The sequence below is a fragment of the Acomys russatus genome, chromosome 1, assembly GCF_903995435.1.
Source record: "Acomys russatus chromosome 1, mAcoRus1.1, whole genome shotgun sequence".
Lineage (NCBI taxonomy): Eukaryota > Metazoa > Chordata > Mammalia > Rodentia > Muridae > Acomys > Acomys russatus.
Genome location: NC_067137.1, coordinates 82,040,336 through 82,147,812, shown reverse-complemented (window position 1 = coordinate 82,147,812; position 107,477 = coordinate 82,040,336). Strand labels below are relative to the sequence as shown.

At 43.4% G+C, this 107,477-nt stretch overlaps 4 protein-coding genes across 4 annotated transcripts; 3 read left to right on the top strand and 1 right to left on the bottom strand.

The window, feature by feature from the left end:
• The first annotated feature begins 1,118 nt into the window (after positions 1-1,118).
• On the top strand, positions 1,119-58,448 carry Ccdc175 (coiled-coil domain containing 175). The gene is made up of 20 exons (XM_051146607.1): positions 1,119-1,278; positions 4,646-4,731; positions 6,688-6,799; positions 13,096-13,231; positions 15,917-16,145; positions 17,859-17,981; positions 19,542-19,651; positions 25,440-25,521; positions 29,599-29,735; positions 32,285-32,395; positions 34,307-34,378; positions 35,382-35,517; positions 36,626-36,757; positions 41,081-41,219; positions 44,146-44,225; positions 46,132-46,284; positions 49,424-49,526; positions 51,825-51,868; positions 52,362-52,545; positions 58,255-58,448. Exons 1-20 carry the CDS (start codon positions 1,119-1,121, stop codon positions 58,446-58,448), a joined length of 2,523 nt encoding a protein of 840 aa, XP_051002564.1.
• Positions 58,449-59,190: 742 nt separating this feature from the next.
• On the bottom strand, positions 59,191-76,706 carry Jkamp (JNK1/MAPK8 associated membrane protein). The gene is made up of 7 exons (XM_051147341.1): positions 76,304-76,706; positions 73,637-73,728; positions 72,887-73,041; positions 70,801-71,007; positions 68,125-68,306; positions 62,682-62,758; positions 59,191-59,616 (listed from the first exon to the last, which is right to left on the bottom strand). Exons 1-7 carry the CDS (start codon positions 76,305-76,307, stop codon positions 59,398-59,400), a joined length of 936 nt encoding a protein of 311 aa, XP_051003298.1. The 5' UTR covers positions 76,308-76,706; the 3' UTR covers positions 59,191-59,397.
• A 453-nt stretch (positions 76,707-77,159) lies between these two features.
• Positions 77,160-87,667, top strand: L3hypdh (trans-L-3-hydroxyproline dehydratase). Its single transcript, XM_051147298.1, has 5 exons — positions 77,160-77,667; positions 81,292-81,461; positions 83,519-83,641; positions 83,732-83,869; positions 87,411-87,667. The coding sequence occupies exons 1-5, from the start codon at positions 77,160-77,162 to the stop codon at positions 87,534-87,536; spliced, it is 1,065 nt and encodes a 354-aa protein (XP_051003255.1). The 3' UTR covers positions 87,537-87,667.
• A 5,632-nt stretch (positions 87,668-93,299) lies between these two features.
• On the top strand, positions 93,300-94,861 carry Gpr135 (G protein-coupled receptor 135). The gene has a single exon (XM_051146476.1). The coding sequence runs from the start codon at positions 93,300-93,302 to the stop codon at positions 94,698-94,700; it is 1,401 nt and encodes a 466-aa protein (XP_051002433.1). The 3' UTR covers positions 94,701-94,861.
• The last annotated feature ends 12,616 nt before the right edge of the window (positions 94,862-107,477 follow it).

The following is a 107,477-nucleotide window of genomic DNA, read 5'->3' as shown; positions in this document are numbered from 1 at the left end:
CCTCCTTTAGACAGACGCAGAGTGACCTATTCGCCTTCGATCTCTCCCTAGTGTCTCCTATTGGTTGAACTTACCCGGAAATCACAAGCTCACAAGAAGAGAGTTTGTGGAATAGGCCTTCTCGGCTTCTTGCAACGGTCAAAAAGGAGATCACAGAGAGGCAAGGACAGATCTGAATATGATTAGATCAAAGCTCGCAAAAAGAAAGGACCCAAGACAGTGCCCACAGCCAGGATAAAGCTTTCCTGGATGAGGAAAGTCTAGACCTGCCACTGTTTCGGCTGCCGGGGTGTTGAGACCTCCTCCAGGCCCTGCAAGCATGATGGCTTACAGCAGGCTCAGGGACCTCCCCTGGAAAGTGGGGGGCCCAGATACACACCTCAAAGGATTACGAAGGCTAAATGGGTCACTGGAGAGAAAGTATTCAGAGCAGGGCCCGGAATATAATAAGCATCAATCAGATAGTCGGCAGCTAATGGTATTACAATCGGCACGACTTCTGTTTTACCATCTGTAAAGAAACCTTTGCTTGTGTCTAGACAGGCAGAGTATCATCATATTCAATACTGAGCCTGATGCTGGAGATGCAGGGGCAAAAAAATTAGTCATGTGTCCCTGTCATCAAATAACTCACGTAAGGATAAAAGAACTATGGTTCGAGGCAAAATGTGCTCCGGAGTAGACTAGAGCACGAGCCCTGGGAGGGTAAAAACCCAGTGTAATGATTCAATGAATTCCTCTTCAGATCCACTGTGACTTCGGAAATTCACTTAAGTCACCCATGACCCAGTTTTCTCTGTAAAGTGGATATTATAAGACTGCATCGGCATTATAAGTCGCTGTGGATTAAGAGAGCTGCTCTGTGGAGAGGCCAGAGGCATTCATGCGTGGTCCTTGTGTTCTCGAAAGCAGTCCCTAAGAAAGGTACCGGAAACAAAGGAGGCGCAGAGGAGTCATCTAAAAAGGACCTCTTGGGCTTTGAGGGTCAAGTTAGAGAACCAAAAGTGGTTCCCAACGCGAGTGAGGGCCACAAGGGGGCGTCCGGAGACGTTAGCGTCATCGTTGCCCCTGGCAACCGTGGTCCTCCGACCTTCGCCAACGCAGACAGCAGCAACAAGATGTCCCTGCGCTCCAGGACCCCCGACAAGGTGTTTGCCAAGGAGAAGATGGCGAGGCCGGCCTCGGTCTCCACCAGCCTCTCCTTGGAGCTATGCACCTTCCCCGCTACCCTGGGCTCCTCGGTAGCGGCCACCGCGTTAGAGCAGCTCTTAGTTGTGGGTGAGAAGTTCCAACAGAGGTTGGGAGCCGCATGGTGGCCTGCTCGGATCTTGGCAGGAGCTTTAGGCACTCTTCCTAAAACCCAAAACATCCCTGGTCGGGGGTCTAGCCGTCTGTTTCTTGTTGGGGAGCGGGGAGTCCACAGGGAGTGGCTAAATGTTCAGTGCATCTGCTCGAGCGCATCTGGGGTGATGGATCACTATAACATATTGGATTTCCCGGGCTTTCCACCTGAACCTGCCTATCTGCTTTCCACTTACGCTGTCTCCTCTTTCCGTCATGGGTTAATTTCCCACCCCTTACTATGGAAAGCTGGAGACTTTAAAAGACAAATAGGAGGAGAAGGAATGCTTAAGAGATACCTGTTCGTTGTAGTAGGCAAAGAAAATCAAATAAAAGACAGCATCTGGAAGATTTGGCCCAAAAATTACCTTGTGTGAGACCAGGCTGACAAAGTGCATATGCTTTGACTCTGGGCTGTCTCCCACGGGCTCATGTTGCGCATGCTTGTTTCCTAACTGCTGGCCTGTTCTTAGGAGGTTGTGAGATCTTTAGGAGGTCAGGTTCAGCTGACTGTCACTGAGCAGATGGGAGGGGACTTTGAAGATCTTAAGCAGCCTCTAGTTTCTACTATCTGTCTGCTTCCCAGGAACAGCTGTCTTAGCTCCCAATGCAGTGATCTGAGATGCCTCTGCTATGCCTTTCCCACGGTGAAAGACGGGTCCCTCTATACCACGAGCAACAACAACAACAAAAAACAAAACAAAACCAAAAACAAACACACACACACACACACACACACACACACACACACACACACCACACACACACACACACACACACACACCACACACACACACAAAACCTTTCTTAAGTTGTTTCAGTTAGGTATTTTGGTCACAGCCAATCAAAAGTTACTAAAGCAATACTTAATCGGTAGGAAATCTCAATTTGTTGGTGCAAGAAAGGGTGTTTCTAGTTGAGAGCAGAAAGTCATTTAGGCCATTAAAAGCATCTCATTGTTTCACTATGATCACCGTATTGCTCCGAAATAAGCATACCTATTTCTGTATGGTGTTGAAGTGGTCTCTCTTTCACCTTCCTAGGGAACTGAATTTAGTTTCGCACTTCTCACTGGATAAGTGGAGGTGAGCATTTCCATGAAAAATGTTGATCATCAGGGACACAAGTCAACCCTATGTAGCCAAGGTCATTGTTAGAACTTGGACCTTGAAATCTCATCTCAAAGTCATTCTTTCTATTCCACCCTAGCACTTACACACAGACATTTTGCACATGCTAATAATGTCTGGAGACTTGGAAAGCTCTTTTTAGTAGAATATCTTTTATTTATTCTTTGCCAGTTTTGTACATGCATACATAGTGCCTTGATCATTCCCACCCCTCACTCTTCTCTCCCGTCCCTCTCGACACCCCAAAAACATGCTTTCCTCGCCTTTATTATTTATTTCTCCCTCTTCTAACCCCACCCCCCCCACCCCACCACTGAGTTCAATTAACTGCTCTTTGTAAAATGTTGACTGAGCTTGTTGGCGCCACCTGGTGCCAGTCTTACATGGGTGACCACAGCTGCAGCGAGTTTAGGAGCTCAGTGGTCACGTCTGGAAGACAGCATGTCATAGCACCCCAGGAATTTCTCCTTAGGAAGAAACTTCATTGACACTTCTTGTTCCTGGGTACAGGTAATCCCAGCACTTGGAGGCAAGAAGAACAGAGGGTCAAGGTCATCCTCAGCTATATGGCAAGCTGGAGACCAGCCTGGGCTACAACTAAAATGATGTATAAGTAAAATTTATCTAAAATAAAATAAAGAGTTCTTGCTCTGGGCTTAGTGAGAAAGTCTATAAATCTTCAGCATGTTTGTGCTCACTTAACTCTAAAAAGGAAAAAAGAAAGGACACAGTACACTCTTGCCTCTTTAACACTCTTGCTTTCACATACATAACTACACAAAGTATAGTTCTGTAGGCGAGTCCGCATTCCCTGGGACTGAGGGCATGTGTTACAATTCATTCTACTGGGAAATGGCAATGGCTGCCAAGTGCATGGGCCCTGGAATCCTACAGGTTGGTTCTAAACCCACATTCTAATACTGATCATGTCTGGTGCCTTTGCACAAAAAAGATAACCTCAAAAGTCTTAGGTTTATTGTCTATGAGATGAGACGCATTCTTTGTCATAAAAAAAAATTAGACAGTGCAGGGCTGTGGGATGTGAGTCAGTGATAGGGCACTTGTCTAGTGTGAAGGAAGTCTTGTCGTCCATTCTTAGCATTGTAGAAGAGAAAAAATGAGAACTGTACAGTACAGATAAATCCTAATGTATCACACCAAACATCTCACATGCAAGAGTACAGGCCTAGAGCCTGCAAAAAGCATCCTCCACTTTTCCCTCTTCTTCACCTTTTATTCTTTCTTCCCCTTCTTATTCAGTACATATCCTGTCTTTGTCACCTCTGCTTGTATTTCACAGTGCTCTTTTCTCAGTACTCACTCCTTAACAGAGGGAGAGGGAGAGGGAGGTATCTTTGAGTGCATCAGTGAACCAAAGAGGATGGAAACCTAATGTCAAAGCTACCAATTTGCAAATGTGCAATCCCAATCTGTGTTTCACACTTCTTGTACAGATATCTTAACTAAAGTGATTTGTGAGTGACTTAAACGTAATGAGCTAATAGGGATGAAGCTATATTATATAAATTCAGGTTTATTGGAGCAGCGTGGGAGGGAGAGGGGGAGCTTACTTTGTGGGTGGGGGGGAAGGGAAGGAGAGAGAGCAGCGAGGTGGGAAAGGGGGCAAGGACAGAAGGACCAAAATGTCTGCATCATATAGTGAAGGGTCTCTGGGAGAGTGGAAGCCCCGCCCCTAGGTAGAGAGCAGGGCATGCCAGCCATTTGGTGTGTGTTTCTGGCACAACATAATTTTATATTTACTATACAAACATACACATATATTCACACATATGTGTGTATAGATATAAAACATTTTTAAAATAACATTGCAGACATGTTAGCTTTTTCTTATTTGTAAATGCTTATTGATATTTCATCTTATTGAAATCTCTTTTTCCTATTGTAGGATATATCTACAAAGATGAATTTAATGAGAGATTTAGGACAATAAGACATATATATATATATATATATATACATATATATATATATATATATATATGTAAGTTAGGATACTATGCAATAGAAAATGTATTAAAAGGAAATTCATAATGTTCAATAGACATTCAAAATAGTGTAAGTTTCAGCATGTGAACTAGTTCATAAAGGGTGAACCAAATAGGATTTGAGCACATATGTAAGAGAGCTTAATTTTCTAATCTTTTGTTTTCCAGAAAAATCTCTTCAAGGTGACTATTTCACATGCAATGAAGAAGTTAAGACCTTTCTTAAGGACATTACTATAGCTGTCAAAAAACTGGTATTGCATTAACTTTAAATTTTATTTTCGTTTTCCTTTTTGATTTTCACTTATACTTTCATTTATCTGTAATTTAGGAGCGAGTCTGTTTAAGTTGCCTAAATAGGTGAACAGGGAAAATAATTACCCTGTGTTAAAAAAAAAATTTTTTTTCTTCAACTTACCAACCACTGTCAGTATAGATTGCTGCTCAGTTTTTCATGCAGAAAACTGACTTATGGATCAGGTGCCAAAGATGAAGAGAAGTCCAATTAGGAAAAGCCACAAGAACGCTGAGAGGGCTCAGTTAATAATGAGTGGGCCATGTGGACAAAGGCTTGGACAGTATATGGAAGCAATAGTTACACCCAGCCAAGCAACAGCCAACACCACTGGCTGGGGTGGGGGCAGGGAATCACATGTGTGTTTACAAGTTAATCAGCTTTCTGTAAGCAATCTCCTTTTCGACTGCCTGCTAGACAGTTTCTTTACATCTGTCTCACTGAAGCAGACAACTGTGCTGTCCTCATATAGGCCTGCCCCTACAGAAGCCAGAACAAAGGAGTGTTCCAATATTTCCTTCTGGAGTGCCACAGACACATCTATCTACCATCTCTGGATGATACCAGGTTAAAATGCCTTCTTGAAACGTTGACATAGTAGAGTCTTTATTTGATTTTTAAAATGGTGAATACAAATCTGTTTTTTAACAAATGTCTAAGAAGGTCGAGAGGGCTGTAAAGTAAGCAACTCAAGTCCATCGATAAGCAGCTGGCTCATTACTATACATTTTATATGATTATGTAAGTATGTAATAACAGCACACAGCCACACTTCAGAATCCCTTGCGTGGACCCATAAGAGCTTTGCCACCTACCATCACCAGCAACCTTTCAAGTTGTTCTTCTTTTCACTTACATATGTAGGAGTCAAGACTTTCATTGTGGCTAATTACAAAATCTAGTCCCTGTCCACTTAACCCATGAGCCAGGAAAATCTCTCAAGTAGCAGACATAAATCCCTCCATTTAAAAAGATATCCAATACTTATTATTATTAAAGTAATATATGTTTACCCTGGAAAATTAACAAAATAAATAAGCAAAAGTAAGAAAATAAAAACCACTATAATTCCATTACCTTCAAATGATCACAACTTTACCCTGCATTGAATTTTATTTTTTGCAGAAACAATACCACGTTGTGTATACAATTTTGCAATCTGATTTTCGGTTGGTGAAATGCAATGGGAGCTTCTTATGTCATAAGCTAGCTATGGCATTTAATTGAGCATTTTCCCCCTTTTAATTGTATCTATACCTAAAAACAAGCAAACGAATCAACCCTCACAAGACTGTTAGATTTATTATAGGTATAAGAAAAACATGGGGGCCACAGAGATGGCTCAGGGGCTAAAAGCACTTGCTACTCTTGTAAGTGACCAAGGTTTGGTTCCCAGCACCCATAGCGTGGTTCGCAACTCCAGTTCCAGGGGATCCATTGCTGTCTTTTGATCTCTGCAGGTACCATATATAGACATGGTACACATATATACGTGCATACAAACATTTCAAAGAGAAAAGAAAAGCACTGTTCGCCTGATTCCTACACGGATATTTATAGGGAATTTTTATTTTTTAGTGAGTGGTCTTCTTAGTGGTGCTCCACTTGTGAGACTCTTTCTATTTAGATGAATTGAAACTGGATGCAGGAAAAGGCACACAGAAGGAAAAGAGGTTCTGAGTGTAAGAAAACCAGCAACAACTAGAGATTCACCAACAGTGACAGATTAAAATACGACTGTAGATCATCGCCTTTCCCTGCTGTCTGCCATGTGAATACAGCAGCGGGGGATGGCTGAAAGAAATGACATTTCAAGCCCCCAAACAGAGAGATCCTTTCTTTGGAAGGAAACATTACTGTTTTGATGCATTAACTTTTATTTTTTTTAATGTATTTTAATTTTTCTTTTTATCAGGAAGAAATGAGGAAAAACACAATAGAGCTTCTGGAAATTGAAAGCATGGAACTGAGCAGGCTCTACTTCCTGCTGGAGACGGTGCCCAGCGCCATTAACAGGGAGCTGGAAGGTACTTCCCAAGTCACAGGCTGCAGGGCCTGTCTGTCACAGGAAAGAGAGAGCCTGGTGCTCCGTAGGCAAGGATTTAATAGTTGTGCATGTGTAAACATCAGTAGAAAGATTACCTGACCTGAACACTGTGGTCTGTAGCAATCTCTCATTTCATTGTAAGTGGAAATAATATATGGACATTTAATTTGCATAATGTTGTTAAATGGATTGAGAAATGGGTCAGCTCATTTCTGATTAATAGTTACACACTTATATTAGGCACTGTGGATGTCCTAAGCCACCATTTCACTTGTTGTTTACATGACGTTGGTGAACCCCAGGTATGTCATACAAGTAGTCCTGTTGTGGCTGGCTTGTTTCACTTAGCATAGTGTGTTCAAGGTTTATGGGAGCGCATGTCAGACTGTGCTTCCTTGACTAGCATTCCACTGTAGATATGCACCACACTTTGCTTATCCATTTGCTTGCTAATGGACAGTTTGTGTCCTTCTTCGGACTTTTGGCTGTTGTGCGTGATGCCATTCACGAACAGTGTCTGAAGGTACAGCTGAACTCTCCTTTTAATTCTTTTGGCTCTATATCAAGAAATGGAAGTGCTGGGTTGTTTGATGATTCTACCTGCAGATTTTTTATAAGATCAGCAATTCTGTGAAGCCACCAGCAGTGCATAGGGCTCCACATCCTTGCCAACATTTGTTATTTTCTGGTTTTGTTTGTTTTAATGAGACCTATTATATTCAGCATAAATTTGAATTTCATTGTGGTTTTAATTTGTATTTTTTCCAATGATGAGTGCCTTTGACTGTCTTTTCCTGTGTTTGTTGGTTAGCTGGATTTTCTGGAGAGGGCTATCTACCCAGGCCCTTTGTAGTTGTCATTCTTGGGTTGTGGGGTTTTTATTACTCTCAATGTTTTATTACTCTTGAGTCCTTACTGGATATACAATTGCAAGTACCCCCTCTTACTCAGGAGATTGCCTTTGCCCTCTGTTGATGGTGATCTTTGATAAAAGCTTTTATTTTGATGGTCTAACTTATCTATTTTTTCTTTTGTCAAGTATGCTTTTGGTATTGATTCAAAGAAATCCCCTAAATCTAATGTTATAAAGCTTTTTTCTTTTCTTTTCTTTTTTTCATTAAATAATTAATGTATTCACTTTATATCCAGTTGAAGCCCCCTCCCTCCTCTCCTCCCAGTCCCATCCTCACACACCCCCATCCCCAAATCACTCCTCCCCTTCTCTGAGGTAGAACTATTCCCAATTTTCTAAGAAACTGGCAAATTGATTTCCAGAATGGCTGTACAAGTTTGAACTCCTACCACCAATGGAGGAGTTTCTCCACAACCTCGCCAGCATGTGCTGTCACTTGAGTTTTTGATCTTAACCATTCTGATGGGTGTAAGTTGGAATCTCGGAGTCCTTTTGATTTCCATTTCCCTGATGACTAAGGGCATTGAATATTTCTTTAAGTGCTGCTTGGCCATTAGAGATTCCTTCGTTGAGAATTCTATGTTTAGCTCTCTACCTCATTTTTTAATTGGTTATTTGGTTTGTTGTCTAATTTCTTGAGTTCTTTATATATTTTGGATATCAGCTCTCTGTCAGATGTAAGGCTGGTGAAGATCTTTTCCAAGTCTGTGGGCTGTCGTTTGTTCTGCTGACAGTGTCCTTTGCCTTACAGAAGCTTTTCAGTTTCATGAGGTCCCATTTATTAATTGTTGATCCTAGCGTTTAAGCTGTTGATGTTCTGTTCAGGAAGTTGTCTCCTGTACCAATGCATTCAAGGTTATTCCCCCACTTTCTCTTCTATTAAATTCAGTGTATCCAGTTTTATGTTGAGGTTTTTGATCCACTTGGACATAAGTTTTGTGCAGGTTGATAAACATGGATCTATTTACATTCTCCACATGCAGACATCCAGTTAGACCAGCAGCACTTGTTGAAGATGCCTTCTGTTTTCTATTGTATGGTTTTGATTTCTTTGTCAAAGATCAAGTGTCCATGTAAGTGTGTGGGTTTATTTATGGGTCTTCAATTCTAACCATTGATCAACTTATTACTATTGTTCTGTAGTACCCCTTAAAATCAAGGATGGTTATACCTCAAGAAATTCTTTTATTATACAGGATTGTTTTTTAGCCGTCCTGGGTTTTTGTTTTTCCATACAAAATTGAGTATTGCCTTTTCAAGGTCTGTAAATCAAGGTCTGTAAAGAATTGTGTTGAAATTTTTATGGTAATGGCACTAATAAAGATGGCCATTTTTACTATGTTAATCCTACCAATCCACGAGCGTGGGAGAGCTTTCTGTCTTCTGATATCTTCTTCAATTTCTTTCTTTAGAGACTTGGAGTTCTTGTCATACAGGTCTTTCACTTGCTTGGTTAGAGTTACACCAGGATATTTTATACTATTTGTGGCTATTATGAAAATGTTGTTTCCCTAATTTCTTTCTCAGCCAACTTATTGTTTGTATAATGGAGGGCTATTGATTTCTTTGAGTTAATTTTGTATCCATCCACTTTGCTGAGAGTATTTATCAGCTATAGGGGCTCTCTGGTACAATTTTGGGCGTCACTTATGCATATTTTCATATCATCTGCAAATAGTGATACTTTGACTTCTTCCTTTCCAATTTGTATCCCCTTGATTTCCTTTAGTTGTCTTATTGCTCTAGCTAGGCACTTTGGGTATTATATTGAAAATATACAGAGAGAGTGTGCAGCCTTGTCTTGTTTCTGATTTTAATGGAATTGTTTTACGTTTCTCTCCATTTAATTTGATGTTGGCTGTCGGCTTATTGTATATAGCCTTTATTGTGTTTTGTATGAACCATGTCTCCCTGATCTCTCCAAGACTTTTAAAATGAAGGATATTGGATTTTGCAAAGGTTTTTCGGTATCTAATGAGATGATCGTGTGAGTTTCTCTTGCAGCTTGTTTATATGGTGGATTATACTGATGGATTTTTGTGTGTTGAACCATCCCTGCATCCCTGGGATGAAGCCTACTTGACCATGCATGGTTTATGATGTTTTTGACGTATTATTGGATTGGGTCTGTGAGCCTGGAGAGATAGCTTGGTAATTAAGATCACTTGCTCCTCTTGCAGAGGACCTGGGTTCAGTTCCTAGCATGCACACAGCAGCTCACAGCTGCAACTTCCATTCCAGGGGATCCAACACCCTCTTCTGGCCTCCATGGGCACCAGGCATTCACATGGTTTACATACACTGACACACAGGCTCACACATGCACACAAATACCAAGAAACGGGTGAATTTTAAAAACTGACTTTAACTCATCTTTTCCTCCAAGAGTATCTTTCAAATGTTTTCATTTGGATTTTGTGGAGATCAAGCCCACTGTCCCACACATGCTAGAGGAGTTTCCTGTCACTAAAACATATTTCCAGCCCCTGAGATTTAAACTTTTAGCTCTTACATTTCGTCCTTAGAATAATCTTTTGTTAAATTTTTGGTGTCAGGCCAGGACCCAACTTCATTTTCCCAGCTGAAGAAGTGTCAGCCAAGGCTCGTGACTGAGTTCCTCTCTAAGAATCACCTTGAGCATAGGGAGCAGCTCTTCCCCCTGACAGCTCCTCCCTGGGTGTCAGAGTTTGTTCAATAACCAGCCACTGTGCCTCTCTTATGAAAGAGTAAGCCAACTCACATTTTCGCTTTCTCTCTCCAGCCTTTCCACCTTCACCTCATCAGAGACATGCCTGAAAGTGTTCTATGTCTTCTGCACACAAACCTTGGAATCTGTTTCCCAAGGACCCAACCTTGAAAGAGCACTTCAAATAAGAAAGCAACGTTTTGTTTGTTTGTGCTTTATTTTTTGGCTTTGGTTTTCTTTGCTTGTTCTAAAGCAGGGTTTCATGTAGCCCAGGCTTGTGTGCTCTACTTCCCTCGTGCTGGGATTATAGGAATGAGATGTTTCATCTGGCATAAAACAGGTGCTTTGTTTTTAAAGCAAGGTGGACCATTCACTGACTCTCAGTTCTAAATCTGCATTTTGGTGTCTGCTTGGACAATCAGGGAGCTGAGACATACAGATCTCCCCCTCTCTGTGATGGATCACCATGACCAAAGCAACTCAGAGAGGAAAGGGTTTATTTCACTTACAGTTCCATGTAACAGTTTTTCATTAAAAAACAGTCAGGGCAGGAACTCATGCAGGCAGGAATCTGGAGGCAGGAGCTGATGCAGAGGCCATGGAGGGGTGCTGCTTACTGGCTTGTTCATCATGGCTTGCTCAGTCTGTTTTTTCATAGAAGCCAGGACCACAAGCCCAGGGATAGCTCCGCCCACAATGGGCTGAGCCTCCTCCATCAATCACTAATAAGAAAATGACCTACAATTGGCTCTTGTGGCGGGATTTTCTTAATTGAGGTTCCTTCCTTTCAGATAACTGTAGCTTGAGTCAAGTTGGTATGAAACTAGCCAGCACCCCCGCCCCCTGCAATGCCTTGCTAACTGACAAGCTGTTCAGCAATGACAGTAGAGGACACAGAGAAGTGTATCATACTGGGACGTATGATAAAGAAAGAAGAGTTTCTTTTTTAGGCTCTGGTGATGGGCTTGGCAGACCCTTTCACTGCTCATGATGCTGACATGCCTCAGTCCTACAAGGCCCAGCAGCTTCCAATGCCCAACATATCTCTATCTCCCAGAACCCTTTGGGACATGACTCTGTGAAGGGCTTCCATCCACTTTCCTTGAGTAGTTATGCTCCCTCTGTGTGGACAAGTCCGCAAGCACTCTAGAGAGATTTCCAGCAAATTCCGTCAGCTCAGCGTCTCATGCATTTTCTTGCTACCCAATAGACCACACCCTTTTAGCAGGTCTGCTTCTTAGGACTGCAGCCATTCCATGTTACTGTAATTTTTGGTTGCACTTAGTAGCTCTTTATAGTAAATGTTTGCTGTTGCATTTACTATGAGAGTTCTGTCCTGCAACTGTATCCTAATTTGTACCACAGGTTATATAATACAGCAGTGTGCTCAGTGTTAACAGTAGTTTGAGAAGGAAAGTACAGTGATACATGAACACAGAGTCAGGGGAAGACACTTAACAGAATGTACTTCAAAGATGTGGTTTAAAATGTTTCTGTTTTACTTCCTTTGGTTGTTTTCTCTGATTTTCCAGATTGAGTTATAGTTATACAAACTAGAAAAATGTGTTAGTAGGAAAAATACACACCACATTAATTTGTAAGGTGTCTGAGGCACGCTGTATGTGTAACTGAAAAGGTTTAATTGGCTTTATATCTCGAAGCCTCACTGCTTGCAGTGTGGTCTGCGGACTAGCATCAGAAGCAGCAAGGGAAGATTTGTCAGGAAAATCAGAATCTGCAGGCACACCCACTGTTTATCCGCAGAGCCTGCACTTAAGCAGCATTCCCCAGTCACAGAGACGTGTAGTGAGACACAAAGTTTGAAAAGCTTGTTAATGCAGTTTAATCAGTGACCTAGAGAAAGATACACTGCTTAAGCAGCTAATAGCCTGTCTGTCTTAGGAGAGCTATCAGCTGGTTGCTGGGCAAGCTGTTGTGTTGAAGTTCGTTGAACCTTTGTCCGTCACATGATGAGTAAACTTCTGAACTTGAGAGTCTAAAGACTTTAATGACTTAGAGCCTTTGGAGACTAAAGGCTCCCATAGTTGCACTGGTTTGGCATTTATTGATAGATAATTTATTATGTATTATATGGGGTTCACCAGAAAAGCGGGTCTGAGGTAATGGCTTTTGCACCATCATATTTTTAGGGTGAATAATCCAAAGAGAAGGATGGAATGGGACGAATAGCACAGCAGAGAAGAGAGAGCCAACATGGAGTGTACTACAAAAGTTGGCTGCAGCGAGGCACAATTAGTTAGTGATGAGAACACACCACCACAAACATACTTCTTCTCAGTAGCACCCACTGTTGAGAGGGAGGAAGTGCTTGTGCCCTGCTTCCTTTTACCAGTGGTCCAATGATCGCCCCTCCTCCTGAGCTTTCTGAACACACTTGCATAGGTGTGGTGCCTAAAACAAATCCTGTAGGAGAAACAACAGGAAGTCCTAGGCAGGTGGTAAGAAGGGTGTGGGGCCAGTGAGATGCAGGTGATGTGGGACCATGTCTGGTCATTATAACAGCTGCCAATGTCAGTGAGACTGAGATGGTCCAAAGTGGTCATTGCAAAGTGCTTGGTACAGAAACATAGTGAAAAATATACTTCAATGAGTAGGAAAAAAGTCTACTGTTATGCTCTTCGTCAAAATGACAGCCACATTTTCACTTGCTTTTAAGAATCTATCAGAGATGCTCGCAGACTAAATCTTTATGAGATAAATACAATGAGAAATAAGATTGGACAAATGGATAATGAAGTAGAGTTTCTAAAGACAAGAATAAGTGAGCTGAAGAAAACAAACAAAGCGCTGGGGTAGGTATTTTCTTAATTCAGTATTTGAGAAACTGGGGGTGTTCACTGGCAAACCATGTGCTTACTTCCAAGGCCCCTCCCAAAGTTGAAACTTACAGGGTTTTTAAGTTTCTGCTCTTACAGAATTATGTTTGCAACCCTTCCCTGCTCTAAGAAAAGCCCTCTTATTGGAATAATATTGTAAGTACATATCAGGCCAGTTCTGTTCTAGCTAGTTCACTTCCTTAAGTATCTTCAATTGTGCCTATAATCTACTGGAGGCCGAGGTTGGTTTCCTGGAGAGAGTTCCAGGCTTTAGGTATAGTTGCATGAGGCCGTGGATGTAACTGTCTGTATCTTTACATCTCCCAGCACCCTTTCTTTATTCCTAAGCTGTTGCCTTGAGCCAATACTTTATCCCCTGGGCTTCATTTGCTGTATCTGTAAAACAGGATTCAGACCACTTGACCCAACATAGTCTATAAAAGGAACCTTTATCCTAAAAGAAGAAAACATTAAAAGGTTTGAAGAAGAACTTAGCACCATAAGCAAATTTGCATGATTGATGCATAAATATCAGAATGCTAATTTTCTATGTTGAGAAATGTTCAAAGAAACCCCATCATAGCAGGAAGGTTGGTGCATAGGAACTTGTAAGAGCTCAAGGCTCATGGGCTTGCTTCCCAAACTAGGCTCTCAAAACACTTGCTCTGCCATGTATGTCATGAATGAGGCTCATAGTTATATGATTAAGGAATAATGAGTATTCTAACCCCTACTAAGAATTCACAATGCAGTTTTATGCATGGATGGTGCTAGCCACCATTTACAGAGATAACTGTAGACTATTTCTAAACCAACAACCCGAAATAGAACATGCAGCTGGACACATCAAGTGACATCACTCCTTTCTGCTCCTGTGGCTTTGGGGCTTGAGTGAACATCAGAAGTGGAAGAGGGCTTGTTTAAACACAGACTGCTGGAATTTGGTGGGTCTGGCAGGTAGTAGGATGGGGATAAAGATCAGCATTTCTAATAGGTTCCAGTGGCACTCATCCTGCAGGTCCAACATGGCAGGAGAATCTCTGCTGTCGATAAGTCTTCAGGGAAAGACAAGGTACAGATAGAGGGTGGTGAGTTGCTGAGATAGAATCATAGCTATCACCTGTTGTGTCTACTTTTCAATGTAGGATGCATTATCCAGGCCTCACAGGCTCTGATGACTGGTGGTAAGACTCTCCTATCTCTTCCTCACTGCTGGGCAACCAGAAACTATGGAAGCCTTTGGGTGTGCTCTCCTTAGGCCTGCATCTTGTTTGTGAGTGCTCTCTTCTCAAACCACCAGTACCACCATGACCACTACTACCATGACCACCACCACCACCACTACCATCATCACCATCACCACCACCACCATCATTACCACCACCACTACCACCACCATCACCATCACCACCACCACCACCACCATCATCATCACCATCACCACCATCATTACCACCACCACTACCACCACCATCACCACCACCACCACCATCACCACCACCATTATCACCATCACCACCACCACCATCACCACCACCACCACCACCACCACCACCACCACCACCACCACCACAACCACCACCACCACTACCATCACTACTATCACCACCACCACCACCATCACCACTACCATCCCCACCACCACCACCACTACCGCCATCACTATCACCACTACAACTACCACCAACACCACCAACACCACCATCACTACCACCACCACTACCACCACCACCACCATGAATAGTTGGGGTTTTTTTTTAGCTTGACTTGATTTCTTCCTTGGACTGATTCCCTTTCCAGGTTTCCCATGCTTGACTCACAAAGCACTCTCTCACTCCCTCACCAAGCCTTTCACTTGGGCTCTTTTGTGATATTTATTCTTCATTTGGCCTTTGCCAAATAAACCTCCCAGTAGCCCCTGTCTATTTTCCCAAGGCTTCAAGTACCCCTCCCCAAACCTGCTTCTAATCCTGGGGACTTAAACTTTAGGAAAGGTCACTATACTGCAAGAGCTTTTAAAGAATGAAACAGAAAGATGACATCAGTTATTCCTTGCTCCAGTCTCTCTTTGTTATATCTGTGCTTGATGTTTCTCCCAGCATTCAATTCTTCCTCTGGCAGGTGAGGCCCACAGTGCATGTGTGAGATACAGCACTCATTTTGTGCTCACATCTGGGGGAGAAGATGAGAAGCAGGTCTCAAGCTCTGCCTGAGCAGCAAAGACTCTTGCAGCCCCCTCTTTCCCTAGGTTCTGTCCAGGCTGTGTTTCTCTAGAAACGCGATAGAACGGTATCTGTCCTTGGTTTAATGACCTGCCTCAAAACACTCATCTGGTCAGATCCCACTCACTTCTTCCAACCAACTTTTGACTCATACTTGAAGCTAAAATGTCATCTAATATCCTGGTACGTGGGGCTAGGTGGGGTCATGTGGGATCAGGTAACTGACATTTTAGCAGTGACTAAAAATGTTGCAGGGTGGACACTTAACTCTGTTTTCTTATATCCGTACCAAGTTTAAATTCAAATCACAAAGACAATGAGAAAACAAGTATGTGTTATACTGCCCTTCCTTGTGAGGGCTGTGTCGCCCCATAGTCTCTAAATTCCTCTCATTGTGAAATGCCATTCTTTTATGCCAAGAGCCTTTCCTCTCTCCTAGCGTGAAGCAAGCAGAGCTGGCAAAGGAGCACGCAAAGTTGGTCCTGTCGCTGAACCAAACCCTGGAAGAAAAATCCGTGGCCACTATTTACATAAATGACATCTATACCAGAATAAACTTTGAGAGAGAAGAAATAGCACTTCAAAAGCAATGCATACAAGAGGCAACCCAGTTAATAGAAAAACATAAAACAGAGTATTTTGAAAAGAAAGACTTTCTAGCCTCCCAGGTAAATGGTAGGATTTATTCTTTTTGCATTCAGAATTACCTTGAATCTGAAGCAGGCCATGGCAAAGGTCATCTTCATCCTCCAGGCTACCTGGTAAATGCACATTATGACTTTCCTCTGGGAACTTCTGACCAGCACTGGTGTGAGAAGCTCATGGTCTGTTGGTTTGGTTTGATGGGTTGAGGTTTTTGTTTGTTTTTGGTTTTGTTTTTTTGATTTTTTGTTTTTTGGTTTTTTGTTTGTTTGTTTTTGAGCCTCTTGGAGAAGCCATTCATTTGTATTTATTCATTCAGTTCATGGGACCGAATCCATGGCAGGGCCCATGTCTCTGAAGTGGCTTCATACCACCATCCTTTCTCTAAGTCCCACTTCTGTGTACACAGAACCTAGGACTCAGGAAAAGCACCTGCAAAAAGCCTGCAGTTCCAGCCACAGCAGCCTGAGACAGGAGTAACCTTCAAAAGGGGCTGCCAGACCCCAGAGCACAAAAAGCAAACTCTCTCATGAGGCCAGCCACTTCCAGAGGTCAGGCACAGAGGTAGCCACTGCCTCAGCTGCCCCTGAGGAGGCTGCACAGCTGCTGGGCTATGTCAGTCAAAGTCACCACTCCACTGCTTGCTGTTCTTTTATTTATCAAGGCTCCTTGGTTGCTCTGGGAACCGTAGAGCTGTCTCCATTCTTACTCTACAGAAAGGAGCCAAGCTCAAGATGGAAACAGCTACAGAGTTTTCGTTGTGTCTTTTCCAAGGTGGGAGTTGGCATAAGCTCAAGGACTTCCTTCATTTAGGCCCTAAGCCACCAGCTTCCACCTCCAGACGCAGGAAATCAAACTCAAGCTTAAAAGATGAAACATTATATGGGAAGGGAAGCAGGAAGATTAAATTATTATTGCACTGCTTTTTACATTTTTATGGGTTTTTTTCTAATTTTCAACCGAATTTGACTCCTATATATCTGCCCCCTAGTGCATAGATATTAGGATCACATTCATTCAAAGGAGCTACCCTGAACCACGTGGTCAGTGCCTTAGATGGAAAGACAGACAGACAGACATAAGCATTCACAGAACTGTAATTCAATATGCCTCCTTAGGCCTTTCTGTTCGCTCCTACCTTGTTCGTCATCATCCAGTTTGCTGAAATATAGGTTTGTTTGCTTTTAACAAGAGTCACTCATTTCACTAGAGTCTGACAGGTGACAAAATGTTTGATTTTGGTAAAAACAGGAAAAAAATGTCTAAGATTATAAGCTGCCCTGTTTTCAATGACTTTGCAAATTCTGCCAGTAGCTGGGTTTTATTTTCCATTAGGTAGTATGAACTGGGGTTTCTAAACAGCTGCTTACTCCCTTCACTCACCTTATTTCCTTAGTGCATGGTACATGTGGGAGCCGTTGCTGTGATGTCATTGCAGGAAGCCACCACAGTAGGAAGATGCTGTTATCCGTTCTTAGCAGTGGTCGGTGTCCTATCGCTCCTATAAATGTACCACTTCCACGTTTCATAGCTGCAGTTTGACCCACAGGACTCATGGTTTTGTCTTTAACACTAGGAAATACATGAGCCCTGGCTTTGTTTCACCTTCTTTTAAATTGTTAGTTTATTTCGATGGAAAGTGGCTCATTTAATGTTAATTAGGTTGACAAGTTGAAAGATCTTTCTTAATTCCAAAGTGCTCATGGGTTTTTTTAATTAGCTTATGGTTGTCGCTATAGGTAAAAGAGGTTAAGCAGCACTGTGGAGTGAAGAGAATGGAGACGTATACCAAGAGGAAAGAATTGAACAGATTACAAAATAAAATATTAAAAATGAAGCAAACAGTTACTAGCAGCGCAATGGTAAGAAAGAATAAAAAGCATCTTCTCCCTTTGGTCCAATCTGAGCATACCACTTTTTTTTTAAGTTTATTTAATTCATTCTCCTATTATTCTGGGGCATGCTGATGGCCAGTTAACATTTCCTAACACTTTCTTTAAAATGTTATGACAGGTACAGATTATAATTGATGGACTAAAACACTTTGAAAATGATTTTAAGAACTGCACATAGAACTAACTAAATATGTATTAATGCCTACTAATCTTTTATCACAATTAGTTGAATGAATGGACAGATTTGTAGTTCATTCTTCTGTGTATACCAGAAGTCTCATGCAAAGCCACACAATACAACTGTCACAGGGAAACCACAGGTTTTTTTTTTTTCCTGCCAGAATGCATCAGTGAATTCCATCCTATGTCACATGAGGTGCCTATGCTGACTGTAATCATAATATGCCCATTATGGCATACAATTGTTATAACCTTCGTAAAATAAAATACTTCTCTCACATGTAGGTATTTAAACGGACCTTCATCTGTTTTTAGATTTCAACCCAGCATAAAGATTCAGAGGTCAGACAGGGGTTAAGGGAAGTTGCTAAGCAAAGCCTTGTGCCATCTGCATGCGCAAGCTCATAGCTCCTGTTTGAGCCTCATAAGGTGCCAGGAAGCACCCCCACCAATCGAGTTTAGGAAGATGAAATGTGGGTTTCTAATGCGCCTTCCAAGATTCTAAGGTCAAGTTAGGCAGCGATAATAATCTTACCCCGGATCCCGTTGCACTTCCTGCCATCTCCAAACTTCAGTGTCATGCCAACCTGGACTTAAAGCTTGGCTCTACCAACTTATTAAATGGTGATGGGGGAGGTAATAATATTGTCTACTATGGTAGATTTTTGTGGAGACTCCCAAAGTACAGATTGAGGGATGTATAGACTTAACATGTGCATGGAATCTTCAGTTTAGACACCTCTGTGGCCAGGTCAGACCGATGTTGCTTGCATATACAATTTATGAAACCCAAACTGGAAAATAAGAAACTTGGGCAATGAAAAGTAGGCCTAATCCTGATGATTGACCAGTCCTTTCGGCACTCTGCTGATTTTTGTGGCTGGATCCATGGTCCCATGTGACACTCTAGAGAAAACTACTTTGAATAGCTTTTACCCTGCTGGGTGACTATCTAGAGGGTTATTAAATTGCCATCTGTCCCCACCTAAAGAATGGCTGATTCACTTTTACCTTAATGGACACAGATGAATTTATTAGAGGGCACATGAACACACACATATATGACATATACACATACATACATGTATTATCCCCACTATTGTTTTTAGTCCTCTCTGCTATCAAATTTCGAGATTTTGGTTTGTTTCAGAATTGGTTTTTGTCAAATTGAGTTTATCATCATCATCAACAACAACAAAAGTCATATAAAATGATCTTTCTTGACTAAAGGGTGGCCCTGCCACAAAAGTTGAATGAGTAATTTATAAAATTCTTAAAGAACCTGAATTCCTGTTGTGAACCATTTGCTGATGACTGGGTGTCATATTGTTGTTGAATTCTCAATAGAAGATTAGTGATCACAATATCGAGATGTCACGGCTACAGGAATCAATAGCTATTTGGGAGAAAAAGGTGGAAGATGTGAAGAGAGTTTGTGAAAGTTTGGAGGGAAAACTGTAAGTGTGAAGAAAGTTTGGAGGAAAAACTGTAAGTGTGGCACATTCTTCCTATAGGAGCACTTCTAGATCCTGGTCAGTTGGCTTTTTTTTTAAAAAAAAGCCACCTTAACAAAAAAAAAAAAAACCTGTGTCTCACAGTTGTAGAGGCTACAGCCATATAACCCCACTGCCCTGTGCCCATGAAAAAACAGTGCATTGTGGGAATAGGGTGTGGCATAGAGAACCCACTTGCAACATAGGAAGCAGAAAAAAAAAAGAGGAAAGCAAGACACTGTATCCCCAATCCCAGTCAGGGATACGCCCAGTGCCCTTAGAGCTGCTCTGGGCTCCATCTCTTAAAGGCCTTACAGTCTCTTACTATTACTAGCCTGGAGACGAAGTCTTTAACTCATACACTCTTGGGAAACAAGTCAAGCTTCAGCGTATGCCAACTAATATGCTTCCCTCATCCTCAGAAGCACATCTTCATTAGTAAATGCAAATCATATTTAGATTACTCAAATCCATAAGATAGCATTGTAGGGTCACCTCTTCACTTTGTCAGATTTTCAGATGTTGGGGTGAGGTAGGGGACGGTATTTAGGTGATGTAAACACTTGGCAAGTGAAGGAGCTCTTTGGGATGTGTTTTTCTCATGTCAGCGCCTCACTCTAAAAAAAATCCTATGAGGAAGGGCATTGGTGGGGAATGCCATGAGTCTAAGACTGTAACACACCCAGGCACAACCATATGCTTGCCTTATACTCAATCAAAGGGTCTTGCATAATTCACAGAGAAAATACAGGGAAGCCTCTGACAAAAGCCATTCCTATGTGAGGAACTGCACCCAGTCCAGAACTTGAAGCAAGTCTTTCATTCATCCAAAAAGAGCATGGTCTGCTTCCTTTGAGTAAGATGTTTTCATCCTCCTGTCTGTACCTGTACCCAGTTCTCTCTCCTTGGCGAACATGTGCACATGCATGGCTGGGCCAGACCTTCTGAAATGAACTGTGACAAGGCTAGCCTATCAGCCACAACTGGCCAGCAGATCTCTAAGTTCACATGAGAACTTATTTAGCTCAACTTTGCCTCCTGGACCAGTCAGGTCTGACTGTGAAAAGGGGATCTTTGAATGTGGCCTCCAAGTGCCCATCCCTGTGATTCAGTGACATTGGTGAGCTAAACTGCACCCCAAGTAGATCCCTAAAAGACAAGTAACTTCCCAATACAATCATCTGTATTGTATTTTAATGCTTTAATTAAAATCTTCTAAAATAAGAACAACAGAATACAATGCTAATCTCCCACAAAGGGGCCATAAATATGCACAAATCTTTATATTGGGTATAAGATTTTTAAAACAGGAATGCTCAGTTAATACCATAATTAAAGCTTGGGGAAAAAAATGGTGATATAATAGTTTCAATTCACCAATATTTCTAAAGGAAACTACCAAAAATGTAGAAGACATGAATTATTTCTCTTTTTTATTTTTGAGATTATAGTGTAATTACAGCTATCTCTTGCCTTTCCTTCCTCCATAGCCACCAGCTCTCCTTAAAATTCATGGCCTCTTTTTCACTAATTGCTATTGCCTGCATATATGGATATGCAAACATATATATTAAAATCTATTTGGCCTGTATAATGCAACCCATAAGTATGTTTTCAGGGATGGCAGTTTGACACTGGAAAACTAGTGTATGCCTTCCTGGAGAACACCACCTCTCCCACTGCCAGCTTTCCTCAGTTGCCTATAGTTTTTTGTGTAGGGTTGAGTCATCATGGGTGTTTCCCTATCCACTTTGGCAGGTCCACTGGTGTCATCTTTGTTTAGCTCACATGTATTTTAGGGTAGTGTTTTTTTTTAAGGTAAATAGTTAATAATGTGGTTCTTTGTGCCTTTTCCAGACATCCTTATCGTATTTTACCCACTTTCTTCTGTGTTTACCTCTCTCCCAATCCCTAAAGAACCCCTCTTTCCCACTTCCCTGATCATGTCACTAGGACCCCACTACCCACCGCCATATTGCTCCCAAACTCCCCTCTCCTGGAAATGGTCCCTTTTTAATGTCCTGATTTCTATAGTTACTACAGGATATGTACTCGCACCTGAAGACTCGGAGCTAGGAGTCTCCAATGAGAGAGAATGTGCGACTTTTGTCTTTCTGGGTCTGGATCTTCTCCATCCACTTAATAAGATCTTTTCTAGTTCCATCCACTTACCTGCGAAGTTCATGCTTTGCTTTCCTTTATGGATGAATAATATTCTATAGCATATATGTTCCACGTTTTTATTACTCATCCATTGGTTGAAGGACATCGAGGTTGATTCCATTTCCTAGCTGTTATGAATAAACCAGCAATGAACATGGATGAGCAAGTATCTGTGGAGTAGGATGTTGAGTCCTTTGGGAAGATGCCAAAGAATATTATAGCTGGGCCAGATGGTAGATTTAGTGAGAATTCTTCACACTCGTTTCTATATTTTCTGCAGCAGTTGGCAACCCCGCCAACAATGAATGAGGGTCCCCTTTTCCCTGCACCCCTTCCAGCTTTCGTTGTTGGTTTATCATTCAATTGATCTTTGTCATTCTTACTTGAGTAAGATGGAATCTCACAGTTGTTTTAATTTGCATTTCCCTAATTACTAGAAACAGTGGACATTTTGGAGAAATTTCTTAGCCATTTTTTTTTCTTCTTCTTTTAAGAATCCTCCATTGGGGACATTTTTTAAAATGGGTCATTGAGGGGTTTTGTTTGTTTGTTTGTTTGTTTTGTTTTGTTTGTTTGTTTTTATTGGATTTTCAGTTCTTTGTGCATTCTGGATATTAATTCTCTGTCAGATGCATAGCAGATAAAATTCTTTTTTACTTTGTGGGCTTCCTCTTCACTCAGTTGATTGTTTCTTTAGCTGTGCAAACAGTTGTTTTTTGTTTGTTTGTTTGTTTTTTAATTTTATGAAGTCCCACTTGTCAACTGTTGACCTTAATTCTTGGGAAAATGGAGTCCTGTTCAGTAAGTCCTCCCTTACTCCTGTATCATATAAGGTTTTCTTCTAGCAGTTTCAGCGTTTCAGGCTTTGTGCTTAGGTCTTTGATGCATTTTGTGCAAAGTGATGGCTATGGGTCTAGTTTTATTCTTCTGCATATGAATGATCAGTTTTCCCTAGCACCATTTCTTGAAGATGCTTTTCTTTCTCCAGTTTGTTTTTGATGTCTTTGTCAAATATTAAGTGTTTAAAATTGCATGTGATCATGTTTGGGTCTTCGGTTTTCTTCCATTGATCTACATGTCTGTGTAGTGCCATATTGTTTTATTAGCTACGGCTTTGTAATGTGTCTTAAGATCTGGAATCGTAACCCCTCCAATATTGCTCTTTTTCCCCTAGGGATTGTATAAGCTATCCTGTTTTTTGTTTGTTTTGTTTTGTTTTGTTTTGTTTGTTTTGGTGAGTCCATATTAATTTTAGAATCTTTTTTTTTTTTTTCTATTTCTTCAAAGATTGAGGTGGGGGTTTTGATTGGGATTGCATTGAATCGGTAAATAGCTCTTAGTAGAATGGTCATTTTCACAATATTAAGTCTACCAATCCATGAGCACAGGACGCCTATCCATTTCCATTGCCTTTCTCTATCTCTTTCTTCAGAAGTTTGGAATTTCCATTGTAGAAGTCCTTCGCTTCCTTGGTTAGGCTTATTTACAGATATGTTCTTTTCCTTGAAGCTGCTGTAAATGGGAGAATGTCCATGATCCACTCTCTGTGTGCTTGTGGTTTTTGCGGAGAAAAACTGCTGGTATGTGCAAGTAGACTCGGTATCTTGCCACATTGCTAAATCCACTTATCAGTTCTAGAATGTTCCTGATAGGATTTTTGCGACCTCTAATGTAGAGTATCGTATCATCTGCAAATAGGGATACTTTGACTTATTTCCCTACTTGTATCCCTTTAATTTGCTTCTGTTGCCTTATTTCTCCAACTTGTACTTTGAGTACAGTATTGAAAAGATGTTGGGACACTGGACATTCCTGTCTCATTCCTGACTTCAGTAAGATTGCTTCACGCTTTTCTCCATTGAGGGTGATGCTGGCTGTGGTGTCTTGTGTATAGTTCCTATTATGCTGAGGTATGTTCCCTTCAGCCTTGCATTTTCTAGGGCGTATATTGTGAAGGCTGTTGAATTTCATCAAAGGCTTTCTCTGAATCTAGTAGATGCTCATGTGATATTTTTCTTTAAGTCCCTATGAAGCTTAATAAATGTATTTACTTTCATATATTGGACCATCCATACATTTCAGCAAAAAAGCCAACTTGGTCATGGTGGGTAATCTTTTTAGTGTGTGTCTGCATTCTGTTTTCAAGTATTTTATTGAGTATTTTTGAGTCTATTATTCAGCAGGCCTGTAGTTTTCTTTTTTTTTAATTTATTTATTTATTTATTTATTTATTTATTTATTTATTTATTTATTCTGTTGTGTCTTTACCTGCTTTGGGTATTAGAGTGATTCTAGTTCTGTGGACTTTAGGAATATCTCCTCCAAGATAGAATGCCAAAAAACAGTGTCACCTGCAAATGCATGAAAAAATATTTTTACACTCTGTCTTATCTAGGGTTTTCTATTGCTGGTGAAGAGGTGCTATTACCACAGAAACTCTTATATGGGAAGACATTAAATTGGGGCTGGCTTACACTTCAGAAGTTTAGTCCGTTGTCATCATGGCAGGAAGCATGGTGACATGAAGGCAGACATGGGACTAGAGAAGTAGCTTAAGAGTTCTACATCTGGATCTGTAGGCAGCAAGAAAAGAGAGACACTGGGCCCAACTTGAGCATTTGAAACCCCAAAGCTCACCCCCAGTGACACACTTCCTCCAACAAGGCCACACCTCCTGATCTTTCTTAAGTGACATCACTCCTCAATGACCAAACATTCAAACATATAAGCCTATGGGGGCCATTCCTAGTCATGCCCCGTCACTTGACTACACCTAGGTATGCCCATTTACCACCACCATCACTGCCTGACTAGTCTAGACTACAGCTATCACTTTCAGGATGATTACTCCTCCACTGTTTTTCTTTCTGGACAGGTATCAGAGTCCTCTTTACAAAGCACAGATTCATTCATCATGTTCCTTTGCTCTAAAGATTTCCCCCAAGTTCCTTTCAGAGTCAAATATAAAATCCCACTTGACTCTTAAGAACCTATGTGATCTAGTCACCACTTCCTGCTCCAGTCGGATCATTCTCCCACCTTGACAGTGCCTAAGTCTACCACTGATCCCCAGGTCCTAGCCTTCCCTAGGTCTCTTAGATCTGTGTGTGGCTGGTTCCTTTCACAGGTCAGCCCCAAAGAGGTAATCCTAAACCATATGTCAGTTGTAGCACTCTTGTTCTCAAAGTCTTAGTGTCTTTACCCTGGTTTTCCTTCTTCGGAACATGTATCACTATCTGAAATGTAGTTTAATTGTTATTTGTCACTCTATTCTGATCACTCACTACATTTAATTTCCATAAGAGTCAGGATTTGACATATTTTGCGTCCCTTGTACCTAGAACAAATTTTGCACAGTGCATGTGTTCAATAATTTCTTCATGAATACATGCGTAAACAAATTACATTAATTCAGAATAATTAACTTCTAATTAATTCAAAAGAATTCACTAAATAAATTACATTATAATAAATGCAAAAAAAAGATTGTACAGTGATGAGGCCAAGGAATTTATGGTGTCATAAATAAATATGGCTTTGTGGAAAACATGTCCTAACACTCATGTGCTTTGTTTCCTGTATTCATAAGGCAGCATTTTCAGAGTCACAAGGAACGCCTAGATGCCTCATCTTCTAGCAAGAAGGATGTGTTCCTGGATAAAATACAGCAGGTAGGGTGACAGGAAAGACTTAGCTGATAATTAGATATAATTTTTAGTTATTATATTAAATATGCAACATTTGTTGAACATTTCTAAACTACTACATTTTCATAAACTACTATGGTCATTCACAGAAATGAATTGAGTTTCCAGTGGTTCCCAACCTTACGAATGTGAAACCCTGTAATACAGTTCCTCATGCTGTCAAAGAGTCCTTAGAGAAATTACAGGTCCAACTTTCTTTCTCCCAATAAGAACCCATTCAGCAAGCACCTGGCATTCCTGAAATGTTTCTCTATGCAGATGAGGCATTCCAGTACCTTAAGCTCCTGAGCCAGTGATCTATACCCACCCTGGATATTCCTATGCACTTCCCAAAGTTATATAGAACCGCCTTTGCTGAAGCTGGTCCCAGAAGCCTGTCATTTCTGTAGTGCTCACAGACCAATTGGATTTTTTGTTCATTGCTTCTGCTCCCTTTGCCCTCATGGACTGCTTTCATCCTACAATCCCCAGGGGGTGAAGGGAGGGTCACATCCAAAGATCATCTATGTGAAATGAATTGGATCTAGTTTTGGTTACATTTCATGTGATTTGGTAGCTTTTTTTTTTTATTAGGAATAACCATGTTTAATGGACATGTAAATTACTTAGGGAGATATAACCGTCTTGCTGTTCTGTAGTACCTGTAAAGCATAGCAATTATTCTACATTTGATAACATTAATGTTTCTTTAAAATAACTGAGCTGGATTAATCAGCAGGAGGATGCTCTAGATATTTCATTTTGCTTTTTTTTTTTTTAATCTGTTTTTCTTTGTCTTTAAACTTTTCCAAAGTCTTGCTTTTGTTTTTATTTTTAAATTTTCATGCTAAGTCTTCATCCTTACGGAAAGTCAATCAAGGTATTTTCTAAACTTAAGTGAAAAGAAATAGTATGTGTAAGTAACCATGAATATAAACCAAGATTTAGCCACGGGATACTCAATGACACATATATTAGGATAGTAAAAATTAGGGAGTGGGAAATGTGAATTAGAGCTGACAGGAAGGCATTAGCTAAGCGAGCATTAGAATGGCTCACAAGATGGCACTGACTGGCAAGTTTTGGACTATTGAACCTGCCTATGTGTATTCATGAATGACTGAGATGTTTCTTATTAATGGCATTGGAGGGGAAGCGTCCTTTGTCCCTCTTCTCTGGCCCCACATACACATGTTGAGTCCCATGGTCCACCAGTAGCATCAAAGCCCTCTGCTTACAGCTTCTCCTTCTGCTTTGCCCCAAATCAGCAGGGATATAAAACCCACCCTTTCAATGGATTTCAGAAGCAAATTTAGCAACACTGATTACTCCGTGAGCCACTGCCAATTGTGCTAGAATTTTTAGCGGGTGCAATGAAGACCTCCCATTTCAACATCACCAAAGTCTTCCACCATGTCCATTAACCTCTGGTTACTGTTATTCTACTTTCTGTTTTTATCCATTCCATTTTTTTTAAGATTCCACATATAAAAGTGGCCATGAAGTACTTATCTGTCTATGCCTAAGTTATTTTACCTGACACATTACCAAAGTTCATGTTTTTCCCAACAACAGGATTTCTTCTTGCTTAAAAACTGAATAGTAGGGGCTGGAGAGATGGCTGAGTGGTCAAGAGCACTGACTGCATTTCCAAAGGACCCACGTTCAATTCCCAGCACCCACATGGCAGCTTACAAACTATAACTCTAAGATCTGACACCCTCTCAGACGTACATGCAGGCAAAACACCAATGTACATAAAATAAAAATAAATAAATTGTTTTTTTTTTAAACTGAATAGTAGAGCCGGGCAATGGTGGCACACACCTTTAATCCCAGCACTTGGGAGGCAGAGGCAGGCAGATCGCTGTGAGTTCGAGGCCAACCTGGTCTACAAAGTGAGTCCAGGATAGTCAAGGCTACAGAGAGAAACTCTGTCTCGAAAAACCAAAAAACAAAACAAGCAGCAACAACAACAAAAAACCCTGAATAGTAGTTTATTATGTATGCATTCTACATTGTCATTAGCTTTCCATTGAGAGCTTAGGATTGGCTGCATACCTTGGCTACTGTGAACAATGAAAACATTTCTTTGGCCTGGTAATACATCGCTAACCTAACCTATTTATTATATCATATATACACATAACGGTAATTAAATATGTAGAAATGTAATTTTCATATATATACTAATGGATATAATTTCTAAAATTTGGTTAATTTCATTTTTGGAGTCTATATCACAAATACATTCTTTGTCATTGTCTTTTAGACCTCTCATATTTAAGTCTACAAACCATCTGGAATTTGTGTACCCATCTATGTTGTGAACAAGGTCCAGGTTCCCAGTTTTCTTAATTAACCAAATCCAGTCCTCTCAGCTACTCTAGTACTTTTGTGCTATTGCCATAAGTCAAGATGGAATCCCTTCATAAATGTATGCACAGACTGTAGAATTTCTGTTCTACTCATTTGAACTATTTATCCCCCCATAACATAGCAATACTATTTTAGTAAGTTTAAAATGAGTCTTCATAGATAAAAGAAGGCAGTTTTAGCTAGTCCTAGTCCTTTGAATTTCTATTATGGTCTGTCAGGAAGCCTGTTTGGATTTTGACTGGGCTTGTCCTGAGTCTATAAACGCCTTTGAGAAGGATTTCATATTTTCACAGTATGGAAGCTTCTAGTCCATGAAGATGGTCTATACCTCCTTTGCATCAAGTCTTCTGTTTGTTTGTCCGGTTGGTTGGTTGTCTTGTCCTGTTTTTAACTATTCAGCTGCACTGATGTATCCAATCTTTTAATCTATCCTCATCAAGATTCTCTCCTCGGCTTTGTTTGTTCATTTGTGTGATGCTATTTCTCTTCATTCGCCTTGCTCATTGTGTGAATTTCTGTCTCCCAAATTCTGCAGCCACTTGTTTGCACCGTCGTGCTGTCCTGTCTGCTTTGTTAGGCTCTAGCTCTGTGTGTTGCTGTTTGTTCCTGCAAACACTTTCCATCTCTCTTCCTCGTTGTCTGTGTTGCCTGCTCTCCTCTCCCTACTACAGCTCTCTAGAGAGAGCTGTCTTGTGTGTGCTTTTAGTTTGGGGTATTGATAAGCATGTGGTACCTTTTCAAATCTGTTATCCTGCCAAGCCATGTCTAATTCCCAGCCATAGGAGTCACATCTTCCTATGTCTTTCATTGTGATAAACAGCAGTTGTGTAGTTTAGTGTTTGATAGACTTCCAACTACAAAATCTCACCTCTTGAAGCACATTAATGGGCCCAGGTGGCTTTCTTTGTTTGTCTTCCGTCAGTATTACAGACACCCTCCTGGCTCTGTGGGGGGATTTGGCTCAAATCACTTCTGTCAAATTCAGAATCTGTTCTATAAAATATCACCACAGTTCTGTGTGTAACTTATGCCTGCCCTCTCACCTTCTGTGCCTCTACAATATTTCCAGCACCTTTCATATCACTTATTCCATGTGAATTCCACCTGTACATAGAAAATGCAAATTTTTGTAGAGCTTTCTGAATATCTTACTTTTCAAATATTTCTATCTGTATTGGTTTGAAGCAACAGATTTATCCTACACACACGTGCCTGGGAAGACTGGAGGATACAGAGCTCCAGTTCTACTTACCGTTCGACAAGCATGGCCAGAGAAGTTTTGAGGGAGGGTTTCAGTGAGAGGGCATTTTCTATGCCTTGGCACACCACATAGCCTGGGAAAAGGGCACAACGTTTTTGCTTCATGATCCATGATTGTTTATACTATTCCCTTTCAGCAGGAATTATCAATCTATGGTTTTATGTCACTGTTTCCAACCTTTCTGTACATTTGTCATAATTCCCAGAAAAAAAGCACCAAAGCATACAGTTGCATATGTGCCCTGGCATTAATTCCCTCTACCTTTGTGCAAGATCTGTGTTATGAGCAACGTACGCGGTATTCTAGACATTTGTCACCACAGTTCACTATCTCCAAGAAAGCATGAGTCAATTCCTTTAATTCTGTTTCCATTTATTTATTTATCTATCTATCTATTTATTTATTTATTTATTTATTTCCAGATGGGTGAAATGGCACACAAGATACAAGCAGAGAACAAAGACCTCCGAGACAGACTGAACACTATCCTCAAACAGTATAAGGTGGTCTTGAAGGAAGAGGAAAATGTGCTTTCACAGAAGAAAAAAGTCTATGATGAGTATGTCTTTGCCCGTGTGACTCGGCTTGCCACAGTTCCGGGTGTCTGCCTTGCTGACCAACCAAGTGATGGTTGTCCATCTAAGCTCATCTCAGTTTTCAACTCTGTTGACAACAAGATATTTTTTACCTAATAACCAATAAGCAACACTTCTAGTCTGCCTCTACAATGCTAAGAAATAGTTTTTCTCATCTAGATCAGTTCAAAGCCATAAAAAAAAAATAAATGTATTAGTTATACTTGTAAATCGTACTCAGGGAAATAGCAATTACCCTGAGACTTTCCGGTGAGCTCCACACATGTGTTCCCTTTCTCAGACAGGAGTTTGGTTAGTTGCAGTGACTTCAGAGAACATTCAAGAAAAATCATTTCTTGTTCACTCTCTATTAGACTCCGTTTGGTGAACAAACCTTAGTAATTTTACCTCCTCAACTATTTCTCCACTCTAGTCCTTTCTCTTCATTCATCCTTTTGCCTTGGTTTGCCTCTCAAAAGCTCTTCTCTTCTTCTGCTTTTCAGCCCCCAACCCTTTAACCCAACACCTTTCTATAACAACTGGATATCAATCCCTTGGTCTTATTGGGCTACAGACAGACTAGAAGAGGCATTCTGTCTCATTTGGTCTTGTATGGCTGGTATCTCACCCACTGCTGTATGGGTAGTCAATTCTCACAGATGCTTTCTTTATGAATATTAGAGTGAGATATTGAAAAAAATGAAAATATGTGAGGGAAATCCCACTTAGCACACCCGAAGTTACATCCCATGGAACATAATTGCTGGGTCCAGGCCCATGTACGTGAATCAGAGTTTATGTTCATTGTTAGAGCATTTAAGCTTTAGAGTTGCTGCCATCAGTGTGTCTCATCTGATGGCACAGAATGACAGCTGTTAAAACTCCTTGACTGCAAACCTTCCCCCACATCCATTCTAGAGTCAGCACCTAGGATAATAAAATGTGTTCATGACAAATGACCATAACACTAAAAATTCATTGTCGTTGTAGCCTTTGTCTTCATCTCAGTCTCCATAACAAAATGCCATCAACTGGCTGGTTTTGACAGAAATTTATTTTCTCAGCTATAAAGGCTGGGAGCCTGCAATGGCAGTGGCAGTGCCAATGTGAGCACGTTTGGGTTCTAGTGAGGGCTCTCTTCCTGACTTATAAAGTCTCCCTCATGCTCTCTCTCTCTCTCTCTCTCTCTCTCTCTCTCTCTCTCTCTCTCTCTCTCTCTCTCTCTCCTCTCAAGTTCCTCCTCCTCCTCTTCCCTCCCTCCTTCCCTCCCTCCTCCCTTCCTTCCATCTTCTCACCTTCTCTTTTCTCTCCACTTACATAGAAAAAGAGTGACTTCTCTTGCCTCTTCTTAGAAGGTCACTGGTCTCATCATAAAGGCCCAACCCTCATCTGCACTAAACCACTTCCCACGTCCCAAAGGTCCCATCTCAATATGTGCCCAGAACATTACCAAAACATTGGATCCTTATGCCTATGCATGATTCTTAAGCTCAAACATAGAAACGTGTAACTTAGAGAGCACAAGTTGCTTTGCTTTCTGCATCACACTAGGGTGGCTTTGAAAGTGAGTCACATAGACAGGATGCTCTCCTTTCCAGAGAAGTTCTTGTCACTGTTGGGCCAGTTAAACAAAGCCATAAACCTCTCTGAGCCTCATTCTCCCTGTTGCACATCAGAGCAGCAGCAGCAACCATAAGAGGTCTCATTGGTCTGCTCACCCACTCAATAGTCAGTTAATGCTTTCCACCAATGGGACAGCTATTAAAGCCCTTATCTTAGAGATGCTAAAATAGAGAATTTTCCACAGGTAAGGTGTCTTGTCCAAGGTCCCACTGCAGTTCAGATGTTCAGCCAGTCCGCAAAGTTGGTGTGACTAGTTCCTCTCCATTCTCAGAAAAATAAAGCTGATGGAAGTTCTAAATACACCGAGAGAGGCACAGCCACTCAGGCAGACAGAGTGCCGTACCACTATGCGTGGGCTGTGCTACATTGCTGTTACAGTTAGAAATCTTTCAGTGGCTTGGGAATTGTACATTTTACGAAAGTCTTGTGTTCTTGTGTTTATTAGTTCTCTGCTTCAGCAGAGACTTATTTATGTTTTTACGGCTCGTTTGGTTAATTATTCAGAATCTAAGCTTTCTCAACTCTTTAAAAAAATTTTTTTGAGATATTTTATTTTATGTGTATGGATGTTTTGGTTTCGTGTATATATGAGTACCTCCTGGTGCTCAAGGAGGCCAGAAGAGGGCATTGGATCCCAGGGACTGGGTAAGGATGGTTGTGAGGGGCCATATGGGTGCTTGAACTCAGGTCCAGGCCTTGGGAAGAACTACAAGTGCTCTTAACTATTGAGCCATCTCTCCAGTCCCCCAGTTCTCCTTAACAGAATTTATACATGCAATTGTTTTCCTTGCCTTTGTCAATAAAGGTTTTTTTTTTTTCTGCCGGTGGTGGCTATGCCTCTGTATTTAACCTCAAGATGACCGTCCCAACCTTCAGTAAAATGACTGCCACTTCTCTTTCTTCACCATAGCAACCAGAAACAGGTGTCACTTATTAATCAGAAGGAAAGCTTCCTGGAGCAGAGAAAGCTCAACATCAAAAATATGGAAGGTGGATTTGGAACCCTTCAGGATCTGCACGAGTATGGTGTTTTTTTTTTTTTTTTGTGCCTTTGCCATTTTAAACTTTTACTCTTCACTGTGTTTGCTTTTTAAAACTGGAACGATGAATCTGTTTGGACACGTAATGCATTACAAGGAAGTAGGCTTATAACTAGGTCTTTGTTGTTTCCAAGTTATAAAGTTCCCGAGCGGCAGGGAGCTCACTGTCGATGCATCTTTTACTGAGGGGGTGGACGGACATGTGCTACGGAAGCTGATGGCACAAGGGAGGGACCAGATTTAGGGCTGGTGACAAGCAGGCTCCTGACCATTATCTCCATGATTTTCACCAGTATCCTCCATTTTTGCCACTCCAAGTCATTTACATTTTTCCTAACAAAGTAGTGCCTATACCCAAATTTAATTTTTAAAGGTAGACATGTATAATTTATAGAAAAATTATTGTGTTCTCTTCACAGAAATAATATTTGTCAGTAGTTTGCCTCACATGCTCACATGCTATTAAATGCATATTTACATAGAGAGATGAGTGCATATTGTGCATATTTAAAATTAGACTTTATTACTCTATAACATGATCTTACATTTAAAATTCATCTGTGCAAAGACTGAAACACTGCTCAACACACTTGCCTTGAATATTCCAGCTCTAGGTTCAATCCAAGCACCACAGGAGACAACAGAGCAGAAATAAAAGAATAAGTAAGACCCAAGATTTTGAGACAATTAGAAGAAAAAAAGAAAAACACTTTAATATGCAGGAATAAACTGTAACTTTCTGAATAGGACTCCAATAGTCTGGGCATAACAGTGGAAACTGACAGACAGGGTTGCATCAAGTTATAAAGTTATTGGGCAGCAAAGAAAACAGTTACCATCATAAAGAGAAAGCCCACAAGATAGGATGAAATCTTTGCCAGCTACTCATCTGACAAAGAATCACTATCCAAAATATATAAAGAACTCAAAAAATTAAATACCCAATGAACAAAGAGTCCATTCAATGAATGTGCAAATGAATTAAACAAACTTCTCCAAATAGGAGACACAAACGATCAACTAATACATGATAAACTATTCACCATCCTTACCCATAAAAGAAATGCAGATAAGAACTACACCAAAGCCAGGCGTGGTGGCGCACATCTTTAATTTCAGCACTCAGGAGGCAAAGGCAGGCAGATAGCTGTGAGTTAGAGGCCAGCTTGGTCTACAAAGCGAGTCCAGGCCAGCCAAAGCTACACAGAGAGACCCCGTCTCGAAAAAACAAAAACAAAAAACAAAACAACAACAACAAAAAACTACACTGAGACCCCATTTCACCCCAGTAAGGGAGGTTAAGAAAGAAAATTATGGAGAGACCGTGTACAGAAAGGAACATTTATATACTATTAATGGCTGCATCAAATGAATAATGAAAACATATTAGTTACCGTTTGTTTGTTCGTTTGGTTTTTGGTTGTTTTGTTGTTTTGTTTTGTACAAAATTGGAACTGTCTAGAATGCAGAATTCCTCGATGGTTTGTTGATCTTGACCCCTCCCATGGCCGTGTTGTTCTCCCTTCACAGCCCGTGGGCAGCAAGCCTCCCGAGCTGTGTTATGGCACAGGTCTTATTTTCTACTCCCTTTGTGAATGATCACACCCTTTCCTCGGTACGACCACACCTCCGTTCTGGCCCCCACATTCCTTCCCACTAACTATTAGCCTCCCGAGGCCTGCCTTCGATTGCTTTCTTAGATTATTTCCTCCGTTCTTGGATACTCAGCCCAGGGCTTGCAGGAGCAGTTCAAGTGTCCTTCTATAAGATGGCCACTAACATTTTCAGTTGTCTTGTGTTTATCCACATTCATTGTAAGAAGTATGTTAAGACTTCTTATGTATTTGAAAATTAGAAATATAAAATCTAATATGTACAATTATTATCTTTAGAGCAACAAAGGAAGTATATCGAAAACAAATAAAAATCATGAATGAAAATCTGGAAAGAGAAATTCAGAGAAGGTAATGTGGTGTGTGTGTGTGTGTGTGTGTGTGTGTGTGTGTGTGTGTGTGTGTGTGTGATCAGTAGTCTATGTTATCAAGAGTCCAATAGAATCACTGTCCTAAATTAAATTGTATATAAATTCACTCAGATCTAGATGTGTTTGTTAGGCTGTGTTTTGATTTTGCATTGAAAAAAAACAAAACAGAGTTTTCCATGTCAGTTGAGGGAAATCACCAAAGAGCAAGATTACCAATATTGGCGCAATTAGCTGTCCAACCAGACTTCTGTGTCAACTTATATTAAGGGTAATCTGGGGAACAATCATTAAGATCACGCACTTTCATGTGAGCCACTCTGTCTTATTAATCCTAATCATGGCCCAGTTAATCTCTTCTCATTGCTCTTACTCCTGTATAGTTGGCAAATGATACTGGTCTCTGCCTTACAAATCTGTTGTGAATATCAAAGAGACAATTCATCAAAAGTATATAGAGCAAATGTACCTAGTAAGCAATCACTAGCACTTAGGTCCATTTTATTAGCATTGTTGTTGTTAATATTATAATTCATAAAACTCAAAATTGTACGTTTTTATAGTTCTCCAAAGATGCAGCATTGTTTTTCACTGTGGTAGAGAGAAAAGTGTGAGAATCTAAAAAGTTTCCTGGTAGCACCTGGCTGCTTTGGGTAATGGCATTACTATCGGCCCATGCTTCTCCCTTCTCCGCCATCCCTGGAGACTGTCTCATTTCCATTTCCAGCATGAAAGTCAAGAGCAGCTGGGTGTGGCTTCTGCACTATGCCTATGGGCATCAGAACAGTGCCTCACTTGGAAGCTGCTTACAGAGTCAGTGCTGTGGCAGCCAGTGTTCTGCCTTCTGTTCAGTCAGTGTACAGTGTACTTCATTAACAGCCCAGGCAATGTTGTAAAACTGTAGCCAGACTTGTTTTGCTTCATACATTGGGTAAACTGCCACGCCAATATAACTAATGGCAATTCTGTTTTGTTCTAATCTCTAGCGTCGTAACACAGTGGAAAATAGCCTGTGCAATAAAAAGGCACGCACGTTGGCTACTAAAGATAAAGTTGACCATGCAAAAAATTATAACTGAAATTGAGCTTGCAGAAGAGAGGCGAGTTGAATTACTTGATGAGGTAAGGGAACCCAGGGTGTTTAGGATTATGGTAGATCCTTATGCAGAAATCAGTAACACCCATTCAACAGTTAAATAAACATTATTTTCCTAAAAGGTATTTTCTTGAATTTATGGTTAGAGTGAACTCTTACTTTTTCTTTTTTCAGAAGTCTGTCCATTTGGTATATGACAACTAAAGATGTTTAAATCTTTTTATTTTGTTATATTTATTTATGTGTATATGAGGTGGAGGTTGGAGGACAACTTCAAAGAATTAGTTCTCTCCTTCCACCATATGGGTCCCAGACATGAAACTCAGGTCACCAGGCTACCTGGTAAACCATCCATAAGGTCTAAGAGAGGTTCATCAAATAAGTAATAGTGTTCTCTAGGGTGTGTCAGAAGCCTGAAAGAAGATCCTCCATTCCCAAAGATCCTTTATCACTTCTACACTTACCATTTGCACATCATCACCACCACCACCACCACCACCACCACCACCACCACCATCACCACCATCACCACCATCACCACACCAGCACCACCATAATCACCACCACCACCATTACCACCATCACCACCAGCACCACCACCACCACCTCCACTACCACCACCGCCACCACCACCACCACCACCACCACCACCACCACCACCACCACCACCATAATCACCACCACCACCACTATCACCACCACCACCTCCACTACCACCACCACCACCACCACCATCACCACCACCACCACCACCACCACCACCACCACCACCACCAGCACCACCATCATCATAATCACCACCACCACCACTATCACCACCACCACCTCCACTACCACCACCACCACCACCACCATCACCACCATCACCATCACCACCACCACCACCATCACCACCACCACCACCTCCACTACCACCACCACCTCCACCACCGCCACCTCCACCACCACCACCACCCCAGCCTTCTCATTCCTTGCGTTATTTTAGATTTTGTTTGGTAGAATACTAAACCTCTAAAGGAAAAGGGTACTTCCTCTTCAATGCTTGCTAAGAAATCCCGCAGCTTCTCAGGCAGTTTAGAAAAGTAAAATGAGCCAGGACAAGAGAAATGACAAATCTTGTTTTCCTCTAACTAGACAAAGCAGAGAGAGAAGGAGATCAATGCCTTTGTGAAACAAATTGAGAAATTTAAGATGGAATTAAGAGAAGAAGAGAAGTCATTTGTCAAAAAAGAAAAAAAGTTAATCGAAGAAGTATACAAGTATGAGGTAAATTTTATTTTGCTTCTAAGAATAATTTTGGAGGATTCTGTGAGGGAAGGGGGAATGATACTGCATGTGATCATGACCATGTAAGTATAAAATAAACCTTCCAGCATGAACAAAGACAAGGAAGGTCACAAGTTCATTCTGCATGCTTCCTCTTCTGAAAAAGGAAAAGAATTAGCAGGCTTTTTTTTTTCCAATTAAAACAAAACAAAGCAAAAACCACCCACATACTTCAAATTTTGTCAAGCAACAAGCAAGACACATTGCTTGGAGAGGTGAAGTTGTTTTGTACCCAGTGGGAGCTGTCACAATAAAGTGGGAGAACACTGAGGAGTAGCTCTCGGAACTCCTTGATAATGTCTGGAAGCCAAGCAGGAGCAAATCAAGGGGCACTAGAGAAAGGAGAAACAACATGTCCAGGCTTCCAGGTGCTGTGGACAGCAGGCATGTAGCCCCTCCTAGCCCACCCCACCCCTGCTGCCATGCACCTTTCCAAGGTGGTAACATTAAGCAAGGGCTGTTGTCTTGGAGGCAGCTGCTGGAAAAACAGCTAAAGGGACTGAGGTCCTGCGTAGAAGCATAATCAGTCGTAGATGATTGTCAAGACAGATGTAGCTTTCATCCACGCTATATGTAATGTACTGTTTTTTAATTGTTGAATGTTAAATGCTGGTACTTGCTTTGCTTTTAATGTCTAGTGTGTTGGATGTGGTATTATTTATTTATTTTTCTATTGCTGTGGTAAAATACCATGACCATGGCAACTTATAGAAGGAAAGGTTTATTTAGCTTACAGCTCTAAAGGGATGAGAGCCTGTTCTGATGGAAAGCCTGGCTCCAAGCGAAGGCCCACATCGGGACCACAAGCAGGAAGCAGAGAGAACAAGTTGAAAGCAGAACAAGGTGGTAAGAGCTTTGGCTGCCCCAGCTCTCAAATCACACTGGACATTGGGAATCAAGAATTCAAATACCCAAAACTACAGGGGATGGGTCTCATACAAGCCACCATGGGTATGATAATTGGCTGTGATGAATACGTAGGAGAAGGACTTACAAGAAGGAAAGACTCTTTTTAAGCCCTCATCGTTTCAGACGCTCAAGTCTATGGCTTGCTCCACTGCTACAGCCTTGTGATGAGACAAAACATGAAGGCAGCAAGAACCTGTATAGGACAAAGCACACTTCCTCATGGCCAGAAGAGGGAGGGAGAGAGAGAGAGACAGACAGACAGACAGACAGAGAGACAGAGACAGAGACACAGAGAGAGACAGACAGACAGAGACAGAGAGAGAGAGAGAGAGAGAGAGAGAGAGAGAGAGAGAGAGAGAGGAAGGGGCCAGGGGCAAGACACCGATGAAAGGCACATTCAATCATTACCTGCTTTCTCCAAATAGACCCTACCTACTTTCTTTTACACTCCCCAATTCCTCACCAAATAGCACTGCCCACGGAGGAACTAAGCCTTCAATACTAAAGCCGTGAGTGGCAATTCCTATGAAATCAAACACTTGGTAAACCTCGTGGAAAGATGACTAGTGTTACTCAGGGGTGATTACATGATTACAAAGCGACCACAGCCCTATTAGGCTGAAGCTTTCCTGACACTAATGAACTTCAAAGAGGAGTCTCAGCTGTGCCAAAGAGAGCTTTCTTTGAAGGAAACAAGTCTCTTACTGTATCAAGGAAATAGAGAGCCCTCAAGTTTCAGTATAAAATGTATTGTGATCTGAACCCACTTTCCCCTCAATCTCACCCTACCATGTGGAAATCTTTGTATATTGCCCATTCAAAAATAGCTAATTCTTTCTAATATGAATACTAAAACTAAAGGAGATATATTTTCCAAACAAAAATGTCATGAGAAAAACAAGTAAAAGGGGAGACAAATGGAATTTTTAAAAAATGTGATCAAACCTTTCTTTGTGAATTTAAAAAGTAATTCAACACAGACACAAAGACAGATCATCAATATGGAAATTCAAGAGCTTTGAGAAGAGATGTCAGCAACTGATGGCCACAAAGCAGGTTGCAGTGAGATATGAAAAATAATGCCACTTCCCCCCTTGATAACCACCATTCGTAACCCCAGACACATTTCAAATCTGTTTCTGCCTTTGGTTTATACCACAAAGATCCCCCAAGTAGAAATGAAACAACCTCAGGTTCTGAACCATAAAGTACCCTCGGGGGGACCATTGCCCTCTCCAGCAGTGAAATCTCCAAACTCACAAGACTCAAAGGCAAAACCCTTAGGCTCAATAGTAACAAGCTCTGTTGTCACTTAGATCTCTGATGCTTATGTCCTAAGGCGAACAGCCTTAAATATTAGTCTGGTTCATAAAACACAGTGTCAAAAACTGTTAAGTGCTGTCTCCTGGGCAATACTGTGCCCGGCTTTTCCTTGGTGTCTGGAGCTCTGCTATAATTCACCTATCAGAGTACCCCATAAGCCTTGTACATCACTGTGATTTTTGGGTCCTCCAAACTCAGTAGGATCTTATGAGAGACACAGAGCCTCTGTTGAACAGTTGGGTATAAAAGTTGATCTTCTCTGAACCGCTCAGTCTGCTGAAGCTCTCAACTGTACAGCCCCTGCTGGACTCTGAAGTTAGTAGAAGGAACACTTGAGTAACACACATGGGAAGTGAGCAGCTGACAGCAGGACCAATCAGAAGGTGCCGAATAAGCTGCAACCCACAAACATGGACTTCTGCCTTCCAAGACTCAGATTTCAGAAGTTAGGGCTCACCGTTACTATGTTGAGTAAACATGTGGTTCAGGAACCGGAGGTGCTGAAGAAAAAGCTAGAAGGAGCTGATGATGATTCAATCCCGTCGAATGCCGACACCCTGCTCCCACAGACAAGTAACAACTTCCCTGATCTGTGCTGTACCTGGGACCGACAGCCATTGCAAACACATGATATCTTGTCAACATGGCACTGACATCCCAGGCCCCATGCAGACAACAGAGAAGAATGGATGTAGTCATGTGTGTACCAGTACCCTTTTTCAGAAAAGGCAATACAGATAAGAAAAATTTGAGTTTCTTAATCTGTTCAATGGTAAGGCCTGGAGATATTAGTTTCGGCTTCCTCATTATACCTTTCAATTGTAGTTAAAACATGCACATACTTATTTTTCTGTCTTTTTCCCCCCCAAAAAAATATTCTAATGGTAATTTGGGTGTTAACACATAAGCTGTGAGCAAGACGCTCTACCAAGATGTATGCTAAAGAGTTAATCATCCTTTCTCTGTATTGAAAACTGACTTAGGTAAGCTTCTGGGTTTCTTGCCTCTAGATGGGCGCCAAGGGCCGGCTCCATCCCAGAATTCCTGTCATTAAAGGAGGAAAGAATGGCTATTAAATACCAGCTGACCATTCCTGCTTTAATCCACTCTAATTTGTAAATCTACTATAGTTTTCCAACAAAAACGATTATCCCATCTGGAACTAAATAAAACCTGAGTTGGATGAATGTTTCAGATAGGTTTCTATTACTTTAATAAAACACTGACCAGAAACAACCTGGCCAGGAAAAGGGTTTGTTTGGCTTCCATGTCCCAGGTCCCCTGAGGGAAGGCAAGGCAGGAACTCAGAGCAGGAACCTGGATGCGGGAACTGAAGCAGTGGCTACAGAAAGCACTGCTTACTAGCTCGCTCTCCATGCCTTGCTCATCCCACTTTTTTATAAAAGCCAATACCATTTGTCCAGGGCTGACACCTCCCACCCACAATAGGCTAAACCCCCTCCTACGTCAATCATTAACCAAGAAAGGTCTCTCTAGGTTTGCCCACAGGCTAATTGTGTGGGGGCAGGTTTTCAGTTGAGATTCTCTCTTCCCAAGTGATCGCAGCCTGTGTCAAGGTGATAAAAAACCCAACCAGTACAATTAAGTAAGCATATATTCATGCTTTCCTCGGTGTAGCATTCCCCATTTGTTGTATTCTACATTCAGTTGTCTCTGCGTTGTCCACATTTCTTGGAGGATGCATGTTCTATCTCACTGCCCTTCTTCATAGAACATGAATGAGCCAAAGGCAAGTTTTCTCAAGCACGTTTCAGTTGTGTAGGTAGTAGGAATGGAAACACGGCAGCAGAGGTTCAGAACCGTCAGCATCTTGGTAGCTCGAATGGCAGGTTCCCAGGGTGAGTAAACACGGCAGCACATATTTATTAAAAACACAGAGAGTGTGTCAGATACCCCTCTCAGCAGCCCGTGTGGAAGACAAGACCTCTCCCCTTTGGAGAACATCCCTTTTCCTCTAAGCTGTTAACACATCCACATCACGCTCCTCAGTCAGCTTTGCTTTCTTCAAAGGACCTACTCATGAAGGAAGAGCAGATTTACAAGGAGAAGGAGGAGGAGCTGGTTGGCAGTCTTCCACACCTTCAGGTAGCAGAAGATGACTTCATAGAAAAGAACAGGAACCTCAAGTCCCTCCACAACGATGTTTCAGGTGGGTATGAGGCTTTTGTCGACTGACTCCCATGCCCTCTGCTCTGCCTGCACAAAGCAGGCGACAATCTGTCATACACCCAAAGAGAAGTGAATCTAACTTGCTTGTAGCCATTAACTCTACTTTCTAGTTCATTTCATCTACTGTATATATTCCTCTTTTCCACACTAAGTGCTTTCTCCCCCACTCAGTGCTGCCTTCCTCCTCCCCTTCCTTCCTCCCTTCCCTCCTCCCCTGCCCTCCTCCCCTTATGTCCTCCCTTCCCTCCTGTCTCCCCCCTCCCCTGTCCTCCTCCTCCCTTCCCTCCTCCTTCTCTCTCCTTCCTGCAAGTAGATAGCCACCCCACCCACCACTTAACCTATCCCTAAGGCAGAGACAAATAAGACTTACCATAGATAGGAGCTTTCAGAAGATGTGAATTATGTCTGTAAGTGTGTATCTTCCGTACTCCATTACACAGCACAACATGTGTGCAGACAACCATGTATGTTCAAATAAAAAATAATCATTTCCTCCACAAAATAAGATGTGGCCACCTAACCTGCACCTAAGGTCCAGACTTCTTGACTCTTGCAGTCACTCAGGAAGTAGAAGGCCACTATCCAGGTGCTCTGTGCAGGCCTTTGAGCAGCTACCACTTCCAGACACCATGTCTTCTAGATGATGAAAGGACTGTGGGAATCAGAAGGATCCAGGGTAAAAGAAAGGACCAGAATGGGATCAATGAAAGAACACTCTTCTGGGGTAGGAGTGAAGCAGGTAGCAATAACCATAAAGATACAGATTAATACATCCTGTGTCCATAAGATCAACAGTAAAGCAAAGAAGTCATTAAAAATGAATAGTGACTATTTATAAGAAGGTAAATTTTCAAGAATGTATAAATATAATAGTAAGAGCCTGGACAGTTTGTCTGCCATTTCTGAGTTGAGTTTCTATTTCTTGTCTGATTTTCATCTGATCAACTCAGGTAGGATTTCACTTGATTCTTGTCCTTAGCGACTGTTTCTTAGGGACTTCAATCTCCCCCATCTACCCACCTCTCCTCTCAGTACAAAGAAGAAAGGGAAGGAAACACTGTCAGAATTAAAATAAGCAACACCTCCCAAGTTCTGAATCTTTTTCAAAGGACAAAGGGGGTTGAGGGATGAGGGAGGGGAGGGGAGGGGGACAACAGCAGCCAGGAAGGAGGAAGTGCTCAATGCCTTTCCAAGACAGCCCATAGGCACAGTTCTCACACAGTGCAGGGGGGGAGGGGGCTTAGTAAGATAGAGTGGGCAAGCCACCTGCGTACATCTTAGCTGCATCCTGAAACTTGACACTAATAGGTTTGGGGAAAGGATGAGGAGAGGGTAGAGGAGATAGAAGAAAGGGAATACACGCAGGAGAGGCGGTGGAAAAGTACATTAGAGAGGCCGACAGCTCTCTCTGTAGAAAGTGTGCCCATAAGCAGTGTTGTAGCTCAGGGCTGTGAAACCCCAGCCACAGGAAGGTTCACAAACAGCATTTAGGCTTCCAAGGCAAGCCCTCCCTCTGAGTTGTAGCTGAGTACTTTGCCTTGATGCTGGCAAAGAAATGGGACAGGGTGCTCCAGAGAAAAGGGACAGTGTTGCAGCAGGGTCCCTTTCCCCCCTTCCCCCTCTGAGGAGTGCTGAGAATGTCATGATTAAAAGCTGATTTCCATAAAAAGTCATCAGAAAGACATTAGGTAATGGAAGCTGTAGCAAAGGACTTTCCTCTTGATCAAGTGTGGCAAGAAAGAACACATGACAGTGACTGAAATTCATCACCTGAAGTTGACATTTTAAGAGATTTACTCAGGGACTGGAGAGCTGGCTCAGTGGTTAAGAGCACAGACTACTCTCAAAAAGGTCCCAGGTTCAACTCTCAGCACTCAGTCCCTGTGATGCATAACTGCCCATCACCTCCAGGGGATCCAATGCCCTCTTCTGGCCTCAGTGGGCGCAAACCCATACACAGACATACAAACAACCAATTAAAAATTTAAAAAAAAATGTTAAAAATATTTTTCAAAAGATTTACTCCCCCACAGTGCATTGCTCCACCCAGAGGGAGACCAAATGACTCTTGCCCTGAGGGAACCTAAGAGGTACTGACAATGGATGGATACCTCCCTCTAAAGTAGCCGGGGAGCAATGATATACATTTTACAATTGTTTTGTAGAGCTTGTTGTAAATTCATGATGCTGGCATGAAACACTCTAAGTAGGGAGTAATTTGTACATTGTTGTGAGGGTCTAAATAGTAAAAATTTGCTAAAGCAAAAGCCACAACTGCATGGCGAGATAAAAGGGAAGAGACCTATACCAATAGGTAGGAATGGAGAATGTGTTGACAGGAGTAAATACATGAAATCTTCCCATGTTATGCTAAGAAATGAGTAGAAATTTGTGAAAATAACCGCAACTTTATTAGCATGTCATTTAAGAAAACCGAGCTAAGTGGAAGACACAACTAAAGGGACACTTCTTTGAAAATGGTTGAGGGGCCTGGAGATATGGCCCAGTGATCAAAAGCATTTGGTACACAGTCATGAGGACCAGAGTTCAGATAACAGTACCTATGAGATAAGCTGGGCATCCTTCAAATACCAGAAACTCAGCTCTGATGTCATCTCTACCCGCCACATACCTTTGAGTACACTATGTGTGCATACTCCCTTTGTCTCTCACACATATGCATAAATAAAACAGACCTAAAAGGAACAAACAGATGAAGTGTTTGATTCTGAGGAGCCACACACAGGGACAGATGCACTGAGGAGCAACTAGCTGCCTTTTATTTTGGTAATAGTTCATCACAGTGTGACTATTAAAACTATGCGTGCCTTGCATTGATTAATGTTTTTTCAACTAAACTTTGTGGACAGTTATTTTTTTCTCTCTCTTGCTCTCTTCTCAAATAGCAAAGAAGCAAGAGGAGAAGCTATTGAACAGCTACATTTTCCGCTTTAAAAGGGACATCGCCAAATATACGGGAAACATGGTAAAGCATCATTGTGGTTTTCTGTCTCGTGCTATTTGCAGGGTCAGGGACTGGAGTCCAGACCTTGTCTATGCTAGTCAAGTGTTGCGCCACTGGAGCTATATCCACAGGCCATGGCTTTCTTAGGCAGGGTTTTCCTGTGCAGTCAATTCTCTGCCTAAACTCATGAACTCTCACCTTAGCCTCTGGAGTGCTGAGAAAAAAGGGTGCTACCACCCAGGGCCCCTGCCTCCTTTAAATTGAAATACTGCTGCAATGCAAACAATACTATTTACTCGGTTTTCCTGAAAGTTATTCTATCAACATCAATGTTTAAAATTGCAGTCAATGTAAACATGGAGGGAGAGAAGAGGGAGGCAGTTCTCCACTATTGTGATACATACCTGAGAGAAACAACTTAATGGAAGAAAGGCCTATTTGTTCTCAGAGGTCCCTGATTGGCTGGCTCCTCTTTTTTCTGAGCTGTCAATATGGAGGAAGCACATGGCTGAAGAAAGCCTTTCCCCTCATGGCCACCATGAGGCAAAAAAGGGACTGGGACCACTATGCCATTCAAAAGCACACCCCCAGGAACCCATTTCCTCCAGCCAGGCCTCGCCTTCCACAGTCCCAGCATCTCCAAATACTTTGTACCCATCAATGTACTAGATTTGCTAGGTGAGCACCCTCGTGGCCTAATTGTCTCTGAGATGCCGTCAGAGACATGCCAGAAGTGAGCTTTACACATCTAGGTACCGAAGCTCTCAGTCCCATCAGATTAACAAACAAAACTCAGAAGGCAGGGGCCTCTGGAACCTACTCAAGTATAATGGTAGAAAAAAAATTGTTGACCAATGAGGAGACCTAAGTGCTCTCATTCATAAGACGGGATCGACTCTACTCTTTGAGGATAAGTAAGCAGAGATTGTGGGAGGCAGAACAAAACAGGAGCACGTAATGAAAGGTTTACTATCTTTCAAAATATGAAAATATGTTATGTATAGTTTCATTATAAACTTTTTACATGGAGTTGGTTAATTGAACATGGAATTATATTTTGATATATCTGGATTTCAAACATGATTTTTAATATGCTATATGGGAAATATAAATAAGTACATTACAAGGAAGTATAATATACACACAAGCGCACACACATACACATGCTTGTGTGCACAGACACATTCCTTTTTCTTAATAAGATGCTTTGGGGAAAAAAAAAGATGCTCCTGGTGAGGATTGTATGATACAGAAAGACCACAGGGTTTATAATGATATAAAAACTAAGAACTGAATAGAGAATTCAGGAAGAAAAAAATATTCAATACGTGACTTTTTAAAAAAAGAATCAGGGTTAGTGACATAGATCAGTTGGAAGAGTGCTTGAGTGTGTGAGTCCCAGGTTCGGTCCTTAACACAGCAGTCTGATCTTGGCGACTCACAGTTGCAGTGTTAGCACTTGGGAGGTGGAGACAGGAATAGCAGAGGTCCAGAGTCACCTTCAGCTCCGTGGTGACTTCTGAAGCCAGCCTGAGACACTTCGCACCCTGTGACAAACACAAGCAAACAACAGATACGTTAACAAGTGAATAAATATCCATAGAGCAAATACTCCCTCCTTCTAGGAACATTAAATCTTCTTTTTGAAATCTCAGTGAATTCCTCCACTTTCTCCCCCACCTGGAGAGGCAATTGCTCATGGATCAAAGCATAGTCTACTTTGTCTCGGCTACTTTACGTAAGGTCCACACACAGCCCTCCCAGAGTCCACGAGTAAGTTTTCAGTAAGCAGCTTTTGGGATCTTCTGCGGAACCATTGTCACGGTCAGCTGGATGGATGAGGTTCTGGCTGTGACCTGGGCAGCCTAATGCTGGTGTCCTGCCCTTGGGACCCGAGGAGTTAACTGTGGCTTTTGTGTTTGGGCAGGACAATTTAAAGCAAGAATTAAAACAGCTACGAGAATGTGAAAGTAAAAAAACCCAAGAGAATTTTGAAATCCTAAAGAACTTAGAGAACAAAATCTATGTAAACGACCAAAAGACAACCCTTCTCATCCTGGAAAATAAAAAAATCAAAGAAGTAAGTTGAAGAGCACTTCACTTTTCTAATGGTTTTGGTTGGCTGCTTGGACCAGCAAGACTCGCGCTTCTCCTCACCAGAGAGTCCCACCAACTTCTCCACCAGACACCAGGTTTGCCCAGATCCAAACATTACATGTGAAGAATGATGCCATGCACATGGATGCTTGATCATGCAGCCCCGAGGTTCATTCTCACTGAGTTTAGAGCACTATTCCTCGGTCCGTGTGGTACTCCACTCCATGAGCATGGTGTTTATCTAGACAGTGCTATTAGTGGGGCTTTGGAGAATTTCTTTTGACTATTACCAAACCTGCTCCTAAATCCATTCGAATATAATTGTTTTAATAGACAGACATACTTCTGTTGGGTAGAGATCCTAACTGGAACTGCAAAGTCATTGGGTGTTACTTTCACTGAGGGAGGGTAAAGACCATGACCCAAACTCTGGTCAAATTATGCAAGTTTTATTTTCTGTAAGAAAAGACAGGGATATCTCTTCCTAAAGCAGGGTTTGAGAAAGTAGCACCTAGCATGGGAGAAGGTAGGGCTTAAATGTGTGTTCTCAAGAACTGGGAGATTTCCAGAGGAATTTTGGTTACATAGGAACTTGGCCGAACATTTCAAAATTATTTGGCAGAGCATCTTATCAGGGTCAAACTCCACAGGGTAGGGACCATGTCAAATTCCAGGAAAAGGTCAAAGCATGGTTAACCTGGGTTTTGCAGCAAGCAGAAATGAACTTGTCCTGACTTTATAAAAACATGGCTTCCATCTTTAAGAAGGATTCAGGCTGGCCCATCATTGGATGAGCATCTTCTGCAGTAGTGCAGAGTGCCAGGCTCCCAAAAGGCATCTCACTGAGTGCCCCTCCCACAAGCAATATGTGAAAGCCCTGACACACGCATCCTCACCTGTGTTGATGTCACCTTAAGAGATGAAAGTACAGGCTTCCTCTTGGATTAGTTTGACCAAGAGCAAGCCCAAATTTGGGTTCTGTACTTTTCTCCCTAGTGTCTTTTGTCAATGGGCGGTAGCCTGTCTCTAGCCAGTCTGTTGTGTGTGCCTGAGAAGTCCCTATTGCCTGTCCATTGTGTTTCTTTCTGGTCTGTGGATATTTATGTCCCTAACAAAGAACTTAACTGTGTTTATTGAACAGCACAGAAAACAGTGTGGGAAAGAGATGAAGATTTCTTTACGGACATCTTTAACAGACTTTTTCAAGAGAAGAAGTTGTTTTAGTGACCCAGAATAGCAGCCTAAACCTCAACAGGTGTTATCAACCCGTATCCACATGTTTCTTCCTGCATTTGTGGGCTATCTGCTTAGCTTACGGCTGCTTTTAACCTACTGGCTGATTTCAGAAAACAATTGTTACAACACACACATACACACAGATTATTCTAGATCAAGGGCATGGAAGTGTACCTAACTTAAGAGTAAAGCCATGCATTTACTTTGGGGTGTAAAAGCAGGTTGTGTAGGAAGTCCAAGGCACAGTGAAGCTGGTTTCATTGTTCTTTTAAAAGCAGGTTAAACTTAAACAGGCTGATTATACAGTGGGACAGCAGGTGGAGAACGTAGTTCCAAATGCTCTCAAGGCATTTAATTAGCATGGTGGACAGGCCTGGCAAATGGTTTGTCTTTTTGCATCAAGAGATATTTTCAGAAAATTTTATCATCCAACTGTGTCTTTTCAGTTCAGCCGTTCTGGTGAGTGTGTGGCCTGGTGTCCCATACATCTGCGTCCCCTTGACAACTAAAGAAATACCTATTCATATGTTGTTGGGCACTCAGATGGCCTCATCTGTAAAAGTTGCATTCAAGTTTTCTTTGCCTAGTTAAAAAATTAATCTGTCTGTACCATATCAACTGATAGTTCTACAGCAAATAAGTTCAAATCTCCATTTACGGACATTAACTTTTAGGAGTTATATTTCAAAAGAGTAAGGCTTTGCCTGCTTGTACTTCAAATTTACCCATTTAAAAAATTTAAGACTGTATGTCCAACAATTAAATCTATACTGATTTTAATGCTCAGAATTGTTGGATCCAATAGTTTTTACAACACAGGCATAATGCATAATTTCTGTATTTCATAATCTGTGACATGGCAGTAATATCAGAAATTTATACAATATTCCCTTGTTTGAAAGACGTGAGTTAGAATCTATCATGCATTGTATACACTGTCCTCGGTGTCTCACTGGGTGGATGCTGCTTCTTGTAATCTGAGAGCTATAAGAAAGTGTATTTTTAATGACTTTTTCCACTAAATCATAAAAACCTTGACATTAGGGTCTGCATCAATATTCCAAGAGCTGTGGGACTTGATTTCATTCGATGCTCACAATAACTTCAAAAGTCAGGTACTATATTATGTGCCTTTTAGATGAGAAAATACTCTAGGTTTGGTTGTTGTTTCAAGAATCGTTCATAGCTAGAGAAGAAAAAAAAAAATTTTTTTTTTCAGCAGAAGCCTGATAAGAGGAGTAACCTGGCCACCGCCTGATGCAGTGGCGTAAAGGAAACCCCTTCATCTCTCTGAGTGATTTATTTCTGTCTGATGAATGTCACCAATCTCACATACTTTGTATGGAAGAACTAAAGCAATGTAAGGACTAATGGTTTTCAGAAGGATGCACATACTATGGAGAGCTTTGCTCCCTACCCACCTCAGTAGCCTCCATACACACAACACAGCATTGTGCTGCCAGCCTTTGGCACAAACTTGGGAGAAATTTTATGCACTTGTTGAAGGGTCCTGCCCCTAGCCTTTCTTCCTAGAGAGACAATATCTAACATTTACTAAAAACATGAGAATTTCTAGTGCTACATTTTGTGCAAGGACCATTTTTCTTGTGGATATGAAGCATTCGGGCCGAAGGTCTTTTAACTTCTTCCTGGGTCAAGTCATACTCAGAGCACCATGTTTATTTGTTTGGCTGCGGAAATGGTAAGAAAGCAGGACCCTTTGTCTTCTCACTCGAGTGGAGGTAGACACAGTAGAACGGTGGGTGGCATCATAAAGCGCCGCTATACATTTGGTGAATGACTGCACAGACATGTCACTAGCTCAATGCACAGAGAGCAGGTGCTGAGAGCAGGTGCTGAGAGCAGGTGGTGCCTTTCATTCGCAGTATATTGCCTACCTGAAGAAGGAAATCCAAACATACAGACAAATGGCACAGAGGAATGTGCAGGACTCGAGTGACCTGTCTTGGCAGCTGATAGCTCAGCACAGTAAGTAATGCCTCGCCCTTTCCATACTATCATGTTCTCATTCAAATCAGTCTGGCTCATTTGCATATAATAAAATGCATCTATTTTAAGGTCAGTGAATCTTGAGGTATGTGGGTACCCTGGCTGTCACTGCCACCACCACAGCAAAGTGTAGACCGTGTTCACCATTGTATACCTTGTCACAGGTTAAGTCTGAATGCCCTTCATGGTCTCCTGGTTTGAGCTTGTGGTACTATAGGAGGGTTGTGAACCTTTGCGGGGTGGAGCCCGACTGATGAAGTAGGTCCTTAGGGCTTTAAGGGTTATAAGCATCCCTGATTCCAGCCTGCACTCTCTGCTTCCCAAGCTACCAAGATACATGGGGGTCTCTACCACACAGCCCCATCACCACAGACAGCTGCCCCGTTGTGCCACAGTGAACCAAGACCCTTCAAAACTATTGGCCTAAATCATTTCCTTCCTTAAGTTCTTTCTATCAGGTATTTATTTTGGCTACAAAAGTGACTACCACCTGTCCCATCCCAGCTGATCTATCACCTCACCTCCCGTCTCTGGAAACTATTCATCTGCCTTCTAACACTAATGATTAGACAAAAAGAAATAGCACTGTGTGTACACTTCTGTATCTGGCTTCTTTGTCCCCACAAAATGAATCTTGAAGATTCATTCATGAAGCCACGTGTCAGGCCTCATGCCTGTTATCCCAATACTTAGATGGCTGAAACAGAGAGACTGCTGTGAGTGAAGGACCAGCCTGGGCTACATAACAAGTTCCTGCTGTGAGTAAAGGACCAGCCTGGGCTACATAGCAAGTTCCTGCTGTGAGTGAAGGACCAGCCTGGGCTACACAGTAAGCTCCATGTCAGCCTGGACAAGAGTTTTAATCTGCCTCAAAACAACAACAAAAACTCCAGAGTCCACCTCTGTTCTTTCTCAAGCCATAAGCTGCCTCCCTTTGGTGCAGTGCAGCAGTATCAGCTATCCGTACTTCATCTGTTGCCCGGGGGAGGGATATTTGCCTCTTCTTCATTGGTCACAAGGGAAGCATCTACGGACATTCATTTAGAAGTGTTTTTCTGATTTTCCCCCTTAGGTAATACCTGGGAATGGGATGGCTGGCTTGCATGGTTATTGTTAGAGTAATTTTAAGAAAAGCCATCTGCATCAGCACAGAATGGTGGGATAGCATGGTTCCAATATGCCTTTCCCTGCGATGGCTATCAGTTCGTGTGGTTCCCAGCTATCTGAAAATCATCTTTGTTGAACTGTCTTGAACCACCAAACTATTCAGGCATAATCAATATCATAAAGTAGGGCTGGAGAGATGGCTCAGTAGTTAAGAGCACTTGCAGTTCTTTCAGAGGACCAGAGTCAGTTTCTAGCCACCCGTGTCACGCAGGTCACAGCTGCCTGTAACTCCAGCCTCACCACAGCTGATGCTCTCTCCTGGCCTCCTTGGGCTCCTGAACCTATATGTGACTTTCATACATACATACATACATATATACATACAAATAAATCTCTTAAAAAACAAATAAAGACCCAACAAATACCACAAAGTTATCAGCTTAGGGCAAAGAATTTACTTTGCTCATGAACTGGTAACATGATCAGAGCTTGGAGACACTGGCTGTTCTGTGGGGCAAGAACTCCACCCTCCAAAGACCCACCCATTCCCATGTCCAATATTGATGTAGTGTTCAAATGTGCCATGCGGAAACTGTTGGTCAGAACACAGCCTGGTGGTCTCTGCACATAACTGCTGGGCTCTAAGGGAAGCATCATGGGACCACAGTGGAAGCTGGTGGTACTGTCATGATCTAGCCTTGGAAGTCACGGTTCTATTCCCGCATGACTCTTGGGTTAAAGTAACTGTTCTAAAACAAGGGGTGGGCATCAGCACCAAGATGTAAGAGGCCTTCATGAGCAGGTGCAGAGTGGAGCCACCTTTGGGAGTTGTCAGCTGCTACATGTCCACTTAAGTTTTTTACCCACCACTTTGTGTTTTAGTGTTCTTATCATTGAGCTAAAGTATTCATACAGTCTGGGATTTATTTAGTTCTCTTGATTCAGTCTGAGGTTTGACTCAGGGTTTCCTATTAACTTTTTGCCATGAGGTCAAGATAAAATGGTATCTCTCTCTCTCTCTCTCTCTCTCTCTCTCTCTCTCTCGTTCACTCTCACTCTCTCACTCTCTTAGTTTTGGAAGTAGAAACTTCTAAATAAAAGACTTTTTAAACTTTTAACTATTAAAATACTAATATTGTTTTTGTAACCATTGTATTTTAAATATTTCAGGACAGTATTCAGATTTGCTGGTACTATTTCAGATCATAATTAAGGTGAGGATTGTTTCCTACATTATGTTGCATATGTGTTTCCAAAAGAGTTTACCTACCATTAAGAGTGTGTGTGTGTGTGTGTGTGTGTGTGTGTGTGTATGTTTGCATGTGCATGTAACTAGTATGTACTTAAGCATATAGGGACAGAATTGTGAGACTGGACAAGAATGTGTGGTGTCACCATCACATCCATTGTGTCAAATGCCACTACGAAATCTTAATCCTTCGGAAACTACCTTCTTATGCTACCACTTCCTTCCTTCCTTCTTTCTTTTCCCTCTCTTCTTCTCTTTCCTTCTTTGTTACTGAAAGCCCACACACAACACATCTGGTTTTGGGCCTGTGCTGTCTGATCTCACTTGCTGTTCGAACCCAGCCTCTGCATAGACCTGCAGTCTTTCAGCCATTACAGTATTTTGGCGGGAATGTACTGAGAATGTTATTCGTCTTATTGTCATTTCCATTCACACATCCCAAATGCCACCCCTTTAAGGAACTGGTGAGCACTGGACAAGACACTCTGCAAGAAATTAAGACTCTGATAGAGAAGCTAATACACAGGGACGAGAGAATCGAGTTCATTGGCGGCTGGTTACTGGGGAGCATCGAAAGGCTGCAACTGCTCATAGAAGAGGAGTTACCGCTCGACCTTCATAACCAGCACCTTGACAAGCCTGGTAATGTAGAGCTTCCTGCTGCCGTACAGCAGCTAGTGGCATGAAAATAAGGGGCTCCTTGGGGAACTGACCATCAAAGAAAGGACTAGGACGGTGCCCCCTGATACTGGGCACTCCACCAACCACAGCAATCACTTTGGGGTGGGTTTGTTGGAACACTTGGTCAGTTCTTTCTTTCACTTGAGGTAAGTTTCAAGAGAACTAAAATTTCTTCGTGACTAAAAAAAAAAAAAAAAAAAGATTATTTTTGAGACGGGCTCTTACTGTGGAGTCTAGCGTGCTGGTGAACTCGGGATCTTCCTGCCTGAACTCCCTGAGTGCTGGGATTATAGGCACAACCCAGCACACCTGACTCAGAAACGTTCTTTGTTTAAAGGGACATTTAATTCCTACATTCTGGAGTAACAGAGATGGCTCAGTGGATTAAAACACTTGTTGCCCTGCAGAGGACCTGGGTTTGATTCTCAGCACCCAAATAACGGCTCACAACCATCCTAACTCCAATGCCAGGCATCTCTTGCCCTCTTCTGACCTCCATGGCTACCAGGCACTTACATGGCATTAAGTACATGCATACAAAACATGCATACAAATAAAATTAAATACATTTAAAAGTGATAACTCCCTAAATTCTTAAACAGAAAAATAATCAAGTATAATTTCATCTCTTCTTCATATGCTGCAATTTGGCATTAAAAACACCAATTCTCTTTTCTGGAAAAAAAAAATAATCTAATGATGTCTTCTGGGCCTTTCTGAGCTGTAGGTGTCTAGCATACCCTATGACCTGTGCTTCACCCTCAAACCTGTGATTGTGTCACATTAGACTGTCCCCCAAACTCTATTCAAAATAGAGATGCGGTGAGAAATGGGGGTGGGGGAACTCTTGCTGGGTACAGCCTGGAACTCCTAGTGAAAGAGTAGCTTGGGCAGATGGGACGGTAGGGAACCAGATGGAAGGAGGAAGACCAGGATGACAGGGACAGCTGGAGTGCTGGAATGAAAGGCGCACCACCCACCAAGCATTCCCTTCTATATGGTTATTTGGGTTGAATAGTAATGGGGCGAACCATTAGATTATGAGTAAAGGTGGGCTGTAGAAAGTCAAATGTGATAAAAGTAATGTGAGGAAAAGTACTAGGTCTAAAAAACATGTCAGTACCAGGTACAACCTGTTTACTGAAGGCTTCACTGGGTAAGAAATGGTGTTTCGGCAGCTAGTGAGGGACGCCATGTGTCAGCCTTCTCCTCTGCTGAAAGCTGTTTATACTGTCCTGGGGGAGCCTGCCAAAACTCATTGCACACACGTAAGCCATCTTAGCTTGCTTGGCTACTCTTTGCATTTCCTGGCTAGGAACAACTATTGTACATAAAGCAAGTGACCAAGAGGTCACTTCTTCCTAAGTGTCACGTGGTTCACAACAAGGGCCCATTTGTCTCCTGGCTACATCAGGGCACTTACTCATCTGTAGCCAAAGGCTTGTGTGCTAAAATTTGGCTATAATGTGTGGGCATAAGAGGCTGCTTCACAGCAGGTGACTGATTTGCCTCGTGCTCTGGCAGGGGCGCAGTTTTGCCAGCTGCAGATAGTTTCTGTGAGTGTGTGATGTTTGGAATTCTGGGATGGTTTCAGAGGGTATACAAATGCTAGGGCAGGGCTGCTGTTGCTGGCTGGTTGATGGTTGGATGCTTTTGGTTGCTGTTTGTCAAGTAGTCCTGCACAAAGAAATGAAAAAAAGAAATTAGATATTCTGATGGCAAAGATCATACTTGCCCCAAAGGCCCTAATCAACAGGAAATAGTCCCCCCCTTTTTCTCTCCTATCTAGCTTTAAGAAGTTAATGGGGGGGGGAGAGGGAAAGAGAGAAAAAGGAACCCAAAAAGTACTGAACACTGGCTACAACAACATGGGTTGGAGACTGGTTTCTAGCCTTAGATCATAGATTGTAAAGCAACGAATGGGCTCCAAAAATCAACTCCCACTTAGGAAGCAAATATTAAAGATTTTGTTTACATTTATCTGTCAATAAGTAGATAAATATAAATTGCTAATATGTAAACTGAGGCTTATAACTCAAGGTCGGGGGTAAAATAAACTGGCGATCATCAGCCTCCATATTCTGTGGTTAAATGTTTTTCTAAGCAGGCCATAATGGCGCACACCTTTAATCCCAGCACTCAGGAGGAAGAGGCAGGCAGATCTCTCTCCGTGAGTTCAAGGCTAATCTGGACTACATAGTGAGTTCCAGGACAGCTAAGGCTACACAGAGAAACCCTGTCTTGAAAAAACTAATAATAAAAATAATTATTATTATTATTATTAATTAATAATAATATGTTGTTATCTGGAAAATCTATTTCCTACAGCAGAGGTCAGCAGCCAACCATCAGGGACCCAGGAAAACACTGAGTTCTATACTTCTGGATAGTTGAAAAAACTCCAAAGAATAATAGCATTTCATGATATTATTGCGTCCTATGATTCCATTTCCACGCCTGTGATTCCACAGAAACATAAGCATGTTCAGTCGTCTATTACACATGCCTGTGTTTTTACAGTATAAATGACTGAGTAACTGTGACACAGGCCGTGTGACCCACCCCACCCCAAGTCTTGAACATTCACCACCCGACTCTATGCAGAAACCACTGAGAATTGGCATGTTTGCATTGGTGTGCTTTTGTCCAGACACAGGAGAAAGGCTCTTTGGACAAAGCCTAAGGTCACACAGGTTCAGACAGGGAATATCAAGCCTGATATTTTTCTAGAACACACAGTGGTGAATATCCAATAAAATAAAATGAAAATTGTATTTTCATTGAGACTGAGAGGAATATTATGGAAGAATATGCTTATTACAGAGAGTTTTCAAAAGTCGGTAACAAAACAACAAAGTGAATAACAAACCTTCAATCTAAAGCACAGTACTTGGGGCTGGAGAAATGTCTCTGTGGTTAAAGGCACTTGCTGCTTTTGCAGCTGACCCGTATTTTGGTTCCCAGTACCCACATGGCAGCTCCCATCCATCTATAACTCCAGTTCCGGGGGAATCTGACACCTCCCTTTGGCTCCAGGCCTGCATGTGGTGCCTATACATACATGCAGGCAAACACTCATTCGTATAAAATAAAAGCAAAGGAACCCCTAAAGCAAAAGTGAGCTATACTAATTAGAGCCTAAGAAATGTTACAGTCAACAAGCATTTACTAACCGCGTATTCTGTGTCAAGCTCTAAGATACCTGGGTTACGACGGGGAATGAGAAACCGTCTGTCCAAATGGGACTCAGGGTCCAGTAGAGAGCTGGGCCTCTGACAAGGGCCAGATAGTACTTTTGGCACTGCCAGCCCCAATGTCTCTGTAGCAGTCACGTAGTTCTGTCTGGCATGACAGAATTGCCCGCTAGGCTGTAACTTGCCCACTGCAGACACAGGAGGAGAAGAATCGGGAATCGTTGAAATGCATATTGATTCCTGCGTATGCCGAAAGTGGAGCTTAGAAAGTGAGGGTGAATGTAAGCGGCAGCCGGGTTAAAGAGTCAGGAGCTAAGGGCTCTGAGATGATGGAAGCTGAGCGAGTTCTAGAGGCAGATCGCTGGCTTTCCGTACCTCCGCCCATCTCAACTCCCGGGGCATCTCAGCTCCCGGGGCACGGGCAGAATGTGGGCTTTAAAGCCAGGTGGGCTTGGACTCCTGCTGCTTTACCCCTTCCTCACTTTCCCCAGTTGTAAAGTAAGAAAGGCAACAAACAGGAGCTCCAAAACAGCAAGCCCGTATTGAGTGTTCCTCGGGTCTCTGGAATCTCGCACCGTGCGGGGGAAATGAGTACCATCCCCGGCTCACAGCCAGGTAGTCTCTTCTGAACTGCTGAAGCCCAGCAGCTCTCCGCTGCCTACTCTTGGACACAGTATATCAATACAGTCCTTCAGGTCTTGCCCCCCTCACACCCACTACCTTAGGTTTTTGTTTTTCTTTGTACTGAGTGCCCCTGGGCAAGAGAAGAGATGGTTAGAATTAAGAGAGTGGAGCCCCGGGGATAGGGCCCTTTCGCTGGATGCTGAAAGCACACAGGAATGCCAGAGGCAGGTGCAGATGTGATGAGCTGGCAGAGAGCGCCAAGTACAATTGGAAGGAAGAATGAGTAGTGGGCCAGAATATGCTAAATGCCAGAATTCACCTGAAAACCCAATTATCTTTTTACCTTTCCTGTTTTATAAGCAAAAGTGTAAGGACATAGACCTAAACCAAACAGTAGCAGTACAGGCTACTTTTAAGTTATTAACAATATTTTTGGGCCAAGGAGATGGCTCAGTGGATAAAGGTCTGAGCTTGACACCTCAGTCCAATTCTTAGGACCTATATATACCCTACCAGGTGTCCACTGAGCTACATATGTGTTGTGACACGTGTGCTATACCCACTGCCCCCCCCACAACATGCATGTGCAGGGTCACATCACACTACACACACACACACACACACACACACACACACACACACACACACACGAGAGAGACAGAGAGAGAGAGAGAGAAGAGAGAGGTACAACTTTTTAAAGAACTTTTTCACTATTTTTCCTTAATTTCTAATCAGAATGAAAACAAATCAAATTTAAATATACTCACTATCCCTTTCCTTGTATTTATTTTTATTTTTAAATCAGCATGCCGTTTGCATACATAATGAGTTTGGGCTAAACCTCCTTATCCATCGGTGTGCTCCTCCCTCCTGTCTCCAAGACCTGCCCCAACTTGTGTCCTTCTCTGCTCACCAATCTGTGCACCTCAAACCAAACCAAATGGGTCCCAGGGAAAAACTAAGCTCCAGATAAGGAAGACCCTTAGGACAGTGCTTCTCAGACACTCCACCTTGAGGTTCAAAGAAAAGGGTGCACCCTGAGGCTGCTGGGTGCCCAGGGGTGAGGTCAGGCATGTCTTGTTTAAATCTCTACGTGGCTCCAGTGAGCAGCCACGTCTTATAAACTGATAGTTTTGGATAAACATGTTAAACTCAGCAATAAAATCCAAACTAAGAAAACATTTTGCCTTTCAAAGTACTCAGGGCTGAATAGCAAAGTTATTTCTAAAGCCCACAGCAGTAAAAACTGCACTGTGCCTTGAGTCCCTCGGACAAGGCAAAAGATGAGCTAGGATGAGAGCTAACTTACATTGTTTTCTAAATTTATTTATGTATTATTTTGGTTTTTTGAGGCAGGGCTTCTCTGTGTAGCCCTGGCTGTCCTGTAGCCCTGGCTGTCCTAAAACTTTTCTCTGTATACCAGGCTGGCCTTGAACTCACAGTGATTCCCCCTGCCTTTGCCTCCTGAGTACTGGGATTTATTTTCCATATTTTTAATAAACACATTTTATCAAACTATTTACTAACATGAGCAAGCAGCATGGCTATGATATTGATAACTTCATTTCTATGAAAGCAGACTGTAAAATGTACATATTATGTATCCCTGGCAATCTCTGCCTTTGGAGAACTGCAATTTTTTTTTTTTTTTTCTAGAACAGGACACAGGAAGGTAACTGTCAAACAGCTTCAAATGCAGTGGGTTCAGAGGTGGTCCATCAGACAAGTAACCTCTCATGTGTGCACTGTTAGCCACTTGAAGATACTTGGAGGAACTCAGCCTTTTAATGAATATTAATAACCACAAAGCCTGTGTAAGATACAAATAGAGTTAAAAAATTTTTTCTTACAGGAAAGAAGCGAAGGAATGGCAAAACGGTCCATTTCGCCCTAACTACTCACGATGGGATAACATTAACCTGCAAAAAGCTTAAGGAAACAGCCCAGAAACTACCACAGCTGCGCAGGCGATGTGAGTGCACCCAAGCTCATCTCCTTGCAGCACTAATGGAAGTCTCCAGAGCTGCCATGGAGGAGAGGGGGTAGATAACCTTGCAAACACTACAAACGGCCACATGCAGCCACATGATGTCACTTCCATGGCTGAGGCACGAGTCTCAAAGCCTGCAGAGTATTGACATGACAGCTTACCTTGTGGTTACAAGATCCTAACTCAAATGTCATGACCTGGAAAAAAGTCTCAGGATCAATAAGATGTGGCCTACATATCTTGTTTTAAGCAGTGAAATATGAGACAGGAGATGGTGTATTTGTTTATTCGATGGACAAAAGAAATACGAATCTCAATACTTAACATTTTTAATTACTTCTATCATCACCATGGCAATATGAGCTGTCAGAACAGCAAGTTATTTTACAGTTAAACTCTTTGTTGTTTTCTTCTTTACAGGAACAATAACCTGAACATGTCTTCAAGCAAACTGTCTACAAACAGAAAGCTCATTACATAAATTATGCTTTATTTTTGTACTATTACTAAAATACTGTATTGGTGAAAATAAATAGACATTGACGAAGACATCCTTTGCTTCTGTTTTTGCCATCACACATTTACCTTTGTAACTCAGATAAAAAGCCAGATGCCCAGAGAACGGGAGGACTAGTGATGCCACAGCAAAGGCGTTCAGAACAAACTTGAGGAAGGTGTTTCACAAGAAGCTGGGAGGCACCCATTAGCACAGATGCACAGAAATGTGGCTGTGCTCCAAAGAGTGGCTAAAACTGCCTGCCTGGGCTTCTAGCATGATTATAATTTATGTGCAGCACAGGGCCACGGTGCTGTGTCAGTGCCACATCCAACCACAAAGTCCGACAGTCAAAAGATAAAACACAAGCATTACAATGTCTGGTAGGCCTTGTTCCCATGTGTGACAGAATGCTAGTAATGCATTTTAAGTTCTTCCTTACTTTTTTTTTTAATTAAGAATACTTTTTAGGGTTTTGTTTTGCTTGTTTGTGTTTTGGCATTTTATATTCAGTGTCCGTTGGCCCCTTCTGAGAGTATCCTTGACGGTTCGGTGAATTTTGCAGTGAACAAGTAGAACAGGGCTGGTGTAGGTACCAAAGCCAGAAGCGGGAGATCATGCTCCAGCCTGTCCACTCTGGAGATGGAGACTATTCCATAGGCGTGCAGTAGCCAGTGGCTGAAGAGGACAATAAGTCTTTTCTTCCTGACCAGGAGATCGTAGCAGTTCTATGTGATCGTGGAAGATGAGGAAAAGAGAAACACGGATTAGCAAACCCAGCTACACCACTGGTCTTCACCTACTTGAGGCCTAGACTCTGAATTCTTGAGCTGAAAAGGACTTCAGACTGCCCCAATCACCCAACCTAGCCAACACACTGTCCACATGGTCACCAGCCTAGCTACCACCCCGTCCACATGGTCACCAGCCTAGCTACCACCCCGTCCACATGGTCACAAGCCTAGCCACTACCCCGTCCACATGGTCACAAGCCTGGCCACCACCCCGTCCACACGGTCATAAGCCTAGCCACCATACCGTCCACATGGTCACAAGCCTGGCCCCCACCCCGTCCACACGGTCACAAGCCTGGCCTCCACCCCGTCCACATGGTCACAAGCCTAGGCACCATACCGTCCACATGGTCACAAGCCTAGTCACCACCCTGTCCACATGGTCACAAGCCTAGCCACCACCCCGTCCACATGGTCACAAGCCTAGCCCCCACCCCGTCCACACGGTCACAAGCCTGGCCACCACCCCGTCCACATGGTCACAAGCCTAGCCACCATACCGTCCACATGGTCACAAGCCTAGCCACCACCCCGTCCACATGGTCACAAGCCACCACCACCCCGTCCACATGGTCACAAGCCTAGCCACCACACCATCCACATGGTCACAAGCCTAGCCACCATACCGTCCACATGGTCACAAACCTGGCCCCCACCCTGTCCACACGGTCACAAGCCTAGCCACCATACCGTCCACATGGTCACAAGCCTGGCCACCACCCCGTCCACACGGTCACAAGCCTAGCCACCATACCGTCCACATGGTCACAAGCCTAGCCACCACCCCGTCCACATGGTCACAAGCCTGGCCACCACACCATCCACATGGTCACAAGCCTAGCCACCATACCGTCCACATGGTCACAAACCTGGCCCCCACCCTGTCCACACGGTCACAAGCCTAGCCACCATACCGTCCACATGGTCACAAGCCTAGCCACCATACCGTCCACATGGTCACAAGCCTAGCCACCATACCGTCCACATGGTCACAAGCCTGGCCACCACACCATCCACATGGTCACAAGCCTAGCCACCACCCCGTCCACATGGTCACAAGCCTAGCCACCACCCCGTCCACATGGTCACAAGCCTAGCCACCACCCCGTCCACATGGTCACAAGCCTAGCCACTACCCCGTCCACATGGTCACAAGCCTAGCCACCATACCGTCCACATGGTCACAAGCCTGGCCCCCACCCCATCCACACGGTCACAAGCCTGGCCCCCACCGCGTCCACACGGTCACAAGCCTGGCCCCCACCCCGTCCACATGGTCACACTGAGTCTAGAGCCCACCCCGTCCACATGGTCACACTGAGCCTAGAGCCCACCCCGTCCACATGGTCACACTGAGCCTAGAGCCCACCCCTTGGTCGTCCTCTGCATCACCATTCACTCTGGGAACATGAACTTCTTGGGAAAGACATGAGATAGAAGAGGAAGTGCACAGTGTAAGTCCTCCCTGCCAGGGCCAGTGCTGCTCCAGAAACCCCGCCTTCCTGCCTTTAACCTTGCCAGTATCTGCTGTCTGAATAGCAGGACAACAGAAATGACTCATTAGTTAACTGATTTTCTTTCAATTTTCAGTGCCCTGTGACAACATGAAGAAACTCAAAGGATCAAATTAACACAAAAGTAACATCTAAGCCGGACACAGTAGCACACACCTTTAATCCCAGCACTCGGGAGGCAGAGGCAGGTGGATCTCTGTGAGTTCAAGGCCAGCCTGGTCTACAGAGCCAGTCCAAGACAGCCAAGGCTACACAGAGAAACCCTGTCTCTAAAACAAAACAAACAAACAAACAAAAAAAGTAATACCTAAATGTGCTAAAAAAACACAATGATGGAGAATTTTCAGTGGATTACTCGGCAATGTTTTTTGCAGTTAAATGCTCATGGGCGCCTCTATCCCTGGAGTGTCTTTCAGAGACCTGCTTATAACTTCCAGCTAGAGCACTAACTGAAGGATGCAAACACCTTCAAAGCAGAGACACAGGGTAGAGCAGCAAAGGGGTCTCAAGCTGATTTGGAAGATCAGTGTCCCTTTTTAACTATGCAGATTTCACTCAAATATTCCAACGCAGGCCTTGCTCTTTTCCTGGCTGATGAAAAGCCACAACTAATTCCTCATCTTCTCTACTTAGTCCAATTGCAGTGCTGACTAAAGACTACAAAGGCGCGATGAGGCTAGTCTGCAAAGGGGGCGAGCTGAACAACCACCGCCAAAGCACCCCATTCAGTTCCTCCATTATCCTACCCAAGGTCACTACAGCTTCTAGGTCTGGCCGCACCTCACACTGTCACCAATGTATTAGAAAAAGTGGCACCAGCAGCCACCTCTCACAAGAGTGAACATGTTTTCTCTGGCTGTTCTCTTGAGCAAGCACACACGTTCACTGCCGGGAGCAGCAAATCCGCAGCAGATCATGGAGGGGCCTACGACTTGGGCTGTTAGATCCTTGGGACCTCTGCTCCAGACAGAACTGTTAACACACTTCATGGAAATCGTGTAAAAGTGCTGTCTTAAGAAAGACGGAAGTTGAGAGCCACATGATCAGGAAGACAATTACAGAAGAGATGCACAAAACTGCCTGCCCATTTCTACTCAGAGCTTTATCAATACTTCTGCCCTAGTTAGAACTCCAAACAGCATTTCCTCTCACATATCACTCATTCTGTAAACTGATAATACCTTAGTTCCTTAAAAATAAAATATTTAGGAATGTAATAGGCTGTTCCATTTTACAACCATTATGTTAATCGGTTTTCCTTTATTTTGTTGAATAAGAGCACTGACTAGTTCCCTAATTTCCCAAGAAGAGATAAACGCAACCCACACAACTGCTCATAAAATTAAGTGAGGAGACACAGGTGACATCAATCAACCAAGGACTGAGGAACCAGTTAGTATACCTCGCCATATCACATGGACTACCCCACTCAATTGCCAAATTTGATTTAAAAAGAACCTTAACAAAGGAGAACCAGTGTCCTACCTCTATTTCAGAAGCAGACATGTACACAGCCAGGGTAACCAAAGATGACACGAGGATGATGTAGGGGAAGGCATAATCTGGAAAACAAAAGATGCTGCCTTAGAAACCAGCCACCGGCCAGCCAGTCAGGTGACCACACCACCAGCTAGGGCACAGCTCTTTCTTCGCAGCCAGTTCTGGGACATGAGTCCCACCCCCTTGAGATGGGACTGGGAGCCAACTCTTTACAGATTATAAATATTTGTGGCCTGCTAGGCCACACAGTCTCCACCTCGACTCCCCAGCTCACAGCTGTGGTGTGCAAGCAACACAGAACACGTGTAACTGGGCTGCTATGCCTCTAGTCCAATAACATTTCTTAAGCAGTAAAATATGAGTTTCACATAATTCTCATACAATTTTTTCTCTTAAGAATGTAAATCTATCTTTGGTCACCTGTGAGGTGCTAAGAGATTTGAGGCAGCTGAAGGGTTAATTGGAAAGCCCTAACTTCCTTCCCATGTGTCTAGAATGCTGGTATAGCTATGCAGTGAACAAGAGAACTGAGAATACTCAGCCTGTGATGCTTTCTGGTCTAGGGAGGGAAACTTGGTCCATAAGAGTAACTCAGCTTCCACAATCTTTAGAAATGTTCATTTATCATCAAACATTTTAGTTAATACTTTGTATTTTTCCTATCAAAGTGGAAATTTCCACTTCAAATACAGTATAGCAAGGTTATCTTACGCAAAGTCTTCCCTACAAAACACTGCCTTTTCCTACTATGTCTAAACTTGTAACATGCAAAGCAGGCAAATTGAGGGAAAAAAAAATACCTTGAATTACTTCTACACAATTATTTTAAAATAACTTCAATTTATAAAACTTTCAATTATTCTACACTGGAACAAGTGGAAATATTAATTAGGATGTGGTGGCCAGAAGCCTCAATTACCAATAACCCTGTTCAAAAGAGTTTAGGGTTGAGGGAGTTGATAATAGCTGGTGACTGCATCCTCAATCAGCCATTACAAAACCAACAACACTCACTCAGCTAACTCACAGCTAATTTACATTGCTAACTGTGTGAAGTTAGGACCTGGTAAGAAAGCCCAAACTTCCAGGGGGCAGGCAGGTACTACTGGGATAGACACAGCATTAGGAACGGTCCTTAAATTCTAGAATGCTAAAACCCTGAGATCTCGTGCCCCTAGGTCTGGGCTAGGCCCTGGGGATCAGCATGTTCTCCCAGGGGGCTCAGATGTAGGTCACACTGAAACACTGGCTGAACAATATTTCTAAGCGGAAAGTTAACTGCTGACCACCTCCCAACCATCCCCACCCCTTTCTCCCTGGGCCATCAGCCTCCAGCGTCTTAAGCTACCACAAGTTGCCCAGGATACTTTTCTCATGCTTGCTATATCTCCTACAAATTTAAAAAAAAAAAAAAACAAAACTCATCTTTTCCCAAAATCATACATTTGGTATGAGCCGTTCATGACTAATTCAGTAGCCTGCGAACAAATAAGAGCCACTTGCTCCTCCCTCCGAATGTGGTGGCTTGTTAAGCAAAATGTGTGCAGAGGCCTATTTACAGACTAATGCTCCTTGAATGGAATTATTTCCATCACCTGAAAAACCACTTTGCAGGAAGTGTGACTTAGGAAGCAATGCTAACTGGCCATCTACTTGAGTTAACATTCCAAGCCTTTTCCTGATTTCCATAGCTTTCCCCTTTCTTCTATCTGTGAACAGCTTCAAAACAGTGGCACCAAAAGTTACTGTAGGCCAGAGGAATTAGATAGTTACCTTTAATCTTTTTTTTTTTTTTTTTTTTTTTTTTTTAAGTCCTTGGAAGAAACATTTATTTAGAATAAAAGCAGAGTGTGTGATAATTAGGATGTACAGAGGAAATATAAAATTCAGAATACAACTTCTGGAAATTCTGCACTCAGGGTTAGTTTTATATAGCAAAGTAGCTTAGAGTATTACTATCGGCCCAGGTCCAGTACTTTAAGGTGTATAATAAATCTAAAAGCTCTCTGTGTCTTTTCTTCAGGAACTGAATGGTCTAAAGTGAGATAGAAACCCCAAATAGATATTTAGAAGCAAAAGGGGGGGGGGGGTGTGGTGAACAATGATAATATTTAATCAGTTCCTAAATAAAATCCAAATAATAATAATAATAATAATAATAATAATAATAATAATAATAACAATAACAATAACAACAACAACAATAATAATAATAATAATAATTCAGAGCCAACGAGATGGATAAAAACTAAAGGAGAAGACAGGCAAATCACAGTTACCTTTAATCTTATGTTTTCATTTGTATATTTTAATTTCAGGACAAAACAAAACAAAACAAAAACAATATACAACACCCAGCCCTGCTCTCAGGTGAGGGAGGTGATTTCCCTGCCTTAGGCACACAGAAAAGGACACCAGACAATAGAGGGAGCTATATGGGCCAAGGCCACTCAAGGCTTCTGAGGAGCTCCGAGGAGACTACGTAGAGGACCCAGGCTTCCTGGGGGACTCAATTCTCCTTCCATGTGAGACACATCCTCATCATGCTCAAGCTGGGCTTTGCCACTGTCACCTCATCTTCATCAATGGCCAGGCCTCACGTGATTGTGGGGTGCGTTTGGCTGGAGAAGGTCTGGGGATCCTCAAACCAGAAGCCAGGAGAAAGCAGAGCAACTTCCAACAGCAGTGCCCCAGGCCCTTGAAACCCTTGGGAACCTTAGCCTTCCACCACAGGGTCTATTCAATGGGGTGGTAAGGATTGCTCTCCAAGTACCCTCTGACTGTCAAACAGCCCACTACAGAGCTGTCTTAAAATGCCTGGGCCTTCCTGATCTGTTCTACCCTGACATGGAGGTGCCTATTAAATGCAGCAGGATGAAGACACAAACCTATCAGAGACCATCACCTCCCCAACCTTCTTATCCAAGTGTGCTAAGTGTGATGAGTGTGCAAATGTTCTCCTCCCCCTCTTCATAGCTCCTGATGCTCCTTGGTCATGGAGACCAGGCTTTCCCTCTCACATTCCAGGAGCTGCAGCATCCACCACTCACCAACAAGGCTGTCACGGAAACACCCACTTCTCAAGAACAGAGTTGGCCGGCTCCTCTTTGCTCTCACCAGAGCACAGAGTTTCCTTCATGCGAGACACATGCTGACAGAGAGGTCATCCTCAGACTGAGAGGTGTGACAGACAGACAGACAGACAGCTCAGAGAGGCGTCGCTGCATAGTGGTATCTTCAAGGGTGCCAAGCTCTTGACTCTTAGGAGAATGACTCCTCACAGCATCACTTATGGTTCTTGCTTTCTGCAACTCGGAGAAGAGCTCAAGGCACTTCCTTTCATTCGAGGCTCTTGTGGAAACTTTCAAGATTTTGCTCCATGGGAACACCTTGGGAGATGCTCAGGAGCACTCCTCAGTCAACAACGCCACAGATGAGCTGTCTGGGCATGAGCTCATCACAGTTGTCCACGATGAACATGGTGAACACAGAGAAGTTTGCCAAGGGATCAAGAATTCCACCCTAACTCCAGAGAGGTGCTTGGCCATCCCAGTCACTGGAGAGGCTCTCACAGAATCTGCCATACTCCTCCACAGAGAGGTCATCAGAATCTCTGTTCTAAATGAGCTTGGTCATGTTCAGCTCTTCCCGATCAGTGGATTCATTCTTTCCTCCTCGCACCAATGGGTCCTCCTGGGCCACACGTTCAGTGAAGGCTCCACTAGCACAGGACTTCCCGGCATACTGCTCCGGCATCACTGTACTTTGTCACCACAAACACCAACAGCAAACTGCCCAATCGTGGAGCATCTGCAACGGCCTGCGAGCTTCCTTGAGTATTTCAGTCAGACTTAGCAGTGGTTCCCCAATTGTTGATGAGCTCAACCTTGGCCACATCAACATCTGAGTCCATGGAGTCAGAGGATGTTACTGAGGGTCGGGGACATCTATTTCCAGCTCTTTGTTGCTGTCCAACTTGGATGGGTCTATCAGGCTCTCCTAGTGAATCTTGTTCATGGATCAGAAACATGAAAGATCCTGAAGGAAATTTTCCTTGTTGGAAAAAAAGTGCTGATCCTAGAAGACATGTTGGGGCGTATTTGCCTGAAATGTGATGTCTCTCCCTCCGTTCATTCCCAGTCCCTTCCTTTAATTTGTCCCCTGTTTTAATAATCTCTGCCTTTGAAATGGCTCCACATTCCTAGCATGCCTCCTTGAATTCTGCTCAGTTTACTGAGGTCCTCTCCAGGCAGATCCCCAGCTTCTCTCCTCTGACACACCCCTATTATTTAACCCAACCAAGTTATCTTTCTAAAATGGGAATCTCACCATGTAACCCTTCTACTTAAGTCCGTGTAAGGTGGTCCCTGTGGTGGTCTGAACAAAGATGATCCCCGGCAGCTCTTGTTTGAACACTTGGGTCTCCAGTTGGTGGCGCCATGTGGGAGGTTTAGGAGGTGTAGCCTTGTTGGAGGAGATGCGTCTCTGGGGGGTTGACTTTGAGAGTTTGAAGACTCGACTCATGCCATTTCTACTTCATGGTCTGCTTCCTGCTTGCAGGCTAAGATGGGAGCTCTCAGCTGTTCTTGGCACCACATCTACCACTTGCTGCCATAATTCCCAGCCTCAGCAGGCTCTTGACCCTCAAACCTTAAGCCCAAATAAACTCTTGGTCATGGGATTTTATCAGAGCAATAAAAACTAATAGCTCACAGCCTGGCCACCCAGGCAAATACCTGAAGTGGGCTGAAACTAACATGGCACGCGAGGAGCTAGACCCAGCCCAGGTGTTTTCAGACACTATGCAACTACATGAAGCAGACAGATGATCTGTGAGCTAGGACATGAGAGACAACAGGTCCCAACTGGCCTCCGGTTTCCTCTTTCAGTTTCACCCTCACCTTGAACCAAATTATACTGCCAGGCTGGCTGATACCCACTTCTGCCTGTTCCTGGGCCGAAAGGCTTGTCCTCTGCCTCGGAAGACCTCTCAGAAAAGACACTGGGAGATGGAAATGCACTTAGAAGTCCCCTCCTCTGTTTCCTCAGCTATCTGGAACCTCTGCCTTAGAACAATGATTTCTTGCTTATTCTTCTGAGACACAATTCAACCGAAACTTGCTAAACAAATGGTTATCTTAACAAACAGACCCTCTTTTTTTTCTGTATATGAAGGATTTTTATAAGGAACCTTAGAAATCTAAGACAACAGTAAACAATACTTATTGCCAACATAATTTTTCATCTATTGTATTTAAAGCTTCAGTCTCAATCTATTGAGAAACTCTCTTCCATTCTGTTCTTAATAACACTGTGTTTCAGCAAAGATCTAGACTAAGGCCTGCCTTCAAAGATTAAAGGGTGACCTTAAAGAAAAAGTAAAGTTTAGTTGGGAGGAAAGCACTGGCGTTTTACTCATTAAACTTACACAGGAGGCCCCCACCAACCGCCTGCAGCACGGTTAAGATGGGGAAGAAGTAAAGCGCAGCGTAAATGCTCTTGAAGCGGTCAGACTTCCCCAGGCCGCAGGCGATCTTCTTCACCAGGAGAGGCCGGAGCAGCATCATCAACACCAAGCAGAAGGCGTAATAAACAAACACAATGGTGTATCTGTAAGGGGAGCGCGAAATGGCAGGGTATGTTTAAGATACGTTTCATCCTTGATGGTCTTAAAGCAAAGATCTTAAAAGAAGGTTTAAACCTCTATCAAGTCTACCCATTAAGACACCCGGACTGGTAAAGAGTGGCGGGGACAAGCAAACACACACAGCTAGGTTTGTTTGTGTTCTGGTCTTTCAAAGTATGCTCGCAAAAATCCTACAAATTCGGGAGAGGTAGTTTAGCATTTAAGAGCATTTGCTGCTTCTGCAGAGAACCTGGATTCATGTTAAGTAAACTATATACTCATTTTATTAAAAATTGCGTAATACTCGTTTTCTGTTAGTCACATTAGTGGTATTTATTGTAAAACTATAAAGTTAGAAAGAAAGCGGCAAATGGATGCTCTGAGCCCCCTGTCTGTGCCTAATAACAGCTACTCCTATTTTAAACTCTGTTGTCCTTTAGAATTCTATTGATGATAACTAATTAAGTGAAATTGTAGGAGTTTGTTAATCAGGATGGACACAAACAAATAGCATTATAAAATGGGTAGAGTCCAAATACGGCTAGCTACATCAGCTAAAAAGGTAGTTTTGTACTGATAAAGTTACTTACACTTCCTAGAATCTTCTCTAGGTAATTCCAGCTGTCATTGCTTTTTCTTGTTGCTTTTGTTAATACTGACATCAGCTGAAGTACTAACACATGCACCATAAGCCATGTGTACACACACATACACACACAATAATAATAATAATGTTTAGAAAAAAGTTATCCTTACTTATGTGTGCTTATGTTTGCGTGAATGTACGCCATGCGTGTGGGTGCTATCGGAGGCTAGAAGAGGGTTCCAGATCCCTTGGAGGTGAGCATACAGGTCGTAAGCTGCCTGACACGAGTGCTGGAACTGAACCTGATCCCCTGTAAGAGCATTATACTATCTTAACTGCTAGCCATCACTCCAGCCCCAGTAATAATTTTTTAAAGTAAAATTCAAATCAAATCCAAAGTTCAAACTACTCACCTACATTATTAAAAGCACTTCTGTCCTTTTGTTTCTATTGAACCTTTACTACTTTTTCTTTTAACTGACACATCTAATCATACAGACTGAGATGCCCCATTCACCTGCATCTGTTTGATGTTGCCTATTAATATTTTACAATCCTTAGTACAGTATATGACAAGACAATACCCGAAGCTGGGTCACAGTTCCATGATGCAATCAACTAACAGAGGACATTATCAGTTTTTATGAAGTATAGTACATAGATGCATGGCTCATCAGGCAATGTGTTCAATCCTGTCATAAAGCTTGGCAGTAGAAAAAGATTTTTACATTTCTACAGCTGGAACTTGAGAACCACTTTTTATATGCACACATGTCCATGTGTTTGACAATTTCCTATTAAGAGCTGGAGAGATGGCTCAGCAGTTAGGAACACGGGCTGCTCTTGTAGAGGACATGGGTTTGGTTCCCAACACCAACAATGCAGGTCACAACCAACTCAGGGTCTGATACCCATTTCTGGTCTCCATGGGCAACAAGCACACATGTGATACACATACATGCATGCAGGCAAACATCTAAATATAAATAAAAGAATAAAAAGTCTTTAAAAAAGAAACATGATCAAAAACTAACGTCGTCACTGAGCACATTCTATAGGGGAAACTTTTGCTCCAATGACAGGAACAAAGCAATAACCTTTGTACTCTGCCTTCACCAAGAAGAGCATGCCAAGCAGCCAACAATTCAAAGCAATTCTAGAAGAAGAATAGTATGGGATGGCATACAGAATTTTACGAATTCACTTTCTGAAAACAGAGTTCTAGGCTGGCGAGATGGCTCATCAGGCAATGTGTTCAACCCTAAGAACATTGTTGACACATTCATGTTAGTGTAGCTGACAGACCAGAATTCAAACCCAGGCTGTTTTTGTTGCCAGAGCCCATATTTTTTTTCCCAATATGTCAAATATTACCTGTCTATTGTATATTCCCCAAGGTTTTCCTTTTAACCTCTTAAAAAAACCAAAACAACCTCTATGAAACATAGAAACATATTCTTAGTATGTATGTGTGCATGTGTGTAAGTGCATGAATTGTTTTCTATGGCAAAAACTATTTTCCCTTCAGTCATTAAGATGTATTGGGCTGACAATACATGCCTGAGGTGCAGGGCTTCTTCCCCAACATAATACACACACACACACACACGCATGTACTGACTGACTGAGCATGACACTACATACCTGGAATCCCAGTCCTCAGGAGGCTGAGGCAGGATAATGAGGTTGAAGCCAGCCTAGTACATGAAGTGAGACCTTGTCTTAGAAAGGAAAATGATGCTTCCTCCTATTATGTTGTATGTCTTCAGAGAAGAAAATAATTTCTACTATCTCTTCCCTCACCTAGACATTTACAACACCCAAGCTGTCTAAATCAATGGACTGTCCAACAGATTCTGTCTCTGTGGTCTTCGGTCTAAGTAAATACTCACAGTGGGTAGACTGCTTCATGCGTGCAGTGCACCGTGGTGACGTAATCGGGACTCGGGTTGTAAAGCATAGTGTACCAATCCGAAAGCATCAGCACTCGGCAGGAGCGGATATAAAGGACACCCACTGGGTCACTCACGAGTAAGGTGATGATAGCTGCCATACTGCATTCAAACAGCGCGGTGATGTGCTGGAAGAGGGCACTGGAGCTGGGGAAACCAGAGGGCACAACCCCACAATGTCAGTGCTTCAGGCAATCAGGTGCATTCTTCGAGGTACGAAGTCTAACTGCTTCAGTGACAATCCTCAAATTACACTTTTCAAAGATCAGACAAGCCAAGCAGGTCAGCACCTCACACAACCCTATTGCTAAAACTCTGAACGCACAGCCTTCTTTCCGGTGTGATATTACCAGGAGATTGATCCATCAGGAGAGAGGTCAGGAAAGTGGAATCCTCAAGAAAGAGATTAGCATTTTTAATGAGAAGGTCAGAAGAACTTTTATTGTCCCTTCTGCCATGTGAGGACACAGAAAGAAAGTGCCATCTACGTGGCAGAGGGCAAGCTCTCAGCAGACGTCAGAGCTCTATCCCAGAAGCCACTTCCCAGTTTCCACAGATGCAAGCAGTGTATTTCTTGTCTTGCAGGACGTCATGGCTCATGGTTTGGGAGGTTTAGGAAGGATTACCGCAAGACTGGGGCTAGCCTGAGGTACATAGTGAGTTACATAGTGAGTAGCCTGGACTACAGAGCGAGATCCTGTTTCAAAGCATTAATTAACTGGTTGATAGTCAACTGCCTAATTTATTATTTACTCAGTTAACTAGCTAGTTAATTATCTAATTATTAAGCACCTAGTTAACTAAGTAGTTTATTAATTTAATTAATAACCTGTGTATATGCATATATGTATATGCACACATGAGTGTGTGCCCAGGGCCTGTGGTAGTCAGAAGAGGGTGTCAGATCCACTGGAACTGGAGCTACAGACAAGGTTGTGAGCCACCATGTGGGTACTGGGTACTAAACCTGGATCCTCTGGAAAAGTAACAAGTGCTCTTAACCACTAAGCCATAGTCTCTCTAGGCCCTCGTTCACTTTTTGAAAGAGTAGGCTCCTCAGGGATTGCTTCAGCTCTAATATTTTCCAGATTTCAGTTCTTTCACACGGGCCACTCAGAGCTCCTAGTTAGCAGAACTGAACTACTTCAGAGATGAAAATACTGAACGCACAAGTATATGATCTGATGATTCCAATTCATATCTTCAGAGTAAAAACCAAATGACAGGATCTTTTCGTCAGGTTTCAAACCATCTATAGTCAACCACATGAGCTTTGAAAATAAAAGTAGATTACAAAACTCCACGTATAAAACCATGGTCACATACAGCATGGTATTCCGGGCTATGAAGGACCACGTGCATGACAGTGGTCCCACAGGACTGGTGCGCTCTCTATGTGCCTTGCAGCTGTCATTATGTAAGTATGCTCTGTGGTGCCATCAGGCATACTTTCTCCATTCTTCATGAGTCCTGAGAATTTTGTTGGCAGCACAGTATTCACTACCTCTCTGGGATGGATTTCTATCACCCTCGTGTATCTGTCTTCTTTACTTCTTCTATCTCTTCCTTTAATCTTCCAAACGTAAAATACACAGCTCAATAAGCTCACCAACAGTACATTTACTCAGCTCTCATGTTTATACTAGATTATTAATTAGCATTAAACCAAGTTATAAAGTATGTGTTTCTAAAACAGTTACAGCTTGTGATCATAACCAACTTCTGCAACAACTCAGTAAGAATTATCACTGAGAAACAACAATTTCTCAAGAGCATTGAGAGGACAGTAAAAGAGAGCATCAGTAACCCCTGAGTTGTGCTCTACCATTGCTTTCTTATAGGGAGGGTCAGAAATAGAGAGAAAAACAGGTTGTCCACTTTGAAACAAGTGAGGAATAACTAATCTTCTAAATGACGGTGGGGCTGCAGGTGTGTATCAGTCGAAGGCTGCGCACTTGGCATCACAGTACGCAAGTGATCGTTATGCCCAACACTAGTCTATCCAGATACAATCAGATGTGCTCACCTCTTTTTCCCCGAGTACCATTCAATGAAGAACCAATGTAAAACAAGAGGAAGCATAGCCATAAATCCAAGATAGAGCCAGTCATAAAGCTCAGGGGACTCTGTGCACGGCTGGCAGTATTTCTGTGCATTTGTCCTCTGTCCTCTTGGGCATACCTACAACATGTCAAAAACACTGTTTTACATACAGACAGTGTTTTAGTATCATTCTATAAGGGACCCCATTTTACTTTAAACATCTTAGTATGTATGTATAGCTTTTAGAAATTAACAAAGATAACCAAACCTGTAAGCAGAATAACAAGAAAGCCAAAAGAAAAAAACACCTAAAGAAATCCACAAGGAAAAAAAAAAAAACCACATCACTGTGCTGTCTGTAAAATGCTCAACCAAGCATTTTCACTTAGGTGACAATAACTAATATTCAGTGAAAAGTCGTGTTAGTAACAGCATACCAAAAAAAAATCATTCAGATCATGAAGAAGTATTCTGGGTTGTCATGTTAATTTGCTGTACAAAACACTTTGATAAATCAGTTAACAGTAATTACACATTAAAAATACTTTTCAATATCTGTGACTATCCAGAAAGATTTAATGTAGTAACCAACATGCCAATATAAACAAAGCTCTTATTACATAATGCCATATTCTTATACATTCATGAATGTATTTAAGAAAAAATGCTATGTGCAAAAATGTTTTCAAAGTAAACAGATTTTAAAAGGAAATAATATTAACATAGGACTTACCCCACATTCTCCATAGATTTCACTTGAGCCATTTTTAAACAATAGAGTCTTCCCACAATAGAGTCCAAGGCATGCTGGTTGAATATCGACAGCTTTTTAAAAACAAACGCCAGTAGAGTAATATCTTTTGTGATTATAAATAACAACCACCAAATAACAGCTGAAGTAACTGACAGGAATATCTCAACTTTACTTTAAAAATATAATAATAAACAAGTCTTGATGCATTTACTTTTAAGTCCTTGCACACTGTGACAACAGAAAGTGACACTTGCATCTTGCTGAGCCTCAGTTCCTCAGCCAGCACAGCAGGTTCTAGCCTGACACCTAACCCTAAATCTTCCCAGGCTTCTCCAGGAAGCCAGTCCCTATGACTAGACTTTGGAATTTCATTGATTATAAGGGTAAAGAATGTGGATTTTGTTGCTACTGTTGTCGTTGTTATTGTTTTTGTTTTTATCATACAGAGAGGACTTGCCAAGCAAGACTGACTGCCTGAGAAGTTTGATTTTCTAGAGCCCACGGCAAAAGGAGGACTCCAGGAAGCTGTCGCCTGACCTCCATTTGTGTGCTGTAGCAGGGGACCCCAGCCCCACACGTCTCACACACTATTTTAAAAACTAACTAAAATAAGTCACTGACAGAAGGGCACTGCTCTTCATTTTGCCCAGTCAGGACATCGGGCACTCCACAGACTCATTCTTTGTCATAACAGAATACATTAATAGAAAAGCTGAAGGAGAGAATTCCAGAACACAAGGTAAGTGTTCTAAATATATCAGTTCACCTCCACATAAAGCATTATCCTAGCTTTTATCGTTTTTTGTTGAGGACAGGGAAAATTTTGTCAATGCTGGCACTGAGCTTCTGACCAGTTTTTCTAGAGAATCACTGCCTTGCAATCAATTTCTTAAAGATATGGGGGGGGGGGAATAAAAACAACTCTAAAAAAAAACCCTAAACAAACAAAAAACAAAACCCTGAGCACCTCCAAATCATCTTGGACCTGATCCAAGAGGAATTACTAAAGAGGTCCTTTGCACCAGTGGCACCTGAGTCTCTTCCCTGCTCAAAGGTCACGCAGATCCTCAGAGGAGTATGACATCATGGCTGCCTTCTCTAAGAATCTGCCAGACACTGTGAAATATATCCCAGACAACAGTGGTCTACTGTGAATTTACACACTTCACTAGTATTACTGAACAATAATTTCCTCATATATTTTTCATGCATTCACAATGTGAAGACTCTGGTTACAAGGCCTTTCCTCCTTTTAAATTCCTGTAGACTAGATTTTTTTGGTACTTATGTTGGCAGTAGAAAACAAACAGAAAAGCACAGTCTAAAATGTCATCAACCTGATGTTTTGTTTTGTTTTTTTGAGACAAGGTTTCTCTGTGTAGTCCAGGCTGTCCTGGATTCATTTTGTAGACCAGGCTGGCCTCAAACTCACAGAGATCTGCCTGCCTCTGCCTCCTGAGTGTTGGGAGTAAAGGCATACAGAACCTGACTTTTTTTTTAAGCCAATGCTTCTTTATTTTGGAATCTTAAAAACAAAAAACAAACAACCCCTCCTTTTATTATAGTTTTATGTTTTTGTGTGTGTGTCTATTCTCCCTGCATTTATGTCTGCGTCCCATGCAACTGCTTGGGGCCCCATGGGTGACCGTGGAGGCCAAAAGAGGGAGATCTGAAAAGGATACTGGATCCCCAGGAACTGGAGTTACAGAGGGTCCTGAGCCACTGTGCGGGTGCTAGAAATCAAAATCCCCAGTCCTCAGGAAGAGTAGCAAGTGCTCTTATTTGCTAAACCATCTCTCCACTCAGACCCTTAACACCTTTTTTTTTTTTAACAGCAACTATGTTGTAACGAAATAAAAACATGAAATTAATTGCTTCAGGTTTTCTGGGGGTGGGGCCCTGGAAAGCCTTTCTCAATGGCTTCGCTTCTAAAAGATCCCAAAACCATGGTCTGAAAATTAGTGCAACAAACAAAAGCAAAGCTAATTTATCTAACAACAAGAACATGGACAATCACCTTTCATAGCCTTTGGTGAACTATGGCTTAAATGCCAATCTTGTTTTTTTTCTGCAACCATCTATCTAACCCCTTTGGAAATGGCTCCATGTATTTACATTTGCTGCCAGGCCTGGTGGCACATGCCTTTAAACCCAGCACGGAAGCAGAGGCAGGTGAACCTCTGGGTTCAAGGCCAACCTAGTCGACAGAGCGAGTTCCAGGTCGACTAAGGCTACGCGGACAAAATCTGTCTCGAAAATCAACCAAACAAATTTATACTTCAGGTTGAAAACGCAAGTTATGTGGCAATTAGCTTCTGCTTCCTTATCCTCCGCTAACACTAGCACTTCGAATTCTGAAGTCAACCATCAGGAATGTTTTGCAGAACAAGAAACAGAGGGGCTGAATGAAGGAACACCGGGAGAGCAAAACAAAGCCTCAGCTTCTCCATCTGCACACCGCCCGCGCTCTTCTCCAGCCATTCCGGAGCCGACCATTGCAACCCCAGAAGTCAGAACCGGGGCGCAGGGCAGGAAAAGGGCAAGGCTGCCCGCTGCGCGAGAGCTGTCGGCCGGAGGCAAGCCCGAGGCAATGCAGTGGGATTGCAGCAGGGACAAAGACCCCCGGCAGCCTAAGCGACCACTTACCCATTGGCCACACTATGTTCCCCAGAGAAGCCCCGGAATCAGCGGGTCTGAACGCGGAGCCAGAACATCCGGGCCACGGCGCTCCCGGCCGCTCCGCCTCTCGCTGGAACCCCGCCCCTGCTACATTAGGCTCCTAATCCGCCCACCACCCCTTCCTCCGCTATGCAAGGATGCTCGAATCAGACTTCCCCCTGGCCAAGAATCCCAGGAACCCGGTTTCCCAGTCCAGGTTCCGAAGCCTCTGTCTCTCGCTTCCGGGTTTCACCGCAGAGGCTCCACCCTTTCCGGGTCCAGACCCAGAAGCCTCGTCCGGGCTTGAGCAGCAACACAGGCCAGGCCTCCAACTTGGACCAATCTCCACATCCTCGAGCGATTCCTAGACTGGACCGAGAGGTTCCGCCCCCGTTTTCTAGACCGGACTCTAGCTCCGCCCCCGTCACGTGGGCAGTCTCCGAAGCCCCGCCCCCACAGTGCAAGCAAGTCTGAGAGGCTCGCCCCCGTCGTGCAGACTAATTTTCTGGGCACCGCCTCCCTGCGTCTTCGAGACTCCAAGGCCTCACGTCTCTGGGCCCCCATCATGCCGGCCCGTCCTCTAGGCCCTGCCCACGCCGCGTGTCAAGTCTCAGAGGCCCCGCCCCACCGTGCGGTCAAGCCTCCGAGCCCCGCCCCCGCCGTGTGATCGAGGCTCTGGAACCTCGCCCCCATCGGATTCTTGGCGTTTGTCGCGGGGTGGTCTCTGCTCGCAGGTTGGCCCAGAGATTGCCACCAGCCCTGCACGTTCTCCCGTGGGGTTTGGCGTTTATCCCACCCATACCCGCCCCATCACCCGCTTGGAGAGAGCACCGGCGAGCAGACAATGCAAGCGACGCTGACAGTGGCTCGGCTGCCCCCTCACGACCCGAGGACACCGACGCTGTCGGTGGTGGACATGCACACAGGCGGTGAGCCTTTGCGCATCGTGCACGCCGGGTGCCCGGAGGTGGCAGGACCCACGTTGCTGGCCAAGCGGCGCTACATGCGTCATCACCTCGACTACATAAGGCGGCGGCTCGTATTCGAGCCCCGCGGCCACCGAGACATGTACGGGGCTGTCCTGGTGCCCAGCGAGCTGCCCGACGCTCACCTAGGCGTTCTGTTCCTGCACAACGAAGGCTACAGCTCCATGTGCGGCCACGCAGTGCTGGCGCTGGGCCGATTCGCGCTCGACTTCGGACTGGTGCCTGCTCCCCCAGAAGGCACCCGAGAGGCCCGGGTCAACATCCACTGCCCCTGTGGGCTGGTGGCCGCCTTCGTAGCGTGTGAAGGTGGCCGCAGTTGTGGCCCTGTGCGCTTCCACAGCGTCCCGGCGTTCGTCCTGGCCGCAGGTAAAGGGTGAGATTCTCTAGGCCAGGTTGGGACACAATCCAGAGGAATCTTAACTACTGCTCTGTGCCGAATACACCTGCGCAACTAACCCACCCTGCCTGCCCCTGCGATTAATAACAAGGTAATTCCAAACTACTGCAACACGCTTCAGTGTCTTTGCCTTGCAGGTTTGGTGAATGCAATTCTCTTACTGAGCAGTGCGTGTCCATCCACTCGAGGCCTGGGGAGCTTTGAGAGGAGCAGTGAATAGTTCCGTGCTTCCTTTAAGAAAAATCCTGCCGGGTATGGTGGCGCACGCCATTAATCCCAGCACTCGGGAGGCAGAGGCAGGCAGATCGCTGTGAGTTCGAGGCCAGCCTGGTCTAAAAAGTTAGTCCAGGACAGCCAAGGCTATGCAGAGAAACCCTGTCTCGAAAAAACAAAAACAAAAGAAAAGAAAAGAAAAATCCTGGCTCCAGGTTTGTCGGGCATTTGTAGACTTTTCACAGAGTGAAGTTAAGAGAGAGCAAAGGGCAGTGCATGTGCCAGAGTTGCAGTCTAGCTTGGAATGTGCTTGGTAAACAGTTATTCCTGATAAGTTAGCAAATATGACCAGGCTTTTCCTCAGCTGTCTTCCCTCTTAAGGAAGGGGGATGTCACTTCCAGACCAGTCAGGACTACACCCGTGGAGACCCCTTGACTTTGGGAAAGATCTAAGTTTGTAACCCCAAGTTCATAGCCCCTCCAAGCCAAGTTCAAACGCTCCTTGGCTGAGTCTGTACCTTCATTTTATCCCAGAGTTTTTTGTGGTTAATAATGAAAGTATAAAACATTCTTACATTTTTTTTAAAGTGAATATGTGCTGACTGCTTGTTTTGAGAAAGGGTCTCACTGTGTAGCTCCGGCTGGAATGGAACCCTGAAACTTAAATGTTGGCCAGGCTGGCCTCTGTCTCACAGAGATCTACCTGCCTCTGCCTCTTGAAGTTTTTTAATATCTGGAAAAAACATCAAGAAACAGAGACTTTAAGATCTGTAGGATTATTTCCTGGACATACGGAAACATGAACAGGTTTTCTGAGTTCTCTAGTATAGATCCTTAGCTGTCTGGCCAAGCAAGTAATCCATATAATCAAAACATTTCGGAAGATGGCATCTCAGGCATCACCTGGCAGCTGTTGTTTAATCTTTAATCCCAGGTGTCTCTCTTGCATGAGTATCAAGCATGCAGCTTGCAGGGCCCACCTGCCCAGGCTAGCTATGAATGTGCCTAACATAAAATGTGCACTTACATAATATATGGGTTTTTTAAAGTGGTTTACTTTTTAATTGTCTCTGAGTTTCATAGCTCTCTAGCATGAACTTTGCCACAGTGGCAGGTCAGAAACACCGTGGGGCTTGAGCTCCGGCCGTGCAGATGTTTAATGTTTGACTGGAAGTGAACTGGGAGCTTATTCAATCAATCCAGGACTAAGGTTACCACTCCCGAGTCTTCAAGCTGTGCAGAGAATCTGATCTTGATCCTCCCTGAATAATTAGGCTCTTAGGGCAGCCTGGGCGTGAATGACACTGTAGCAAAACAGGCTTAGGGCAGCCTCAGTAGTGAAACACCTGGGAAAATGAACGCCTTGGAGGAATTCCATGCCCTTTGAGAAAATGGGTATCACATCCAGATTGGCACTTGGGAGAAATAATTTATGATTTTATTTTATTGTTTTGCGTTTGGTTTTCTTTGGGGGGGGGGCTTGGTTGGAGTTTGGTTTGGGTTTTTGTTGTTGTTTGTTTGGTTTTGGTTTAGTTTTGGTTTTCGAGACTAGCAATTTAACTAGCTGGCTACCTGGTTTCTCCCCTAGGCAACTCAAACAGAAAATTAGAGTGAGTCAGTCTACTTCCTGAGACCCAACAACTGGTGGCAGCAGCAACAGTAGCAGCAGCAACTGCATATTAGTCTCAAGTTCCTAAGGGGAGGGGAAGCCAGACCTTTAGATACCATAGCTCCCAACAGCATCCCTGTGAGACAGCATAACAGTTAGTGGACTTGACTGGTCCCACATCCTCTGCTTGGAAGCACATAAAAGCCAGGGCATGCTATTGCTGAGCATTGATCCGTCCTTCCCATCTCAGTGACCTTGTGAAATGAAGGTGGCACCAGCACTCTCCTGGGAGGGCTACAGAGTTTGCCACCACCATCACCACCCACATACACACACACACACACACAATAAGTTATGTTTATTTTCTTCACTGTACCCTAGGGGTGGGTCTACAACGGTAGACTGAGAATGGATAGTGCTTGAATGAGTAGCCAAAGAAATGAAACGTGGAGAATGTGCAGATTGGCGGTTGTGGCTACTACTGCGTCCTCGAGAATGCCATTCCTATTGGAAATTAAACTTTGGCTTTCGTATTAACCTTCACACGCCTACTAACCTGTGCCTGGTACTTTATATGTCTTACCGCATGGGATTCTCAAAACACTTGTAGGAAACATAGCAATCCCCTTTTGCTTTGTGTGTGTGTGTGTGTGTGTGTGTGTGTGTGTGTGTGTGTGTGTGTAACAGCAGCAAAGCTGTACTTAGAAGCAGAACCAGGATCCCAACCCAAGTCTGGCAGTTGCTTCCTCTCATCCTTAGCATTTTTGCAATTCACCAAGATACATTTCGATTTTCTGGAAAACTCGTGTATCCAACCTCACTCATTCCATGTGATCCATTTAGGATTTCACCTTTTCTTGTCTAACTGAACTTAAGAAGAAAGGTTGTTTTATTTACTCGTCCTGTAACCCTTCTGTCTTGTACATGGCATATACTCTTCTGGTAGGTAAGCCCTGCGTGTTGCCTGAGGAAATTAATTCAATATCCTAGCAATAATCTTGCATGGACAAAGGGATTGAGTGCTAAATACAGGTTACCTAGTTCAGGGGAAAGGGTTGGGACTTCAGAGTCACCTGCTCCTGAGTTGGACTCCAAGCTGCCCCTTATTTGGTGAGCCTCTCAGAATAATGGGAGCATCTTAAAACAATAGACCTGTCTCCTGGTGCTGAGGTAATCAAGGAGCTAGTGGAGGCGGTGTGTCGGGCACATGGGATGTACTTGTGGTTGAGTCTCTCAATTTCCCATGTCAGCAGTTTAAGAGATTTAGGAAGAAAGGTGGCAGCCAGGCATTGTGCATATCTGAAAGCCCGGTGCCAGTATTATGGCCATGTGCTACTGTACCCAGCTTTAAAAAGTCAATTCAGTTTTCGTTTCGGCATTACAACTGAAGAAAACCAGGGGGTGAGTAGCATTCAAGTCCTCCACGAACCCTTCCCTACTAGTACGTATTCCGTTATGGTGTTCACCAGCAGATGTCCCAGGGTTTCCCATCTCTTAGCCAGCTTCTATGATGGTTCCTACAAAAGAACCTCAGTGTAGTGAGCAGATGTGTACATATAGTCACGGAGAGACACAGAATCCAGATACGTTCTAACTAGTGCTAAACACCAACTTGAACAAAACGCCCCCGGCTCTCATTTAGCAGACACTGACTCTGAGAATGGGTATCTGCTTCATTCCCTTTTGTTATGAAAGTCTCTCCTTTAAACATAACTAAAACAATGTGATTTTTTTTTTTCCTAACAAACTTACCTGCAAATGCTTCTTTCAGACCTCACGGTGGATGTCCCTGGACACGGAAAGGTGGTGGTGGACATTGCGTACGGCGGAGCATTTTATGCATTTGTTAGTGCAGAAAAATTGGGAGTTGATGTGTGTTCTTCGAAGACAAGGGACCTTGTGGATGTAGCAAGTGCAGTGACGGGAGCAGTGAAAGCCCAGGTCAGTCCCAGCACTCCCTTAGTGACAAATACAGACTACCACATCCATTAAGAAAATTAGACAGAGGCACGTTTAAATCTCTGTTCATACTAACAATTACTGTACTAGGCAAGGTAAAGGGCTCTGGCATGTCACCTGCGAATTCTAGCTTTGACCCTGAAAGCATTTGTAACCTCCTCTTCATGGGTCCTGGTTTTCTTGCTTTTTTTTAAAAAATAAAGTCAGTTTAGGGGATAAGTGACTCTATTTTTTTTTTTTTTTCATTTCTAGCACAATTCTGCAAACTTTGAGCCAGGACTCACAGATGAAAGAACATTACAACATTTGAATGTTGTGTTGCGTGATGATTTACTAGCCATAAAAATAGCACGATAGTATTTAATATACTAGTATTGATCATTATTATAGGCTCACTTAAGGCTTTAGTATGGTAAAACGTAACTTAAGTAGATGAAAATATACAGCAGTAGGCTGAAGAGATGGCTAAGGAATTAAGAACACTGGCTGCTGTTACAGTGAGCCCAGATTTATTTCCAGGACCCACACAGCAGCTCATAATCATCCTTAACTCAGTTCCAGGGGATCTAATGTCTTCTTCTGGTTTCTTGAGCACCAGACACATAATGTGCATAGAGATGCATGCAGGCAAGACATTCATGAAATAAAAATAAATATTTTAAGAAGAAGATGTACAGCATATTGCTATTTGAAATTACCATTTTTCTGGGGCTATCAATACCAATATACAGAATTATTTTATCATGTTAATTTTTAACACTCTTAATTTGCATCTGTTTTCTATCCTATCAGACAGTAAATGGTTTAAAAATTAAAAAAAAAAAAAATCTCACTTTGTTTTTAAATGAAGCCAAGAAAAATGGGCCTCATTTTCTTAATAAAAAGAGTAATTTTGAGCTTTCTGGTAAAGCTTCAACTGCTCAGGCAAGTCATAATGGCAAGGTATGGACTCTGAGAGAACCCAGAGTCCTTGTACTTTGAGAGAATTGAAGTTCCTTCATCAAAGGATTGGGCAGAAGAATCCCTTTGTCGTTTGTTGGCCAGGCCGTCCATATTGTTGATGCAGACTCAGGGGATAACCTTTTATAGAGCTAGGTACAAATTTAATGTGCTCTAAGGTCAACCTTACTTTTTAACATATATATATATATATATATACATATGTTATGTGTATATATAACGTGTGGGTATTGCATATGTCAGACCCTAAGCTAGATGTGGGAGACCCAAATGAAGGGCAAACCCCAGGGATCCCAGGGCTTGAGCCAGTGGAAGGAGCTAACACGTGATGACATGTGTAAGAGTGGAGGAAAGTGTGCAGGTCACTCGAGCTTGGTTTCATAGACTGGACTTCAGGAACCCAGGTCTGTCTAAGTAGCATGTGATACCTGTATGGAGATGATGATCTCAGCATTAAATGTCACATGCCACAGGAATCCAGGAAAAGCTCAACTGCTGGCCCTCCCAAGGACCGGAAGCACCGTTCTTCTGGGCCTGGATATACTGTCCCTCTAAGTGGTCCTGAGCTGTGTGCCTCTGTGCAATAACTGCTTTTCATAGACCCTCTAGTTGGTGGTAGGGTTTTTTTTTTTTTCCTTTATTTTGTTTTTCCTTCTCCGTCCAGTTGTTACCAGTAGCCTGTGACTCTTTTCTTTTTTGAAAAGTTTTATTCTGCTGGATTTCTCCACATTCTCCCTTTCTGTGTGATGGTGCCTGTGGACTCATGCCATGAACTCAGGGCTTCCCAGAGGGTGTGCTGGACGTGCTTATGATAGATAGGACTGCACATTTCACTGAGGCTAGATACAGAGTGGCTTCCTCAGCACGAACTCAGCCTAAGAATCGTAACTGCCAATAAAACTGTGTATCTAGACAATGACATAAAATAAGTGTTCTTCCAGACTCATCCAACAAGGTAATTTCGAAAGCAATACGCATTGAGAAAGGTCTGCCTAGGAGTCTGTTCTTGACATATTTTCTTGAGATAAATTTGAGTCCAAAAACCTTTTCCATTTGGTTTGTGGTTGTTTTATCTGCAGTTTAAAATCGACCATCCCGAGAGTGAAGACCTTGGCTTTCTTTATGGAACTATCTTAACAGACGGAAAGGATGCTTATAGCGAGGAGCCTACCACCAACATCTGCGTGTTTGCAGATGAACAGGTAGCAGGACTGTAAACTGTTAAAGCTCAAATGCCAGGTGTGGCCGATGGAGACCGCTCACAGTCCCGTCGTTTACTGTTTCTGAAACAGGTCGACAGAAGCCCCACCGGCTCTGGAGTGACAGCCCGGATTGCTCTGCAGCATTGTAAGGGTCTGCTGCAGCTGAACCAGACCAGAGCCTTCAAAAGCAGTGTGACCGGCTCCGTGTTCACGGGCAGCGCTGTGAGGGTGAGTGTGGCTGCTTTCTTATATGTGAGTGGCTCCTGAGACAGAAGAGGCAGAAGCTGGGTTCCAGGTAAATTTCTTCACTGTGCTCTTAGAGGGCACTTGAAAGAAGACCTGTAAGACTTCTTTCTGTTCAAGGATCAGTCCTCAAAGTGTAGTGTTGCACCTCCGGCTTGAGCCACTGTGCTTTCCAGGGGTCAAAAATGTGTAGTTTGCTTCCTACGCACTCACTCTCTCGGAAGCAGTCACTGCGTTCTCCATGGGCCACATGATGTGGGGATAGCCCAGCCTAGTGGATAACTGAATGCAGAAGCCAATGAGAATCCAGCTGCTCTGACTGAGACAGACGAGAGAGGCGTCCAAGATTGTAAAATGATGCCACTTTTCTCATTTAAAACTTTTTGGTGGTTATTTTTATTTATTTAAAAAAAAGTGTGCAGACATGGCTGTGTAATCTGCTTTCAAATAAAGTAACCAACGAATAGCTTTAATTCCCAATAAGTACTGAGAGATATAATATGCCTGAAGAACTTCCTGAGTTCCTCAAATATTAAGGTGGAAAGAGATCCTGGGAGCAAAAGAGAAGTTCTACATTAGAGTTTGGAGCCTTCTTGGGTTTTGGTGGTGGTGTTCTATGGAAGTGTTGTACCTCGTAATAGTATATAAAAGATGTAAGTTGTGAAAAATAGAATTTTTGTAATGAAATCTGTAATCGCATGTTTCCCCTCTGCACCCCAGCTCCCAAAATAAGGACTCCGAGGCTTATGTATATTTACAGGAGCCCAGGGCAGTGTATCTAGGCATGTTCCCCAACTTGCTCATAACTAACATCCCACATGGCCAGTTACCTCTGCTCAATTTCATCTTCTTCAGAATCCCAGGCGAATCCCCCCTCGGGCTATCTCCCAGAGTTTCTCTCTCTCTCTCTCCCTCCCTCCCTCCCTCCCCCCCTCCTCCAGAACTCCCACCTCCTTATTTCCTGCCTCAGCTAATAGGCCACTAACTTTTTATTGGCAGGTGATGCTTCCATACAGACACAAGAAATTCCTTCTACAAAAACCAGATTGCAAATGTGCTAACAATGCATCCATTTTGTAGTAAATAAGCCCTGTTATAGAATGATTACTCTACATTGGTGAATAATCCTGCTCATAAAGAGCCCTTTAACATGGGAAACATTATGCCCTAATGTAGCTTTTTTTTAAGGTTTTGTTTTCCTAAATACTGAATTATCTTTAAGCTATGGATCCACATGTCACACAGCAATTTTATAATATACCAAACCACTTACACTATATGTTATAATGTAGCACACAGTGTCTTCAGAATATGAGACTGGAGATAAAATAACGTGCAGTATTTTTAGGGACTTTCTTGTCTGTCAGTTTTCAAGCTGAAGGCTTTCTGCACACTACTTCATTTAAACTTTACATGAACGTAGGAGCTCATGATAGACATAGCAGCGGGAACAGCTAAGAACTCATATCTGCCAGTGGCAAGCAGGAGGCGGGAGAGCACACTGGGAGTGGTGCGAGTCTTTTGAGACCTTGGAGCTGGCCCCCACTGACATACTCATTGAAACCACTGGTGGCGCACGCCTTTAATCCCAGCACTCGGGAGGCAGAGGCAGGCGGATCGCTGTGAGTTCGAGGCCAGCCTGGTCTACAAAGTGAGTCCAGGATGGCCAAGGGTACACAGAGAAACCCTGTCTTGAAAAACCAAAAAAAAAAAAAAAAAAAAAAGAAACCACTGAAATGCACTTGTTCAGCAAGCACAGGGCCCTGGGTCCAACCTACACTGCAAACATTTTAAAAGAAACTACTGCGCCTTGTTGAATATTTGACATTTTACCTTTACTTTCAGTTATTCTTATTTTAAAACTTAGAAAATCAAAGACACTATAGGTAAGATTTTTATATTAGCTGTTTTTATAATCACTGTTACCCAATGGGAGGTTTTATTGTATCTTACAGTTGAAGGAAGTATCTTCCGTATTGGCAGGGAAGACACAGAAGTACAGTGGGAAAGCCTGGTTGGCAGGAGGCCAGCTGTCAGGGACAGGAAGTGGGATGGGCTAAAATACCTTAAGACCACATTGACCCATTTCCTTCAGTGAGTCTTCACCTCCTAAAGGTTCCACAGTTTCCCCCGGAGACCACCACCAACTGGGACCCATGGGGTCTGTTTCATATTCAAAGCACAGCACATTTGCAGCTACTTATTTTACACCTGCTAGCTCTTCATTGTGCTGTGCTCCTTTGCTGTGTGAAAGGGCCTCATGTCTTCTAGGATCTCTGATGATGCCTTCTCACTCTCATTCCCTGTCCTCCCAACTAGGTGGTCCCAGGATTTGGTCCTTAGCTTTCTTCCTAGTCTTTCTCCAATTTGATGCCAGTGGACAATCTCATCTACTTCCTGGACTTCAGTTCTTGACTGTCTGCTGAAGATGTCCCACACCTTCATCCCTGCCCTGTCTGTCCTCCACCAGTGTCTATCCTAACACTCAAGCATCTCACTATACTCATCTCTAAGTCACTATACCATAGTATCCTAAAATTTGCATAGTAAAGCTCCTCCCTACCTTCTCTCCCTCTTTGTGCTCCCTTCCATTGCATTTTTCTTAGTTAACTTTTCTATTGTTGTGAAAAGACACTATGACCAAGACAACTTACAGAAGAAAGCATTTAATTTGGGACTAACAGTTCCAGAGGTCCATGATCATCACAGAGGGGAGCATGGCAACAGGCAAGCAGGCATGGCTCTGGAGCAGTAGCTGGGAGCTTACACCTTGGTCCAAAAGTAGAAGTCAGAGAGAAAACTAGCTGTGAATGAACTAGGCTTTTGAAACCTCAAAGTCTTCCCCAGTGGCACACCTCCTCCAACAAGGCCACGCCTCCTAATCCTCCCCAGACAGTTCCAGTCTGTTGACAAGTACTTAAACAAATGAGGCCATGTTGCCATTCTCATTCAAACCACCACTCTCTTTTTCTCCACCTGTGCTAATGGCATAAATAATGTCACCTCCAATGTCATATTCAGTTTCTCCTCTGTCTGCATTGTCAAACTATCAATACTACCTCCATATTATCTTGTATTTCCCCTCTCCTCCTCACTAAATAGTGCTTTATGACTCCAGGGATCAGTCAGTAATCAGAATTTTTCTTTTCTTTTTCTCTTTCTTTTTCTTTGTGTGTGCACCCGTGTGTGCGTGTGTATGTGTGTGTGTGTGTGTATGAGAGAGAGAGAGACAGGAGAGGAGAGAGAGAGAGAGAGAGAGAGAGAGAGAGAGAGAGAGGGCATCATTGTGTAGTCTGGAGTTCCCTCTTAGCTGGTTTCTGGCTTTCTAGACCCGTTCCCATGTACCTCTTCTCACCAGGTAAGTTAACTAAAACACACATCTGAACTTGTCCCGCCCTTAGACACCTCTTGTGCCTGATTGATCAAAGTGTGGGTTTCTCTAGGGGTGAAACCCAAGGGCCAGGCCTTAGAGACCAAACAAGTGCAGGATTTTCTTAGTATCCTCCTTTTGCCTTCTTTTCTTTAGGAAGCGAAGTGTGGGGATTTCAAAGCTGTCATAGTGGAAGTTGCAGGACAAGCCCATTACACGGGGACAGCAAGCCTGACGGTGGAAGATGACGACCCACTGAGGGATGGCTTTCTTCTCAAGTGACATTTTCCTTATGCTCTAAGGGTTTTTCTTTGGAAGTAATTACCTATAAATGATATTTTCTCTGTATTACATGAAAGCCAATATCCAATTACACATAAAGGCTAATTCTTACACTTATTAAGAAAACAGTACACTGTGGAGTTATACTTCCTATTTTTAAGCCTTTTTGAGCATAAATATTACTGGTGTACCAAAAAAAAATCCATGAACTTTTAAATTGATATACAGGCAAAATTAAACGTTATTTAATCTATGCTGTGGAAATGGTAATACTTGCAAGTTTCTTTGAATGATTGCTTCAGCTATAGGCCACACAATAATATACTTTGTTATTTTAATGTTCCAGTCTGAATAAAATACAGGCCCCCATAAGCAGCATTCTATGGGCATGTTATTATAAGGTTCCCAGTACTAGGCTAAACAATCTTAGGAGACTCAAAAAAAAAAAAAAAAAAAAAAAAAAAAAAAAAAAAAAAAAAAAAAAGTCAGCTTCTTGGACGGGCATTGTTATAGCTGCTGCTGGGGTTTGTTTTTGCTGCAGAGGCCCCGTCATCTATACCCCCTGGTACCCAAAGGCCACAAAGTCACCAACTGATGCTGCCAACACCAACTGGTAACCCAATTTTTGCCATCTCTTTAGATGGTGCTTTTTGGTTTGGGGATGGTATCTTGTTTGTTTGGTTGGTTGGTTTTCCTTTGTTTGGCTCATTCACCTGTCTTAAGGATCGATTCTCCAATTTCATGCTGCATTACTGAAATACAATTGTGAAGTAAAAATTAATCTATGAACCTTTGCAGTGAAATAAGCTTGGGCTCTATTAACTGACCTTAACCAAAAAGTTTTTCTTCACTGCCAGGGCCCTGAGGAGGAAAGTCTAGGAGATCAGAGATAAAGAAGATAGAAAAGGTGATCTCAGGAGGTCTTGCACAATCTATGACTATGCCAAGCAAGTTTATTAAGAAGCACACCATCTTGTGTACTATTTGCAGGGGGAAATTTGGAGAACTAGCAGAAAGCTTTCCTCCAATGGGACCAAGTCAGCAGGAAGCTAACCAATCAGTGTTGAACAGGAGAGCACAGGCTGCCTTAAGGGGCATCATAGTTCAAGAGCAGAGTCCTTGGAACAGATAGTTCTCTTTTCTTCAGTGGGAAAAGCCAATGTTCCAGGAACAAAAACTTTTAGCTCCTTCTACATCCTGACCCTTGCCCCAAACTGGACTTTGCCAAGGCTATCCCTGGGCAAGGACACAGAACTAGGTTTAATTTTGTCTTTTCATGGGGGCGTCTGAGAAAGCCTTGGGTCAGCCTGGCTCTCAACAATCAGCTGTTGGCTCCATTTCAAACATGAAGAAATCTCATTATTGGCATTCTTGACAGTTAATACTTACCTTTGAGCCTATTTAAAAAAAAAAAATAGTGCTTGAAAGCCAGGTGTGGGAACATATGTTTGTAATCACAACACTTGGATGGTGAAGCCAAGATATTGTAAAGTCTGAGGTCGGCCAATATATTGAGGCCCTGTCTTTTCAAAATCAGGAATAAAATAAAATGGAGCATTGTCTGCCATCATAAATCAAAACACTAACTGCAATGCCTTCAAAAAACTGGTGATCTTTTGTGAAGTGTGTAATATACTTCAGTATTAAGCACATCAGATACTGAATTAATCCATGTTAAGTGGCATTGTCACCCAGCAAGCCTTTGTTGACCCATTTTGGGGTCTATAACTGCATTACCTTACCTAAAGAAAAAATATAAAGTAAATATTTTTATCTCCCAAGTATCCCCAAGCACTTGAAGTCTTATGTCAAAACCCACCACTTATCACAAAGGACAAAGAAAAAGAGGCACTGTCATTAACTCAGTGTGTCCAAATTTCTGTACACTAGGTGATTTGCTGCATTTAAAGAAAGAATCTATCTATCTATCTCTATCTCATGCCTCGTTAATTAGAGCACATTGTTTTAAAGTCACATTTCCTGATATGCCACATACACATGCTTTACTTGAAAGCAGCACGCTGCTAGTTGGTGTTAGTATTAGTGTAAGTATCCCATGGCTACCAAGGACGAAGAACTTTATCTGTAATAATGAACAGATGGTGTGATTGTTTCTCTTCTTGTTTCAGAGTTGTCTACAGATAGTACCTTCCCCATTAACTGCCTCAGGGTAGAGCTTTGCCTCACCTGTGGGAGCCATTGCTCCATCCCACTTATATGTGGTAAGCAGATGCTGGGCAGACATGTTGCTCACTCTAGTGTAGTCAGTCCAGAGGATGTGTGACTCCCACAGGCTGGTCCTTTGCTCCCTCGGAGTCAGGGACACTGTGGAGATTGACCCCACCTCCTCTGGCCTTCAGATAGGGGCACTGTTGATTCTGCTTCTGGATACCGCTCCCTGCAGTCCAGTTCATCTCGTGGCTTACAGCATCAGCGGACTGCAGCCCCCACAACCTCCTCCCCCCTCAGTGGCACTGATGAAACAAGCACTCCTGTCCTTCATTTTATCAGGCTTCCACCCCAAAGCCGTTTCTAGACACACCTTCCTCATGTATCCAACCATCTTCAAATTATTCTCTAGAAACTGCTTAGCCTGTCAGAGACATGGGTCACCACACAGTTCACCGCACCCGTGCTGGATACCGCTGGCTCCTTGCAGTCAAGTGTGGTACCTGTTAGAGAAGGATTCCTAATGCCTCGGTGCAAGTGTCACCCATACACTATCTCAGCGAGGCTCCCGAGACCACTGGGCTGGTACTCAGCCCCCACCTGCATGTGATGTAGTTGTGTGAGCCAAAGTCGATACCCACTTCTTGTTCCAGGTCTTATAGATTCCTTAAGAATCAGCTCAGCCCTCAACCCTCAAAAGTCATGCACTGTATACTATTTCTCCTTAGAGCAATGTGCATACGTCTATGTAGCTATTCACTAAAGTCTTAAAATGCAGGTTCCAGTTGACTGGACTTGGGTTGGGCTGTCTTTAACACGCTGAGGTGTCTGGAGAGAGACACCTGTAGAAGGAATCTCTTGTGTATTGTACGGGTGCAACACCTGTCAATTAAAAAAAAAAAAACAAAAGCCTATGGCTGAGGCAGGAAATAGATGTGACTTCTGGTAGACAGAAGGGATTCTGGGATAGAGACAGGCACGAGAGATTTAGCTGGCAAGATGTGAGGAAGATGGACGCATGGTGCCTGAGCTCAGGTAACCAGCCACGTGGCAAAAAGTAGGTTAGAATAATAGGTTATTTTAAGTTATGAACTAGTCAGAGAAGAGCCTAGCAATATGGCCTAGGTATCTGCATAATATTTAAAGAGCCTTGTGTGTCGTTATTCTGGGAGCTTAAGGACAGGAGGGAAAAAACACCCACAACATAACCACATCCTAATGCTACAGACTCCCATTGGGTAGGAAAACTTTTTGGCAAATCAATGTTAATTACCTGCTGGGGCTCAGGTTTCATGCCCTTCCCAAACAACTTCTCTTCACTCTAAAATACCCAGAAAGTCTGCCCTTTAGGTAAAGGATGGCACTGACCTCCACACAAGCGACTCCCAAACTGAGACGATGCCAGGAAATTACCATCATGCGTTACTAACTGTATCACCCGCCTGCCTTGTTTGCCTCCTCCAACTGCTGCTTGGTTTTAACCACCCCTGGCACTCTATACAGCACCCCTTTCTTTTTCACTCAACTGTCCTGCCCCCTGAGTTGTCCCATTTGTGCCCATAGAAATAAGATGTGGCATTAGGAATGAAAGAGTCTCTGGAGGGGAATGAGGACGTTCAGAGGGGTAGAGGGCTGGGCTCCGGTAGGACAAAACAAAGTGGCAGAGGAGAAGACACTGGTGCAGACCAGGAAAGAAGTCAACCAGGATGGTGCAATATCCCTCTTGCTTGAATCATGTGCCTGGCTGTGGCCCTTGTTTGGTAAAGGTCAACTGCTACTTTGGTTACACCTCTGTGACATTCCGTCTCCATAGCACAGCACGCAAATCCTGTCTGATAAAAAAACATACACATTTTCCTTTTACCTTCTCCCCTACCACCCTCCCCCACCCCGACCCCCAATAGTTAGATTTGGTGTACAAAGTCTTTATCAACTATTGTAGCAACTTCATCTCCATTGAATTTGCTATTAAAACAAAACACTCCTTGTAATATATTTGTTTGCCTAATAGTTTAAGTCTTCTGGAGGAAGGACTTTTATTTGCTGTTTCCTAAAACTAGGTTGAAGATTGTATTTACTAAGTAATCCATAGGTACTATATTTTTGCACTGAAATGATTGTTCGGCTGGGGTTGGTTTTACCTTGAAGGGGCTTGTGGCGATTTCTGGAGACATTTTTAGTTGTGGCAGCTGCTGGCATCCAGGTGGGTAGATACTAGAAATGTTGCTAAGCATCCTCTACGTGGAACAGCCAGCCCCAAGCTACAAAGAATGATCTGGCCCAGACTGTGTGAGGCTGAGACTGAGAAATCCTTAAATGCACTTCTGTTTAGACTCTAAGTTTCCTGTAGCATACACTGAAATAAACCCTTTAGCCCTCATATGGAGTCTAAGACCTGCAAGCGTCCTAGTCGTTCTTCAAGAGTTTCTTGAGTTTGTGAGGGTATTAGCCACTGCTGGAGACCTTGTTGAGGCCCAGGCTTCTGGACCTCCACCCCAGTATCATCAGGTCAGTAGAATCTGCATCTCTGAAAGTTCTCCAGCAACGCTGATACTGCTGGCCGTTGACCCACGCTTTGCACACAGTTGCTTTAAAGAACACAGGTAACCGGAAGGTTAAACCAAGCCTTTCCTACTCAAAGCCATAGCCACAATCTGGAGACGCCACTCTGCTGGGCAGCCAGGCCTTTCCTGGCCCTGTTTCTCCCACTCAGTATCTGCCAAAGTGCCATGCTGACTACCAGTGCCTTATATGCCACACATACCACATTCCAGAGACCTCACAGTAATAGGGGTGGAACCTATGCCCCTCTCTGTCTCTCCCCGTGCATTAACCAGTTCCCATTCAGAGGTCCAGGCCCTTGAACAGTAAGTAGATGACGTCTTCCCTCCTGGATCCTCACAGAGATAAGCCCAACCTCAGGAATGTTGAGTGTCAGCAAGGAGTCAACTGAAACAAATGTTACAACAGCAGTTTTCCAAGTGTGGCGCCTGGACCGTCAAACCACCCATACAAATTCTTGGTTTTCATCCCAGAGCTACATCATCTGAAATTGAGATTGGAACACGCAGTCTGATTGATTCTCTTGCCCGCTCAAAATACAGAAGCACTAGAAATAATCCTCCCCACTCCCGCGCGCCAAGTTCAAGATCTCGGGATGTGGACTGTTTTCCTTCTCCACCTGTGTATGCCAGAGACGCCCACAGCAGCTCCCCGCCCACCCCCCAAAGTCCTTCCCTAGGGCATCTATGCCTGACAGGAAAGACCAAGACCATCTCAGTTGAATCTTCCATTCGTATGCGGGATGGTCTGACTTTCTCTGACTTGCCAGGGTGCCAGAGGTGGATCATGCCAGCAGAGCCCTGGCTTAGTCACCTCGGGCTGGGGAGGAGATGGTGTGGGCCGGCTTTTCTGGGGTACCGGGCTAGCGTCCCGCCCCGCGTTCCTGCGTAAACAGGCGGTTCCCTCGGCAACGCCTGGAACCCACATCAAGGTTCTACCAGTCCCAGGTTGTGACCGCCCCGTTTCGGCCGAGCCCCACCCACTCCCCGCGGCGGCAGCTCGGGTCCCCGCAGCTTTTCACCCTGCTGCGGGATGAGCACAGCAGTGGCCTGCGTAGGGCCTCACGAAGGAGCAGGCGCCGCCGCCCGCCCGCCCGCGAGCGAAGCCTTGTCAGGCAACGCGCATCCGGGCGGGGACGCGTCCACGGCCACCGCGGCCGCGCTGTCGTTCAGCGCCGTAGCCATCGTAACGCTGGGAAACCAGAGCGACGCGGGACGGCCGGAGGCGGCGGGGCCTCGGGGACGGGAGCCAGTACTTTGGCATGGGGCGGCGGTGGCCGCTCAGGCGCTCGTGCTCCTGCTCATCTTCTTGCTGTCTAGCCTGGGCAACTGCGCAGTGATGGGGGTGATCGTGAAGCACCAGCAGCTGCGCACGGTCACCAACGCCTTCATCCTGTCGTTGTCCCTGTCGGACTTGCTCACCGCGCTGCTCTGCCTACCCGCCGCCTTCCTCGACCTGTTCGCGCCGCCGGGGGACTCCGGGCCCTGGCGCAGCTTCTGCGCTGCCAGCCGCTTCTTCAGTTCGTGCTTCGGCATCGTGTCCACGTTCAGCGTGGCGCTCATCTCGCTGGACCGCTACTGCGCCATCGTGCGGCCGCCGCGGGACAAGCTCGGCCGGCGGCGCGCTCTGCAGCTGCTGGCCGGCTCGTGGCTGGCTGCGCTGGGCTTCTCCCTGCCCTGGGAGCTGCTCCGGGCACCCCGGGAGGCCCCGGTTCCACAGAGCTTCCACCGCTGCCTTTACCGAACCTCTCCGGATCCTGCGCAGCTGGGCGCCGCCTACAGCGTGGGGCTGGTGGTGGCCTGCTACCTGCTGCCCTTCCTGCTGATGTGTTTCTGCCGCTACCACATCTGCAGGACCGTGCGCTTGTCGGACGTGCGCGTGAGGCCAATGACCACCTACGCGCGCGTGCTGCGCTTCTTCAGCGAGGTGCGCACGGCCACCACGGTACTCATCATGATTATCTTCGTCATCTGCTGCTGGGGCCCTTACTGCTTCCTGGTGCTGCTGGCTGCGACCCGGCAGGGTCAGACCACTCAGGCCCCTTCGCTGCTCAATGTGGCGGCTGTTTGGCTGACCTGGGCCAATGGGGCTATCAACCCTGTCATATATGCCATCCGCAACCCCCACATTTCTATACTTCTAGGGCGTAACCGCGAAGAGGGGTACAGGACTAAAAACATGGATGCTTTTTTGCTCAGCCAAGGCCTAGGTTTGCAGGCCAGAAGCCGCGATCGCCTTCGAAATGGCTGTGCCAGCAGATTCGGGACTTGCAGCGGGATGCCTTCTTCCAACCCGGCTAGTGGGACAGGAGGGGAGGTGGTCATGTGGGCTCGCAGAAACCCAGTTGTACTTTTCTTCCGAGAGGGACCGCCAGACCTGGTTCCGGCAGTCGGCAAACAGCATAAATCTGAAACTGGGGACAGTACCCTCTAAAAAGGGTTGGGGTGGCCAGCTTGTAAAAGCGAATTTCCACTCCTCTCTTTTAGTGACGCGGGAATCCGGGGAAAATCATGAATTTCATAAAGCCAAACATTTAAAACTAAAAAGACAGAAGTGGGAAGGATACCATTTCATTCTCAAACATAAGCAATGTAAAAGAATGCCCCTTTTCTTCGAAAGTGCCCAAAGGAGTGTGAAATGCAAAAAATTAAAGCAATCTTAAACCACACAACCAAGCACTGCAAAGTGTAAGTGCTAAAAAGCAACAAGAATAAAATCCAGTTACTGAAGAGTTAATATTACAGGAATCACAACACTGTGAAACAAAAATCATTCAACTGAACTTAGCAGATATACTCAACTACTGTCGTTTTAAATGAGCTAAAGCCCTTGGAACTGTTTGAAGGCCCCTGTACTTCACCAGCATTCAGCGAAACTTCACATTTTAGAGCCTGCCCGTCTGACCTGCTTTTGGGTGCTTAGAGCAGAAACAGCATCGCACAGATTGGTGCGCGCCCTCCACCTCCAGAAGTCTTTGTGCGAAATTTTAAATTCAGAGTCTATTTTAAACCACGCCAGGGTTTTTGAAAAGGTCGTTTATTACTAGATATAATTCATCGGTGCAAAGGGCAAATGAGCATGATGTGGTTGCTTAAACAGAAGTCCAGTATTTTTTTTTTTTTTTTAAATACTCCTTCTACGCCTGTTTTGGGCCCCAAATTATGTCTTGGGAAAATTCGGCTCTGTTCTTAAACTGTTGCTCCTGTTTGATAGTTTGTATGGATGCCAAATGTTTTCATTACAAATAATAATAATAACTTTCATACTAAAATATCTTTGTCTATTGGGGTGACTTTGATTTTTTTTTTTTATAGAGTCCAAACTGTACTGTGAAATCAAATTGTTTGAATAAGCTGAGTGATGTATGTGTGTAGGGAATCTATGTTATACATACAGTATTGGTTTCCTGTTTAGCCTTTAATTGCCAAATGTGATTCCAAAAAGGAATTTGAAAGTAGTTTGAAAATAGTGGCTGCATTCTTGGAATAGCCATAAACATCTTAAGAGGCCATGCTTTCTATTTAAAAGTTTGCGTACTTTTTAGTAACAGATTGCTGCTTTATAGGTATGGCTTGTATAAAATGTCATATTCATCATTAGAAAGGTAATTAGTATGGGGTTACAAGATGGGATATAAGTTCATAGGCACAAAGTTGGAGAGATACCTCAAGCAAAATGAAAATATTTTTGGGAGCTTGCAAAAAACATTTTTTTTACAATGATTCAGAAGCACAATTTATGCTTTGTATATGTGATTTTTCCCACACTGAATGTAACTTTGTATTTTCTTTCCTCCCCTGATTTTGCTTCTCGTTAATCCGGTATTCCATAGCTTTAGCTGAATGGGCACTTTGAAAAGGTATGAGAACACTTCATTGTGTGGATTTCATTGTGAACTAGCCAGCATTATTTTCCTTGTAAAGCATTTAAGATGTTCACTCGTGTGTAAGTCTTTGTGTGCCAGGTGAGTGTACAACATTTTGTAATGAAAAATGAAAATGCATGATTCCTGTCTTGGTGCACCAAAAAAAAAAAAAAAAGTTTTAATTTTTCTTATTCTCTGGGTATCACCACAGTCAGAAGTTTGCAAATTATGTGGGTACGTTATTGCTACAGTCACTGTAGCTCAAAGGCAATGAGGAAATCTCTCCTCTCTAAAGCCTAGTATCATAAGGTTACAGGCTTAATGCAACCAGATTCTAGGATTTAAGGAGAAATAATAGTCTTGCTATTATGAAATTTGTAGCGCAGGAAATCTTATTTTGTAGAAAGATTATGCGATTAGACGAAGGAGGCAAGCTTGTTAAACAGTAGGGGTGTTTGCTGAGAAGAGCTGAAGGAAGGAACCCAACAATAGACATGCTGTGGAATCATCCTGTGTGATGAGTAAAGGGGCAAAATCCAACAGACTGGAGGCAACAGGTTGGTGATGGTTTAGAGGCTTTAAGGAAAGAAACGGAATTCCCCTCTCCATTGTCAGGGAAAGGACATTTTAGGAAAGCAATGGTCATGAAAGAGACCATTCTAGAAGCCATTCTGGGAGTAGTTCTCAGAATCATCACTGGTAATTAAAGAGAGAAAACAGAAGTCCCTATTTAAGTTGGTGAACAGTGCGTATGTGTGCGTGTGCATGTGTGTTGATTTTTCATTCACGGCTTTATGACTATTCAATGATAGAAGTAGGATTTGCCCTGTAATCTGTTTAGCGTGGTGGCCCTTGTTCCCTTATCTGTCTACTGGCAGGAAAAGCAAGGATGAGGGTCATGTGCCATGATCATCCTCACCATCATCATGCGTCACTTTTCCACTTCATCTAAGGGCAGTTTTCTTGGTGCTGATGCAGCTAACAGGTAGAAATCACAGAGCCTGCGTGCAGAAGGGTCCACCCATAGCCAGGACTCCTTTATCGAAGGGAAGAAAGGGAAGGCGTGTCCTTTTCTGAAGAGTCTCAAGGAAAGGAGATGAAATTGGAAGCAAAAGATATCTTCCTAAAGGCTAGCCACTAGCCTGACGTCTATAAATAAATATTTAAAATTGAGATGGGATGATTTTCAATAAAGCTAAAAGTTAGTCTTCCTCATGTTTACCACCAGCATGAAAGTATATGGCCTAGTGGGAGAAAGGAAAAAGGGACTGGAACACTGGGAGGCATTAAGTATCAAATAATATAGAAAGGGCAGCATAGAACTCATTGAAATGTATCTGCTCCTACTTTATTTCATTTGGGTTGCAACAGTAACAATAGTTAGGCAAATTGGCCTACTCAGTTGTCATAGCAACCTTGTGAGTAGGGTGCTGGTTTCCTTTAGCCTGATTCACAGATGAGAAATCTGAAGAGCAGAGATTCAGTGTGATTTGTTTGTCTGAGGTCACGCAGCCAGCACGTACTAAATATGACATTTGCATCTGAGAAGCTTTGCCAGAAGTCCCTCTAAACACCTGCTATACCACCTCTCGTTTGTAGAAGACAGTAGGAGCAAGCAAGAACGTAGACAGTTATGCCAGGACTGGAAAGTAGATATCATAAATTTAAAAGAGAGGATAAGTTTAGTGTGGGGAACAGCTGTGTAAAATATGTTTGTTGTTTGGTTTGCTCTGTTTTTGTTGTTGTTGTTTTGTTTTGCTTTGTTTTTTTTAATGTATGTTGCCATTCCAAACAGTTATTTTTCTGAAATAATCCTAATCCTTGGTCTAATAGCCCTAGTCATCCATAGTCTCCATCCCTGCTCCAAAGAAGATGAACAGAATTGGAGAAAGCATTTAGAATACCCTCAAGTAATACCCAGGCACCTAGACACTGTAACCCTACCTGGACCTTCCGCCCCGCCCCTTCTCTGAGCATTTCCCTTGTAACAAACCCTCCTGCCTGCATTAGAAGCTTCCAGTATACTCTCAAAACACTTCATCGGTCCTATCAGCGAGTCACATGACATTTGTTCCTGCTTTACAAAAAAGCGCGCGCGCGCGCGCGCGCGCGCGCGCACACACACACACACACACACACACACACACACACACACGGTTATAGACTGATATTTCAGTCACCAGGGTAGTGACAAACTAACCTGGACTTACAACACTTCTCAGCAGCTACGTGTGGGTTCTCTTCACGGGAAAGCTGGCTGAGAATCAAACGGAGATGGATGTGGCTGCCCCTGCATTTTTTCAGGCATGGGGGGAAGGGGGTCAGCTCTCCGCTCCTGCACCCCCAGCTTGAGAAAGCACAGGGTAGCCATGCACTTAGCCAAAAATAGACACCAGGAGACAAAGATCTAGGTTTTAATTCACTAAACAAAAGGTCAAACTAAGCTTAAAGATACAAGGAACCAGGACAAGGGGCAAGGAACAAAAGAAGAGACTGGGACAGAGTGTACCATGCCCCCACTCAAGACCCCTGGGTTTTAAAGCCCAGGTATGTAGGAGGTGTACCCAGGATGCCCGGGGATGGATTTGAAATGTCCTTTTGAAAAGGGTCAAGCCAATGACACCTTTTGGCCAAATTTGTTTTCTTTTGTTTTTGGGGGTTGTTTTGTTTGTTTGTTTGTTTTGTTTGTTTTTATTGTTGGTGGTTTGTTTGTTGTGATTGCTTTGAAATGTGTCTCTGAATGGAGCTAGCCTTTTGACACCTTTTGGTCCAGGTCCCTGTGAACTGCCAGCGCTGGGGGGCTGGGGGGGGAGGGGAAGGGGGGGAGGGGGTTGGGTGGCTGGACTACTGGACACTCTCCTATCCTGAGCTCAGGAAGCTGGCTTACCAGAAGGATACGTATCTTTGGACCTTTGCTGGTTGGCAACTGCCCACAGCTAAATCCCATGTCCACCTCAGGAATGTCATTCTCTCAGCCATCCCTTTCTCTGGCATCCTCAGTCTTCCTGCTCTATCAAATCCTGGTCATGAACGCTCACGGCAGGCACACTGTGTCTCACACAAGAAAGGAAACATTTTATCTCTCCTGCTTACTTATATATTGGTATGACAAGACATCATGGCCAAGGCAACTTATGAAAGGAAACGTTTAGTTTGGGGCTAGTGGGTTAGAGTCCACGAGCATCATGGCGAGATGGCAGTAGGCAGGCGGCACTGAAGCAGTAGCTGAGAGAGAGCTTGTATCCTGAGTCACAAACAGAAAACAGAGAGATAACTGGGTAGGGCTTTGGATGCTTGAAATCTTAAGGTCCTCTGCCAGAGACACACTTTCTCCAACAAGGCCATACCTCTTAATTCTTCCCAAATAATTCCCCCAACTATGGGGACCATTCAGGACACTATCTTTATCATCATCATCTTCTTCTTCTTCTTCTTCTTCTTCTTCTTCTTCTTCTTCTTCTTCTTCTTCTTCTTCCCCCCCCCTCTCTGTCTTTCTCTGCTTTTCTCTGTCTCTATCTGTCTCCTCTCTCTTTCCTTTCATTAGACAAACTCATCGAAAAAATCGCCTATCATTTTAGAGTTGCTCTAAATCATGATCTATAGATTTAGGAGCACAAGAAATTTTATGAAATTCAATATTTTCTCTGATCCTTTATTCTGCCTGAAAGATTAGTTCCAATGTAAGCATAGAAGTAAGACCCAAGCATAGATGTAAGACGTGAGCATAGGTGTGAGATGCAAACATAAGTGTGAGATGTAAGCACAGGTGTAAGGTGTATGCATTGATGTAAGGTGTATGCATTGATATATGATGTAAGGTGACACTTATTCTGTGTCAAGGCTTGGTGGACATCATGCGCCATTGGTGAGCCAGCATACTGGCATCTTTGGGGTATCCATCCATCTGTCTGGCCTTTCACTCACTGTTGCTGCATAATTGTCCCTCCAGGCCTGATTCTCTTGGTATTAACCTAAGAATATAACATATGATGGAATGTGTATTAGAGAAAGCTTACTGAAATGTGAGAAAGGTATTGAATCTGCATCATTTGGATTATGTCCCACATTTTTCAGCTTAACACACACTCTACCTACCCCAGGTAGGGTTGTCCAAGAGTGCACAGCTCTCATCTCCCCCAGCACCTGGAATTACTATGATAATTACTATAGCAATTTCCAGAAAGTTCTCAGCTCTTCAGTCATCTGATGAACTAAATTCCGGGTGAGTGCAGGCAAGGAGTTGGTTCTCTCCTTCTAGAACCCTCGACTACAAGGTCAAACGGCAGATGTTTTACCTCACTTATGCTGTGTGGAAAATAGTAGCCCAGTTTATTTTAGGATGGAGTTCTTTCTCTCTGACTGTGTCTAAATGTCTTTCTTGCAAATACTCATGAGAAATATACAGAAACCAAAAGTATAAACCATACCTGGGATTGGAGAACAATAGAAACTGCCTGTGAGAGCAGAGTTCTTGGACAGTTTTCAATACAGCCAGCAGCAATATGTTCAAAGAATTAGTTGGGCTTTTTTTTTTTTTTTAAACCTGGCCTTAGACTGAGCATTGCGGTGCATGCTTTTGACCCCAGCTCTCAGGAGGCAGAGACAGAGGCAGGCTTGTCTCTGAGTTTGAAGCCAGTCTGGCCTACACAGTGAATTTCAGACCAACCAGGGCTGCACAGAAAGAGCTTGTCCCAAACAATAACAACAACAACACAACAAAATCTGGGCTTAAAGAAGTAAAAGAAAGCATATTGACAGTTTGTAACCCTTATTGAATGTCGGTAGAGGTAGAAATCATTAAAAAGACACAAATTCTGGAGTTGAAATGAACAAATTAAAATTTCATTGGAGGTGCTCAGCAGTAAACCTGACCTTGCAGAGATAAAAACTGGGGGGGAGGGGGCGCGGGGAGGGGGTATTAAATATATTTCCAAAGAGATGTGAAGTCTGGAGAGCACAGAGAAGACAAGCGAGGAAGCATGAACACAACCAAGACGCACAAAGTACCGCTAAGCACATCACCTGAAAACGAAGATGAGCAGGAAATGTACTTAAAGAGACTGCTTAAAAACCTCTCCCCAGATTTGATTTTAAAAGTAACCTTCATGGAGCCAGGAGTGGTGGTGCACACTTTTAATCTCAGCACCCAGGAGGCAGAGGGATGTGGATCACTGTGAGTTCGAGGCCAGCCTGGTCTACAAAGCGAGTCCAGGACAGCCAAGGCTACACAGAGAAACCCTGTCTTGAAAAACCAAAAAATAAATAATAATTAAAAAAAAAAAAGTAACCGTCACATTCAAGAACCCCCAATGGACTGCAAGGCAAACACAAAGGGCTATGTACATAGGCACACCTCAAAAAGAATACTGAAAGACGAAACAATGGGAAAAACAAAAGCATTAAGAGAAAGACAACTTATCACACACAGAGGAAACCCAGGAAGGTAGATGGCTGTGTTTTGGGTTTTTGTTACTTTGTTTTGATTTGGTTTGGTTTGGTTTGGTTTTGCAGAAACAGTAGAGGCCAGAAGATGATATAATCAAGGCACAGACAGGAAAATCTGATACTCACCCTAACCACCAACACCTGTCCTCACTCCTGTTAGGCAGTTTTCACTAATTTTTAGCTATGTAACACAATCAAAAGGTATTTTTTCCTTTAATCGTTTTGCTCTTGTACACACCAGCTACCAACTTACACTACTGTTCTGTATGTTGCTAGTTTTCAATTAACAAAATATCTTGACAGCTGCTCCATATGGAAGTTTCCATGCTTGTTTGGTGCTTTAGTTGATTTTTGCTTTTTGATAGCAGCACTGTGCGCTACGTCTCCTAGGGCGTGGCTGTCACTCCAAAGATGAAAGACCCTCACCTGAAGCGCATGCTCGCGGCACTCCCACTCTGTCTGAGCTCCCACACACCCTGCCAGGCTTTCTCTGTTTGTCTGTGAGTCCCACAATCTCCAGTCTTCCCCAGGTCTGCGGTGATTCGTTCTACTCCTGTGCAGCTCATAAATCTACGCCAAAGGCTTACGGGAAAACTGCCGTGAAGAAGTTTGCGTCTCCTCTTCTCTTGGAGTCTCTGGTTTACCGAGTCCAGTGGCCGGGGCTGCCCTGAGAAAACATGCAGTACTTCTTTTTCCTTTTTTCCCTTCCCACAATCCCTTTGTAGCCCTCTCGATGCTCCCTTCGTGGCCTTTTCCTCCTCCACAAATAGTGCCCTTGCCACATCTGTGTCGAGTGCATTTGTTTCATCTATAGTCCTTATGTGAGAGAAAACATAGCCTTTGTCTTTTCGAGTCTGTCTTCTTTCCTTTAACGTGACTTCCAGCTTCATCCATTTTATGGTAAATAACATAATTTCCTTCTATGAAGCTGAATAAAACTTTATTGTGTAGAGGCACTATGTTTTCTTTATCCACTAATCTGTTTATGGGTATCTCCACTGGTTCCATATCATGGCTATTGTGAATAGTGATGTAATTAACAAACATGGCTGTGCCAGGACCTCTTTAGGATGCCGACTTAGATTCCTTCAAGCAAATACCGGACAGTGGTATATACAGCTGGGCATAGAGTTGTTCTAATCTTAGTTTGTTTTTGAAGAACACTCCATACTGAGCAGATAGACTAGTTTTCATTAGCACCAATAGCGTACAATGGTTTCTTTCTCCCCCCATCCTGCCAGCGTTTGTTGTCACTTGCTTCTCTTCTTTTTTAATTGAGCATATTTTTTCATATACTATATTCTAATCATGATTTTTCCTCCCTACGTCCCCTTTCATCCAGCTCCATACCACCATTCTCTCTCTATTTAGAGGATAAAAGACCAAATAAAACAAACAATAAAGCAGAATTGAAAACAAACAAACAAACCAGGTACAAGGACACACACACACACACACACACACACACACACACATGCACAAAGAAAACCCATAAAAACACAAAATAAAAAAATAATATACAAACAAATGACTGATAAGATTATTTTTTAATGCCCAAACAACTGGTCTCAGGCCCCCTGCACAGATGTAGCAGATGTGCAGCTTGGTCATTATGTGGGTCCCCCAACTACTGGAGTGGGTGGACCTCTCTGTCAGTGATGCCTCCCTTTGGATCCTGTTCCCCTAGTTGGGCTGCCTTGTCTGGCCTCAGTGGGAGAAGATGCACCTAGTTCTGCAGTAATTTAACGTGCCACGGTGGGTTGGTACCTATGGGGGGGGGGCATCTTCCCCTTCTCTGAGGAGGAGCAAGAAGAACAGGAGAGAGGGGGATATGAGGAGAGGAGGTGTGAGGAGAAGGGAGGGCTGCAATCAGAATGTAAAGAGAATAAATAAACAAACAAACAAACAAACAAAAATAAATGTTTTTTAAAGCCCAAACAAAGCAAGATGGAAGAAAAACCATACAAGTATGCCACTGAGCTTGTTCATCTCCAGTGGACATGGGGCTTACTCTTAGGTGGGGTTTAAATATCCAGTGACACTCTATTGGAGAAAGCTAATTTGTCCTCTGCAATTGGTTGTCACTTGGAGTTAGCTCCTTGCTTAGGGATGGGAGCGTAGGTTCACTTCCCCTTCTCAGCCCCGGGGACTCTCTCTGGCTTAAAGCTGTGCAAGACCTATGCTTGCTGCCACCATCTCTGAGCGATCACATGTGCTTCAGTTCTGTTATGTGGGAAGACACTGTTTCCTCAGTGGCCTCCGCCCCCTCTGCCTGTTACTATCTTTCTGCCTCCTCCTCTTCTGCATAGTTCCCTGAGCCCCGAGGGGAGGGGTTTGATGAAGATATCCCTTTTAGGACAGACTGTTCCAAGGTCTCCCACTCTTTGCACATTGTCTGGTTGTGGAGCTCTGTATCAGCTCCCATCTAGCGTAGAAGGAGGCTTCTCTGATGATGGTAAGTGAGTCATCGGTCTATGGGTACAGCAGAAAGTCGTTGGGAGTAATTTTGCTGCCATGTCCCTTTAGAAGAACGGTAGTATTTGGTTTTCCCTTGGGTCTATGGCCTGTCTAGTCTCAGGTTCTTGAACACCTGAACAGTGTCAGGCATGGGTTCCATCTCATGGAGTGGTCCTTAAATCCAATCGGTGTTTGGTTGGTCACTCCCACAAGCTTTGTGCCATCATTGGCAACATATTTTGCAAGCAGCTGACCATTGTAGATGGAAGAATGTGAGAGCTGGAATAAGAATAGCCCCATCGATTTGAATATTTGGTCACGAGGGAGTGGCACCATTTGAACAGATTAGGAGGTGTGGCCTTATTGGAGGAAGTGTGTCATGGAGGTGAGGGTGGGGGTGGGGGTTGAGAGTGGGGGTGGGGGTTTGAGGGGGGTGGACTTTGAGGTTTCAAAATACATATCCCAAGCCCAGTCTCTCCCTCTCTCTCTTCTCTCTCTCCCCCCTCTCTCTCCCCTCTCTCTCCCCTCTCTCTCTCTCTCTCTCTTTCTCTCTCTCTCTCTCCCCCCTCTCTCTCCCCCCTCTCTCCCCTCTCTCTCCCCCCTCTCTTCTCTCTCTCTTCTCTCTCTCTCTCTCTCTCCTCTCCTCCCCCCCTCTCTCTGCTGCCTGCAGAATCTAGATGTGGAACTCTCAAGCACTTCTCTAGCACGGTGCCTGCCTGCGTGCCACCATGCTTCCCACAATAATGAAACTAGATTAAACCTCTGAAACTGTAAGCAGCCCCCACCAAATGCTTTCTTTTATAAGAGTTGCTTAATTGTGCTTCGCAGCAATAGAACAGTGACTAGGACAAAGGATTTGTAGCTCAGTTGGTGTTTCCCTTTTTCCTCTGGAAGTGTACAGAGCAGTGCTGTGAACACTAGTCAGTGGGGGTGAAGGCTCCAGGTAGGCACCAGCTCAGCTTCTCCGTGTTCAATGAGTCGTGTAAGTGTTATGTGTGGTTCTTTATGTTTTCAGTATTAAATGTTTTTAATATTAAAGTTTTAACATTTTTATTGTGTTTGTGATACATTCGGCCAAAAAAAAAAAAAAAAAAAAAAAAAAAAATCAGTTTTTGAAGAGCAACCAAGAGCCCAGGTTGTTTTAGGTTTCCCATGGCCCCTTTGGCCAACAACTCATTTAGATGGAATGCATTCTTGGAACTGAAGGTTTTATTTAGTGGCATATATATTAAGAAACTTCTACTGTATATTAGGTTTCCATACAATCCCTCAAATGGCCCTCAATGTTAGCTGTCTCTCCCCATGTTTCTTCTTTACCCATCCTTTCCCTTCCCCTTACCAATTAATCACCTTGTTCCAGCCCCCTGATCCTGCCTCTCCATTTCTATTTGTTCTATATCCTCTTCCTTGGGAGAAACTCCCCTCCCTTCAAGTCTCTAACCCCCTCTACACTGTACCTCAGCTCTATGATCATGCCTACGGAAGGCTTGAAAGCTAACATCTACACACAAGAGACTCTATACAACATCTGTCTTTTTAGGTCTGGGTTACCAGCCTCAGAAGGATTTCTTTCTAGGTCCACCCATTTACTTGCAAAATTTATGACTTAGGTTTTTTGTTTTTTTTTTTTAACATCTGAGTAATGTCCCATTGTGTAAATGTACCACATTTTTTAAAAAATCCATTCTTCTGTTGAGGGACATGTAAGCTATTTCCAATTTTTGGCTATTGTGAGTAGAGCAACAATTAACACGAATGGACAAGTGTCTCTATGGAGTACAGAGTCCCTTGGGTATATGCCAAACAGTGGTATGGATCAATCCTGAGGGAGATATATTCTGGGGTTTCTGAGAAGCAGACGCCCTGATTTCCATAGCAGCCAATTTTCTAAGCTAGTCTTGCTACTTCCCAGCTGTACTTCCCCAAGTCACTTGTCAATATGTTGTCTTGTGTGGCCTGCATCTGCTCCCTCAGGCCATGTTCTTTCTCTCCCTTTTCCTTTCTCCTTCCTCCTCCCTTCCTGGCCTCATGGTCCCTCCCTGAGATCCTAAGCTCCTCCTACTTCTCTTCTGCCCAGTTACAAAATGTCCATCCTCTTTTATTTAACCAATCAGAATATTGGGAAGCAAGGTTTACACAATATCATTCAGTGTATGTGAGAATGCACTCATCTGGACTGCAACCAGTCTTGGGGCCCAGAATTTAGTATTTATATATGTAGCACCCAGACCAAACCCAGACCAAATCAAGGTAGGCTAGGAGAAAGTCTGAAGGGAGCTGCCAGAAAGAGCTAAGGGGGCTCTTTCTGTCCACACCAAGAAGTAGGGTCCCTGACTAGTTGGAGGTGTGGTGAAAAGATGGGATCCTGTAAGTAGGTTTCAGCAAGGCAAATAATAATCTAAAGAGACAGGGAGGAAAGGAATGAGGAATCCTGGGTCTGCATCGAGTGAATGGAGTTGGGGTCGAGGAGGGGCTCGCGCAAGCAGGTTGTCAACGGGTGGAGGGGAAGACTGGAAGTATTAATGGAGGACAGGAAGGACAGAATGAGTCACCTACTTAGGTCCCTTCCAGGACGCACTAGGGGTCCCAGTTAGAAAGTGTTTCTAGATATTGAGGAATGACACAGAGGAATGGGATAGGAAGGCGGTGGGTGGAGAGGCGGGGTCACAAGGAGAAGGAGCACTTGTTCCATATTGAATTTTGGCAGAGTCCTCCCCAGAGAATGGGGGTCGGGGGGGAGAGGTATCTCTGGCCAGGCTGCTATAGGCCTGGGTGAGACTGGGGAGAATGCGGTGGAGGACAGGAAAGAGAGTGAAAATTGCCTACTTGGGACACCCCCAGCTGTTAAAGTCTAGCGTTTCCGGATAGCCTCTGAGCTCAGTAAAAAAACGATAGACTCCCTTTCTCTGAAGGGTTCCCTCTCCTCCTAATCTGGAGAACCCCAGAACCTCTAAGCAGTGTCACATGGCCCTCAGGGAGACTACAAGCCCAACCCTTTCCTGATAAGAAACCGGTTCAGCAAGCTCCTGGGGATACGTAGAGATAACCCACTCTATGTTAATATGTCTGGGCATCTTGGTTTTCAACTAGGGCCCTTTGACCATGCCCAGAGTTCTCCCCCCACCCACAGGATAATGAGGTACTGCTTTCTCCCCCTTAGGATAGGGCTATTTTGTTACATGTAAATCAAGTATCCCTGGTACCTCTAGCCCCAGCAAATCAAACATATTCACCCCCAAAACGCGTCCCACTGCCCAAGGTTTATAATGTCCTTGATTCTCAAAATAAATGCTCTCTCACTCCATTCCTCCACCGTAACTACATGAGATTTGTCATTTATTCTGGAGAAGGAAGGGCGCCCTGGAGAATCACAGCTGAATGCCCTGAGCACCTGCCTGGAGGCCTTGAGCTTCTGGACCACCCACGGCTTGACGGCTGGTCAG

Coding starts and splice junctions, on each gene's coding strand:
- Jkamp (XM_051147341.1), bottom strand. Junction 71,008..72,886: donor TGGTACTCGGGGAAAAAGAG/GTGAGCACATCT, acceptor TGGTTTCCCCAG/CTCCAGTGCCCTCTTCCAGC. Junction 59,617..62,681: donor TGTCTGCTTCTGAAATAGAG/GTAGGACACTGG, acceptor ACGATCACATAG/AACTGCTACGATCTCCTGGT.
- Ccdc175 (XM_051146607.1), top strand. CDS start 1,119: ATGTCCCTGCGCTCCAGGACCCCCGACAAGGTGTTTGCCAAGGAGAAG. Junction 16,146..17,858: donor AAGACTTTCTAGCCTCCCAG/GTAAATGGTAGG, acceptor TTGTCGCTATAG/GTAAAAGAGGTTAAGCAGCA. Junction 32,396..34,306: donor ACCCTTCAGGATCTGCACGA/GTATGGTGTTTT, acceptor TATTATCTTTAG/AGCAACAAAGGAAGTATATC.
- Gpr135 (XM_051146476.1), top strand. CDS start 93,300: ATGAGCACAGCAGTGGCCTGCGTAGGGCCTCACGAAGGAGCAGGCGCC.
- L3hypdh (XM_051147298.1), top strand. CDS start 77,160: ATGCAAGCGACGCTGACAGTGGCTCGGCTGCCCCCTCACGACCCGAGG. Junction 81,462..83,518: donor CGGGAGCAGTGAAAGCCCAG/GTCAGTCCCAGC, acceptor TTTTATCTGCAG/TTTAAAATCGACCATCCCGA. Junction 83,642..83,731: donor GCGTGTTTGCAGATGAACAG/GTAGCAGGACTG, acceptor TTTCTGAAACAG/GTCGACAGAAGCCCCACCGG.